General features: G+C 33.7%; 5 protein-coding genes and 1 pseudogene across 11 annotated transcripts; 2 read left to right on the top strand and 4 right to left on the bottom strand.

Moving 5' to 3' along the window:
• The first annotated feature begins 8,818 nt into the window (after window positions 1-8,818).
• LOC115964650 lies at window positions 8,819-15,434 on the top strand (annotated as a pseudogene).
• A 15,350-nt stretch (window positions 15,435-30,784) lies between these two features.
• LOC115975642 (2-oxoglutarate-Fe(II) type oxidoreductase hxnY-like) lies at window positions 30,785-37,220 on the top strand. 4 transcript variants are annotated; one of them, XM_031096510.1, is made up of 11 exons: window positions 30,788-31,033; window positions 31,140-31,338; window positions 31,435-31,533; window positions 31,706-31,757; window positions 32,018-32,139; window positions 32,226-32,326; window positions 32,428-32,486; window positions 33,611-33,667; window positions 34,511-34,556; window positions 36,555-36,634; window positions 36,817-37,182. In XM_031096510.1, the coding sequence occupies exons 1-11, from the start codon at window positions 30,929-30,931 to the stop codon at window positions 36,905-36,907; spliced, it is 1,011 nt and encodes a 336-aa protein (XP_030952370.1). In that variant the 5' UTR covers window positions 30,788-30,928; the 3' UTR covers window positions 36,908-37,182. The 4 variants fall into 4 exon arrangements, with proteins under 4 accessions (XP_030952368.1, XP_030952370.1, XP_030952371.1 ...); XM_031096511.1 differs by having other exon boundaries at window positions 30,791-31,033; window positions 31,143-31,338; window positions 36,817-37,220; XM_031096508.1 differs by having other exon boundaries at window positions 30,785-31,033; window positions 31,143-31,533.
• A 2,316-nt stretch (window positions 37,221-39,536) lies between these two features.
• LOC115975643 (NADP-dependent malic enzyme) lies at window positions 39,537-45,098 on the bottom strand. Its single transcript, XM_031096513.1, has 19 exons — window positions 44,625-45,098; window positions 43,766-43,886; window positions 43,591-43,665; window positions 42,988-43,139; window positions 42,799-42,904; window positions 42,615-42,680; window positions 42,318-42,413; window positions 42,141-42,212; window positions 41,955-42,038; window positions 41,774-41,872; window positions 41,560-41,607; window positions 41,377-41,430; window positions 41,160-41,258; window positions 40,985-41,074; window positions 40,817-40,894; window positions 40,608-40,682; window positions 40,432-40,522; window positions 39,977-40,105; window positions 39,537-39,874 (listed from the first exon to the last, which is right to left on the bottom strand). The coding sequence occupies exons 1-19, from the start codon at window positions 44,774-44,776 to the stop codon at window positions 39,786-39,788; spliced, it is 1,776 nt and encodes a 591-aa protein (XP_030952373.1). The 5' UTR covers window positions 44,777-45,098; the 3' UTR covers window positions 39,537-39,785.
• Window positions 45,099-50,551: 5,453 nt separating this feature from the next.
• On the bottom strand, window positions 50,552-70,997 carry LOC115975644 (probable RNA-dependent RNA polymerase 5). Of its 3 annotated transcripts, none has more exons than XM_031096515.1 (20): window positions 70,385-70,997; window positions 69,645-69,710; window positions 69,356-69,473; window positions 69,126-69,261; window positions 68,264-68,338; window positions 67,932-68,121; window positions 67,572-67,731; window positions 67,397-67,484; window positions 67,122-67,265; window positions 66,783-66,857; window positions 66,601-66,624; window positions 64,761-64,867; window positions 59,777-59,925; window positions 59,307-59,529; window positions 57,741-57,966; window positions 54,961-55,121; window positions 52,862-53,027; window positions 51,652-51,790; window positions 51,144-51,307; window positions 50,552-51,024 (listed from the first exon to the last, which is right to left on the bottom strand). In XM_031096515.1, exons 1-20 carry the CDS (start codon window positions 70,725-70,727, stop codon window positions 50,788-50,790), a joined length of 2,991 nt encoding a protein of 996 aa, XP_030952375.1. In that variant the 5' UTR covers window positions 70,728-70,997; the 3' UTR covers window positions 50,552-50,787. The 3 variants fall into 3 exon arrangements, 2 of the variants coding, with proteins under 2 accessions (XP_030952375.1, XP_030952374.1); XM_031096514.1 differs by having other exon boundaries at window positions 66,601-66,672; XR_004088156.1 differs by lacking the exons at window positions 50,552-51,024; window positions 51,144-51,307 and adding an exon at window positions 51,918-52,116 and having other exon boundaries at window positions 51,699-51,790; window positions 66,601-66,672.
• Window positions 70,998-84,944: 13,947 nt separating this feature from the next.
• LOC115975645 (golgin candidate 1) lies at window positions 84,945-103,236 on the bottom strand. 2 transcript variants are annotated; one of them, XM_031096517.1, is made up of 21 exons: window positions 103,084-103,236; window positions 101,230-101,310; window positions 100,736-100,782; window positions 100,030-100,647; window positions 99,852-99,914; window positions 98,833-98,910; window positions 98,516-98,719; window positions 93,379-93,435; window positions 93,156-93,230; window positions 93,008-93,079; window positions 92,667-92,729; window positions 92,473-92,571; window positions 90,888-90,959; window positions 90,611-90,679; window positions 87,890-87,937; window positions 87,688-87,783; window positions 87,422-87,498; window positions 86,119-86,164; window positions 85,903-86,001; window positions 85,776-85,820; window positions 84,945-85,464 (listed from the first exon to the last, which is right to left on the bottom strand). In XM_031096517.1, the coding sequence occupies exons 1-21, from the start codon at window positions 103,109-103,111 to the stop codon at window positions 85,393-85,395; spliced, it is 2,109 nt and encodes a 702-aa protein (XP_030952377.1). In that variant the 5' UTR covers window positions 103,112-103,236; the 3' UTR covers window positions 84,945-85,392. The 2 variants fall into 2 exon arrangements, with proteins under 2 accessions (XP_030952377.1, XP_030952376.1); XM_031096516.1 differs by having other exon boundaries at window positions 90,888-90,965.
• A 20,440-nt stretch (window positions 103,237-123,676) lies between these two features.
• LOC115977914 lies at window positions 123,677-124,689 on the bottom strand. Its single transcript, XM_031099945.1, has one exon. The coding sequence runs from the start codon at window positions 124,609-124,611 to the stop codon at window positions 123,988-123,990; it is 624 nt and encodes a 207-aa protein (XP_030955805.1). The 5' UTR covers window positions 124,612-124,689; the 3' UTR covers window positions 123,677-123,987.
• Window positions 124,690-144,179: the final 19,490 nt, after the last annotated feature.

Here is a 144,179-nt window from a genome sequence, read left to right on the forward strand (position 1 = left end):
CGCTATCCAAATGGAATCTAATGTACCACAAGATCCAATGGGGTTAGCTTTGCAGGTTCAAACGCTTACAGCCAACATAGAAGAACTCACTAGATAGAATCAAGAGATGAGACAGCAACTGCAGCAAGAGGGAAACCGTTTACCGGCCTAAAACGACGTCAATAGGAACGAAGACGAGGAGAACAGCCACAGGAGAGATGGATCAAGAAGGACAGACCCATCCAACGGGTTGAGTAACGACCTCGTTAAAAGTGTGAGAAAGGAGATGGATGAACTGAAGAATGCAATGAAGGAAAAAAAAAAAAAAAAAAAAAAAGAATAGAAATTTGGATGGAATGGTGAAAAGAACTGACTCCCCTTTCGCAGCAAAGGTCTTGGAGTGTCCGTTGCCACCTAAGTTCCACCTCCCCCAGCTCAAGTTGTATGACGGTCTGAAGGATCTATTAGATCACATAACCACCTTCAAAATGACCTTGAGCCTACAACAAACCTCAGACGAGAACTTGTGCCGATCTTTCTAGACGATCCTTAAGGGAGTAGCACAGGTATGATTTAACAAACTAGCCCAATCATCCATAGATGACTTCGAACAACTAAGCAATTCATTTTTGTGGCACTTTATTGGAGGACAACGCCAAAAGAGATTCGTAGATCATCTGCTAATGATCAAGCAAGAAGAAGTGGAGTCACTAAGATCGTACGTGAAACGATTCAATAAAGAAGTAAAGGACAAAGTGCAACTAACCACTTTCAAGGCCTAGTTAAAGTCCAAAGAGTTCGTGGTAGCACTGGCAAAGAGTCCTCCAAAATCAATGACAGAAATGTTGTTAAATGCTCAAAAGTACATGAACACAGAAGATGCTTTAGCCGCAATTGGAATGGGGGCCACACGGAAAGAAAAGAAAAACATTCAAGAAGACACGAAAGGAAAGAAGAGGGAAAGAGGAAACCGTTTGTCTAGCCATGACAACGTTAGATCAAGGAACAAGAAGACAAGAAGGAAGGTAATTTTCACACCCCTAGTGATGCCTGTTGATAAAATCTTGATGCAAACTAAGGACAATCACCCACTCAAGTAGTCAAAGCTGTTGAACTCCTCACCTAATGCACGCGATAAAAAGAAGTATTGTCATTTCCACCGAGAATATGAACATTACATGGACAGCAGAGACCTAAAAGAACAGATAGAAGAACTGATCCAAAAGGAAAGCTATAGAAGTTTGTGAAGAGCGCAGTAGTCCCTCAAAAAATTATAGCAAGGGCAGGTCAACAGCATCCACATTGCACCACTGTCAAAACACAAACAAAGAGAAACCATGGACATGGTCTTTTCAAAAGAAGACGCCGGGGGTGAAACAACCACATGATGACCCACTGGTTATCATACTCATGATAGAAGGGTTCAATACTAGGCGAGTCCTAATAGATAATGAAAGCTCCACTAACATCATTTACCTTTCAGCTTTTCAGCAGCTGAAAGTAGATCCAAAGAAGTTTTGTCCTTTCGAATCCCCCTCATTAGTTTCAACAGAAACAGAGTATACCCGAAGGGAATAGTAACACTGACGGTCATGGCTAGCTCATATCCCTTCCAAGTAACCAAACACCTTAATTTTTTGGTTGTTGACTACCCTTCGTCCTATAATGTGATCGTAGGAAGACCAACGCTCAATCGCTGGAAAGCTGCAACCTCAACATACTACCTAAAGGTGAAATTCCTAACAGAACACGATGTGGGAGTAATAAAAGGAGACCAAGTCTTAGCTCGCGAATACAATTAGGTATTGTTGGCTTTAAAGGAGAACTACACATGGATGATCGAGGAGAAAAATTCAGAACCAGTAGAGGCCTTGGAAACCATTGGGTTGGTAGAAGGGGAGGCAAAGAAGGTAACGAAAGTGGGGACGAGCCTTGGCCCCAAGACAAAGGAAGAGATAATCAAGTTCCTGAAGGAAAATCTAGAAGTCCTTGCTTGGAGTCACGAAGACATGCCTAGCATACCTGAAGACATTATCTAGCATCGCTTGAATAAATCTCGAAAGGAAGCCCGTCCAACAAAGAAGGAAGGTTTTCGCTCCTGAACAAAACAGAGGCATAATGGATAAGGTAGACAAATTGCTAGCGGCCAATTTTATCAAAGAAGTCTACTACTCAAACTGGTTAGCCAATGTCATCATGGTAAAAAAGGCAAATGAAAAATGAAGGATGTGTGTGGATTTCACGGATCCGAACAGCACCTGCTCGAAAGACAACTTCCTTTTGCCAAGAATTGACCAGCTCGTTGACTCAACGGCAGGACACAAGCTCCTGACGTTCATAGAAGCATTAGGGTACAATCAAGGACGATCGTTAGGGCTGGTTACTTTTGGCCCACGATGCAAAAAAAAGCGAAGGAGTTCGTCAGGAAATGCGACAAATGCCAGAGGCATGGAAACGTCGAACAACTACGTAGGGAGAAGATGACAACCATGATAAGCCAAAAACGTATTGACCCCTTGTGATGAATTAATTGATTAATTAGCCAAGTTTATTAATTAATCAAATTAACATGCAAACGCATGGTAGCACAAAAAATTCACTAATTAAACTAAGTGTAGCAGAAATTAAATTGACACAATGATTTGTTTACGAATTGGGAAAACCAACACGGCAAAAAACCCCCACTGGGTGATTTTAAGGTCACCACTTCCGAAATTCCACTATTATCACAACAAGTGGTTACAAGTAAAGGAATCTCAATATCTTATACCAACCTACAGTTGAACCCTTACCGCAATACCTAATTGGACTTGTTCTGTAGTGACAATTTCTCCTTTTGATACATAGCTCCCAATACGTGACTAACCAATTGCGTGGATCCCAATACGCGACTTCAATCACCAACTAGATAAGGTTTTTGGCTGCAAAGTTCTTCAGTTCATCCACGATGAAGATCCAAAAGATGTTTGGTTACAAAACCCTACGGTGCACAAACACAGCAACTTCTTCATGAAAATGATGAATTAGGGAAAATTATGTCTCCAGTCACAATTTGCTTAAACAAACTTTGCTCAACACTTGTGCAACTTGTGTCCCCTTTGACAGCCCTTAAAATAATCCTTTTATACGTTTAAGGTTGTGAGAAAATAAAGCCCAAACACATAATCACGGATTAGAGTCAAAACAGAATTGAAATTTTGTTTTTCATAAACCTCAATAGATGCCTATCTGTTGAGCTGCTATCGAGCCACGAGGTTGGAACAGCTCTTCAAGCTTGATAGATGGCTAGCTATCGAGCTTTAATGACAAGTACTTTTCAGACTTGAATCTTGGACAGATTTGCATGGCTTCAACACTTGATCTTAAAACACAATTTCTTGAAGTATTAAACACATCCTAGATCTACCCAAATATAAGTAAAGTGCATTTTGTCAAAGGATTAGCCAATTATATAAAATAGTGACATATGTTCCTAACAAGTGAATCACTATGTCCTAACAAGCGAATCACTATGTCCTAACAAGCCATAACGTCACCATGGTCATTTGCGCAATGGGGAATCGATATAGTGGGCCCCTTGCCCCAAGGTAAGAAGCAAGTAAAATTTTTACTTGTAACAATCGATTATTTCATGAAATGGGTAGAAGTAAAAGCACTAGCAACCATCATAGAAGCAAGAATACAGAACTTTGTGTGGAAGAACATGGTTTATAGGATTGGCATACAAAGGACGATCATCTCAGAAAATGGCCACCAATTTGGTAGCCAAGGATTCAGATTGTTCTGCTCAAAAATCAGCATCAAGAACCAATTTTCTTCACTAGGAGACCCTCAGGCCAATGGACAGACGAAGGTAATTAATTGAACCCAGCTGAAGATCATCAAAGTTCGACTAGAAGGAGTGAAGGGTTCATGGCCTAATGAACTATCCAATGTCCTATGGGCCTATCGAACCACAGCCAGAACGCCAACAGGAGAAACATCGTTCAAACTCACCTATGGCATTGAAGCAGTAATCCCTATTGAAGTAAGGGTCACTAGTATGAGAAAGGAGTTCTTTGACAAAAAAGGCAATGACGATCAACTGAAGGTAAACTTGGATTGCCTAGATGAAATAAGAACTGAGGCGTCCCAAAGAATAGTAAGGTACCAGCAAAAGATGATCGGTTACTACAACCAAAGAGTGAAGCTTTGAAGATTTAGCATAAGAGACCTCATCCTACGAAAAGTCACACCAACGACCAAAGACCCAATGCAAGGCAAAGTAGGACCAACTTGGGAAGGTCCGTACAAGATCATTCGTTACTCAAGACAAGGAAGCTACCATTTGGAACATTAAGCACCTCAAAAGGTATTATCAGTAGACATCAAGTTTTGTAATCATTAACAGTCTTTGCTTATGTTTTGAAAAAAGTTCAATAAAAGAATTATTCAGTAACTGTCTTCGCAAATATGTTCCAAGGAAAAACCAACAAGCCAATGATAAAATCCTTAACCAAAAAATGATGTAAATCACTTGACGAGACCAGTGATAAAACGCTAAAAAAAAAAGGATATAAATCACACCTACAAGGCCAGTGATAAAAATCCTTAACCAAAAAAGAATGTAAATCACTTAATGAGGCCAGTGATAAAATCCTTTAAAAAAAAAGATATAAATCACACTAACGATGCCAGTGATAAAAATCCTTAACCAAAAAAGGATTTAAATCACTTGACTAGGCTAGTGATAAAATCTTTAAGCAAAAAAAGATATAAATCACACTGACAAGGCTGGTGATAAAAATCTTTAAACAAAAAAATGATACAAATTACTTGACGATGTCAGTGATAAAATCCTTAAACAAAAAGGATATAAATCACACTGACGAGCCAATGATAAAAATCCTTACCAAAAAGGATGTGAATCAAATGACGAAGACCAATGACAAAATCCTTAACCAAAGAGGATCATGTAAACGAGCTAAAAACAATACAAATTCTCTTAAGGAGAGCACAAGTCATACAACTAAAAGGAACTGATACAAATTCTTTTAAGGTTTAGGATGACCCAGAATGACATGAATCCCACCTAAGGAGAACGCAAGTCATCTAATGATCCGAAAACAAAGCAAGCTCTAGTAGGCAGAAGCTCATAAGTTTTCACACATCCCAGAGAAACATAAATTAAAGAAGCATAAAGCAGGGGTGATGGAAGCAAACCAAATGACCAACATACAAGTAGAACATAAAATTAACTTTGACATAAAAAGGAATATTGTTTGAGTTAAAAGCTCTAAGGGGGCAAAGCAAGTAAATTGTCTGATTGTAAAAGCCCAAAACAAGCAGGGCACCATAAAAAAAAATTAAAAAATTAAAAATTAAAAAAGAAGAAACAAAGGAAAATATCAAGCAACAGGTTGAAGGGCTTCGTCTTCAGCCTTAGGCGTGTTGCCTTCGGCAGCACCAGCACCAACTTTGTCAACTTCTATCTCCTTGTCACCACTCCTGCCTTTCTTTGGACGAGGAGTAAGCTTTTCAAGAGAAACCGTAGGAGACGCAATCTTGGGCTCTTGAATGATGAGATCAAACAAAGCCTTCTCAACGGGCTCCTTCTCAACTGCTCTTGGCCTTTTTTGGATAATGCTGGACAAAGGCTCTTTCTTCTTAGCCTTCATCTTAGCATACATCTCCTGGCTAAACTTGGTCACCATTTCTACAACACCAACAAGAATTACAAATAAAGCAAAGGTGAGCCACATATAGGCATGACAAATTTTCAAGGCAAATACTTACTTCACTCCTCTCTCAACAAAGATCTCAAGACATAGGGAGAAGGTTCATGCCCCAAGAAATGACGATACAAAGTACGAGTGTCAACAAGCTTGTTGAAATCATCAATAGTCTCCGCATCAACACGCCCCTTATATCTGCTCTTCAACTTCGGATGAATAGTAACTGAAGAACAAACATACAAGATAAAGGTTATTGTCATATTCAACAACAAATCTAAAAGAAATCTTGATTATCAAAAGTTTTTTGCAGAAACAAACGCACCAAGTTTAGGGACCTCCCATTTACACAGTAATCTAGGAATATCACACTAGAAATCATCAGACAGAGTCTCCTAACCACTACCATAAAACCTAGATTTCCAATGTCGAAGGGACGAAGGGAAATCAACTACAAGCCTAGATTTCCTATCCCAAGGTACAAGTTCATAATAACCAAATTGCTTGGACTCCTTGGGATGATGATACAAGTATAAAAGCTCGTCCATCCTAATCACATCCTTGTCATTTGCAATCAACCAAATGGTCATGCAACTAATGACGGTCTGCCACAAGTTCAGCATAAGTTGTCCCGAAGCAATGTTAAGACAGTGAAAGAGCTCCATAATGAAAGGATGGACAAGGAACCTAAGGCCACATAAAAAAGCAACCTCGTAAAAGCAAACCTTGCCATAAGCAAAGGTATAGGCTCTCTCATTCTCACGAGGAAGACTAATCCTAGTTTCATTGGGAAATTGAAACCTATCCCTAAATCTAAAGAACGTATCCTCGTCTATACCACACGGTTCGTTGAGAGCATAGAAGGACCTAGGGTTTTTAGAGGATGGGGGTTTTGAAGAAGAATGTTTAGAGGACAAGGGTTTCAAAGTGGCGATATCTATCTTCATTTCTACTGGTTATCACTGGAAGATAAACCCGTCTTCAACTCGCTAGACCTAACCACAAACCTCAGCCCCTCTTCCATTGACATTGCACACAATAAATGATACCAATTTAAAGATTGATGCAAAAAGGGGTACAAGCTAGTCAAAACTGGTTTAAAGGCACTATCGCTAAAGACAAAAAGACCAACTTAGGGGTGATAGCCACTCAAAGCTTCAAGAAAAGATCCTAGGCAAGCAAAAAAGAAAGAGACGGAGGGGAAAAGATTCCTAACCTCATAAAATTCTACCATTAACGCATTGAAAAGAAAGTGGAAAGGGTTAGAGAGGATTGTACCTGAAAAAGAAAAAGGCCTAGGAAGCTCTAGCTCAGAGAAGGAGAGATTTGCAGGAAGGAAGTGCAAGAAAACAACATGAAGAAGAAGAAAGAGGAAAAGAAAAGCTTTTAAAACATTCCCAAAAGCAAAACTGAAGCACAGGAAAACTAAGGGTCTCATCGAGGGACATGCCCATGTCCAACCAATCGACACCTAACACGTGGCCACAACGTCTGCGGCGCCGTCACATTGCATTAAATGCGAAGGAAATGGGATCTCAAAAAACATAACCAGAATAGAATGACCTCTCATATTCCTAAGACCGCCAGTACACATAATGATGATCACGGAATAGGGGGCAAATAATGAACCAGAAAATTCCCATCATCCAAAGGAACTATTGGACAACCAAAGCTTCATAAAAGAACATTTATGGCATGATCCGTTACACATAGACGGTTGTAAAAATATGACCAATGGAAGGATCTTCACCCAATTAAATTGCCAGAAGCATTACAATAAAGCATTTAAGCTACCCGTGAAAGCCTCCAATGGCTAGAAAGGCAAATTCCTATATAAACTACATTAGACCTCAAGCAAAGGTACAAGATATCATCTTTCATAACCTTATGAATCAATTATCATTCTTTTCCCAGCGTTTGACCTTATCATCAAAGGCTCATTAGCTGGCACCACGCCGGTGACCTTTTCGAAGAGAAACATCCTTCTTTATTTTTGTGCAAGACTACAGATCCTTGTGGTCAAACTCCATCTAGACAAACCTATCAATTCTGACAAATTTGGCTTCATCAGTAGCTAGCAATAATCAAGGATTTTGTAATTCATTGGTATTATCTCATTTTTTTTCTATAAGGAGAGTTAGCAAGAGGGGATCAGGAGGAGAATCGGTGTTCGAATCCCTTCTCTAATATTGTTGCAACTAACGAATTAAAAACAGAAAACAAAAAATGCAACCTCCTAGAAATGAAAGAAACTTTACATTTTACTATTTAAGAGTTACCTTTCGACAAGTTGAAAGATAAAATTTTGGATGATGCTTCTAGTTTGTATCTTATGAAAATGCTTACTTCAAATATTTTAATCTTAATCGTTAATTGATATTCATGTAAACAGGATGATTCTACCGTTACAATCAAAAAAATGTAAACATGATGATTATTAATACACTTTCGAATATTTATTTTATTGAAAATAAAACACTTAAAAATATATCAGATATGAATATGCCTAAACATATGATTCTGAATATTACGTCATTTCATTTATTCCTTTAACATCTCACTCTGCATACTTATGTCACTATAAAAAAATGACCTAACAACATGTATGACTTTTTATTTTTCTTTTTCTTTTTTTCAATTTAGGGAAAATGGAAAAAATTTCATAGTCAAGAGTTAAGACTCTATTTTCTATATTTTTAACAGTATATGTGATATCATATTTTTAGTTTAGAAAATAATAAGAATAATTACAGTACACTATTATCAAAAATAAATTAAAATGATTAATAAATATGATGGATGTCATAATAATAAAATAAAAAATAAAATTTGTAATTACTCATAATTTAGAAAGTAATACATGATTGGTGAATGAACGTGTAAAAATGAATACGGGAAAATTTGTAGTAACTGTGTTAGATTCGTAAACTTTTTTTTTTAGTTCAAAAGTTACAAATTGATGGGACAGCTACAACCTCTTGTCTAGATTCGTAAACTTTCAAAGGGATCGGAGAGATTCATGTCCATCATATATGGCTTACAATATAAATAGCCGACTTATGTTGCAGCAAAGAATCGAGAGAAACGGAATAGCTCTTCTTGCTCAGCTTTCTTTAAGCTAAAGAAAAATGGTAGTTCCAAGCAAAATCAGCGTCCAAGGAGCCATGAAAACTTCAGTCCTCAATTGTATTGATCTCTCCAATCCCGACGTTCATCATTCTGTTTCATTACTCAAACAGGTCGGGTTCAATTTCATACTAGAAAGAAAGAAACTATTCTATTACTAATAGTAATACTATTACTAGCTTCTTCTTCTTTTTTATTAATAATAATATTATCTATATTTTAAAGCATTTTTGTTTGTGATAATTTCTTGGCGAAGCCCTGTTTGGATTCGGGATTTTTCTACATTGTAAAGCACGGGATAAGCCGGGAGTTCATCTGTTCATGGACGAGGTTTTTTCTCAGAGCAGAAGGATGTTCGAACAACCATTAAGAGAGAAAATGAAGCATTTAAGAAATAAGTTCTTGACGAGCTTTTGGACCCTGAAAACCAACTTAAAGGTTTGTTTTTTGCTTCCAAGTTTCACCTTTTTTTTTTCAACTGGGTGTATCCTTATTTCATTTATTTTTTTTCTTTTTTTCTTTTTTTTAATGTTTGGTGCTCTCTCTTTCTTATGATTCTATACGCAGTTAAAGTAGATCACTTTTTTATTTCTTTTGTCTTTTGGTTGCTGTCTTTTTAGAACTACTGCCTGGATGGAGGGAGACAATGGAGAAGTTTCATCGAGAGGCTTTGTAAGTTTTAGCAAACGTAATAGTTTGTATAATGGAACTATTAGCAAGGTCTTATATGCACATACATGCACATGCAGGTAGGATAGTAATTGGGAGTTTCTTAAGGAGTCTCTTCATGTAATTTTGGTTAACTGTATAAATTTGTGTGTTTAAACTTTGTTATTTCATCAGTTGTCATAATTGTTCCCATGAATCAATTTTCTGTATAATGAATTCAAATAGGGTAAATTACCAACTATCTATTCCTTTCTGTGCGGTGGCAAGGGCAGTTGCCAGGATAATAGCTCTTGCACTTGATCTGAAGGTTGATTTCTTTGACCAGCCAGAAATGCTTGGCGAGCCAATTGCAATCTTGCACTTACTACACTATGAAGGTTGAACTTACAATTAATTTTTGTTTTCGGAACAATATTTTGAATTTTTTGGCCTGCTTAATTCTTGTATCGTTAGTAATACAGGGAGGGATTTTTTTATTAGGTGGAATTTCTGATCCATTAAAGGGAATATTTGGAGCTGGAGCTCATTCTGACTATGGCTTGATTACCCTCTTGGCAACAAATGGCGTCTCAAGTCTCCAAGTAAGAAGACTGCTCTAAAAATGAACTTTTTTTTTTTTTTTTTTTTAAATTTGGGTGAAATAAAACTCAAATGACTGTGTAAAGTACTGATTAATTGTTGCAATTTTGTTAATTACTCGCAGATATGCAAAGATAGGGATGCTAAAAGGGCGAGTAAATGTAACATTTACGGAAATAGATTGAGACATCTTGTGTAGTAGCAACAGCATGCATGCTGATGCAGGTTACTTTACTGTTATTGATAACATGCCTGCAGTTAATTTGCCACCATTTAGCTGTTTAATTATTGTTTGGCTCAAATTTCAATTGGCATGAAGTAAAGATCTTTCAATATGTATTGTGTGAAGAATCACATGTTTGCATGATAAAATATTAAAATTTAATAGAGAAAAGATTCTTTTCTGTTTGGGACTGTGATATTATTTTTTTACGGTTTATCTCTGACAGAGCGTTTATTGTGAATCTTGGTGACATGCTGGAGCGTTGGAGCAACTGTATTTTCAAGTAATGTACATCTCTTTTGTCCTGTATAAGAAATAATTCTGTTATTAAAATTTTTCTTTACATGATTTCTACTCTGGTCCACATTGCACAGAGTTTTGGTGAATGGTCAAGAAAGATATTCAGTAAGCTCTTGTTTCTGTTTTTTTTTTTTTTTAAGTAAAAATGTTGTAAGGCTCACAACAATCTCCCCCTCATTGGCTTTCCCTTGTGTGCAATATACCATTTCCACTCTAATTATAAAAGATTCTTTGAGTAATTAATATAACATATATTAACGACTCAATTAGTATATGTACTCAATCATATTATATTAACAACTTATTATTCTTATCATAATTTAATGTGAGACTTTACTCAGGTGTACATCCAAAAATTAGTGTTAAACTTAGTTGTGGGACTGGGTTGTTTGGAAATCTAAGATAAATTATTCTCCCAAGCCCTTGGTATTCATAATTTACATAAAATTGTGTCTATTACTTTCATGTACACATTTTGAAAGTTATAATGGTTCATGCATTGCTTATTAATTTTTTTTTTCCCCTGCGGCAGATTGCATATTTCGTGGAACCAAGTCATGATTGTCTTGTTGAGTGCTTGCCAACCTGCAATTCAGAAAATAATCCTCCCAAGTAAGTTAATGCCTCTTGTACATGTTCACTACTTGTCAAAGGATATTAAGAGGGTGTTTGGTACATGTATTTAAAAACTGAAAATATGTGTAGAAATACGTGTGAATGAAAAAATTCTGTGAAAATACGTGTAATGTTATTTAAAAACTGAAAACATGTGTTTGAGTGGATATACCAAACAAGGCCTAAAGATTTAAATCAACCCAAATGTACGTGGATAATTAGGTACGTGGCTAGCTATTATAGAAGTATAATCATATAGAAGGACTTGGAAATATTAAACAGTGCGCATTACTCTATTTTTCCAGGTTTCCACCAATTTTATGTAGGACTTACTTGAGCCAACGTTATAATAACACTCATATTGATCGGAATATATACAACAAACCTCAAAATTAAATCTTGTCACAAAATCAGGGGCGGCACCACCTTAAGGCCAAGGGTGGTCCTGTCCTGAAAATATATTTATATATATACATATATATATATATATATAATAATTTAAAAAATTTTATTTGTCTACTCTTAAAAAAAATTTGGGAACACTCTCAGTTTTTTTTTGGCGAAAAACACATTTTGGTCCCTATATTTTCAGTCGATTCCCGTTTTAGTCCCTAAGTTTTTTTTTTACCGCTTTTAGTCCCTCTCCTGAAAAACGGTTCCATTTTAGTCCCTACCGTTACATCATAAACGGATATTACTGATGTGGCAAACGGCATGCACTGTTGGCCTGACGTGGTCATTAAAATAATAATAAAAAATGTCACGTCAGCATTTAAATTAAAAAAATTAATTTATTAATTTTAACTAAATAAAAAAAATTAAAAACAGAATTAAAAACTAAAAATCATATGAACTAAGATCTAAGTGTGTCTTGAACAAGAACACCAAGAACACAAACTCAAATTCAAGAACACAAACCCAGAAATTAAAAAAAAAAAAAAAATTATCATTGTTTGAATGGAGACCCTATAATTCCTTAGATTTCTAAACAAACAAATGGTTTTTTTTTTTTTTTTTTTTAAAAACTTCAAATATGTTATAAACAGTTTAAATGGAATTGCTCCTGGAATTTTCAAAAACACATACCAGACATTTCCTTTTCAAATTGAATGGAAAGCTCTGAAATTTCTGAACTATTAGCCATCTCTTCAGACAAGTCATCAATCTTTACAGGTTCTGACTTTCCATTCTCCACTAAACTCATGTTACCCAGGTTCTTCCCCAACAATCTCACCGAATGCCTTGTACTATACACTCGCTGCACTGAATTCTCCGTCTCCAACTTCCTGAGAGCCGAAGTGGCTGCAGCTTTTCTGCGAGTGCTTGGCACCACAGGAGTCTCAACCACATCACTCCTCTCTTGAGCCTCACTCTTCTCATCCTCTTCAGCTTCTCTCAACTGGGTCTCAATTTTTCTGCGAGATGAAGCTGCTGGCACTCTTCTGCGGCTGCCTGGCACTGCCGGTGCCGGGGTTATAAGTACATTCACATCTTGGGTTTGGGTCTGGGTTTGCTGTGTTTTTCTTAGTTTAGTGCTAGTGTATCAGAGATGGAGAAATGAATTGTTCTGGGTTTGGGTCTTGCTTGCTCTGTTTCAGAGATGAGAGAACGAAGAGGAAGAGAGGGACAACAGTTTTCTGACATTCCATACCATTCTCCACTGCTCTGATTTGGTCAGGTTTGAAAATATTTAAGAGATTTGAAAAAAACTTTGTTTTTATCAACTGGATGCGTTTTTTCTTATTATCTCGATAGTTGAACAAAATCTTTTGTACTAACATTTCAGATCAAATGCTTTTAATTCTACTTAAATGTACAAAACTTAATTTGTGAGGAAATTCAAGGCTATGTTTGTTCTTTTAGCACAGATCACATTATCATGCTTTGATGGTTTTTTTTTTTTTTTTTTTAATTTCTGGGTTTGTGTTCTTGAATTTGAGTTTGTGTTCTTGGTGTTCTTGTTCAAGACACACTTAGATCTTAGTTCATATGATTTTTAGTTTTTAATTCTGTTTTTAATTTTTTTATTTAGTTAAAATTAATAAATTAATTTTTTTAATTTAAATGCTGACGTGGCATTTTTTATTATTATTTTAATGACCACGTCAGGCCAACAGTGCATGCCGTTTGCCACATCAGCAATATCCGTTTATGATGTAACGGTAGGGACTAAAATGGAACCGTTTTTCAGGAGAGGGACTAAAAGCGGTAAAAAAAAAACTTAGGGACTAAAACGGGAATCGACTGAAAATGTAGGGACCAAAATGTGTTTTTCGCCTTTTTTTTTTATGTCAATAAAATTAAATTTTGCTCCATAACACAAAATACTCACTAATAAATAATTCTATTAAAGTTAAAAGTATGATAACTAGTAGAGCATAAACCGGAGATAAAAATGAGTCAGCACTTAGGGTTGCTTTGAGTCAACAATAAAAGAGAAAAAATAGAGAGATATTGCTTTGTACTGTACGAAAAACTCACTTTATATAGAAACAGAGTATCTGTTGTACAAGTAATATGTTTGCAGTAAAAGTAAAGTTCATTGGGCCTAAGCCTGTTGGGCCTTTACATGTATCTAACACATCATTTTACGCCTTGGTATTTACGTATTTATCTTTACTCCTATTTAAATGGTTTTTCTTCTTTGCAATTCTCTTTATTTTAAGTTCAAAAATACTTCTACACTCTTATATTTAATTAAAGATAAAACTAAAGGACAATCCGATAAAAATATAACTCTAACTTCCACTAAAAAATTGCCTAAAAAATAGAGTCATTCTCTTGTTGATTTTCAAATTGCTATATCCACTTATAAATTAGATTTTCAAAATAAAAATTATATATATAAAATAGAAACACTTTTTTTTTTTGCTACAAAATAGGACCTCTAAAAAAAAAAAAAAAAGCCTCATCGCACGCGCAAAACGCATGTAATGAGGCTAGTATATAATTACACTTTTAATTTTGACTTATTTTCATTTCAATATTTTTATGTTTTATTTTAGTCCTCTTTAACTTAAATATTTTTTAAAATTTAGTGTCTGTTTGGGAACAGCTTATTTAGTTAAAATTGAAAACTTTTTATTGAAAATATTGTAGATAAAGCTAAAAGGTAGCTAAAATAGTACAGTGGGACTCTTAAATAGTACCAAAAATTGCAATGAGACCCATGAATAGTAGCAAAAATAAGCTGAATAGTAAAAAAAACTGGTTTTTTAAGCAATGCCAAACGCACACTTGTGCGTTCGGCTCCAACTTAAAAAGCAAGCTTATTTTACTATTCAGCTTATTTCTGCTAGTATTCATGGACCCCACTGCACTTTTTAGTACTATTCATGGGTTTCACTATGCTATTTTAGCTAACTTTTACCTTTATCTTTACAGTACTTTCAGCAAAAAGTTTTCAGTTTCAGCAAAATAAGCGGATCCCAAACAAACCCTAGTGTCTGTTAATTGGCAAAGATTATTTTTGCCAACTTATTTTTGCTACTATTCATGAGTTCCACTACACTTTTTGGTACTATTTATGAGTCTCACTATACTATTTTAACTAACTTTTACATTTATTTACAGTACTTTTTGCAAAAAAATTTCAGTTTCAACAAAATAAGCGGGTCTTAAACGGAACCTTAATCATTTTTTCTTGCGTGCTTCCCAAACGCACATTTTGAGTTTCAGCTGTTTTTTTTTTTTTTTTTTTTTTGAGCTGAAATGTTTGACTTTTCCCGTGAACAGTGCATGGTGTGCACTATTCACAAACCCACAAATTTCACTTTTCAACAACTTTTTCATTAAAAATGGGTCTCACGATATCATTTACACATTTAAAAATTATTTTGACACAGTATTTTTTAGTTTTCAGTTTTCAGCTGTATCCAAACGGACCCTTTGTCAAATCTTGTTGTTAGTTTTAGTATTATTAATTTTCGTAACAATGTTGATTTGGTGAACTTAATGATGCATATTGGATGTAAGGATCATATTAAAAACAAAATGAGTTAAAGGAAAAATGAAGTTTCAAAAATGAAATTGAATATATGTCAAGGTTAGAGGGTATAATATATAATTTAACATTAAATAAATGATGCTAACCTCATTAACAAGTTTTGTATCCTTGAAGACTTCTTTTATTTTTGAATTTGATTGAATAAATTGTTAGATGTGTGTAGCAAGATTTGAAGGAGCATCAGACCAAGATACAAGCGACATTATCAATAACTCTAATTGAAAAGTAAAGTATACATTCTAATACATAATTGAATATATTCCTCAATTTTTTATGACACTTTTATTTATTATTTTAAGGAACAATAATATAACTACAATAGAATTAGATGTTTTCTTTCTTCTTTTTTTGTGCATCACGATGTTCCTTCATAAGATATAATATAATAGATTAATATAATCATTAATCAACATCTAATAATGTTGCCTTTTGAGATTGGGAAGGGTTACTTTGTCATCTAAGATAAATAATTTTATAAAAATTGGTAAACGTATAGGATGGCACGATTACATAATGGTTTTCTACTCTTTTCTCAAAAGAATATTATACTAATGCCAATTTAGCATATAAAAATGAATTTAATTATGCTAAAAGTAGAATTGTGCTTATCAACCTTTCAAATTTTCCATAAATTAAATGAATAACTTTTCAAAACACGAATGGAAAAAGCAAAATTAAATATGTTTTTAATAATTTAATGTACAAATAGGAGTTATATCAATGCTGACATGGTAGACATTGTAACAATATTGAAGCAAGGCTTTGTCAAGGTTCCATTACATCATCATATCATTTGTGAAAAAGCCAAATCAAAACTAAATATTTTTTACATTAAAAAAAACATACAATGAGGATACATTTTTTAATAATTTATTAAAAAAATTTATTTTTATACGGACTTTTTATTCATACTATTATTATTGTATGTCAATCACAATATATCAACCTAATAATTATTTTAAAATATATATTACATCATAAGACGTTTCTTTTTTTTTTCTTTTTTTTTGAGAAAACATCATAAGACGTTAAATGTGTTTGAATTAGATTTATTATTGAGTATATTTATATATTTGAAAAATAAATCTTAAAAAAAATTAATATAAATGTGATTTAGTAGGTGTAGTTGATTAGTTGGGTGGCAGCATGAGACAAGGTTATGGTTTTTCTGAACTCTAACGTAAGAGATGATTATTGACTTCGGTGTTCGACGCATGCTCAGAGGTTGTTCTATATTTTAGGTAAAATTTAGTAATTTACATCAACTATAATTTGAGATTACAACATTTTTTAATCACAAAAAACGTAGAAGTGTGATGAAAAAAATTATTTCACCCACAAAAGCATAAGTCATAACACTCATAGACATCTCTAAAAGGGAGTATATAAATATATTCATACCTTTTTACTTCAAAAATTAATTATAACATTAAATGTATTTTTTCTTGCTTTATTATTTTACTTTTATGAACTTTCTTTAAAATATGCTTGAAAATCATTTAATTTTCCATATATATATATATAAGTCAATTATGCTAATTTTATAAATTTAATATTTATATTTGTATGTAATTAATTAATAAAGTAATTATGACAATATCGCAGTTCGACCTTAAAAACCTTAAACCTCTCCCCTTACTGGTTCTGTGAACGGTCCGGGTCTAAAAACCATGGTTAAAATTGATTTCCATCATCTTGAGGGATTTATCCTCACCTTGGCATCCATAAAATAAGGAAGAGAAACTGTTAGGAGTTAAACTTCCAAATATAGCCCCATAGAAAATGCATTTCTTAACATAAAAAGGAAAAGGCTTACACATAGTAAAAAAAAAAAAGGATAATCATAAGAAAATAAGAAAATGAAGAAGACCCAATCATATAGTTTGATTCTTTTTTTCAAATTCAAAACAAAGATATTTGAATATAAAAATATATATATATAAAATAAATAAATAAAATAAATAAAATAAAATAAAAAACAATGTGAGATGAGATTAAGGAGAAGGATAATGATAACAAAGTAAGGAAACCAAATACAAGAAATCAAATACTGAATGGAAACTCATAAAAGATACTTAATTTGCTGTAATACAGAGATCCAACACTCATGAGGCATCTAAATAGAGGTCATCAAAGATACTTACATTTTTGCTACGAAAATCTTGAAGATCCATAAGCGAGTGCACGTTCTTTGAAGTTTAGATACAAAAATCTTGAAGATAAAAATATTTTTCATTCTCACTCTTTAAAAAAATACCAATTGATTAGAAAAAATATTAAACACCCATCAAATTGACCAAATAAAATAAAATAAAAGATTAAAAAAGATAAGATAAGATAAGATAATGATGTAGAAAGAATAATGATAACAAAGTGTGGTCATATTTTGTAGGTAGTATTTTATGAGGGAGTTAAAAGATTTTTTTTTTTTTTTTTTCTTTCTTTCAAACTTTAAATCACGATAAAAGAATAAGGGTTTTATATTTAAATCACCCACAGTCAAGCACACAAACGCGAAACACACACTCTCTCACAGAGTTCCAGTACTGCATTTGCCTTTGTTAGTGCATCAATGTATGGCAGCCAATTTGAATAGCCGAAGGGTCACTCTAAGCTTGGGCAAGCGTGTCGTCAATCAGATCCGGACTTCCAAATCTAACTCTCGCGATCCACCTCTTACTACTCTTAGGTCAGTTTTTCACTCTTTTATCTACTTGATTTAATTTGCTCCTGCCCAACGATATGTGTATTTCAATGTGCATTGGTCTTTTCTATTTTGGTTTTCTAATTCATGAACTTCTTATATTTCTAGAAACAAATCAAATATTTTTGTAAAATAGTCCTTATATTTCAACTTCACCTTTAATTTCTTTCACATATTTCTTCAAGGAATGTGCACCGGGGTGTCTATGAACAAGATTTTCGTATCTAAACTTCAAGGAATGTGCACTGGGGTGTTAATCTTCAAGATTTCCGTGTGCTATGTCCTCCAACTCCAACGGATTGTTTGGACTTTGGACTTGAAGTGTAGTCAACGGCAAAAATGTAAGTATCTTTCATGACTTCCATTTAAAATGCCTCATGTGTGTTGGGTTTTCTGTATTACGCTTGCTTTTATGAATTGTCATTCAATATTTGTTTTCCTATATTTATTTTATATTTGGTTTCCTTGCTTTGTTATCATTATCCCTTTTTTTTTTTGAATAACCACGTTTCTTATATTCCCGTGTTTTGTTCAAATATGATTTTTTTTTTTTTGATAACCACGTTTCATATATTCCTGTGTTTTGTTCAAATATAAGTTCTTATATAATATATGAGTTCTATTTGAACTTAAATTTTCTTATATTCACATTTTTAAATATGAGTTCTTATATTCCTAAATTTCTTTACATGCAATTCAATGGATCAATGCCATTAGTCTTAACATAACGGTATTTCCCTCAAAAAATAAAATAAAATAAAACAAAAACAAAAACAAAATCATAACGGTAAGGGAATGTTTGCTTTTCAGCCTTTATACAGTTACCTTTCATAAACTAATAGTCATGTTTATTTGAGTTCTCATCATATGCACGTGGTTTTCTTATATTCACATTTTCAAATATGAGTTTTATTTGAACTCAAATGAGTTTTTTAAAACTCAAATTGATATATATATATATATATATATTTAAATTTAGTTCATCGCTGAATTAGAGTTTAGAAAAAAAAAAAAAAAAAAAAAAAAAAAAACTTATTCTTTTTTCATGATTTAAAGTCTAAAAGGAAAAAAAAAAAATATATATATCTTTTAACTTCCACGTAAAATACTGCCTACAAAATATGACCTCACTTTGTTATCATTATCCTTTCTATATCATTATCTTATCTTATCATATCTTTTCTTTTCTTTTATTTGGTCAGTTTGATGGGTGTTTAATATTTTCTCTAATCAATTAGTATTTTTTTTTTTTTTTTTAAAGAGAGAATGAAATATATTTTTGTCTATCTTCAAGGTTTGCATATCTAAACTTCAAGGAATGTGCACTTAGGTATGGACCTTCAAGATTTTCGTAGCAAAAATATAAGTATCTTTGATGACCTCTATTTATAAATAGAGGTCATCAAAGATACTTATATTTTTTATGACCTCTATTTATAAATAGATGACCTCTAATTAGATGCCCCATGAGTGTTGGTTCTCTGTATTACAACAAATTAAGTTTGCTTTTATGAGTTGCCGTTCAATATTTGATTTCCTGTATTTGGTTTATATTTGGTTTCCTTACTTTGTTATCATTATCCTTCTCCTTAATCTCATCTCATATTGGTTTTTTTTTTTTTTTAATTCAAATATCTTTGTTTTGAGTTTAAAAAAAGAATCAAACTATACGATTGGGTCTTCTTCATTTTCTTATTTCCTTATGATTATCCTCTTCTTCTTTTTCTTTCTTCTTTTTTTTACTATGTGTAAGTCTTTTCTTTTTTGTGTTAAGAAATGCATTTTCTATGGGGCTATATTTGGAAGTATAACTCCTAATAGTTTCTCTTCCTTATTTTATGGACGCCAAGGTAAGGATAAATCCCTCAAGATGTTGGAAATCAATTTTAACCATGGTTTTCAAATCCGGACCATTCACAGAACCAGAAAGGGGAGAGGTTCAAGGTTTTTAAGGTCGGACCAAAGTCGAATCGCGATGATGTCATAATTACTTTATTAATTAATTAAGTACAAATATAGATATTAAATTTATAAAATTAGCATAATTGACTTATATATATATATATATATATATATGTATGTATGTATGTATGGGGGAAATTAAATGATTTTCAAGCATATTTTAAAGGAAGTTAATAAAAGTAAAATAATAAAGCATGAAAAAATACATAAAAAGTTATAATTAATTTTTGAAGTAAATAAATATGAATATATTTATATACTCCCTTTTAGAGATGGCTAATTAAAATATACTAGCCTTTGAGCACGTGCGTGGCTCTTCTATTTTTTCAGTAAAAGTTAATAATTTACATGCATTATAATTTGGAATTACTACATTTCCAATCATAAAAATATATTGGGGTGTGATGAGTGTTATGACTTATGCTTTTGTGGGTGAAATATTTTTTTTCATCACACCCCTATGTATTTTGTGATTGGAAAATGTAGTAATCCCAAATTATATTTGATGTAAATTATTAAATTTTACCCAAAAAATAGAAGAACCACTGATCAAAGGCTAGTATTTCTCTAAGCGGTTCACATGGGTTAAGGAGAAGAGAAGTGGTACGTCCATAACATTTTCACAATAAATCTTAAGTGTTACTGGTTCTTTATATTTACTATGGATATGAATGTATTACAAAGAGATGTATATAGTTGGATGGTTGGGGAAAAGGTTTAGGGGCTTCCATTGCCATTTTCAGATTTCTTTCACATCATGCATGGCTCCTCTTCGTACAACATTGTCTATTACATGTCAACCATGGCCAGCCCTTCCACTAGGCCAATTAGGCAATTGCCTAAGGCCCCCGAGTAGAAGGGGGGCCCCAAAATTTTAGAAAAGAAGGGGTAGAAGGCAAAAAAAAAAAAAGGTTTCAGATGAATAAAAAAAAAAAAATCCAGCACATCCTTTTGACCAAAAAAAAAAATTTCTATTATATCTGGTTAAACATTGGTAGCTTAAAAAAAAAATTGGTCTAAACAAAATCAATTGTCCCAAAAATAACATCATTATCCTCTAGACAAACCAAAATTCAACAAGATAAACTACAAATTCGTTCTAAGAAATTAACCACAAATCAAAACAAATAAAAAACCTCAAATCCCTAAAATTTTTACCTTTTCTCTTTCTCATTCTTGCTCAGCTTCTTTCTCTCAGCTCTTGCTCTCTGCCTCTCTCATTCTTTCTCTCCACTGTTGCTGGCTGCCAACTGTCTTTTTTTTCTTTTTCTTTTTTCACTACTGTGTTTTGATTCTATAGATGGATGAGTTTTGACTTTTGAGGCATAAGGCTTGGCTTTCTCTACTTTTTATTTGTTAAGACTGAGCCTGTTTATATTGAGTTATGGCTGGATGTTTGGGCCTTCAAGGTTTTTTTTTTTTTAGGTCTAATAGGATTTGTTTTGTGCTTTTTGTGGGTGGGTCTTATTAATAAGACTTGTGTGGCCATCTTGGCATCTTCTTGGCTGGGCTGGGCTTGTTCTTTTGTTATGGTTGTACTTAAATTTTTTTTTCTTTAATTTTAATCTTGTGTTTCTATATATATATTTTAGTTATTGGTAATATAATGAATAAATCTTTATTTATGCAGGTTGAGATTGCTAAAAACCTATTATTGTTCAGTAAAACTACAACAATACTTTTTATATAAATCAGATTCTATTTCTCATTTGCTCTACACTTGAAAGTTATTTTTTATTTTAGTCTTTATAAATATATTGTTTGATTAGAAATTTCTACTAGAAAATATGCATCTAGATATGAAAAACTTAAAAAAGAAAAAAAGAAGAAAAACTAATTGAGTCTCAAAAAGGATCAATGGATAAATTTGTTATAGTAATAAACAAAATATAACACAAAATTTAGATGAAAATATCACAAATGAGGAAGAAATTCACCAAAAATAGATTTTAAATGAAATATATTATAATATAAAAATATTAAATAAATATTAATTTAATTAATACATAAGTATAAAAAAGACCCATTTTAGTTCTTGCCTTAGGCCCCAAAATGTCTAGAACCGACCCTGATGCCAACTCTAGTTTTATTTAAACAAACTCCACCAATAGATCAGTTCTACATCTCCCAGTCACTTTTATATAAATTCAAATTTATGTTTCCAATTGTAACCTTAAGAAATTTATTTGGACAATCTTAGATGACTTCTTTTTTATGAGGAATCTTAGAGGAATTTTATTAATTTATTTGAGAATCAGAATCTTAGAGGACTTTCAGACATTCATCATTTATGAATGGTTGCCTTTTAGAGGAGTTTGGCTATTGATTGAAGATATTGCCCCTAACAACTTAAAATCTCAGCCATTTATGGTAATTGCATTAGGGGCAATATCTTCAATCAAAAGCCAAACTCCTATAAAAGGCAACCATTCATGAATGATGAATGTCTAAAAGTCCTCTAAGATTAAGATTCTCACCAAAAAAAAAAAAAATTTAAATCTCAACTGTAAGGACGCGATTTGCGGCGGACCGTAACAGTGTCGGGTTCGCACGTAAAAAGGCCCCTAACAATATCATTTGTAGAGCGTGGGTTTGGAAGGCTAGGCCTTGATCGACAGGCGGTGGGTTTTTCGTGGTGTTCGTACAAGTTTCGGTTTTCCTTCACCCCTGGAGTCTTTCTCCTGGAGGTGGGCTGGGAGGCTCTGGTTTTTGGCCATTTTTCCCAACCCCCCTTTTTAGGTTACTTCTTTTTCCTTTTATATTCGCCTGCGTTCATTGTCCTTCGTCCACGTATAGGGTCAACCTTTCCAAAATTGATACTTGTCCCATCAGCCCATATTCAAAGTCGTTGGGGGTGGTTGTAAAAGCCAAAAACTGCGGCTTTGTCAGGTTCAGAGCATTGAATGGCAGTAAGAGCAGCTTTCCCTGGATATTTTAGATCTTTCGTCCTGGTTTCGGTCCTATACCGTTTTTACCCTTCCTTCAGGGGGGACTTTGGGTCTGCCGAGGACTGAGCCGTCCTCGGCGATATCCACAGGCTATTTTGTCGAGTTTGGGCCATAGCCCTCCTCGGCTTGGGCCTTCGGATTTTCCCAGGTAGATGGGCCTGGCCCGTAAATCATTTGGGCCCCACATCAACCATTAAAATAAATAAAAGAAATGAGAGAAAAAATGAAAGTAAAAGATAAGAATAGTTAAAACTTAAAATATGTTGTGAGAGGGAGATGAGTTAATTGCAATTGCACCAGATGTCAATCCTGCCACTAGAGAGTTAGGTTTTGACAAAAGAAATTACCACAGGGACTTTGGCTTTTTTGACCGATCGAAGAGAAAACCACGAGGGACTTGGGTTTTTCCATTTTTTACTGAAGAAAAATTACTTTTGGAGATATTACTACTGGGGAGTGGGGACTTGTGTTTTGACCAGATTACCACTGACTCTAAGGATTTGAAGAAATTATAAGGTCCTCATGGTGGACAAGTGACGTGGTCCACCATTCCACTAAAATACTCTCACCTGTTTAAAATTGCTGAGTTAGGAATTTTTTTTAAACAGAAATTGATTACTGACTCAGCAATTTTAAACAAGTGAGAGTCTTTTAGTGAAATGGTGAATAAATGACGTGGTCCACCATGAGGACTGTATAATTTCTCGAGGACTTAGGTTTTGACTGAAGAAAATAATACAGGGAAAATGTTCATTTCTAGGAAGTTTCCATTGAAATTTGATCTATATTCCAAAGGGGATGTGATTTTTGTCCCGAAAGTGACCATCCTACCCTCAGGAGTTCAAATCGCCTCCTAGCCTTGAGTAAAATTATTGATTCACTAATTTCATGAAATGACCATTATATCCTTGGTCTTTGATTTTTATAAATTTCAAAATGAGGTGACTACACAGATCACTTTAAATTTTCTTCCTTTTTTGATGAACAAAAAAATGGGTAAAGAAGAGCGATCTAAGTTAGTGTTTTCCATCTGGGCGTGACCATAGTGACATTCTACCCATTAGGCCTGAGCCAGCAAGAGTAAGGGATTCGGATAAGCTATAGCTGTGTACCCAGCCTTATCAAGGATGCTAATGAGCATGAGCCGAGAGTATAGAGTAATTTTCCAGGCGCTTCCCATTGTTTATAAAAACGACAAGATAATAAAATTACAAAGTTTAACTATAAAATTAATTGTAGCTTAACGTTATAACCTTACTCAATATTTTTTTATTGGAAGTAAATTTTAACAAATTCATCATCAGATTACATTTTCTTCTTTTATCCTCCATACTTATAAAACTTCTAGAAAATTAAAGATCAATAACTATTTATCAATAAATTATTTAAATTGCAACTTTTTGTAGTTTAAAATTATGCATAAAATATAATCTTATAGATTATGAAACAAATAATATTCAATTGACACAAAATTTAACATATGTATTAAGAGCATAAAAAACATGCAATCCAACAATTAAATTTTCGAAATATGTAGTAATATTAATGATATTGAGTAAGGTTATAGCCTTAGGCTGCAACCAACTTTGTAGCTAAATTTTTTCCATAATAAAATAAGGTGGCTGATGCCTTGTCACACTACACTAAGATAATAGATGAACTACATTTGTTGGAGAATTCTTAATGGAAGGAACAACGGTCAACTAAATTACCACATAAGTTGAATCAGGGGAAGTTGCAACCTATCATATCTCACTCCAAATTGGAATTATAAATTATTGGATAGATAAAATTAAATCAAAGGGTTCGAGTTACAGGGTTAGCAGCATGTTGTAATTATCTCTCAAGGAAAAAAAAAAAAAAAAAAGGTAAGGCAATAGCCAACAAGTATAAGATTTAATTCAAAGACTAATAGAAAGGTAAAAAAGTGGGTCCATGAATGGTGTTAGATGGCATCATGAAGCACAAATGTTGGATATACTTATTTGTAAAAAAAAACCCTTATCCCTTTTTTTTGGGATAAGTAAATGAGTATTTATTAATAAAAGATGGGAAAATTACACTTTACCACCCTAAACTATGCCCCAAATTACACTTTGTACCCTAAGCTATTTGAATGTACAGTTTGCCCCCTCACATTAATTTTATTGTTAAGTTAGACAAAAATATAAAGCACGTGATGTCGTGACCTGCACAAGTGTATTGCTTAAGTAAGGATAGACTTATAGTAGGGTAGGGGGGGCCATTGCCCCCCCCCCCCCCCAAAAAAAAAAAAAAAAAAAAAAAGCTAGTATATATGTGTTGAAATTTTAAATTTTGGTCCTAATAGCCCCCCAATTAAAATCAAAAAAAAAAAAAACAAAACAAAACAAAACTAGCATACGTACATATGTAATCTGAAAAATTAAGATTTGCCCTTAAATATATATATATATATATATATATATATATATATATATTTTTGGATCTCCTCTGAAATATTTAGATATTGGCCCACAAGAAAAATAAATAAATATGGACTGAAAGTATAACATTAATAACTGACAAACTCTCATAAAAAAAAAAATAATAATAATAACCGACAAACTAAAATTAACTATAAAAGAAAAAATAAATATGGACTGAAAACCTAAATTACAATTCCCAAATTTTTACCCTGACCTCACTCTTCCTCCACTCAACCTCATCAACTCCTCCATCGCTGCTAGCCTACTGCTGCTGCTGCTCCTCCTCAGATCATTGATCACAATCACACACGAGTTTGGTAAATCTGAGAAATTTCTCCTTTCTCAAGTTCATATTTGTGTTTTTTTGTGTTTGCTATATTGTTCTACCTTTGGCCCTCTGCCCTTTGTGTTTTTTATGAACTGTGGTGTGTTGTGTTTGTGAGTTGTGACTTTTTATGGACTGGTGTGTTGTGTGGACCGTAGACTAGTTTGTGGCTTTGTATTGATTACTGTGTAATTATGGCTTTTTGTGTGGACTGGTCACCTATGTTTGTAACATTTTTTTTTCTTTGTTTTGGTTTTATCTATAAAGACATAAAGTGGGACCACTAGGATAGTAGGACGTGAGTACTGAACTGTGATTGTAAATTTGTGAGACTAGTCTTTGGTAGTGACAGTTTTGTGAGTACTGTGATTGTGAATTTGTGAGGCTAGTCTTTGGTAAGTGACTTTTTTGTTATACTTTGTCGACATTTTTATAATTTCAAATGTTTAAGAAACACTTATTTTATATGTAGTATTTTGTTGAATATGAAATAAATGTTAATTTTTATTTTTATTAAAAAAAAAGTTTTAATATTTGGCCCCCCTCAAGTTCAAATCCTAGTTCTGTCCCTGTGCTTAAGTGTCACAAACTTAAAAGGCCAAAACCCCCTTCTTCCCAATCAAGTAAAATTTTTTTTTTTTTTTCAGTTCTCTCTCATGTGTATCAGCCCCTCTCCCAAAATCAAAATCCTTTGCAACTCTAAATCCCCAAATCAAAATCATATTCGGTAGTTTTGAGTGTGTATACGTTGCTATGAGTTTGTCATAGTTTGGTCATAGTCCTCATGGTGGTGTTGTGAACGATACTAGTGAAGAGAATTGATGAGGCCAACAAAAGGACGTGAGAAGTAGACCTGCTCTAAAATACAGAAAGGAAAAAAAAAAATAGCACAATGAGCCACGCTAGTGGCAATCAAATAAAGAAATTAACACTGTTTTTGTGATGAGAAGGGGCTTTGGGTTAAGGAATTTGGATGAGCCATACTAGTAGTAGTGGTAATCAAATAAAAAAGGAAAAAAAAAAATCAATTAACACAGTGGTGGAGCAATGGTGTGCCAGGGAGCTGATACGCAGCACGAGAGAGAGAGAGAGAGCTGGGAAAAAAAAGTTTTTTCTTTTTAATTAATTGGAGGGGTTTTTGTTTTTTAAGTTTGTGCTACTTAAGCAATACACATATACAAGTCACATGTTTTATATTTTCGTCTAATTTAACAGTAAAACTAACATCATGGTGCAAAGTGTAACAATGGTCATAGTTTAAGCCTTAAGGTGCAAACTGTGCATCCGAATAATTTAGGGTGCGAAGCATAATCTATAGCATAGTTTAAGGTAGTAAAATGTAATTTGCCCCTAAAAGATCACTTCATGTTCATGATTGAATTCAAAGAAGTCAATCACAATTAAAAAAAAGAATTCAAAGAAGTCAAAAGAATTACAACAAATTATGTACAAATGAATAAATATTCTAAATTAGTTTAATATGTTTAATGCATTTAGAAAATGATTGAGTTATGATTTATCCAATCCAGAAATAAATAAATAATAGATTTATTATGCAACTTCAACACAAAAAATGGATTTTTTTTTGGGTGGGGGGGGGAGGGGGGCGGAAGAGGTGGGCTTTTTGAAAATATCTCTCCCCCTCCAATATTTTCTATAAAAAATAAATAAATAAATAAAAAACCTAAATTTATATACAAAATTTAGCTAATGGGCCAATGGGCCATTAGATTTTAAGGAAATAACTTATATTTTTGTAAATGATTAATGCATAATTTTTTTTTCTCTCTTATTGCTCTTATATCATTTATAGTTCAAATTTTTTTTTTTTTTTTTTAATTATTATATATATGAGTCCCATGTCCATGTTCATGCTTTTAATGGGGATATTGAAAACTCGAATCCAAAATGGAGAATATTGGAATGTAACATTATCAGGGCTGAGGTCTTCACTAAAACGATTCATCAAAATAAGTTTTTTTGTCAAAGTTCAAGGACTTTTATCCAAGATTTCTCTCAAGTTCTCCTCTTTACCAAAGATAGCCAAAAATAAATGATACCAACTTCTCTGATGACTACACTATGAGAGCAACACAAAAGATGATGAATGGTGGATTTGAAAGCTTCTTTGTTAAAATTCTTGTTGGTCTACATTTTGAACAAAATACTAAATTGTGCATGTTGTTTAATTTAGAGAGAGCCACTTCATGTGATGTGAATATCATCACACCTTTTTCTTCGTCAGAAATGCAAAATCGTTTCCAAAGTTCTTCAATAGATGCATCGATCTTGACGGGTATAAAGTGTTATTAAAACTAAAAGACAGAAGATTTTTTTTTTTTTTGAGAAGGTAAAAGACAGAAGATGAATGTAAAGGAATGGATAGACGGGAGGAAAAGACAAATATGGGAAGAAGTTAAAACAGGGAAAAATGAAAGGAAATGAACAAAATCCCTATCACAATCTGAAAAATTCAAATCAAAGAGGTTAGAATCTTATGAATGAATGCGAGTTGATAGTTTCTACTTTCCAAGACCTCTAGGAACTAGGGGGGATAGAAGTTAGAAGAATCCTTCTTTTATAAATTGAGTTATTCTTTGAATCTTAAATTTTGATATATTTAACTTGGCTCGTTGAAAAAAACTTTAGGCTCCACCACTACATCAATGTGTCTTCACTTTTACATTTTAAAATGTATCTAAACCATTGTTTCTAAGATACTAGAAAGTATGCGTAATTATTCAATATTCCAGTATTAATCCTTCCTCCACTCACATAATAATAAGTCTTACTAATTTTATTCATGCATAGAGCTCGTTATTCATGCATGATAAGGGAGTATTGTGCATAAAATAAAATAAAATAAAAACAAAGAAGTAGGACATTCCTAAGCTTATATCATTTTTCTCTAGGTAGAAAATTGAGACTTTTAAATAAAACACAAGTTACAAAAAATCTTACTCTTTAAAGTGACATCATTTAGTATATTTTCTGTGGGAAGTGGACCAAAATCTACTCCAGAGACCTTAGGCCAAAGAAGAAGTCCCGAGAAACTCCATCCGTTGAATGGGCTCGGCCCAAGGGCCGACAAGGGATGAACAAGCCTCCCATTGAGAAAGGATATGTGGGCCCATTATTGAGGTAATCCATGAAACCCATCTTCCTGAGGAAACATAGCCCAACAAAGAAGCGGTCATTTTCTTGGCCAAGGACACCCTATTTCACCTACTTTCCCGAGGAACACGTCGAAGAGAACGCAGAGCCCAATGTAATAGTCACCTTTGCATTTAAGGCTTTTCTCACCCAATGTCAACCATGTTGAATGCTGGATGACTGACTTGAACAGTGAAAACAGCTCCAAAAGTCTATGTTCATGATCAAGAAATGGCAGGAGAAGGTGCTGATGAGACAAGTATCCCCCTAAATCCAGCTAAGAACAGGACAGCTGGAAGAGGAGGAGGATGGCTATAAAAGGAGGAGGAGGGCAACAAGAAAGGGGATCTAGAAAAAACCTAAGGAAGAACAAAAGAGAGAAAGTGAGAAAAGTCTTTACCTATATTTACCCTTTGAAACCCCTATTTGTACCTTGGGAATACGATTTCTCTGCATATAAAGCCTTGATTCAGTTATATTTGCCTCCAATCATCTTTTTTAACTTCCATTATGGCCCTTATTTGTACCTTGGGAATACGATTTCTATGCATATAAAGCCTTCATTCAATTATATTTGCCTCCAATCATCTTTTTGATCTTCCCATTATGGATTTCCATCTCCCATTTTTAAGAAATTAGTTGTGTAGATCTTGAATACCAGGCTAGTTCTTTAGCTTTGTGTTTTTGAACCCTACATTTTCTTTTTTTCTTTTTTAAATGGTATGGATTTTTAGAATTATCTTTGTAATTTAAACTAAGATAAAAACAAACAAAAATAAGGTATTTGAATTTTCAAATATCATATTTTAAAAATCTAAAAATAAAATGGACGAATGACATGAAAGGGAAAAAAAAAAAAAAGTTGTCATGACTCACTAGTGGTAGGTTCCAAACTAGAACTTTTAATTAGCTCAATTGATAAAATTTTTTGTTATTAAATAATAGATTTGGAATTCAAATTGTATTGATACCGAAAATTAATTGGTATCTTGGCCTGATAATAAAAAATAATTATCATGAAACGGATTCATAAGTATTAAAAAATAAAAATAAAAAGGTCACTACTCCTCACTAGTGTCCACTACTGCCGACCACCTAATGCATTAATAATGATAATATATCGCCTAATTGAAATGGAAAACGTCTCCCGTTAAGAAAAGGAGGCACGACCACGTCCCAAAAGCGACTCGCAAATTGTAATTGCATTATTCGACTTTGAGAAAATAGAGTTCTAATTTTGCCACATATCACTGAATTGTATAAAACTTTAACTTTGGTGAAATTAGATTCTACTTTGAACTCAAATTTGACAAAATTGAGTTTCAAACAAATGCTACATAACTAAATAAGTTGTGATATAAGTTTTTTAACAAAATAATTTTCAAAAACTGAATATTTAGCACCAAAAAAAAAAAAAAACTCAATTTCACGTTAATAAACTAATAAATAAGTTTTTTAAAGGATGAATTTGTAAAATGTATACTGGAAAATTTTGTAAAAGGTATTAAAGAAAAATCCCTATGGATTCATTATTGGGGGACACAATAATCTTAAGCTTTTACTGACCTTTTGTTAGATTATTCCACCAAACACGTGGAAACCCCACGAGTCAATAGGATGACGCCACAATAATTTACAGTAACTTTGTTAGATTCGTATACTTTGAAATGAATAGGAGGGATTCATGTCCGGCCATATATGCCTTGCGATATAATTAAATACACTATCTTTGTTACACTTTTCTCTTCCTTTTTTTTATATATGTTAAAAATATTTAATAGTTTCAAACAAAAAATTAAATACACAATTATAAGTTTTTATTTATTTATTACTTTTTCCAAAAATTTTATAGCAATTTTATTTAGATTCGCAGACTTTGAAATGAATCGCAGGGCTTAATGTCCCACCACGCTTGGCTTAGAGCACTCTCAAAACGCGTGCCAAATGTCAAATATATATATATATTTTTTTTTTGAGAAAAAATGCCAAATATTTGACACACCGAACCCACAAAAATAAAGAGAGATTTTAAATATTAGTATAATATTTGGCGCACATAAACAATATAAATACACAATTCCAAAGTAGTTATGTTGCAGCAGGCAAGAAAGAAGAGAAAGAGAGAGAGAAAATTAAGGAATTTTCTTAATAGTTGAATTTGAAAGAACTACCGAAATCGGTATGCAGGGGCAGGGGCAGGGGCAGGGAGGCTCAAAAACTTCAGTCCTCAATTGTATTGATCTCTCCACTCCCGACCTTCACCAATCTGTTTCATTACTTAAACAGGTACTGTTCAATTTCATACCCATACACATACCCATACCATAAACAGTTACTATTACTATTACTTTTATTTTAAAGCATTTTTGTTTGTGTTAATTTATTGGCCAAGAAGGCCTGTCTGGATTCGGGATTTTTCTACGTCGTAAACCACGGGATAAGCCAGGAGTTCATGGACGAGGTTTTTGCACAGAGCAAAAGGATGTTCCAACAACCATTAAGTGAGAAAATGAAGCTTTTAAGGAATGAGAAACATAGGGGTTACACCCCTATTCTTGACGAGCTTTTGGACCCTGAAAACCAACTTAAAGGTTTGTTTTTTCCTGCCAAGTTTCAATATTTTATTTTATTTTATTTTTTTCTCCAACTGGGTTTATCTATAATTTTTGTTTGTATTGTAAAATCAGGAGATTATAAGGAAGGATATTATATTGGAGTGGAAGTAGCTGAAGGTGACCCAGAAGCAGAAAAACCATTTTATGGTCCAAATGTTTGGCCTGAGCCAGGTAACTATTGGACCCTGAAAACCAAGTTCAAGCTTTTTTGTGATTGGTGCTGTCTCTCTCTCTCTCTACCATATGGTTCTATAGGCAGTTAAACCAGGTCAATATATATATATATATTTTGTTTTGTTCCGGAAAGTATGTTATTGAATGTTGAACTTGTTGCTGTCTTTAGAACTACTTCCTGGATGGAGAGAGACAATGGAGAATTATCATCGAGAGGCTTTGTAAGTTTTATCAAACGTATAGTTTGTACAATGGAACTATTAGCAAGGTCTTGTATGCACACACATGCACATGCAGGGAGGATATGTAATTGGCAGTTTCTTAAGGAGTCTCTTCATGTAATTTTGGTTAACTGTATAAATTTGTGTGTTTAAACTTTGTTATTCCATCAGTTGTCATAATTGTTCCCATGAATCAATTTTCTGTATAATGAATTCAAATAGGGTAAATTACCAACTATCTATTCCCTTTGTGCATTCAGAGAGGTGGCAAGGGCAGTTGCTAGGATAATAGCTCTTGCACTTGATCTGAAGGTTGATTTCTTTGACCAGCCAGAAATGCTTGGCGAGCCTATTGCAATCTTGCGCTTACTACGCTACGAAGGTTGAAATTACATTTTTTGTTCTTGGAACATTTTGAATTTTTTGGCCTTGTTGTATCGTTAGTAATACAGGGACGGGTTTTTTTAGGTGGAATTTCAGATCCATCAAAGGGGATATTTGGAGCTGGAGCTCATTCTGACTATGGTTTGATTACCCTCTTGGCAACAGATGGCATCCCAGGTCTCCAAGTAAGAAGACTGCTGTAATAATGAACATTTTGTTTTGGGTGAAGTAAAACCCAAATGACTGTAATCTGATTAGTTGTTGCAATTTTGTTAATTACTCGCAGATATGCAAGGATAGGGATGCTAAGCCTCAGATATGGGAAGATGTACCACCACTAAAAGGGTGAGTCAATTTAACATTTATGGAAATAGATCATGTCTCAACATATGTTGTAACATTTTTTTGGTATACATTATCTCACATTGTGTAGTAGCCTATTTTCTTTTGCATTTGTGATTATTTCTGTTGAGTTTTTATTCTGGATTCTATGAATTCATACTTCCGGATCAAACTTGGTTTTGAGCTCTTTGCAACTTAATTAGATACTATGAAGCACGGGTGCGTTTCGGGACTCGGGTGCGGGTGCGGGTGCGGGTGCGGGACTCGGCAATTTTTGAAAAAATAGGGTGCGGGTGCGGCGGGACTCGGCGATTAAAAAATTATTAAAAATATTTTTATTTATATTTTCTATATATTTTTACTATTAAAATATTCTTAAAAAACACATTAATATACTTGATTCACAAAACAAAGAAAGAATAAGGCAAGAAACGCATCTGAGGCCAGAATTTCGGCCTCTCCGACGATTTTCACGGCCTATTTCGGCCTGTTTCGGCCGTATCGGTCGCCGGCCGATATGGCCGATACGGCCGATACGGACCGAGTCGGCCCGATTTCGGCCGCGTCGGCGCCGATTTTGGCCGCGTCGGCCCGCGTCGGCCCGAGTCGGGATCCGCCACGTGGCGCGACGCGGCACGACGCGGGACGGACACGCGGTCTGCGGCGTCCCTCCCGCGTCGCCGCGTCCCGCCGCGTCGGACGCGGGTGCGCCGGCCTGGGAGCCGCATCCGTGCATCCTTGATTAGATACTATAGCATTTAATAGGAGTCCCATCAATTTTTTTTTTCTTTTTTTGATAAGCGGAAGTCCCTTTATAAATAGATCTTAATGTAAAGCATGCAATTCAATCAATGAACTTACTATGTCTAGTATGTTATTGACTCCAGCATCATAATATTTTTGTTCCAGCCTTCCAGGTTACATTACTGTTATTGATAACATGCCAGTATGCCACCATTTAGCTCTTTATTGTTTTGCTGCAATGTCTATTAGCATGCAGTAAAGATCTTTCAATATGCTTTGTGTGAAGAATTACATGCTTGCATGATAAAATGTTAAAATGTAATAGAAAGCATTCTGTTTAGTTTGGGATGGTGATATTATTTTTTACGGTTTATCTTTGACAGAGCGTTTATTGTGAATCTTGGTGACATGCTGGAGCGCTGGAGCAACTGTGTTTTCAAGTAATGTACATCTCTTAGTTGTAGCAATGCTCCAAATTTCACTTTGTCCTGTATAAGAGATAATTTTGTTATTAAACAAGCTTTGTAATACGTTTCGCTCCCCAGAGCTTTTCATCCTTAATTGCATTTGGTATTTAGTTGTTATAGTTGACTGTTCTAAATTGTGTTGGCCTGGTCACTTGGTGGCTATCATGTAAATGATCTTGTAGAGAATCATTTTTTATCTTCTAATTGTAACATTTCTTTCCTCTAATAAACTTGTCAGTTGTGATTGAGAATATGTGAACTTAATTGAAAGGGTTAAACCAGGGTAATATTTGGATTTGATTTTTTATTTGAGGTCTAGGCTGTTTATATTGCACACTTTGTCAATATTGCTATTTGCCATCCAGATTGTCTTGAAGAATTCAAGTTGTAGATTTAGCCGTTTTGGAGTCATTATACATTCTGAATCCCCAATGAAAATGTATGAAAAATTATTCAATCATGTATGAGCTAGTATTGCACTAATGAACTTTAAACTACTGAACTTTTCCGTAGTGCTAGTAGTGGTAATTATACTAATTTTAATGAGCTGTTAACTGTTAGTGTTGTCCCAGTTTTACTGGTAATCTAGCTCCAGGTTGAAGTCCACAGGGCCTAGATTTCCCCAATACATCATTTCCAAGACAATATTCATGAACATATTCTTGCAACTGCTGATCTGTTTGTTTTACTTTTTTTTATAAAAGTTTGTTGTTGAGCATTCTCTGGGATGAAAACTCTCTTTTCATTGCCAACTTTTCTGAAAATCTTCTTCTTTACTCTTGTTTGATTGACATTTTGCTTTACATGTGTACTCAGGTCCACATTGCACAGAGTTTTGGTGAATGGTCAAGAGAGATATTCAGTAAGGCCCCTGTTTTATTTATCCCCTTTCTTTTTGAGTGAAAATTGTTGCAAGACCCTTATAAGCTTTTGATGATCCGTGTTTATAGTGTCAGTTTCTGCAATATCATCATATAAAGGGCCAACATTATTTTCTATCTGTTTTCTCTTTTATTTATTACTTGCAGCTGGAATGTTTTTTTGCAGGGTGCTGAATTGTGTTACAAATGGCCATTTACAGTTTCGCCATTTGAAAATTTAGCTACTTGGACCTACTTTTTAATATTTTCCCCTATTAGTGGCAGAATCAGTTGTGGTAGTTTTAACTGTGTTACAAATTGCCACGTAGAGTATTACTGTTTGAATCTTTAGCTACTTGGATCTACCTCTTACAATTGTCCCTATTAGTGGTAGAATCAGTTGTGGTAGTTTTATTGTGGCCATCAGGTTGATCTAAGATAAATTATTCTCCTGAAACCTTGGTATTTTATTGAGCCAATTTGACTTCATTTTCATTATCAATATTTGTAGTGCACTGATTCTCTTGCCCCACTAACTTGCTCATTGTGTGTGAAATCTGATCTATTGTGTTAGTTATATTAAGTGACTTGCTCATTTTGTGTGAAGCTTTATCTATTATGGTAGTTATTTTAGTGTTAGCCTTGTTGAAGTCCTTACAATTATTGGGGGTATTTTCAGTATTTGAGAATACATTAAAAGCCTTATGTGTCCTATGATAATTTTACACACGAGTTATAGAATTAATGTTTTGAAAATTTCTCTGTTGGATTACATGTTCTCTATGTTTTTAGGGTCTGTTTAGATACCGCTTATTGCTGAAAACACTGTAACAAAATAATTTTTAAATATGTGAATAGTGTCATGGAACCTAGTTTTAAAGCAAAATTAGCGTTTTTCTGTACTTGCGGGTCCCGTGAACAGTGCACAGGATCCAGGGAAAAAATGCCAAACACAGACGTGGATTGTCTTCAATGCAATCCAAACTCAGCTTTAATATGCATGTCAAATTTATGCTAATTGGATGTTATTTACTATTCAATTTATAAACTCTTCTTTTGGACCATAATTATAAAACACAATAACTTGAAATTTAAAATATTTATATATAGCCTGGTGATAACCGAATGGATGGTTTATATACTTATGATCCTTGTAACTTCTTTTGTAAGACATCATAATAAAAAAATAAAAACTAAAACTGCAACAACCATGTGGACGTCAGATATTCTAACATGTGAGAAACTTTGGATAAGCTTACAGTTGCTATTTTGGTTAAATATCCTGCTAGAATAGCAACTTATCAAGAACTTGGATATTCTAAGTAAGACCTAAGATATAACTCATCAGACCACTTTTTTATTCCTAACACAACCCGAAAACCTTCTCTTTGACAATTCTAAACCCAAAATCCACATCTTCCTATCCCTAAACGCAACCACACGTAGACATATTCATGTAGACCTAATTTTGGGTAAGTGACATAAATCTTGTGTTCTTATATGTTCGTGCTTTAATCTTTCTTGTTTCTATTATGTTATTTGTAGCTCACAAATCATGGATTAGATTTCTCCTCCCCTAGCAATTGCAAGTGCAAATAAAAAGACAAACAAATCTTTTAGCTTCTTTCTATTTTGAAGACCATTTGAAATGTCTTTGGTGGCTTAGAATGGAGTTGTACAGTAAATGAAATTTGTTAGCTGAGTGAGGAACTTTAATTTGGATCCTATTCTTGTTTAATTTGCATGATGTTTAAAGGATTGTACTAATGCATAGGGCTTTCATTGATGCTCCCGTTTTTGCGGAGTCTAGGACGGGGTTGGCAAGTAGCCTTCCCCCTAATTTTTCATGACAACTACATTTTGTATATTTGGTGTAATTCATTTAGTGTTTTTATTTTAATTTTGCTTAATTTACAAAACATTTTGTCTATTACTTTCATGTACAAATTTTGAAATTTATAATGGTTCATGAATATCTTATTTCCTTTTCCCTGTGGCAGATGGCATATTTCGTTGAACCTAGTCATGATTGTCTTGTTGAGTGCTTGCCAACCTGCAAGTCAGAAAATAATCCTCCCAAGTAAGTTAATGCCTTACACATTCACTATTTTTCAAGGATATTGAAGATCTAAATCACCCTAAATGTATTTGGATAATTAGGTGGCAGTCATAAAAGTAGTCATGTGCATGAACTTGGAAATATTAAACAGTGCGTTTCAAACTCTAACTTTTCTATTTCTATGCATTTCTCTGTTTTTCCAGGTTTCAGCCAATCTTATGTCAGACTTACTTGAGCCAACGGTATAATGATACTCATACTGATCGGAGCGTATACAAAAAACCTCAAACTTAAATTTTGCCACAAAATATGTTTTGAAGGCGTAAGAGTATAGGCCTGTGATTTCTTCTTAAAGCATTTGTCTCCTTTGTGTTGTATATATGGTTATTCTCATCATTTGCATGAGTCTCCAATAAGTATAAGAAAGCGAGTGAAATAAGAAGCAAGAGTGGTGTGTGGTGTGTCTAGCAAAATGTAATGTTATAAGTATCAATAAAACTTCTCTTTTATTGAGAATTCACGTGTATTCTACTTGAGTGTGGTGAGACTTGTTACCAAGTGTTTGATAAGATTCTTTCTAAATGTTAGAATTATTATTATGGAAAAATTTCCAAAGCAAGAAAACACAACAGGAGATCTAGCCTCCCTAAGTACCCAGTAAAAAGTTCTATCAAACCAAGTATAACCAGTTAGCAACATATTATAGATATTGTTGGACTTGGTTTCTACATATTTATATTTCTCTAAGCAATTCACATGGGTTGGGAAGATTTTATCAGTCATTGTTACTTTATGATGGAATAGTAATGTATACCTAACAGCAGTGAACACCCAAACTCAAAAATCAGAAAATACTCATTTCTCCAAACCCAAATCAAAACACAATCCCACAATACCAATCAAAACACAACCCCACGGTACTGGAGTGCGGACCATTTTTGAGGATTTTGATCTCAGCACTAGAGCAACGGCGAGCAGCAATGATTGTTGTGGTGTTGGGGCTCTGAGATTGGGTTTGTTTTTGGCCAACTCTTTTCTTTCTCTAGTGATGGAACTCGAGCCTTAGAAGCTCAAGTTTGATAAGCAGTCTAAAAGAATCAAGATGCTAGTTTACAAACATGTTTCATAAACATGTTGGGAAAAAAAGGTTTGAGGGGCTTTAATTGCCATTTTTCAGATTTTCTTTCACATCATGCCTAGGTCATCTTTGTAGACTTACCGTCCTATATAAGGTGTTCCCTAAGAAGTACGTCTTAACCGGGTGGGTCAAAAGCAGAGGATCAAGGGTCGTTAGTTTTGGTTTAGGAACTGACTTTTTGACCCCTTTCACACAAAATACTAGATTCGAAATTAGGGGACGTCTTGAGAAGGTATTAACCACCAAATTCCACCCGTGGCCAACCTCTACTCTTATGTTCTATAACTTAGTTCTAATAAGGAATCCGTTAATGAGCATTCCTAAAGCATGCAAGACAGTAAACAAATAAACACATCCATACAACCCTACATTATCCATAGGTTCTACATCTCTTGATCATTATTATAGATCTATAATATGATTCTCTCATTTTCAATTTTTTACTACATTATGAAAAAAAAAATGTTTTTTTTTTTAAAAAAAATTTCAATATAAGAATAGAGAGAATATATATATATATATATATATATATATATATATATATATATATATATATTCCATAGGTTGACGCCTTCTCAATTAAGTAATGAACCAATTAAACACATTGTAGTAATTTCATATTCACTAATTCTAAGTCATATTGTCCTGCTTCTTGTAATGAGTGACCTAACCTATCTCCTTCCATGCAGTTTTTTTTTTTTTTTTTTTTTTTTTTCTATTGATAGATGGGTAGTTGTTAAATTACTTACTATCCAAAAAGTTTAAGCTATTGAGATATGGTAAATTTAATCATTTAATTATATACTTCTAACACTCTCCCCTTACGTGTGGACCGAAACTCGTGAGAATTTCAATTGGAGGTAGAGTGGAGGAGATAGGGATCGAATTTAGGACCTCCTACTCTGAAATCGTATTAAATTTCTAATTGTCCCAAAAATTTAAGCTATTGGAATATGGTAGATTTATTCATTTATCAACATTGGTGGAGCAAAAAATTTAACAATTTGGCATCACAAAAAGCTATTTTATCTCTTTTACCACCTCACTTTACAAAATACCCAATATCAATGATTTTATTTTAGCGTTTAACACAATAAAATAATATAAAAAAAATAATAAAATAATATATCCACTACAATAAACAACAACCACCACCACCACCAACACAATAAAATAATTTTTTTTTTTTAATAAATTTGTTTTTTTTAGCATCTGAGCTTCAGTGCACATGTAAATATAGTTGTGCACTATAGCTCAACAGCCAAAAAATTTGGCTTTGCCTCCACTGATGTAGGAGCATTTTATCATATTTGGTTGATAAATTTAGCATTTTAGCAATTTGGCTCTACCAATACTAATGCTCACCACATACTTCTAACACTAGTTGCTTTGCTCTCTTCTGTGGTTCAATAGAGATTATTTGCTAAGCCCTAACAAAAATAAAAAAAGATACCATTCAATCTTCTATATTGTAATTAAGAGTCAAATGCCTAAACCTATTTTTTTGCTGCGTTTTCAATAATGCAGCCAAACACTAGAAAATAATTTGTTTTTCTGAAAATGTTTGTGTAAAAAAACATTTTTGACATAAAAATGTTTTTCAAAATATTTTTAGAATTGCAACCAAAACCAAAAAATAAATTGTATTTCCCTCAAAATAATTTTCCTTTAAAAACATTTTATGTCAAAATGAACGCAACCTTGATTTCATTAGTAGAGAATGATTTTTTGTTGAAAAGGCGACCATGGATGATGCAAAAAATTGCTCTAGCCACATTGCTGGAATGAAGAGATTTCAAATCAAATCAAATCAACAAGGTTGTAGGGTACAAGCATCTTCATTTTATGATTATCTATACGTTATATGGGTCATATAACATGCCAGAGTTATTATAGTCATATTCATAAGTTATTTTTGCTTAAAGCTACTTCAAAACACACCATATGCGTCATACAGCTTGACAGCAAGACTCCGACAACATAGTGAATAGTGATAGTACAACACTAAACGATTGGAGTATGTCCATCAACCGCTCAACGATAATTTCGGTAGACTGGTGTGTACATGCAACTCTCTGCATATTTCACAAGATCCTTAGGACGAGGAAGACGTGTAGCGACACCTACAAAAGCATGATAAGAAGAAATCAAAAACAAAAATTAATGGTTTCAGAGTTTAGTAGTGAGAATTTGTGCAAGGATACCTACAACAAAAATTTACTTACCCAGTTCGTATGCCTTGGCAGCTACATTAGCAGCTATATGAGCTGAAATTTTTCTGATAGTAGAGAATCGTGGGTATATCAACCCGTTATCAAAGTTCTCCTTTGTTACTTGTGAAGCCAAGGCTTCCGCTGTTGTTGGAGAACAACAAAAAGTCAATTAACCCTTCGCCAGTTAAACAAGATTTTTAAAAAAAAATCATATGTTTTGTGTTTAAGTCTAAAATTATTGTTAAACAAGAGCTAACAGCATAATTTTTGAAGTGGGACTTGTTCCTCATAACAAGAGGATAGTGACAACAAGAAAAGGAAGATTAAAGTTTTTTTTTTTTTTTTTTTAATCTTATTTAAATGGGCCATTTTACATCAGGAACCTGTTTATATTCCAGATAATGCCAACTTTTAAAGATAGTAGAAAAGACATTTTATGGATTGTCATCCTTATGTTGCCTACTTACAAGCTGCTAGAAGCATTTCATCGTGCACACGGATAGCTCCAGAGATTATCAAACCCAAACCAAATCCAGGGAAAATGTAAGCATTGTTGGACTGAAATGACAAGGAAATCACACACCTCAGTCGTTGATATCCAACCAATTTTGAAGAGAAATACTAATGAAGAAAATTGCATTACCTGGCCAGCCACATAAGTCTTCCCATCATATTCAACAGGATCAAATGGACTTCCACTAGCAAAAATTGCACGACCCTTCAATTTGAAAACAAAAGCGACAAACATAAAATAGAGTCAACTGTACTTTGCAATTGTTGAGTAATCAATCATCCTTTGTATGGTGAAGTCCTCAACCAAGTTATGGCACATTTAGCTGTGTAAAATTTTACCTTACTCCATGTATAAGCTTCTTCTGCAGTACACTCAGACTGTGAAGTAGGGTTGGAGAGAGCCATAATGATAGGTTTCTGCATGTCATTTATTGAATTGGGCTTAGCTTTTTCTTTATGGAAATATAGTTTGAAAATATAAACAGGATTCTGAGAGAGAGTATGTACATCATTGCAAGAGGCAAGGGCCTCAACCACCTCCTTTGTAAATGTTTTTCCTACCCCGGATGATCCAATCAAAACTGTTGGTTTAATTGCCTGAGGAAGTAAGAGAACATAGTAAGGGACCAAGATACACATGAAGATTACTTACTCGAACTCAAACAATGACATCTTTTCACACCTTGACAGCATCTAAGAGATCCTTAACAGGTTCATGTTCATGAGCCCAAGGCTTCTTGAAGTTTTGAAGTGAATCCTTACGAGAACTAACAATCAATCCCTGAAAGAATACTGGTTCTCCTTAATAGTAGAGAGGGGAAATCTTTGAAAGAAAAATAAAAAGGATATCTAATGGCTAATATATATGTTACGAAAGAAATTTTGATCAAGCTTACTACCTTAGAGTCAACAAGCCAGATCTTCTTGCGTGTCTCTTCTAAAGGAGCCTTTGTCTACAACAGGCAAATGAAAACTATCAAAAAATATAATACCACCATTCATCATGTTTAAGAATTACGAGAGAGTGCAACTCTGTTAATAAACCAAAGATGGGCATTCAAATACCAATAACAAGTTACTACCTGCTTCGAAATCTCAAGAGCTATAAGCTCAGCTATACCAGTTCCAGCCTGCAATCATTAAACAACAGAAGCTAAATAAGTAACTTGACTAATAGTGCAGGATTATGGGGATTGGAGCGTGCATGCGCGCACACGCACACACACACATACACACATATAAGGAGGAAAAACCAATATGAAGTCGGGATGGAAATAGCCCAAAGAAGAGTCTTACTTCCCCAGCACCAAGGAACAAGAATTTTTGCTCAGCCAGTGCACCACCAACCAACTTCAGCGCTGCAACTACCCCAGCAAGAACAACAGCTGCGGTCCCCTGAAACAAAAGGAGACAACGAAATCAAGAACAACATAAAATCCTTTTAAGTGCAAGCTTCACCATTAATGCTACTTCAAACCTGTATATCGTCATTGAAAACAAGATGAGTTGTGCGGTATTCTGCAAGCAGCTCAAAAGCGTTGTGATTTGCAAAATCTTCAAACTGCAAACCAATTTAGATGAACTAGACAACATCAGAATTGGATGAATATTTTGAACTACAGAAATTTTATCAATCAAGGATGTAATCTAACTCATGCACAACCTGTATCAAAACTTTTTCACCATAATTCTGCTTGACAGCGGACATGAACTCATGCAGAAGTTCATAATATTCCTGAAAAGAATTGTCAAAATCACCTTAGGGAATGTATATTATACTATCACTTGTGAAAATTTATGAACCAAAATTGGAGCAAGGTGCAAATGTAAACTATGAAACCTTCCCAGTTGCCCTCCTCTGTCTAAGCCCAATGTAGAACTCATCTTTCAACAACTGTTCATTGTTTGTCCCCACATCAATTGTTATAGGCAAACACTACAAGAAGACAGTCCATACAATTCTTGATCAGAATAAGGGATATTATGTGATTACAACCAAGGCTTTTATTTTGAACTTGGTTTTGCTTGGCATTTAGAAATGCTCCCCAAGGTTTAAAACAAAGTACATCATATGACCAACAATTTACAATGTAGTAAAACGAAGCAAGAACCACAAGTTGTATTTGAATAAACTTACTGCAGAAGGACGAACACCTCCGAGTGCTGTATACAAAGACAATTTTCCCACAGGAATCCCCATCCCCTAAAACATATCCAACACCATCATGTGAAGGCTAGTTCACTTTTACAGCACAATAATTTACATAGAACCCTGTTTAATAAGTTTAGAATTTAAAAACGATGATTGACAACATAACTACCTGACAGCCAAGATCCCCAAGTCCCAAAATTCGCTCACCATCCGTCACAACAATTGCTTGAATAGTCCTCTCAGGCCAGTTCTTCAACACCTCAAGAATCTTGCCCCTGCAAAATTCAAGCACTCCTTCATATTATGACTAAAGTAGCTCTAAGTTGCACATAGTTACAGCAGAAACAGAAATTCATACTTTTCTTTCAAACTTATGTAAAGACCCTGAGGGCGCTTGAAGATGCTCCCATACTTCTGGCAAGCCTCACCCACAGTTGGAGTATAGACAACTGGGAGCAATTCCTCAACATTATCAATGAGAAGCTTGTAGAACAACCTTTCATTCCTCTCCTGTAAAAAAATAAAAAATTAAAAAAAATATATGTATTAACCCTCTTTCAAAATTTCAATAGGACTTCATTCATCACACAAGGATAAATTAAGTCCATTTGTCTTTCCACAGAATTCTAAGCACACAAACATGCATTCCAACAAAGCCTCATTAAAGAAAGGGGTTTAATTATACCAACAATAGAAAGATGAAGGAAATAAAGAAACAACAAACATGTTAAGGCATCATAATTAAACAAACCATAGTCCTACAATGTCTCAACATCTCAAGATGATCCCAAACTTGAAAATACCCAATCAGTCCAAATGTCATTATGCACAAGACAATCATTTTCAATACTATTCAAAATATTATCAAACAATTTGTCTGCACGTGGTGACCATATGCAAACAATGTACAACAATCATCATCAAAACTAAATTCAATGACAGTGAAACTCCTAAGTCCTACCTGAAGATCCATCAATGACATGTATTTTTGCAGCGGGACTTGATATTGTCGGATGTTCTGCATCAATTTCTTCTCCTGGGATTAGTAAAATACAAAAAAGGGTCAGCGAAAATTCAAACTAAGAGAACAATGAATCAGATAAAACGATGCTATAAGCCAATATCACTAATACAACCTGAAGTTGTTGAGACAAAATTATTGGAGGCAGAAGACCACGCAAGTAATGAGCATCCCTCTCTTTCTCAGTGAAAGCAAGTCCTTTGTTGTACTGGGGATCCCTAAGCAAAGAATACCCACTGCACCACAACCACACACACCCCACAAAATTTAGTTCAGAATTCAAAAAGTTACATGTCAGAGATTATAGTATAGTTCTGAAAAGCGATCAAACAGAGTCCCCTGTTATCTCAGAGTAGCATTTTTGTCTTCTGAACTTCATTTATATTTACATTCATTAATTTATATGTTTGATCCACGTAAATTATTTTTTGACATCAACCAAGTGGGGCCGCAGTTTCTGAACTGAACCCAGATCAGAATGCACCATAATCTTTAAGAAAATGACAGGAAACTCACAAATTTTTTTTTTTTTTTTTTGAAGGTTAATAACACGATTCTGGTAGCATAAGATCAATAGGATGCAAAAGAAAAAAAATAGAAGTGTAATAAACATGTGATCACAAAAACGAAACCTTCATTTTAAGTATTCAGGAACTTTCAGATTCTAAAAGACCAAAAAACTACACTACAAATCATATCAAAAACAAAACAAAAAATACAAAAACAAAACAAAAAAGAAGAAGACGAAGACAAAAGAATAAGCGTCAGTATGTACTAAAGCAGATTCAACAACAAAACCAGTACAAGAAAATGAAGTTCACTATACTTTGACAAACTACATGATCTTAATCAATAACCAACAATCAAATAGAAATGAATATGATCTTTTTCATTTTTGTTGTAAATAAGAAAAGTAAACACTAAACTAAACTAAAACCAAGAAAAAGAGGAATGAATCATGATGTAAGAGAGACCTGGCAACAGAGAAAGTCCAGGGAGTAACAAGCTTGTCCTCTGTAGCGCGATCCTCACCGTACACATCCTCGACGCCGCCACCAACGGTAGATTTGGGGTCCAGGTCCAGCACCGACTGGCCGTCCCTTATCTCCTTAAACGTGCTCTCCATTTTTATTTTTTTTTCAGTTATCTCAGTTCAAACTTGAAAAAGCCAATACTACAGTCTACACCACCAAAGCTAACTCTAACACTCTGTGTCTCCTCTGTGATACACAACAGGCAATAGGCAGAGCTTAATATATATAAATGTTACTAGTTATAAAACTCTGTACCTCTGCTTTAGAAATCAAAGACACACAGCAAGACTTTGCTTCTTCCCTTCTTTTCTTTTCTTTTCTTTTAAGATGCCATATTATCCAATCCAAAATAAATAAATAAAAAATAAAAAAGATGTCATATTGTTATTGTAATGATCGATCATCAAACAAGTCAAAGAGGTGTCACAGGTGTGTCGTTTTCAATTTGAAAAAGGAGAGACAATCATGTTCAGAAAGTGATAATTTTATTAACAGAGTTTACTTATGTAAAGTTTGATTACTTACTGTAAAGTTTATCAAAAAAAGTTTGATTACTTACTGTTTGTTTGGAAACACCGACGAGACAAGGGATTAGTTGAGCTACCAAATTAGTTGTAGTCTTGTACTATGATCTTACTCAATATTTTTTTTATTAGAGGTAAATTTTGATAAATACACTATTGAATTACATCTTCTTTTTATATTTTATTATACTTGCAAAATTTCAAGAAAATTAAATATCATAGTTATATTATCAATAAATTTTTTAAATTGTAAGTTTTTGTAATTTAAAACTATGCAGAATATATCCGATTGACACAAAATTTGACATGTGTATTAAGATAGTAAAGAATATGTAATTCAACGGTTAGATTTTCAAAATATATAATAATATTTATTTTATTGAATGAGTTTGTAGCATTAAACTACAACCAATTTTGTTGCTAAACTTTGTCCTTGCATTTTTAGATTTTTTTTTTTTTGTGACAAAAACAAGTGATTACTTGAATTTATCATTACACACCTATCACAACAGATTATATTAGTATAAATTTTCTCAACAATAATGAAAATATAATAAGAAATATTATGTTCTTAGACTTATTATTCTATTTTTCCCCAAGTTTTAATTTTAATATATATTGATAGACTAGTATGATCTCAGACAAAAGAAAAGATGAAATTAGGCCAGGTTCTGATAAACTATGATTTTGGTGTAAAAAAGACATGTTAAGAACTTAGGCAACTTACTCTAATACACGATAAGTCACTAATATTTTTGAAGAGTAGTGTATGGGTTGGATATTTAAGATATCAAAAGCCCCTCTAAAAGAAAAACTCTATCATGTTTCTGGTGCATGTTACTTCTCTCTCACAATGGGGTGTTGTGAGAGAGAAGTAACATGCATCGGAAACATGATATAACTTCTCTCTCTAAACAATTAGAGAAAACTGAATCCAATCATTAAATAGATATAAACAAATGGTAGTGGTGGTGGTCACGATCAAGAAAGAGAACACTATGGTATGGATATGGATAATAAAAGATCAAGACCAATATTAAAGTGGCTTTGGCAACATTATTGCAACAAACATCTATCAATACAAATACTCAACCTAAATACATAAAAACCCATATATGACCCACAACAGAAAAGAGGTAGTAACAAAATTATTTTTTTTTAAAAAAAAAAAAAGGAAAAGAAAAGAACAATACTATTAATCTACTCCTTACATTGAACTATTTATACAGGGCAGTCACAAGAATAGAGGTCAAGAGCAATAGAGATTTAGAGAAACCTAAACTGAATCATCCAGCTTTTCAGTATTAATATAGTGTGAGGAGAGAAAGAGATGAAGGAGTTAGAAAGCCAAAATTTGGCGTTAGGAAGCTAAAGGGTTGTCGTTTGAGATTGTAACCATTAAACACAAAGGGTTGCCGGTTGAAACTGTAACTGTGGAACACAAAGAGTTGCTGTCTAAAATTGTAACCATGAAAGAGATACGGTTGAGAATTATTTTCTTTTTATTAGTATTTTTAATTTTAGGAAAATAGTTTTTGAATTGTAGGAAAAATTCAAGAAAAAGAATGATAATGACATCGCTGCTAATGTGGCTCAACTTGAGTGTAGTAACATTAAATGCTACGCTTCAGTTTTTAGATTTATATAGATATAGATTTGGTAGAGAAATTGAGAAAGTATATTTATTTTGTATTGAGTTTGTGAACATGCATGTACTACTACTACTAGTTTAGTTTCTACTTGCTTCTCAAAAAAAAAAAAAAAAAAAAAAAGTTTAGTTTCTACTTTAATTTCTACCTTTGTCTGACCAATTAAAATAGAGAAATTGGCAACCCGTTTACTTGTTTGAATGATAGACATCCGGCGAAGTATGAAAAGTAGATCTGTAAATTTTAGAAGAAGAAGGGGTTATGAGTGCGTGGGTTTGGTTACAAATACAAGTGTACGTACTGTTGTGTTGAAGAGGATCTGTTAGGAATATTAAAAGAATAACATGGAGGATATTCTCTAATCACTATGGAGATCGAGACACTTTCCTCTTTTTATATCTAATGTCAATACTCCTTTTATATTTCAGTTTGAGGGTCCACTTTGCACAATCACTCACGCCAGTAAGCTTAAATTTACTGGATTAAGAAAACAACAAACAAAACGAGAATTATTAAAGTAACCCCCACCCCGCTATGAATCTATGATGATTATATTTTAATTTTTATTTCAAGATCCAGAGAAATGAATGGACGAAAATTTTATTCAAAAGTTAATTTTACCTTATCACGAAAGAAGATACCCCACCGCTTAGATAAATTAATTAATTGCATGTGATTCTTGGACTTGTCTTTAATATATAGTTTGGACGCACACAGACCCACCGACTGAATACGCGGTTTCAGCTCAGCTCAACACGCTATCTCTACCAGTTTTTTTTCTTTTTTTTGGTCCAATCATCCCCAATGTAATTATGTAACCGAAAACTTTCTTTATACAACACACTAAACACCTCAGAGCTAAAAGACACGCAAAAAGACACAATCCATCCTAGGATCATTGCACAACACACTAAAAAACTTTATCAAATGCCGACACCATGACTAAATAAATAAAATAAAAAAAGAACGAACTTTTTTATTTATTTATTTTTTATACTTTGGTTAGATACCATGGACATATCAAGAAACACCAACTAGTTGAGTTATAAGATTTTTTACTAAGAAACTAAAACTTGATATATTTAGGTGCCCACCCACAACTTGTTTCTCCTTGGATCTTTTTTTTTTTTTTTCTTTTTAATTAATTACTCCTTCCATTCCAAATTGCTAGTCTTATTTCGAAAACTCAACTTTTTAAGAAAACGTTGTTTATTACCTTGTCTCTTGTAAAAATAAAAAGTATAAATTTTCAAAACTACAATTAAATAAATTGTTGGTCCTATTTACAAAACCAAATTTTTAAATGCTCCTTAAAATAAAGTAAGGGTATTGATGTCATAGAAGTTTAAAGAAACAACACATGCTGCTCTCTTAAAAATTAATTTGGAGATTTCGTCCTACATCAAACCCTTTCACTTGAAACAAACTCGTCCTCGAGTTCATCTTTGAGATCTAAAATCTTCCATTCCTAGCAAATAAATATTTGGAATACTTGAACCCATTGATCTTCTTTCTATACTTGCAAGTCATCAATGAAATAAACAAATCAACTTGAATTTCTTTTTACCAAATAAAAATAGGCAATGATTTGATTTTATTGAGTTCCTTGAAAACTTCCTCTTCAATTTCTTCCTTAATGGTCTCTGCCATCTTGACTTCAAAGTCTTTCTCTATAATAGGGTCTTCATTAATCTCCTCCACAATCTTGATTAGAGGTTCTTCTTCAATATAAGGCCTTCATTATTTCCTCATAAATCTCTATATTTTCTTCTTTGACTTCTACATAATCTTCAAAAAAAGTTTTTTTTTTTCAACATGTAATTCTTCCCCTTAATGGTGGAATATATGACTTTTCAAAATAATTCAAGTATGAAATTCTTGGCCAATAATAATCATGTTTTGTATATGACAAAAGTTCATCACAATCCAAAGGATAAAATTTAATAACAAGCATCCTTTTCATCCTTGGCCATGAATGAATTTTTTCTTTACCTTGTCGGACTCTATCAGACTATATTTGTTCCCACCAACATAAGGCATACTCACTAAGTTTACACAAAGAAGTTTAACTTTTCTATCATAAAAAATATTCTCATAGTCAAATAAATCATCTAGATCAAGCAGTCTAATCAAGAAAGCAATTCTTTTATAAGGTCTTGTAAAATTTTCTTACCAATAGGTTGTCCGTAAGTTACATCTCCGTAGCAATTATCCCTATTGTCTCCAAGCTTAAATGGCACCATCCTAACAAAGATATTTGTAAATGCTTGTTGTACACCACGTAATACTTGCTAAGGCTGCGTTTGTTTCAATGTAAAATATTTTTCGGGTGAAAATATTTTCGGGAAATGAAAGTATTTTCAAATGTTTGGTTGCATTTCAAAAAATGCTTTAAAAAATATTTTCTGGTGTTTGATTGTATTCTTGAAAATACTATAGAAAACACATTTTTTACTTGTTACTCACATTTTCTCAGCTTCCAAACAAATATATAATACCAAATTTTCTCAATAGATCGACGGTCGAGATTGAGAAACAAAAACCAAAAAAAAAAAATTCATCAAATCCGATAGTCGAGGGAAAGTGAGATAGATCGACGGTCGAGAATGATGGAGAGAACGGTGGCGCAGGTTAGCTTTGGGTCAAGAACGAGATCGGTTTTGGGTGGATCGATCTTGGTGCTTGGAAGTGGTGATCGAAGCTCTCGTTGGTTTTGCTATTTCTCTCTCTCTTCTATTTTCCTGGAATGGAAATCAATTGTAGGGAAAATAAAAGTGTAAAATATTTTACAGGGTTTTAACGCATGATTTACAGTCAACGGAAATCATTTTCCATTTGATTGAATTTTCCGAGAAAATCCAAACACACCCAGTGGTGTAAAATATTTTCCGGAAACTATTTACTGCCGAAACAAAAGCAGCCTAAGTTTTCTGTAATTAGAATTGCTACCATCTCATAAGTTAGCCATCAAACCAAAATAAGTCAAGCTCTAATACCAATTGATGTCACGGAAGCCTGAAGAAAGCACACATGATACTTTCTTAAATGAAATAAAAACTAAAAGATTAGTTTCTAATAATGAATCTCGAATCCACAAGTGGTTCTTTGAATCCACAAGATAATAATTTTTTAGAATCCACCATAAAAAGAAATAGATAGTCTGAATGTTATTAATTTGAAAACTAAATTACCTTTGAAATCTACAATGCCCTAATTTAACTAAACAACATTAAAAGTACCTAAAATTAAGGAAATAATAACTAATATGAATGTTTGTAAACATGTGGCTTCTGATTTTAGAAAGAAGACATTTTGGGACATCTCATAGTCATAGTTCAAACACCTCGGGCCCAGTTAACGTGCGTTTGGAAACCTCCCAACCGATGAAATTCGAAAAAGTCAGAATTGTTCAAATTTGGTTAGAGGGTTGAGAACAAGTTGAAGTTCAATCTAGCATTAAATGTCTTGGTGCTTTTGCACCCAGAAATTTTGACTTCATTAAGAGATTTACAGATGGTTATGTTATCAGGAACAAACATTTTTCTTTTTTAAGAAACAACTGTTAAACACACACACTTAATTACACTCTCACCAAGCAAGAACAAACATTAACTACGGTATGAATACGATTTTTACCGATATAGTGTCTTCAGACTACACAAAGAAAATGGCAACACTCACACGGGAGAAGACATACTTTGATAGTTTGAGGAGCTAGATATAACATATTATGTACTTATAATACATTTGTCATTTCCACTACGTGGAACCTAAACAATTTTAACCAATTCTAGTTTTCTTTAGGCGAGGTACCAAAAAATATACTATACATATGTTCTCTAGTCTCTACCTCTTTTAAATAATATGTTACACTCAAAGACGTTATTTTCTTTATGATGAACTACGATGAACTGTACAATATTCCGTCAACTAATTAAATATCTCCCGTAAAACAGATCTGAGACAGACAAAGGACCTTTCATCTTGTTTCTTGGCATATAAGTTTAGGAGGGCTGAACTTGCAATCCTCCAAACAAAGAAACAATATTTGGCATCTCTTCGGTGATTAGCATAATCATAAGTGACGTGATATATTGCAAGAGCCTCGTTGTAGACCTCATCTATCCCCCTTTTACGCTCTTCAAAATCTGTAGCACCATACAATATCTACAATGAAATGAGTAGTCAGCAAAGCAATAAAAAGGAAAGGGGTTTCTTCAACCTGGAGATTACTTTTCATTGGAGTGAATACTCTAGAATTTAAGAAGCATAAGCTAAAGCATCACCATCTTATACTTCTTTATGACTTCATCAGCAGCCTCGTTTTTCCCCTCACAACCATTCTGCAAGGCTGCGGTCATGTCCTGCCTATACTGCTCATAGTGTTCCTTCCATTTTTCCATGCAGGCTTCAGGGACTTCAACATCAAAACATGGAAGTTTCCGAACTTCTGAATGGTGCAAAGAAAACATATAACAATTCTTGTTACATGATGCTCTCTGAATAGCACAAGATAAGAAAGAAACTAACTTCTTTCAAAAGCCAATTCAATAATTTCATGAGTTTAAGCACCATATGATGTTCAAAACTTCTAACTATACAATTTTATCATTTTAATTAGAATATTGCAGAACATAATTTGAAGAAGAAAATTTGCCACTGAAGTCCATCTTCTGTCCTTTAAAACATTAGATTTACCATATCTTTTCTTTCTTATTCATTAAACAGTCTAGGGGCTGCCATGGGGAAAAATTAATTGGAAAAAAGACTGCAATTGTAAAAAAGAATCCTCACCTTTCATGGACTGATCTTCTGTTTGATATTTATTAACCGTATCATAAATTAAACCCAAAATTGATGTTGAATTGAAAGAATTATCCCTCTCCATGTAATGTGGAAACAATTCAGCCTTCAATTCTCTTGGAACTTCAATCTGCAAATAATAACAACAATAATTACAAATTTCTAGATAGAATCAGTCACTACAAGGCAACTTGGGAGATCAAGAATCAAGAATACAAAATAGCTAGACATAAATGTGGGCGTGGGTATCTACTTACACAGAATTCTAAAAACCACTAAGGGCTCCCAACAATATCCTATCATAAAACAACAACAAAGCCCTTCCAGATTTTGTCAATGTTCAAGTGTCCTTCATCACATTAAACCACCAAACACCTATTGATGAGATTGTTGCCTTCAATTTTGCCCATATTCATCGATATTCACACAAAGTTTTCTTTCCAGGCATCATTGGACCTCAAAATTCAAGACACATTAGACAAGCAGGGGATTTACTCTGGCAGAGTGTGCACAAGCCAGCATTCTATAACTCTAAGTCAAAAATGCTATTACTTAAGTAGAAGATATGGCCATAATCACCACATTGGTTTTTTGTAAATTGGCACAAATCAAGCAAATCAAAGAAGCCAACTATCCTTACAAAACAATACCAGAAGTTTAGAGACTTCTCTGTTGATTTTGGAATCCCAGATCAATTAGAAGAATAAATGAGGTGCAATAGAATTCCCAAGTGGTTGCAAAAATTAATCCTTTTGACACTTAATTCTGATGTAAAAAATCTAAAGACTGAAGTCCAATCCAACATATGCATCACTTCAAAGGAAAAACCTTCAATTACTAGTTTGTTAATCAAAACTACTTGGATCAATTGACATATTCTGAACATCCTGGTTCACAAGTTTAAAGTCCTTGTTGGTCCACTTTTATTTAAATGGATGAATCTAAGGAAAATAATTCTCATCTGTGCTATTTGCCACATGGCCTCAATGCAATCTACTGTAAAAAACAATCTTTGAAGTTTACAAAAAGGAGACGTAACCAGGTGGTTAGTTCTGAAAACTTCAGCCTGAGAAGGTCATGATATGAATAGTGGCAATCACTAGATATTCAGCCTAAATTCATACAGACCTACATTGCAACAGGTGCATAGTCACGACTCCTTGAATATCTATCAAATGTTTAAAAAATATATAAAACTAACCTTTTGTCCACCCTTTTTGGGTGCATCTAAAGCATCATAATATATATCAATTAATTTTAGTATGTTTGCTTTCACACGAACTTTCTCTTCAGTACAATCATCTCCCAGAATAAGAAGCCGATCCATCAGTGCCAACCAGCTATCTGCTGCCACACCTACAGCATAACTGTAAACAGAAGAAAGTAATTTGAATATAAGCATCATGACCTCATATTAAGGAAAGTTTATATCAGCATACCATATTTTTTACATAAGAAACAACTCCAAGAAAACACCATGCTAGGAACCATGGTCTCAGTTCTCTAATAAGACAGATTATCCACTACCACCACTTTTTTTTTTTTTTTTTTTTTTGAGGTAATGAGGAAACCATCTAGGAAGCACGGGTACAAGTACGGATACAACACGGCAACTCAGTGATCTTTGAAAAATTAACCCTTATTACCCTTACCTAGGAACCATGGGTATGGCACCCCAAATGAAGTGCCCATGCTCCATGGGAAACCATTCAACTTGATCATAGAAAGAAAAGAACATATTTATGGGGCCAATACTATATATTTATGCTCTTTTTGAAGGCCTTGCACGCTTGTTAAGAATTAATAAATTAGTAAATCTTTCTAAGGGGCCAATATCATATATTTAATATTTTAAGGGGGCTTTTAGAGAATAAGGTTGTAACCCTAGTATATATAGACAAAGACAATCTAAGAGAGGAAACTATTCAAGATACTCAAGGAGAGAAAGCTTGATGACTCTATTGAGGTTAGAACCCTAGGAAACCTTTTTCTTCTCTAAATCTTAAACCCATATAGAAATATCTGAAATTTTAGAATTTTGCGTAGGGTAACTAGCCAATTGTGAAACGGTATGAGTTTTCAATGGGTATTACTATGAAGCATTAAAAGGGTTAGGATTGAATCTCCTAGATGGTTGATTATTATATTTATTTAGAGTCCGGTGTTAATTTCATTGGATCCAAATGTCATATCTGTAGTGTGGTTCATCTGCTGGAGTTCTTAACAAGGTTATACAAAGGTTGATTTCCAGAAAGGTTGATCCAGCTTGTTAGGACTTGGTTATTTATTGAGTTGTCAAACTCACTCCCCCCCTTTTCCCCCTTTCAGATTCGGATCTTAAGGAATAGCAAGCGATGGGGCTTCCACTGGGGTGTGCTCCTGAGAGGAGTATAGGAATATTTTGAAATAAGAATGGATTTTGGTTCTTAGAATTTTCTTGTCATTAGTATTTTATGCACTTGAGATTGGACTTTATTTTCTTCTTTTTTATAGGTAAACAGAAAATTAATATTAATGATAAAAAAAAAAAAGAGAACAGTACAAGATGTTCATGATGATGAACAACAAGAAAAAAAAAGAAACACACAGCACAACAAAACGAGAGAAATCAGGAAACTAAGCTGAGGGAAGACATAAACTCAGAGAGAGAAGAACAATCAGTAAAACCCCAACAACGAGACTACTCCAAAAGACTGCATTGGCTTAAAACCTTTAACTCATCCAACGTCTTCTCCTTGTCCTCGAAAGATCAACGATTACGTTCCAACCACACAATCCACATTAAGCACCCTAGAACCAAATTCCAAATGATTGGACTTTATTTTCATTGATGTTTTGGAGACTGGCATTTAAATTATCGATGGAAGTTGGATTTGATTTTACTTACTGATTATTTGAGGTTAGTTATGCTCTTTTTGAAGGCCTTGCACACTTGTTAAGTGAAACCTTTAAAAGTGCACGGCAGTTGCCACATGTATAGCCTCTTGGTTGGGTTGGGGGCATTACAATATGACTTCTATCTGATTTATGTTTAGCATTAAAAATTGACCCCAGCAGTTTTTAGAGATCCAACAGTAAGTTGAAACTTCAAAAGAGTAATCAATTTAAAAATTAAAAAAAGTTTCAAACAGTATTTTTCCGCAACCTATACTTGTTCATTACAAAATAAAAAAGTAGAATTTAGGATGATAATCAATAAATATGGGGTACATAGTAGCCACAAGATAGTAAAGCTTAATGACATCTGCATAAACCTTCACATTTGAAACAAAAATAAAAGGTACAAGGCAGAATACATACCTTGGCTGAAACCTGGTTGACAGGAATAGTTTAAAAAGCTCTTGTTCAAGTTCCATGGATGAAAAATCGGTTGGCTTTTTAAGGGGGATAGCATTATTGGGCACTTTATGCACTGAATAAGATGGTGTCCAAGGTTCACTCACTTTAAAATGTTCCAATAGCTGAAGTAATTTCAATAATAAATGGTCAATGTAGAAAGAATCTAAATAATGTCAATTATAAATTGAAATAGGTACTAAACAGAAGCTTGAACGTTTGGTGTTGATTTGGCAAAATCTTAGCATTCTTTTCAAGATATTAACCTTTACCTAACCAACAATCATTTACCATTTTTTTATTTACTCAACGCATAAATGATTCAGTGTATATCAGTATCATTTTTTTTCCTTAAAGATTTCGACACTTGAATAATTGTTGAAAGTAACAATTTTTCAGTTTCACCAGACAGCCTGAAATTAGACCTATCAACCAATATAAATATGTATCTTAAATTCTAAAATTGATACCAAAACTGAGATGTCAATTTGGTGCAAAATGATATGCTCACAAGATCCATGATCTTCAGTTAAGGAGACTTAAATATTATATAAGATCAAAGATCATGTTCTTACCGTGTTAATTAATGAAGATTTGATAAGTAAACTTTTATTTCGTCAGATAGCCCAGGACATGCTATTGATGTCAAAAGTAAAAATATTCAACATAGTTGACATCAAAAGTCAGAATTTACTTGTTTTATACTGTTCATGCTTAAAGTCAAAAACTTTGAAGACAACAATGTTGGCAAGCCAATGTTTTACAGTTGAGCTGTCAATAAACAACATATTCACAAGTTACAAAGTAATTGCATGGTAAATATTGGCTAAGAGACAGAGTAATGAACACACAACGTAAGCAAATAATGCTTCCATGAAAAGTTTGAGATGTAATTGCTAGGTTTTAGATGTAAGTTAATTTCTTGATATAAAACTAAAATTAAAAGTGTTTGCAATTGATGTGATTAAGTTAGCTTGAAATCGTTTCAAGAAGCTACAAAGACTGCTGAAGAAATTTGAAGCTGAGAATTTTGCTTAAGAAAAAAATCAAATATACACGACCAAAACCTTAAAGAAGACAAAAAATTTGCAAGATACTTGCTCGAATTTCGCTTGATGGAGATTGTGCAGACAGTAGAAACATAATCCAGGTTCTGCTAGAAGAGGGATTCTTGCAAAAGTTTACCCTTATCTTGTGCATCTATATAAATCACATGTTGCATGACTATGGATGTTCACAGGTCAGAAGGGCTCAGGTTTTCCCTGAAACCATCACTCAACCCAATGGCAGCGGGTTGGAGAGAAGGTCAACTGATGCCAACCAAGCACCAGCGGGTTATCAGTTGATTAAGCTATTGGGTTTCACAGACGGAGTTGTCGGGTTATTAATTGGATATCTAGACAAGGGAAACAACAACAGATGACGAGGATCTTGACCATCATGGTCAGATCCAGACTTTGGTGGCCAGATCTTGACCTCGACAGGTTGAGAGATGCCAGATCTCGAGCTCAACTACTATAACTCCAATGGCATTTAAGATGAACAGTTTGTCTGTCAGTAAGGAACTCCCACAGTCTGACTCAGAGAGAGAGACAAGGGATTGGTTAGGTCAGTTTTGCCGGGTCCAGGAATCCAGGAACCCAAGACTCAAACTGAAAACTGAGTTCCCAAGAACCAAGACCCACCACTTGACTGCCTATGCACTCGGAGACAACCACAGGTCACCATGTCAGTCCAGGCAGGCCAGGTGGGCTGGGTTTTCCAGCCCTATGCACGACTTATCGACCAATGGAAGGCTGCCATACCAGAGCTAATAGATTCAAATCTTGAAGCCTCCTCTCTTAAGCCAACCGAAATATCATGTGTACCCACTCACCTTGCAATTCCAAAGTGCGTAAATAAGAGACTTCTTTGTAACCTCAGAGTTTGATTCTAGTGAGTTCACTGCTGCAAATCTTCTACGGATTTTTTAAGAGTGTCGTAGTTCTGTTTGGTGTGGACGAGATGTTATTGGAGAAGATCCATATGGAAGAATGGGCTACTGTAGTTAGAAGGCAAACAAGGCATTTTGTAAGGTTACAATAGAGTCTAGATTCAAGGGTTTTGAGAGTAGACTATTTTTAACTATTTCTTTTATAATGGACTTTCTAACAGGATTAGATCCCAGTAGTGGTTTTTACATTAAAGAGGTTTTTCAGAGGTTTTCCACTTTATCACCAAAATCTATGTGCTATTTACTACTTTGATTATTCTTGTTTTCATTTGGTGATTGGTTACTGTGGTTTAATAACTAAGTTGAATTATTTGATTGGAAATTATGTAACTTGTTGATATAATCTGCTTAATCCGCTGCATATGTGATTCGCAGTCTAATGAGATTTTTTTCAAGAACCAATTGAAAATCATTGAGTGAGATGCAAACAGGTACCTAAGAGAAACAAAGGAAGAATTAAGGAGTGCTATATCAAGCTGAAACCACTACTTAAGAGTAGCATTTAACAAGTTCAGACCCAAACGTTGGCATTGAATGAGGTTCACTGAAAAAGACAAATCCCTATGCATATGTTCAATGCAAATTACTGAAAGATAAGTAAAGCAACCATAGATACCATTATACTAATATACTGAAAAGAGTGTAGGACAAGCGTTTAGAACTGAGATTATGCCAACTATCAAGGGAGTGAAATTTTCAGATAAAAAGAAAAAAAAAATGCTCTTAAACTAAAGTAAATGTAAATACCAACCTGAGGGTTTCTTGAGACCCAATACATGTCACCATCAAAATCACCCCCTGCTATTTCGTCCCCCAAGGACCGTGGACCTTTACAAGGGAAGAATATGGCAAATTTTGCATTTCCAATGAAAGATTCTAAGGCCTTCACATAGGTGGCCTTTAAAACATGAATGTCGCCAAAGTGCAAACCAGGATTCCGGTACACTAATACCTTCCCCGAAATTTGTCCATAATCACTACATATATCGTTCAAAGAAAAAAAAATTAAATAAGTACAAAAAGAGCCTAATTAATTGCCACTAAAGTTGTCAAGCATTGATTATAAAAGAAAAGATTAACATATGATAATTAAGAAAATAGAAAATGTATCCACTCGTGTAAATCTTCACAAATCAAAGTCTGATTAATAAGTCATTAACCCAACATATAACAAAAAAGCTTATTGATATTCGATACTACAATACTTTTGAGTAAGAAAAAGAGTAAGGTATCAGTAGCATACCACATAACAGTATGATCAAGATATAGACAATCTCTAAAACCTTTTATCAATAGAATACAAAATTATTGTAATTTATCTTGTGATGCTTTGAAAAAATCTTACAGTTCTTATACAATTGCAACTGTACTGATATTTTCAAATTCATTTTAGACCTTTTTATAATGCATTTAAATTTTCAACTTAAAGAAATCATGCCTAATCAAAACATCATTTAAAAGATATGTATAAAGTTAAACTTAAGGTAGCAACCTATAAAAAAGAACAGATGCAAGACTATCCTAACTCAAATGCAAAAAAATGTTTCATTTGCACATAATAATAATAATAGTAATAAGAGTCCTTTTAACGGGTGCCCTTAGGGCAATTGTTAATAAACCATTTTAGGAAATTTTTGACACCACTTTCATGGGAAATATAAAAAGCCGTCAAAAAAAAATTAATTGTTTTTTTCTTTTCCAATAAAAAGTTTCTAAACATATTTCTTAAACCAATGTTCTTAGGACATCCGTTAACTTTTCTCTAATAATAATAATAATAAAGTTGAGTCCAGCACATGTAGGAGAAGGTTAGAGAATTCCTCATTAGTTTTAGAATCCCACATCGGCAAGAAGAATCATAGGGAGGTCACTAATTATATTAAAAGTGATAGCCCCACATTGAAAAGAAAAAAAGTAAGGAGGTCTGTCACTCCTTGTAAAAGGAGTGGTGGTGTAGATTTGATGTGTGTGTAAGATTTAAGAAGCAAAACTGTCTTGTGAGAGAGGTATAGACTATGCTTTGCCTACTGAGATAGTGTAAGGGCACCTTTGATGTATTGGAACTTTGGGTTAGTTTTTTGTGAAAGTTTACGTGTAGTTGTAATTTCTATTATTAATGGTAAATTTTGGTTGTTGTTGCCTTAGTGGTGAAGTTTAAAAATCAGATGTAAGTATAACAAAGTAGACATTTAAAAATATCAAGAAATATAGCTAATTGATTTTTTTTAACTAGTAAATATAGCTTTTTTTTTCATAAACGCTCAGAATGGTTTTTGAATATATACGAAACTGGAAAACGTCTAGCAAGTATACGTACAGAATAACACAAACTTCATCACTTTCAAGTAGCCCAGTGGGATCAACAGTCCCCATTAAATAGTAACATTCAGGTACATGCAGCTTTCCTCCTTTAAGGCTCTTCTTTTCCTCCTTCATCAGTATAGAGAGTCGATGTTGCAAATATGATTCATCAAGAGGAATCCCGGATAAAATCATTCTTGCCACACTAAAATCATCCATCTCCCCATGGTTAAAAGAAACTGCATAAACAAAAAAGAATTGAAGGGGAGATCACTCAAGGACTACAAGTAAATGGAAGAGAAAAGTATTGGCATGAGATTTATTTTTAGCAAGATTTAATAAAAAGCGAATAAAAATGTTAAAATTAATTCCAGAATTCTAATCAAAATGTAAGATTTTGCTTCCAATAAGGCCAGAAATTCTATTTTTTAAAAAGAAGATAAATTATGGCTACTCATAAGCTATAACCTTTAACAGGAAGACTACCTCTTAGTGCAGCACCCTTATTGGAGAAAACTCCATGAGCATCACTTAAAGCATTTGAAAGTATATCCATGAAATATTCTTTTGGGACACCTCCATAGCTTAAAAGTGCAATCAAATTTCTCGATAGATACGCTTTCTTTGGCTGATTGCTGGCAGAGTAGAACTGAAAATTAGACCACTTAAACGATAGAAACTAAAAACAGAAAAGCAGCACTTTCATTGTATCTAAGTTTCTCTTTCAGGAGAAATTTATATCATCAAACAGCAATACAAGCAAACCAGTGGTCACAATATCATATGATGAGATATTATGTCAATTATAAGCTCACTACTTACCAATATAGTGGATGATGAGTCTGTCACATTCTCAACCACACCAAAGAAGAACTTTTTTTTTTAACAATAAAAGAAATGGTAAGTCAAATTTAAGTAGGGAACTTTTTGCATGAATTAGCCTAGAAATCACAATCTTGGCCATCACTACTAGCATTTCTGCACACCAACATAGGCTGCAGTTTCTCAATGAATATTTTACATTCGCATGACCACTTCGCCACAATGAGGACTAGCCCATGACCATGAGTTGCATATATGAACGGGAGTATCAATTTTTTGACAGAGACATGTAGTACCAGGCAATGCAATTACCAAATCATGACTTAAGTGTTTGTTACCTAGAAAATAGCCAAAGATTGTAAGTTATAGAAAAATAATAACTTTGTACAAGTTTCTTGACAAGAATGCCTAATACCTGTAGAATTACAGGCATTTTGTAGGTGAATTCATAACTAGTCTCAAAATAAGTTCAAATATAGGGGGACTTGGGTGCCATGTCCTCAAGTGTCCAACACATGAATCATCAAATATATGTGTTCTACAAATCATAGCAATTGATTGTGTCCCTTAAGAATTATCGGTTTTGGAATTCTACTATCGAAAAGAGAAACATGTGATATGACAATGCAGGAGGAGAGCAGGTTTTGTTATCATCAGTTAAAAGGTTGTCACTAGGTATTTGCTATTTTCAGCAGAATTTAAGGTCATAAGGATCTTACTTTTCAGGAAAACAGGAAATGTAATAGATCTGTAGGGCTGTGTATCTTCTTTCACTGCCTCATGGTATAGAGCCAACAGAGTTTATACCTCTGTAGCACAGACAAGCGATAAAATGTGCCGTTTACCGCGCCAATACGTGTATGTCCGTGTCTAGCACATTTCCGGAAAGAGAAAACAATTCTTTGATTGGAACACAGCACGGAGAAGGTCATGACACATTCACAACACGTTACTTTTTAAACCTTAGAATTTTGGGTGTGTTTAATTTAAACCTCAAATTTTCAAAATGTTTTATTTAAACCTTAAAGTTACTAAAAATGTTTTAATAAAATCTTATAGTTTCATATAGTTTTATTGAAACCTTAGTTTTTGGTAAGTTTCCTCTAGACCTCAAAGTTTGAAATAAAACTTCATTTAAGACAACTGATCACATGATAATGAATAGGGTTAACAGAAAAAATGTAATAGAAGGATTTCAAATTGGATATTCCATTGGTTATTGATTTCATCATTCCAAATGAATTTAATGATACGATGGGAAAGAAAGATTCTTTGTTCTTGATGCTTCCATAGGTGATTGAAGAGTTGGTGCAAATTTCAAGTTTGAAGGACCTTATACTTCAACACTTAAAAACTCAAGGTCGAGTTTCTTCCAACCAGAGGAAAATGATGAAGCCATGGAAGATTAATATGCTATTACTTTGCAAATTCACCTATTCAAGAATTATTTTATGGGGTCCACATGTGAAGTCCAATTGAACTGAACGTCATGGAATTTTGATGGTCTAAGTATAAGTCTTTTAAGGTTAAAAGTTAAAACAGAAACCTAATAAATACTTAACTTGGACCCAAAGAAAATAAACCTAAGATATTTAGAATACCCTAGAAGATTCTAAACTCAACTAAATTACCAAAACACCCTTAATTCGCAGTAATTGCAAAAATTACGAATTTGCCCCTGAATATAAAATTGACCATAACTAATAAAATAAAAACCCAAATTAAAAACTGTTTTATCCCTAAAAGAATCGTACTTAGACCATAAAAACCTCATGATCTTCACTTCAATTGGACTTCACACGCTAGACCCCATAAAATAATTCTTGAATAGGTGAGGCTACTAGCAAATTAATGTTCCATGGCTTCACCATTCTCCTCTGGTTGGAAGAAACTGGACCTCGAGTTTTAAAGTCTTGAAGTATAAGAAACTTCAAACTTGAAACTTGCACCTACTCTTCAATCACCTTTGGACACATCAGGAACAAAAAGATCGTATCATTAAATTCATTTGAAATGATGAAATCAATAACTAAAGGAACATCCAACTTGAAATCCTTATTGAATTTATCTATGATGGTAACATCAAAATCTTCCTTCACCTTGATTTTTCCATGATCAATTTTATGTTTGTCTTGCTCCTTTGTGATTAACATTGCAAGAGCACTGATATCTTCCTTAGGCTTGGCCTCTTGTTTTTGCTTTAGTTGTTCTAGTTGTTCTGCATTCATGGGCTTTAACACAATTTGTGCATTATTGAACACAAATTTATGTGTATTGTTCTTTTCACCATGATAAAATCTCAATCATGCTACCCTGTATGGTCTCGGATGCAATTCCATTGGTAGCTTCAACCTCTCAACAGTAGCTGCGAAAACAATATTTGTATCACTGCCACCATCAATAATAATCATTTGAGCTTCAGTCCCACAACACACTATGGTCCTAAATATTAAAGTAGGCTTCCAATCCTCCTCTGGCTTGGGTGCAGCACGAATATGCCTAATAACTGAAAGAAGAGAGGTATCTACTTCTTCGAGATCATCATTCAAGGAACTTTGGTCTAAACCATAAAGTTCTTCCTGTGTTGCTATTCCATTAGGAATTTAACAAAAATAAAATCTCCCAGCCTTTTCAAAGTTTCTGTCATAGAGTATATTTCTTCAAGCATCGACATGATCCTAGATGATAAATTTTTTTTAGTGGCAGAAGGTTTGCAGAATAAGACTTTAGCAAAGAACTCGTGTTAGGATTTAAGTAGGATTTAGCTGTGATATCCAAATTGATGTAGGAAAAATTAGGGATTTGTCTGTATAGTTATGGTGGGTTTAGGATTAGGAAAGAAGAAGAATTAGAGAGAAATACAAGCTGTTCAGTAGCTGTATAAACAATACATGTGAACAGTAACTTTAGAAAGAGGAGATAAGGAGAAAGAATCAACGAGGGACAATTTGCCTATTGCTTAAAACACTCAATTTTTATCAATCAACATTCTCCCTTTTGAATACACAGAACAATAACTCTTACTTGTACTAGTAGTATTAGGATTCCTATAGTATTAGGATTACTAGTTTTTTTTTTTTTTTTCTTTTTTTTTTTTTTGAGAATGATTAGGATTACTAGTTTGACTAGTAAAGCAAACCTAATAAATATTTAACTTGGATCCAAAAGAAAATAAACCTAAGATACTTAAAATACCCTAGAAGATTCTAGACTCAACTAAATTACCAAAATATCCTTAATTTGCAGGAATTGTAGAAATTACAGATTTGACCCTGCATACAAAATTTATCATAACTAATAAAATTAAATTAAAAAACCCAAATTAAAAACTCTTTTAACCGTAAAAGACTGGTACTTAGACCATCAAAACCCCAGTACCTTTGTTTCTAAAAAAAAAAAAAAAAGACCTTCACTTCAATTGGACTTCACACGTGAACCCCATAAAATAATTCTTGAATAGGCGAATTTGTAAAGTAATAGCAAATTAAGCTTCCATGGCTTCATCACTCTTGCTCTCCTATGGCTATGCCTGCCACTGCCAAGCTTAGATCGGAGAGCCATCCTGATTGCATCAACCACAGTTAGTCTCTCCATCCCTCTTTGCACTCTGTCTCTATTCGCATCTTCTGTCTTTTCATTTCTTTTTTTCTTTTCTTTTTTCTGTTTTATTTTTTGTTTCTCTTTCAATCTTTCGAATAAATATACTGAGTAGTGATTTTGATTAGGTTTTTTTTTTTTTTATTGAGCTATGGTTTATGAGGTTTTTTTTTTTTTTTTTGTTATTATTAATTAATTGATAATGATATAATGTACAAAATATGAAATTATGAAGAATATTTACTAGCATTTTTTATTTAATAGCATTATTTTATTAATCAATCTACTATTGCCTTTAAATTAATTTAGATATGTTTTCAAACATTTTATTGTTGTTATTTATTTTTAAAACCTAAAATAAAATTACTTATGCCCAAAAATTTATAATATATACCCAAAAAAATATTAATTAATTAATTTTCATATCCCTATTGTGTTGACTCCTAATTTTTCAAGAAATGTTGTAGTGTTCCGTGTCATGTCAACTTCCAAGGTTTATCCTTAAAACTTTTTTTGACCTGTAAAGATTTTTTGGAACTCAAGGGAAGTTCCATCTCACTACCACAGATAAAGATGGACACAAATTCCACACGTTTTTGCATTTGGCCAGAATTAGTGTAGGGTTTAATAGCTTTCTCTTTTTTTCTTTTTCTTTTTTACGAGGGGGTTTAATACCTTTCTATGAATAAGATTCTCTTGAACTTTTAAGATCTTCTAAATTGATTTGTTCACTTTATTTTCTTTTTATAAGAAAACTTAAAAATGGATTCATATTGTTGCCAGGCAAAGCTTGACTTTTCATCAAGCCTGCTAGGTAAACTTACAACACCATAGACAATTCACCAATAAATATCGGGATAGACTATCAGAAATTAAATCTCCCTTATACATGATTTTCCTATTCCCCATTTGAACCCGGAGCACATTTGATGGTTTCAAACAAAGGCCATTTTGAAAAATCAGATATAAGTGATGACTTATTAACAAGTACACATTAACTACAGAGAGCATAAAACTTCAAAATAGTATAGAAGTGTCAAATGATGAAAACCTTGTTCCCACTATCTCCAATGAATTCACCGTTCTGATATTTGAAAGTTTTGGATCTGTCTCAACTTTAATCATTGAAGGTCGAACTTGAATTGTTCTAGGAGGAAGCTACAAAATTTGAATATAGAAAATGAACAAAGTATGCAATATTAGAAGCAGAAAAAGGAAACTAGATCAAAAACCAGTCAGAAAAAAATAAATAAATAACAAAGAGCATCACCAGCCAATCATTGCAGTCATTTAGGACATTTAATAACCAGAACATATTAGATATGAAAGCCAAAACCAGAATTCTTTACACTGAAGTGAGGAGCATAATGTATTACACTAACATCAGAGTATAATTTGCTAAATTTTACATAATTATTAGACACAAAGCTGCAAGTCGGAGGTTGAATGATACTGAATTATAAGAACTTTTCATCATGCGAGTATTAAACAGAAGTCAGAGGTGATTTCCACTAGCACTATAGCAGCCAAAAATAATATTTAATCAAAGTAATCTAAAATTAGATATCATCATAAGTGAGGCACATAGTTGATACATGGTTATAACTGTTAGAGTTACTGTTGTTATTTTTCCATTAGGTGGTTGTTATTACACATTAGCGAGGGGTATTCTAGTAATCTTGCCATATCGCAGTAAAATAAATATGTGCTAACCTTTCTCTCTTTTCTCTGTCTCTCTAACTTCTCTTCCTCTTTCTTCTCTTTTAACCATAATTTTCATATTTTACAATTCAACTAAAACCAACAACATTAGAGTCATGTCAAAGTATTTTCTAATATGTTCCACTAATGTCCCAAGTCAAATGTTCCACTCCATTAAAATATTTTGTTCCAATAAAAATCCAATGATAAGGTCATCAATCAAATGGGTTGTGAACAAACCAAGCTATGTTCGTGCACAAGCTCATGAGTATCAAGTTTGAGATATATATATATATATTGGATTGTATAAGTTCATAAGATATCAAATTATTTTTGCCGATAATATAAATAGTCCATTTTGTAGTAAATGAACCTAATTTTTATACTTTCATAAACAAAAAAACATTCTACCTTATTAACTCAAATAATATAATTTTAATATAACTTAGTTATTAGTTATTCGCATAGATTCGATATTGGATTGTGTACATTCATAAGATATCAAATTATTTATGTCATTTATTAATGATATAAATAGCCCATTTCGTAGTAAAAAGTATATATAATTTTTAATAGTACACACTACACAGTAAATGAACCTAATTTTTATACTTTCATAACAAAAATAATTCTATCTTATTAACTCAAATTATATAATTTCAATATAATTTAGTTGTTAATCATTCACATAGATTTGCTAATGAACAAAATATTTTAGTCATGGTTGTTCAACAAAAAAATGAACCAAGCTTGAACATGTAATTTAGCTTGGTAAAGAGCTCAAACTCGACTCATGTTCAAAATAAAATTAAATGAATAATCTTAAACTTTTAAGACTTGACTTTGCTAGGCTCGTTTGCAGCCCTATCCATCAGCGCTAGCTTGGGGAAAAAATTACATTCTTGTTAGTCTCAGGAAGTGTGTTTAGGGTTAATTAATTTACCCTAACAATGCTGACTCAATATTTCTGCATTTGTGGTGTTAGGAGCATAATTGTTTTCAGTTAAAGTTGGATCCTTTGGAATTAAATCTTTCTTCAAGTAAGAAAGAAGTCAACGCTCATTCAATGCACATTACCTAACTTGGTGCTTGAGAATAAAATAAGAAAAAATATGGGGAATACCAATTTTGAATAAACAAAGCGATACAAAGATAAGGAAATAGACAATTGAGTATGAAAAAGAAAGTACCTTTTTATTGACCAAAAGGGTTCCCTTAACAGCACAACCATTGTTAAAGAGACGAAACTGGATTAGCAAAGGCTGGAAAACAAATAATAATTGAAATGGGAATGAATTCTAATTCCAAAATAAACACACACACTAGTAAAGGCTCAAAAAGAGAAGGAAACACCAGTTTTTGATCAACATACTGGTTCTTGAGCTTTAGACTCTTGCCGTTGCATTGCCAAAAGATTACTTTCAAGTTCAACAATACTGGGATTTGTCTGACATTATTAAAGAGACCATTAATCAAATGATAAGTTATGTACAAAGAAGATTAAACGAAATATTTGTTTTATAAAAAAATACATAAGATAAAAAGACAATGAAATACAAAACATCCAGTCCGGCCATGACATGAGTTCAGATCATTTAACTCACAGAAACAGAAACATAACAAACTGAGATCAGTTCGAAGAAACTAACTTTTCAATTCATTATTTTAATCTGTAGTCTACTTAAAAGGAAACACATCCAAAATCACAAACCGCAATATTTTCATCCCTTGAGCGCTCTCCTCTGTGTACATTATTACCGCAAATCAAAGCTAAATCCTCAGATATGAAACCAGTTCCATCTGTATGTATACGAGGTTTCTCAGGTTTTTCATAGACAACTTTACCCTCTTGATCCTGCAGTTTACCCATAAAGGAAAAAGGGAAAAAATGCATATTGAAGAGAAATGGATAAGAAAAAAATTTGAATTTAACCAGATTCATGGAGGACAAGAAATTTCATTGAAAAGATAATTCTAAGATCATACCGTGCAAAGTACATCTTCAATTCTTTGGATATTAACAGATGCTAAATCAACTTCTAGCTTTGTGGTCTTGGACAAGATAAGAGAAAACCTGACTTCACAGTAAAAGTAACTTTCAAATCATTACGAAAAATTCTTAGATATGGCTCTCAAAAGACTCTTTGGATTGTCAACATACCTAGCCATATAATTGGCCACACTAGGCAATCGATGTGCATGCATGAATAAAGACCTTGCTTCATAAATCATTTCAATTGACTCCTTACGAATGAAAAAACACTTGACAGATGAAGAAGTTGGGTCTTTTTTCTTTTCTTCTTTGCCTCCATCCTTAAACACTAATCAATATAAAGAAAACATCAATTACACTAGATCTTTTAAAAAGTCAAAATTGAAAAGGTATCAAGGACACATCCTGACTTGACTGCTTCAGATCTATAGTACAGTTGGAATAACAATGAGAAGTAACTGCAATAAAACAAAAACAAACCAAAATTTTAAAAGTACATCTCTCCAACAGCATTAAAGAAAGGCTCACCAAAAAACCGATAGCGATAGAAACCAACAACAATCCCTTCGCTTGCAATCTTATTGTACATGGAATAAGAATCCCAGGAAATATCCAGTTGTCTCCTGTCTGCCACCTCTTCAGCAAACTTGACAACCAAAACATTCTCATCTCCTAAAACTCTTTGTAGGTGAGTTTTTGTTTTGTGCAAATATGGGCCCTGAAAATAGTTACACTTCCATGAGTTTAATTAGATTTGAAAGAACTCTTATCCTCAGAATAGACGTCACTCATGTCATCATGAACATGCATCTGCAGGTGTTTGGGAATGTCCCTCTATATAGAGGATGGGGTCAACAAACCTTGAACTTGTACTTCCCATCCAAAGAAACATGACAGTGATAAATGTGCGTCTTTTTCATGTCCCAATCAAGAGTCTGCAAGACACCAAAAATAGGAAAAGGTGAATTAGACAAATGCTGGAGTCGATACAAGGGAGGCTGCACCAAAACATAGTTGTACAGCATTTTATCTCTCATAACTCTCAACGGTTAAATTGAAAATTAGTTTTAAATTTATCCACATTGCAGAAGATAATATTCCTTTCTTTTTCCTAATTCAATTGAATATATTCAATAGCTGAATTACCTCATTATAGTTTAGAAACATTTGACAAGATTGCATACAAAATGCTAATGGTAATAGGCAAGATGGCCCTAACCACAGTAACTGGATAATTGCTTAGGTTTATTCTCACTGAGAAAGGAATTTTAAATCAGGGCAACTTGCTACCACCACTCCTTACAATTATTCTGCAAACTCTACAATATCACACAATTAGAAATTATCTTAGGTTAAAACTCTCTCTCTCTCTCTCTCTCTCTCTCTCTCTCTCTCCTGCTTTGTTGGAAATTTCCTGATTAGTTGATCTAGAACATAAAAAAGCACACAACCAAAGAGTCCTAGATTCATATAAATTATGTGCGGACATACTAAGAGGGCATGCATTCAAGAATCACCCAGAAAATAGAAATGGAAGAGAATAAAGAATGCACAAGCAGACATTACTGATTTAGATAAGCAAAAACTCTTTTTTCCACCAAAAAGAAAACACAGCAAAGAACTTAAAGATTCTCTATCTTTAGCGGACTTCTCAAGGATTAAGAAATTAGCCAAGACACAGTAACCATGACAGGTCAACAACAATAAGAACATAATATTCACCCTTCGTCGGTCTTCATAGTTGATGGTGTACTTTTGTCCCAAGGCCTTCCAAACTCTTTCCTCAAAATCTACCATTCCTAAATGCTTTAAGGATCTAATTTCATCTGCAGATATGTCAACATGCTCGAGCTGGTTTCTGTATATAAAAAGAAAAAACAAATATGCAGCTTAATATTCAGAGCTTATTATGCAGGAGGCCAAATAAATAAATAAAAGGAAGGAAAACTTACTCCCCGATGTAACTTAGGATTAGGAATGCCTTTCGGAACTCAAGCTCTCCCCAGGCCGCTAACTTGGGACTAACAGCATTTTCCAAACTCGAAGAGAATGAGTCTCCTCTTAGGTACCCTTAAAATCATATAGTATGGTTTACAGTGTCAAGGAGAATTCCAGCAATGGACACTAATATGACAGTGTGTGTGTGTCAGTGTTATACATGTTAAACTAGTTCACCCCCAACAAATAAAAACAGAAATTAGAACGTCCAAGAAATAGACATGTGGAGGCTCAATGAAATACCATTTGGTGAAGTCAAAGAGGCCTGGGACCATCTCTCCGGAATTGTCGATTGAGTAACTGGACGATCTGCGCTCACAAAAATATACAGTTAATTAAGTTTTCTTTTGTCACGTCAAAATTTTTACAACTTTTTTTTTTTTTTTTACCATTGCTGATACATGTCAAAAAATAGGGAAAGAGTGATAAATAAATTTCTAGTATTATTGATTGTATGCGAATTAGATCACTATCCACTGACCAATACAAGAGATAGCCAAAAAAAAAAAAAAAAATTTTTTTTTTTTTTTTGAGAAATAGATAGCCTAAGAAAATATACCTAACAAACTAACTAATTCTAACTTATTACAAAATCACATGTGGAAATGGAAAAATACAATCTAGAAAATACAACCAAAAAAGAAAAGCTAATCTAAAAATACAAATTCTGAAAATATACAATATAAAAATTATTTGCTACAATCACTACTTGGCTACTTGCAAGGTGGAAGAAAACAAACTTTAAAAATATTATTTGAAAAGAAAAAAAAAAAAAACTGTTGACAAGCTTTGATCAAGAAACATTTTGATTTCCTGGAAAAGAAAAAATCTCAGTATTTCCTTTACCTCATAAAATTAAATTCCCCAATAAGCTGAAAACTTGGCTGGCTCTTTTAGTTATTAGAGAAAACAGAAACCAAATAATGAAGAGCGCAGAGAGAGAGAGAGAGAGAGAGAGAGAGTGTGTAATGTGAAGTCGATACCTTGTGATTGTGAAGCAGGGGCAGAGGGAGAGGGAGAGGAGGGAGTGTGAAGCGGAGAGACGCGTGGTACTTTGTGAGGCGAGGGAGTATGATTATTATTAGAGTGAGGTTGTTTGGGTTTTCGGATCATGTACATAATAAAGGCACTCAAGGTTTTCTTTATGGTCGAGGCCGCTATTATACGGAGCAAATTTACAGCCTCTTCCTCACCGAGCAACGCCAGCTCCTGTCTCACCTCCGTCCCCGGTGGCGTCTGGTTCTGCTCCCTGCATATTTGCTCTATCAGTTGCTCCACCGCCTGCGGCAGCACCCAACCCTCCGCCTCCGCCTCCGCCTCCGCCATCACTTTCAAACTTCAAACTTCAAACTTCAAATAGAGAGTTCGCGCGACTACGATTTCAATTTTTATAGTACGGTGAGGGCGAGTGTAGATGGTTACTGTGTTCTGTTTTTTAATCAACGGAATTGAAGAGACATATACTTGAGAGAGAGCGACCGTCGTCTGTCGATAATTTATTACCGGAGTGACATATTTGTCGTGGTTGGGGGTGATGTACTGGATTTTTTCACTTTGTTTTGGTCTTGCTCTGATCAAGCGGGAATATCTCAGTCCACACCCACTCATATTTATATATATATATATATATATATACACACCGTATATAAATCCTACTAGAAAAGCATCCACACTATATGCATGCGGTTCTATTTTACCATTTTAAAATACTACTTTATCAATATATTATACCATTTTATAATACTTTCACAACCCAAAACTCTATTTTTATTAAAATATTATTTTTTAACCCATTATTTATTATTTCTTTCCAACCGTTTAGTCTCATTTTTATGAGCTTTTCAACCGCCATTTTTATTCCTCTCTCCTCTAGCACCGGTTCAACACACAACACACACCCATGATACACCGATCAACCAATCCAAACCCATCACCACACCTACACACACAAACACAAACACAAACATCAAACTAGCAACAAAGCCACACACACAAACACAAACCAGCAACAAAGCCAAGCCACACACACAAACACAAACCCATTCAAAAACCGGGCCACCGATCAAAAACCCAGGCCAAGCCACCGATCCACGCCGCTGATTTGAAACCCAGGCCACCGATCAAAAACCGAAGCAAACTCATTCAAAAAAAATCATCACCGGAGCAAACCCATTCAAAAAATATCATCACCAAAGCCACCGAAGCAAACCCATTCAAAAAAAATCATCACCGGAGCAAATCCATTCAAAAAAATTATCACCGGAGCAAACCCATTCAAAAAACATCATCACCGGAGCCACCGAAGCAAACCCGTTAAAAAAAAATCATCACCGGAGCCATTGGAGCAAATCCATTCAAAAAAATGAGAGAGATGAGAGAGCAGAGACGAGAGAGAAGATGGAGAGTAGAGACGAGAGAGCAAACCCATTCAAAAAACATCATCATCGAAGCAAACCCGTTCAAAAAAAATCATCACGGAGCCATTGGAGCAAATCCATTCAAAAAAATGAGAGAGATGAGAGAGCAGATGGAGAGCAGAGACGAGAGAGAAGATGGAGAGTAGAGACGAGAGAGCAAACCCATTCAAAAAACATCATCACCAGAGCCACCAGAGCAAACCCATTCAAAAAAAATCATCACCAGAGTTATCGGAGCAAATCCATTCAAAAAAATAACAAAGATGAGATAGCAGATGGAGAGCAGAGACGAGAGAGCAAACCCATTCAAAAAACATCATCACCGGAGCAAACTCATTCAAAAAAATGAGAGAGACGAGAGAGAAGATGGAGAGCAGAGACGAGAGAGAGAGAAGAGCACATAAAAAATGAGAGAGATGAGAGATAGAGGAGAGAGAGTAGAGATAAAATATTTTATTTTTGATACTATTGCAAAAAAATTTGCAAAAGTGTTGTTTACCATTCTCTAATGCATATGGTTTTGGAGTTAAAAATGCTAAATTTCCTTTAATAAATGTCAAATATTTAGCACATTTGTCATACCAAACACCAAAAACCCTCTTTATCAGATGTTCCAAATGTCATAATATTTTCAACATATGAACAGTGCTGTTGCATATTTGCCATTGTACGAACGAAAATGGTATAACTGATTAATATATTTTATTCTCTTTTCTCTCTCCTCTCTCTTCAATTTATTGTTTTCTGCTCTCTCTCACTGATTCCCTCTCTCTTATAAATTGTTGATCTTGATCCGTTATTGCCGATCGTCATCGTCGATCTCTCACCGGTTGCATTTTGCATCGTCATCGCCAATCACTCCTGGCATCATCATCATCATCGCCGATTGGAATCGACGTGGGCATCGACGTTGAGGTGAGATCAGAGTGTTCATCATAATCGTAGGCATCAACGTTGAGATCTTGATTGTGGGCATTGACGTTGAGGTGAGGTGAGATCTTGATCGTGGGTTGCCAGTGCTAATGGGTTTGAGTTGATCAGAGTGTTTTCTGGGTTTGAGTTGATCGGAGTACTAGTGGGCATCGACGTTGAGTTGATCAAGATCTTGATTGTGGGTTGAGGTGAGGTGAGATCTTTAACTCTTCACACCTCACAAATTCTTATAAAGCAAGAGCACTCTTATCAAGTCTCTCAAATGTGTCAAATGCCAAATATTTGGCACATTTGACACACCAAACACAAAAACAGACCCTCATTAGATATGCTAAATGTGCTAAAATTATAGAAAATGCTACAGTACGCTATCATTTTTGAGAGCGTACGGATGAAAATGTCATTTCCGTTTATTGTTTTTTTATTCATCTTTCTCTCTCCTCTCTCATCACTTTTTCTCTTATCTCTCCGTCACTCTTTATCTCTTCCCTCTCAATCCTCCTTGCTCAAGATCTCTCTTATCTTTGCTCAAGATCTCTCGCCACCTCACCTCACCGTCAACCTCCATAGCCCTCACCGCCGACCTCCATAGCCCTTGCCGCCGACCTTTAGATCTCTTAATTGGGTCGTGGGTGTGATATTTGGGATGGGTTTCGATGTGTGGGTTTTGGGTCATTGATTGATCGGTTGGGTTGGGATTTTGGGCCGGTGATGGTGTCGTGGTTGTGGCTGTTGTTGGTTGAGTTTTGGGCCGGCAATGTTTATGGCTGTAGTGGGCGGTTGTGTTTATGGCTGTAGTAGGTTTCGATGTGTGGGTTTTGGGTCATTGATTGATTGGTTTGGTTGGGATTTTGGGTCGGTGGTTGGTTGAGTTTTGGGCCGGCGATGTTTGTGGCTGTAGTGGGCAGCGGTGTTTGTGGCTGTAGTGGGTTTTGATGTGTGGGTTTTGGGTCACTGATTGATTAGTTGGCTTGGGGTTTTGGGCCAGTGGTGGTGTCGTGGTTGTGGCGGTGGTTGGTTGAGTTTTGGGCCGGCGATGTTTGTGGCTGTAGTGGTTCGGCAGTGTTTGTTGAAGATTTTGAGTTTTTTTCTTTTTCTTTTTCTTTTTTGTTGAGGTTTTTTGATTTGGAATTTGTTGGAAATCCAGTGATTGTGATTTGAGCCGGAATTTGTTGTAGTTTGTGGAGGTTGATTTGCCGTTGGTGGTGATTTGTCATTGTCGTTGGTGGTTTGTGGAGGTTGATTGTGATTGTAGTTTAATGTGTTGGAATTTGTTTAATATTATTTAATATATTAGATATATTATTTTAATGTATAAAATTGAAAAATAAAAAATATAATAAATAATGAATTATAAAATAATATGCTAAAATGATAAAGTAAATTTTTAATACGTAAAAATGATATTTTTTATAAGAAAATCAGTGTAAATGCTCTAATACTCCTACTTAGAAAATTGAATTTTAACCTTCCACACTTCATAAATGTCTATAAAGTAATCATCACATATATAAAATAATCGGTAATTATTATTCAAATAAAATTTTGAAGTCACGTCACTCAAAATCAAAATCAGAGATGTCAAAGCGTTTTTTAAATAAATTCTAACATCACAAAAGTACTACAAATAGAAAAGCAAAGGTCATGAACAAAAGATAAAGAGCAAAACGTTAAAAAAATTGTACATTTTTTTATATTAGGCTACTGTGCTTTAGATCGTGGGTCTGTACATTTTAGATTCTAGCATAAAGATTGCCCAAACAAAGTCACTAAAATTGAGATTCCATCGGTAAAGAACGTTTTTCAGTACCATGCCTTTTCTGATGATTGATTGCTGTCACTTTGCTTCCTTCTTAAGTTTTGTACAGCTTTAACCCTTTGTTTAATTGCAAACGAGAGAAGAGAAGAGAAAAGAAAAGAAATAAGTAAAGGAAATGAAATGAGAGAGAATAGGACAATTCTCTCCTGTATGTTTCGAAATAAAGAGGGAAAGCGAAAAGAAATATGTAATTTTACTTTTATACCCACATGAATATAAAAGATGGATGAAAATTATGGGCAAAAATGTAAAATTGGTTCAAAAGAAATGAAGTATGTGGGGTCTACTTTTTTTTTTTTTTTTTTTTTAAGATAGTTTTAACCTATGACTGTCGTCCGCTCCTGATAATAATTCTTTATCATCAAATTAATACACTAATCAGTTATTGACGTAGACGGGAATTGAATCATGTATCTCGTATATAACTATCAGAAATTTTATTATTTGTTTCTCTCCAAATCCACCCCAAATCCACCCGAATTGGGCGAATTGCAAAATGTGGGCTCCTCCTTTCTCTTCTCTCTTTTTCAAGTGTAAATTCTTAAGTAAATTGACCATGAACCCTTTGAGAACACAAATTTAGAGCAAAATGAGTAACTACCTTGATTTTAAAACTACGAACCAAAATACCCCTCTTTCCAAACTATTTAGCAAAATGTCTCTATTTTGGAACTCAATTTTGAGAATATTGAGTTTTACAGAACTTGATATCCTCAAAATCGAGTTCTATGTATATTTTTAAGTATAACTCGACATTAACAATGTCAAGTTCCACTTAAATTTCCAAAAAAATTTAAGTGACAAAATATGCATAGCTAATGTTGAGTTCCACCTGTAACTCGATTTTGTTAAAATCGAGTTTAAAAAACAAGGACATTTTGCTAAATAGTTTGGAAAAATTGGTATTTTGCTACATAGTTTTAAAATTAAGGGTATTTACCCATTTTGCCCCACAAATTTGATCATAATAAGCTATGAAGATGTAAAGCTGTAAAAATTTTTTTTCTCTTTTTTGCAAAGGATTTGAATCCTAGTTTTCATAATAAAAGAAACAGGTTATGTCACATAATTATATGACTCATGATATTAAGTTACAACCGGTGGTTGAACCATGCTTTACACTGATTTTTTATTAATATTTGTAAATGTGTAAATATTAGTCTTTAGACAATTATAGTGTTTTCTCTTTACATGTATTTCATAAGAAATATGGTATTATCAAAAGTTGAATTTCTTTGCTTAATAGAAGTTTACATTTGAACCAAATTATATCATGACTAAGTTGACATTCTCCTTCTTTAGCAAGTCCACCTTCAATTAAATGTTTTTTTTTTTTTTTTCCATTGTTATTGAAAGCTCACTAGTATAATTACTAAAGCTAATTAAAACCCCCAAATTTTAATTACGGCTAGATTAATTTTAAGCTAAACACAATTAAAGCGGAATTACATAATTAACCAATTAATTAACCGAAGCATTCAACAATTGCATGGATGAACATAGATGTTCAATTCTATAATGTAAAGGGTAGTAGGGAAAAGAATATCAAACCAAAGATAACACACAATGTATTATCGAAGAGAAAAACTGAAGAACTTAGTGTAAAAACATCTCCACGACCCTCCAAGACGAAATGATCCACTAGTAAATAAGTTGAAGTACAAGGACAATCCAAGAGACTTCCAAACCTAATTTACCCAAAGTACCCTTTAAGCTCCAGCTATCTTGGAGTCTTGTCTTTAATAGCTTTTCTGATCCCACAATACCGCCCGATTACACCACCAAGCATTACCGACCAAATTTGGCTAAGCTCCAAAACTCCCTAAACACTCAGAAGTGTGTGGGTTGTCTTTGAGTAAAATCTCCTCTCAATGTATGATAATAGGAGAGGGAATGAGAAAAGACTACAAAGGATTTATCTCTTAAGCATTAGTAAATTAATGGTTTTTAATTTTAGAAACAAGACAATATTTTATAACATCCCAAAATGGAATAAAAAGACAAACAAATTAGCACGGAAGGAGTATATATTTGTAACGCTAAGGTAAATCATGCACTTAGAATGATGGACATTTGTGGTTAATTTGTAATCCCTCCTTAACCATAGATGCTCTTGACCTTGGAATGTGCATATGTGTTCAAGACTTATGTGGTAGGCACATATCCATGTTGGTGCATGGTGGACCAATGTGTGTGATTGCCCCCATTTGTATCAGCTAGTGACATGTGGTATAGCTATATGTACGATATGCACTCACGTGTATGGTATTTTGGTGCATTTCAATGTGCCATAGACCATACATAATGGTGCATGCGAGTACACACTGACGTGAAACTCTGCTGGCACCATGATGCACCTAATGCAAAACTCTACCAAATTTTCACTATGAAAATGAGGCAATAATTTGCTATATTTTTGCTACAAAAGCTTGGTGAGGATCATTTTGTGTGCCACGACGCACCTAGTCTGAAATGCTATCGAATTTCTGTCATGCAAATCGGGCAAAATGTTGTTGAATTTTCATCATGGAAATCTAGTATGAATTCTAAACGTGCTAGCAAAAAATTAATGAAGGTCACATGCCTTTTCAAATCAATCTTCAAAGCCAAAAATATTTAAGCCTCAAAAGCTACAGCTAGTAGCTTGATTTTATATGCCGATAACCAAAAACTTAAGAATTTATCAAAACAAATGACTATTTAGTGACAGATGTCATGGGGTGTCTAACCAAGGTTGTCAAAATAGGAATCCTACGTAGGATCGTTGAAGGTAGGTGGGATCATAGAACGTAGGATCGGGTTGTAAATCGTAAGGTTCTACACATTTTCAAATTTAAAACAAAAAACACATTGATAATGATTTTGTATGTTGAATAATCACATAAATTATAAATTCATTCATAAAAAAACTTACATTTGCATCATATGATGTAATTTGCATGTCATATATCGCTATGTTTATACTAACGAAACAAATATATTTAAATTTTGACCCAATGCATCCAAAAAGTTCAATAAATGTTTAATTAACAACCAATACCAAAATATTTATCAAAACATACGGAAAATATTTTCGAAGTTCTAAGTTCCAAGTTTGAAATCCAAAATAAGTTAGTGAATGGAAACTAACTAATTACAATATGAAATCCAAAAGCAAGATGAATATTAAGGTGAAGTGAACATTTAATTATTCTCATTCTAAGGTTCTTATAACCATCGTCCTAAATTCCTAATCATTATCATCCATTTCATCATTTATGTAGAAATTATATATTTGTATATTAGAGTTGCAAAAGACATCAACAATTTCACACTCAACTATTCAAGTTATACCACTCAGCAACAATTAAAGAGCATGCTCAAAAAAATCAATCAATTAATATACAAATACAAGCATAACTAATAAAATTATATATAAAAAAATATTTTAGTAATACTAGAACACAAATTAGTATATTGATCAAACAAATTTAATAACATTATAGCTTAAAAGGCACTAAAACCAACATCAAATTCTTCATTTAGAAATGATGAAGCATTCCTTCATTTTGATTACAAGTGAACTAGAAATTAGAAAATATTTACTTAGGTTAACATAATTTTATAAAATAAAAAGCCATACCATTACAACATGAAAAAATGAAAACCCTTAAAGCTTCATCAAAACAAAAAAATTATCCCATAAAAAAAAAAAAAAAAAAACAAAAAACAAAAATTTATGTTTTTGGTAGGATCGGTAAGATCCCATACAATCCTACATGATTCTACAGATGATTCTACAATTTTTAAGATTCTAGTACGATTTTAAACGTTTTGGTGAGGTGAGATTGTAAAATCGTGCGATCCTATGATCTAGATCGCAATTTTGACAACCATGTGTCTAACACATTCCTCAAGCATAACCAAACTTTCAAATCCATGAATCAAAATTTTTTTTTATCTTTCTTTTAGATTAGGAAAAACGATTTTTTCTTAATCTAGGTTTAGTAATAAAATCAAACTAGTCGCCAACCCGTGCTATGCACGGGAACCTACCTATTTATGTGATAAACTAAAATGATTTTATAAAATTTTAAATTGATTAAGAAACTACATTATTGCATGAATTGCTCTTGTATAACTTCAATTTGTGTTACAATTTGATAAAGAAGTCATTGTTTGAACGTGCAATGACTTACGAAAAATATTAAAGAATAGTTCATGACTATAAACCTATAACTATTGAAAAGAATCAAAAGATTAAGAGCTTAAAAATTATAAAAATATATATGTGTGGGTGACTACACAACAGAGAAATGTAAGAGAAAAATTTGTTACACTCAAAATAATAATTCATGGTTATAATCATTGAAATTTTCCAGATAGTTTTAGATATTACAAAAATATAACTCAAAAAGTCAGATGTTAAAACTTCCAAAAGGCCAAAAAATATTAAGGAATCATAAGATTTACATCCTATAAATTATTGAAACAAAACTATATATATATATATGTGTGTGATTTTATAATAGAGAAATATAAAAGAAAAATTGATTACCTTCAAAAGAATAATACATGGTATAGTTGTTGAAACCTGCTAAACATGTTCAAATATTGCAAAAACTAACACAAAATATATGACTATTCAAAAGAGAAAAATAAGAAGAAGAAAAAAGTACATGAACCTATAAAGTAATAAGTTTTAAATTTTAATGGGTCTAAACTTTAAACAATGAAAAAAAATCACATGTTAGGTTGTGTTCCTAGCAACCTTGAAAGTAAAAGTAAAGGGGAAAAAAAACCATGAAATACCATCAACCAATAAGTTTTAATGGGTTTAAACTACAAACAATGAACAAAAATAATCATAAACAATCATAGGTGCAGGGTTTGGTTACCAAGATCAGATGGTTGTAAAACACAACCTTTCAACATTGATTTAGGGTTATGCAGAAGGCAACATAAATGACAGAAAATTGTTTTTACGTTGTCTGCTATGCCAACCATCTAAATATATTAATTCCAAAAAAAAATAAATAAAATAATTCCTAGAATTATATGAGATAATTAAGAAGAACATCAAGCCCTTGCGTGGATGTTATTTGTGGACGGCTGTCCATCACTGCAATTTATAGACTTTGTTGTTAATAAGACAATCGAGTTCAAAACTAAAAGCGATTAGGTGGCCTTTGTACTGCAGGATTTGTTCTCGTTGAAGAATCAACTTGCTTCCTACAATGGCTTCAATTTGATATGTGTGTTTTCTTTGTGAAAATTTGAGTGAGTATGAAGGGTTTCGACCTTGGCATAAGTTTATATTTGTGAAAATTTTTGTTATAGAATTTTAGTTGAAATAGAATTTTCAAGCTTTTAAAACATATATGTAATAGAGTTTTATTTAAACTAAACTATTGTAATACTTGATAAGATATAAAACCAAAAATAAAAAGAATCTAAAATAAAAAGAAAAAGAAAATAGTGATGACGTGAAAATAGAATTTTCAAGCTTTTGAAACATATATCTAATAGAGTTTTATTTAAACTAAACTATTGTAATACTTGATAAGATATAAAACCAAAAATAAAAAGAATCTAAAATAATAAAAAAAAGAAAAAGAAAAAGAAAATAGTGATGACGTGGAAAATTGTGGGAGTTTTAAAAGTTTCGGTTTTATATATATATATATATATATATAGATTAGACATAAGAGACCAATTAAATTATATATATTAAGGTTCAAATCCTCGTTCAGTTGTACCAATTAAATTATATATATATATATATATATTAGCACCAGAAAAGCAAAAGGCTAAGTGGTTTGAGTTTGAAAATTTAAAAAATAAAAAATAGCAGTCAAAGAGGACTTATGATTAGAAGAAAATCATAAAAGATTCAACATCGTGCAATTATTATTCTCTAATCTTTTATTTAATCACATATAGATGCAGAGTACAGTTAAGGATCACAAAAGAAACACTTAAGCCACAAGGTTTAAGCAAAACAAAACTATATCACCAAGTAGAAGTGTTTAGTTCCTATCAGATAATGGTGATTTGCGGGATTTGATCCATCAGTGAATTGCCTTTCACAAGAGTCTGCATTAGACTTAACTTCATTAATTAGAATCCCAGCAATCTCCAAAGACTTTTTGAGTCTAATGCATGGATTGCATCAGGTAGCGTTTCAGCAACAGATTTTTTGTACAGTTCAAAGCATTTAAGAAAGACGCCGCTTAACATTTGGATCGGTGGTCTTTTCAAGTAGACTCTTTATCTGAGAAAATGTATCTATTACATTGGACTGTGCTAATTCAAACGTTATAAGGACAAGCCCATTTACGCTTGCTTTAGAACTGCGAGTGTCTGATCTCCAAAGACACCACACGTAGATGCTTGAAGAGGGTTTTGCTTTCACCAATGCCAACCATTGGCTTACGCTCAAAAGAAAAAGAGTCTCCCCCCAAAAAAAATCTTAAAAAGAAATATTATATATATATATATATATATATATATATAGGTGCTGATCTTAGCAATTTGGTCCAATAAAATTACACTTGCCCCCCTAACAATAATATTATTGTCCCTCTTAAAAGTCATAAAAAAAAAATTATGGATCTAAATCCAAAAATAAAATTACACAACAAAAAATTCACAAATAGCAAAGCTAAAGAAAATATAGTCCAACCAACCAATTTTACAAAAAAAATAAAAAAGCCCTACCCTTAAAAAAATTTAAATCAAAATTAATCTATGAATTAAACTATTCGGTCATTCCATCAAATTTCAACTATGAATGTCATCAAAATTAGTGTTAATTGTTAATACTAAATAGATGCTTATTTGGAGTTTTATAATGATTTTTTTTTTTTTTGTTTATACTTCGGCCTCCTTAACTCCAAGTCATGGTTTCATTCTTAATGAAGAAACATGTAAAATGAAGTAATCATTTGTTATTGGAAATATGAAGTCAGTGGAAATGTGAGACTATGAGAGTAAATATGTTCAAGAGATCAAAAACAGGAGGGAAAAAAACTATACGTATATGTTTGTTGGTAATTTTTTTCCTAATGTGTCTTTAATTTTTTTAAGAGTAGTTTGAAATATATATTTTAATAGAGGTAATTTGAGATTGCATAGAGGTGTTAACTAACTTTCCTTGTCCTCTTAATATTTAATATTTAGAGATAAAAAATTAAAAATTAAAAAAGGGACAAATCTATATATTTTAATAGAGGTAATTTGATATTGCATAGAGGAGTTAACTAACTTTCCCTGTCCTCCTAATATTTAGAGATAAAAAAAATTAAAAATTAAAAAAAGGACATATCTATGTTTTCACTTCCGCTTATATCATTTTTAATAACAAAAAGCTTATCTAGCCTAACACCATTTTCGCATTGAGAATAAAAATTGATTGGATTAGTATCTTTAAAGTTTTTATACACTAATTCCTCCATGAAATTCTTAAAATCCTCCTCATTTATTGTTAAAATAGATTTTATAAAATCATCAACATTTAAATAAAAATTACACAATATTAATTTAATATCTATTTAAATATTAATACCGTTAGAAAATTCAAATAACACATTTTACCAAGAACAAAAATTTAAAAATTCAATTATGAAATTGACTTAGAAACCATTAAGTATTTTATTCTAATTTCTAAAACCGTCTTGGACCCTTTTTTATATGGGCCATTCAATGTGGGGTGGGATCAAGATTATCAAAATTGAAATCCTACACAGGATAGGTGAGAGGGTTTGGGAATCGGATCGTAGGATCAGTACTAAGATCATAAGATCCTACTTTCCAATTGTTAGGGACGTTTTTGCGACAAAGGCCGAAAATGTGAAAACATCCCAAATCTTCCCTTAGGTTCTTTAGAAGTGTTTATTTGTGAGAGTCAAGCCCAAAATTCCAAATGTTTAATAAATAAAAGGCTAATGGTACTTTAACAAGAGAGAAATCAAAATGTCTACAAGAAAATGTAGAAAAAGCACACAGGTTCGAAATTTCGACCCACAGTAAGCAAGAAGAGAAAATTGAGAGAGGTTGTGAGGAAGAGAGAGAAGGTTCCCTTGTACCCATATTTCCACCCCCAAACTTTAGAATTATGAGGATGTTAGCTAACTAAATAGGCTTTTGGTCTCAAGTTTCAGCTCTGTGAGGAAAATGTAGTTGGTTCATTTTGAATCTGATTGGGGCTTTTTGTATTGAGTTTGGGGTGCTCTAAATGACTGGTTTTTTGTCAATAGAAGAGGCTTTGAACCCCAAGGTATCAATCAAAGAGGTTATGGTCAGATTTGTTTTAGTTAGGTAAAAGGGTTTGCTTGCTTTTTGCATAATTTGGGAAATGGAGTGGCCTAAATTCATAGGCTAATGTTTCCCAGACATGGCAGGCCCTCGGAGTCCGCGTTTGGTTGTTGTAGCAGACAAGGTTAGCCACTTAGGGTTAGCTATGTATTTTAGGCAAAAAGAGAGTAGAGCAGAAAAGTTAGGTCATAGTTAGCTAGAGCATGAAAGCTCTTTTGGGGTGGAAATTTCAAGTATAAGACCTCCTCCATGAGCTTGAGGTGCAACCAGCATCCCTTGCCCACTTTGTAGCATGCATGTGTTGGGCTTATGCAAAAGGTCTGAAAGGAACTGACCCATACCCTCCAAATTACACTTCCTCAATTTTCCCAATAAATTGTATAGGTTTGGGTCATGTTTAAAATAATAAAATAAAATATAATACATTAATTAAGCCCAAAAGGAAGTCAGGCTTGGTTGAATTAGGCTTGTATAAAATGTGTTGCGAAAATGGGTATCAACATCAATTAAAAAAATATATTAAAAATGCTTATAATTATAATTCCTAATATATATTAAAGAAAAATTGAATTTTTTTATATAAATTAGTGAAATTACTAATAAAATGCAAAATACCAAATTATAAATACATAAACAAAGTTTAAAATTCGAAAGTTACAATTCACAAATACCAAGTTTTAAGTAACTCAAAGATTATTTTTACCAACTTATTTTACTATTCAGCTTATTTTTGCTACTATTCATGGAACCCACTGCTCTTTTTGGTACTATTCATAAGTCACACTTTACTATTTGAGTTAATTTTTATCTTTGTCTACAGTACTTCCAGCAAATGTTTTCAGTTTCAGCAAAATAAGCGAGTCCTAAACGGACCCATAATGTCTCACATAAACAACTCAAAGCAATTACCAATGTCAATACCTAATGTCACATAAACAACATATAAAAATAACAATGCTTCAAACAACACCTCAAACACATTCAATCATCAAAACCAAAGTTTTGGTTATCTCGAATAGTTCCTCAAAGTACGGTTGATACTTATAAACAACATTCTTGTCATTGTTAGCGGATTTAAAAAAATTAAAAAAAGAAGAAGAAGAAGAAGAAGAAGAAGAAAAAGAAGAAAGAATAAAAGAAAACACCTTTTGTCATTGATGGTCTCTATCACAGTGGCATCACCATTGGATTTTTTAAATAGTCTAGTTTCTCTTTTGTCTTCTATAATTTTGTTTATATTTTTATAAATGTTTTTTGTTTTTTTTGTTTTATCAAATTAGGCTAAGGCCACTAGGCTAATCTGTTTATTACAATTTTTTTTTATCCGTTTGAGGCCTTTGGACTTCATTCGGAGACCCGAAATATGCAAATTTTTTTGACTTTTCCTTTATAGCACTCTATGGGATTAGGATCCTATAAGTTCTGAATCAGGGTCCCACACGAATTTCACTATAGTAGAGATATAGTGAGATCTAGGACGTTTTGCAGATATAGGATCCTAAAATCCAAGTTGAGGTACTGATAACCAAGGGTGGGATGGCACAAGTCTACTTAATGAGCTTGGTTAATTTGTTTATTTTCAAAAATACTAGTTTATTCATTGGCTAAAGTGCAAACTGTACCCTTAAAATTTAGAGATCTTTGGATTTTATCCCTTCTACTAAGTTTGTATCAGCAGCCCATCAGTCTATATTTTCCGTTCTTTTAAGCTACAAGAATGACGTTACATTATTTTATTGAATAAACTAAGCATGTATGGTGATTATGTGGTCCTTAACGAAAGATAAGAATAGAAGGATTGCCGATGCAAACGAAATATAATTTCATGGAATAAAATTCAAAATTTAAAATTTCAAGGTGCAAAATTCAAAATTCTCCTTAAAATTTAAGGGTGTAGTTTAGACTTTAAACCTTATTTGTTTATTTGGTTAATGTGAGACAAAAAAATAGGTTTAAGCAAAAGGCCTGAAGCCCAAAGCTTGCCGACGTTGACAAGTGAAATCATTTGGTCGGGTAAATTCGAAACAAACCCAATATAAAAACTATAAATAGCATCACGACTGAGAAAGGAAAAAAAAAAGACCCGGAAAAAAAGAATAGGAGGGAAAAATTCATATTCACAGAGCAGAAATCTGAATCTACATGGTGACTTCACTTTGACTATTATTTCAGCGTCAAAGGATTACAAATCAATCACAAAAACATGTAATAAGTGACATATCAACAATTGCATGCTGATCCAAGACCGTGAAGAGATGCAGCCAACTGTCAACCTTCACCCGAATCCAGTGTTCTAATTCCAACTAGCTGCAGTTTCTCCTGGATCAACTATTTCCTCAAATGATTGTATAACATGAAAAATAGACTGAAAAAATTTCACCTTCATTTTATATATGTCTGTATTCCGTTGCTTCATTCTCAAGCAATTCCATGCTTGTCCAGAATTAGAAGAGATGCACCCTTGCAAAAATAAATGAGGCCTTTGGAAACCCTTTGCACCAACTTTCCAATTGGTGCAGCTGACCAATCATGGTAAGGTAGGGTTTGAAAGTCCCATAGATTCTGCAACTTCTCTAGCAGTAAAATTGTCTGCCTGTGCCTAAACATTGCAAAAGACACATCAATGCTTAGACAAATATAGCTTTCTTTCAAGTCATGAGGATTCAGTGAGCGAGGCATGGGGTGGGGTAAACCCTAGTTTTGATTTTGAAAGCCACACATACATATGAAGCAAAATTATATAGGGCACAAGAGGGTGCATCACTTCTGGAAGACACCGATTCCATTTTTTTTTTCCTCTCATCATGAGATTGAGTTTATAACAGTGTGTGTGTACATATTAAGATTCCAATAAGTATCATGGCTGAATGCATACTTACAACACCTGCACAAATTACCAAAAATACATACCTGAAGCCGATGCAACAGATACATCAAGAAGAGATGTACAAATACCTGAAGATGATTTCTCATAGTTATCAAACAATTCAAATCCTTCCGTAATCTTCAAAATTAATCCAATTTGAACTGTTCTTACCAAATAAAAAAGCAGGATAACTCGAGCTGTCGGGTACCGCCAGAGAAATCTTGTGGCCCTGACAGCTCCTGTATCTAATAGTTTTGCTGCCTTCTGCAACTGTACAATGTAAGTTTAACAGTTAATTATCCCAAAAAAAGAAAAATAAAAGTTAATAACGGAGTCAAAACTAAAGAAAGGGAGGGCAAGAATGGTGTGAGATATGAGAGCAGAGACCTGTATGCTTGCCCCAACCATGTGGCGGTGATAAAGGGGGAGAGGCCTGTAATTATTACTTTATAAGAAAATTTGCAAGTATGATAGAAAGATTGTAAATCAAGACAAAATTGCTGCTCACACATTCATATAGAGACACTAGCATATGTACAAAGCCAATCAATAAAATACCAGAAAAGTTCAAGAAAAAACTTTTTCACCAAAAGTTGGAGCTAGCAAAAGTAGAGAAGTCTGAACAAAATGAGAAAGTATACTTGAAATTACAAAGTCAACAAGGAGTGAATTTTTTTTTTGGGATAAATATGCAGTGATTTAAATAAGAGAGTATTTTTTTTCCTTTTTTTTTTTTTTTGGGGGGGGGGGGGGGTGGTGGTAATTTCTAGGACTACAGGACTCCAAAAAGAAGAGAGAGAGAGAAGTAGAAAAAAAAGAAAGAAAAGAGAATGGTCAGGCAGTCATGGTATGTGTAAAGTGGAAGTAATTTAAGGCTTTGTAAAGTTGAATGGCATTGCTGCCAAGAAATTTAGTTGTCATAGTGCTTCCTAGAAAGACCTCCATTTCCTTAATTTAGTCATGGAATAATAATAAATTCAGTAAATAAGAAGCATTAAACCACTATGACTTTCAACCAATCAAGTGATGACCGACTATGTTTTTATCAGATTATCTGCCTACCCAATAACTCATCAGTTTGGAACAAATCAGTCCACCAACTCACAAATTGCTTCCAGACCAACTCTAATAAAGAGGAATCCACAAGTTCTCCCAATTCTTTGCTCATTATTCAATGATCAGTAACGCCAATTCACACGATTAAAATGCTTCCAAGATTTTTTTTTTTTTTTTTTGACAAGTAATACTTTTGATTGATAAAGAGGGAAAACCTCATGAACACAGGGTAAATACACAAACTGTAAAGAATACTTTTTTTTTTCATAGGACAAACTGTAAAGAATGCATTATTATGCCTATGAAAAGAATTCAAGGTTTTACTCTTCAAACTTGAAATCCTTGAGGTTTGTGCAAATATTCATCTCCTCAATATATGATATGTCCACAGCAATCAATATCTATGACATGTAAAAGCTCTAGAACAACTTAGAGATGACCATATGTTAATCACATTCAGAGATAACAATTAAACTTCACACAAAAAAGTCAGGTCTGGTTAGGAAAAGCTAATATGACAACTTTAAAACTGATGAAGACAACATATCTCAATATGCTCTGCTATTGACAAGGCAAAAGCAGCAGAGAAAGCATGTATAAATGCCTAATAATGATCACAAAACAATCAACATACTCAAGTGCTTTCATCTCAGTGTCTTCTTCCCAAGATGTTGATGCCCGGCGGGACACTTTATTTCTATCAGCCTCTACCTGTTCAATATAACATCAAAATCATAAGCAAAACCAATGACAACTGAAATAATCAGATATACAGTGATTGATACTTCAAATCTCCCATTCCCCCTCCCCTTGAAACCAAAACATATTAAAAAAAACCAGTGATTGAACTCCGTAATATAAATGAATATGAATCAAGAAGCAAAGCAGCAAGCATCATACCTGTGCTTCGTGAAGACGCTTTAATTCCTTCTCCAATTGAAACTCTGCTGCAGCTTTTTCACTAGCCATGGCTTCTAACTGTGTTTGTTTGTAGTACTGAATAATAGATAAAATTTAGACATAAAAAAACTCAAAATAATATTGGATATGTAATATCATCTAATAACCAAATTAGGGGACTACAATTCTGAGCTCAAGTTACCAGCAGATCAGTTAGTTCACGGTAGCGCTTCTCTAGTTCCATGTGCTCCTGTTCAAGGACAGTTTTTATCAACCAATTAAAAAAAAAAAAGTAATAAAATTCAATTAAAGAAAAAGCACAAAAGGGACACAACCCTAGTACACAGGAAGTAAACAAAGGAAAAGTCCAAGCAAAAAATAAAAGAAAAAGACAATAAAGGCTAACAAAAACTCGATGCGTACAAAAACTCTAGAGAGTCCGTAGTACAAAAAGTATGAGAGGTCAAGGTTTATTTTTAGAAGGTATTCAAAAATAAGACCTCCAACTTCATCAAGAGTAGCTCTTTCCCCTCGAAGAGATAGGCATTTCTTCTCAGACCACTTCTCTTAGCAAAATGTCCCTTTAAGACATAACAAGTCCACACAAAATAAGGCATTACCCATGAAACACCAAACAAGCAGAAAATCAAAGACCACAATTCCCAAGTCACTACTCAATGTAAACAAGGCTGAGCCACATTGTCTCCATGGCTTTTACACATAAAACACCAATTCACGATGATAATCATCACTTCCTTAGATTATCCGTAGTCACATATACCTAATGTTATGCACCACATTCATGGCGGTACATACTTTCAAAATGCTCTCTGCCAAGCAAAATAATTTTCTCCTTCTGCCATGCCTTGTAGTAGCTATTCACTTGGAAGCCCTGTTTTTTGAACAGATCTTATCCCAATTTATCTACCCCCCCATGATGAATCTTTGTGGCATATATGTCATGCAATAATTGAGCCACAGATTCTATTTCGCAGTCACACACCACTTGAATGAATAGAGGATTCCAATTAAAAAAATAAAAAAAAACAAAAAAAACTATTTCCATGCTCTAGAAATCTGCCACCTTAGCATCTCTATCCCTAGCAATTAGGAAAAGATTATAATACCTCTCCTTAAGAGTAGTCTCACCATTCCATAGATCATGCCAAAGACTAATTTTAGAACTATTGCCAACAATCTGATAAAACACAAGAAACAGTCTCATCTACTTATAATATTCCTCCACAAATCCACACACCATATGGCCCCTAACCTCGTTAGAACACCAACTCTCCCAACAAGTGCCATACTTTAAATCTAACACCCTCCGCTACACATTTTCTTCCATCCCAAAGCACCACAACCACTTTCCCAGCAAAACCTGATTAACAACATTAGGTTCTCGATCCCCAATCCGCCATCACAAATTGAAGTTCAACAAACATTCCAATTAACTAAATGGAATTTGAATTCCTCACCCATTCCAACCCATGGTAAAATCACTTTAAATTTTTTTCAAAAAGGAAAAAGATAATAGAAAACATAAATCACTCCCTTAAGAAATGTCCCAAAAGTCAAAATGGTGAAAGGGTAGTGCAATGACATAAACAAAAGTTCTCATTTCTCAAAGCTCCAGTATAGCATCAGTAATTTTAGAAGCCAAATTGGTACATATACAACTCAAAATCATACCTGAATGAAAAAATTTTCTTTCTATAAAAATGTAATACCCATTTAATGCAAAAATTTCAATCACAATGTCTAAGCTTTGAGAATAGATGTTTTATTAAAAATTCTCTTCCTGGTTGTGCTTTACCATTCAATTATACCATTTCATGCTTTATAATGTAGACAGATTTTTTTTCAGGCATTCTTTTACACTGTCAATCATGAAACCTCCCATGTGATATACAGAAATGGATAAAGACAATTTAGGTCTCTTTCAGCTCATGAGTGTCATAGAACCATAGATTCGATTGTGGTTTACAATTATAGCTCCCATGCTTGTTTTTTTATTTGTATCATCTCCCAGATAACTAAAGAGAATTGAGTCCAAGAAAAGACAGCGATTCAAATCAAGATTTATTGGGTACCCTGACTAAGTAAAATCACAAAAGTAAGATTGCTTGGATTTAAAAATAGAGTTGCTTGAACTTCTCCATGATTTTTTTATTACTTATCCCGAAAATCCTATTTCATTGGGGATTTAATTTGGTTTGTTTATCATATATATATATATATATATATATTCTGACATGACTTCCCACACACAACAGAACCAATATTTGTTGCTCCAAGGACCTAGTCAAAGCTGCAAGAAAAGACCATCTGGCTCATGACATAAAAGTCAACATCGCAAGAACTAAAGCAAGATGATAAAGGGTACATTTAGCCACCACTAGTACTTAACAAGCTTTTTTTGGATAAGTAATGAAAAATTTATTAAAATATCAAAAGTGTCACCCAAGTATACAGGAAATGTACACTAGGGACAAGTACAATCAAACACACAAATTACAAACATCCATCAAAGCATGAACCAAAAATATTGAATGACTGCCTACAAGTAACAACAATAGAGTTTTGAAGAAGAAAAGTTTTATGTCTGCAATTGTCCTTTCAAAATCCTCAAAGCTCCAGTTATTTCTCTCCCGCCAAATGCACCAAATCAAACAATGAGGGACAACCATCCAAATAGCACCATTATGATGTCACCCAAACTTTCCTTGCCAACAAGCTTTTATAAAGTCTATATGTCCTTACAAAATTTTGAGGCATCTAATTCCAAATTAAAGTGCATAGAAACAAGAACTATAACACCCATGGTTTTTCAAGCTTCAATTAATTCAAGTTGACACATAAAAAACCATGGTCCGCTCACATCATCTACAAGGAAAAAAGTGGGATCAATCAGAGAGGTTACCTGACGTGAATAATGCTCAGCATCTCTCTTCATTGCAGCCATTTCTACTCTCGTTTTTTGCACTTCAGCCTGAGAACAAACATATAAAAAGTAATAGCAAACAAAGCCTTAACCTGGCCAGAAAAAATTACACTGCAAAGTTACAAGATATAAACAAGAACATCATCAGGCAAAAAGGAATTCTAAGTTGAAAAAGGAACTGACCACAGTCCAGATGAGGTTAAGAGTCAGTTAAACGGAGTTAAGAATTGTGAGGAAAAAAGCAAATGAAACTTGCCTCCAAAGAAGAGAGTTTGCTCTCAGCATCTCTCTGGCCTTGGCGTGCACGTTCGACTTCTTCCTGCCATGCCTGCATCTTGATATTTAAAAATCAAATGTCACTAGATGGATACCTATAACAAATTACCATAAATAACTATTCCTGTTACTGCCACCAAAGGAAAAACTTATTGAATTAAATAGCAGAATAGTTTCATAAGTAAACTATTGGACAGGAGAGGTGTTCCTTTTGGATATTTTCATAATGCTTCATTGAAAATAACAGGAGAGGTGTTCCTATGGGGAATGAACCATATTCACATTTAAAATTTATCAGCCATTGAAAATATTACCCAACAACAACAAATAACCAAGCCGTACTCCCAAAATTTTGAGGTCAATTGTGGATCCTTAACAAACTAATCAAGGTCCACATGTAATTGTTTCTGTCATTCTATTCTATCCGAAATAAGAATCAATGTTACCTTCTCAATTGACAAATCATTTTTTTACAATTTTTACTAATTTTATGTTAGATCTTCCTAACTTTTTGCATTCCCTAAACTTCAATCAACTCACTATTCCTCATTCATGCATTAATTTTTCTCCTCTACACATGATCAAACCTATCTTTAAAAAAAATTTCTCATGTCGAATCTTATTTTTCCTTGTATTTCTACTTATCCATCTTAACATTCTCATATAAACAACACTCATTTATGAACATGTTGCTTCTTACTGGCCCCATATTTACTAGAGCACTAGTCTTATAGAAACAACAAAATTCTGGTCGGCTACGGATCCTCAGCAAACTAATCAAAGTTTGTCACATTTATTCTTTATATCATTCTATTCTATTTGAAGTCATACTCTCTGGTACCTCCTTAATTGACACATACTTTTTTTACAACAATTAATCTTATTTTAGGTATTCCCTTGGTAATGTTATATAGCTAGCCCTATAGTAGTCTTATAAAATTTTCATTTAACTTAATAGGTATTTTTTACGATCACACAATATTCCTAATGCACTTCATCCACAGTACTCTTACCCTATAATTCAGATCCTCTTCAATCTCTTTGTCCTTATGAATCATTGAAAATATTACCCAAAAGACAAAAATGAAAAGATAGCATCCCAAAGAGAGAGTAACTTCTACATTTTTGAAAGGCCCACTGTTTTTCTTTTATATATATAAATATAACTTCACCCAATGGGTCTTGAACCCATGACCCCATCCTCCACCCAAGAAAAGAAGGCACCAGTTGAGTTAGAGAAAATTGGTGCCCACTGTGAAACAATATTTGTGCGAGCATACACACACATATTAGTACCTCAAGACCACACAAAAACATGCAAGGAGTAAACATATTAGTACTTCAAGACCACAAAAACACACAAGGAGTAAACATATTAGTAATTCAAGCATTTTTATTTGAAAATTAGGAATTATTGGTCAGTTATCAGACTATAAAAGTCATAAGAGAGAAACTGTTGGATCTCTGTAAATGATTACATATCAGGAATTATTTGTCAACTAAAACTTAATTACAAGAAGCCCTCTGGAGTCTATACTGTATGGCTGAAAAGTTAGCTGTAGTACCTGAATCGCTTGATTTGCTTCTTCAGGCGACTTCTTTTGTCCACGGCGAACACGAGCTTCCATATCTTGCAGTTCTTGATTTAATGATGCACATTCAACCTAATTGCATATAATGGTTATATATTTAAAACAGTTTACCAGGCATAGAGAGAAAACCTTCATTATGAAGAAAAGAGATGAAATTTTTAATCTACCTCAAGCAGTGCCACCTTCTGCTCAAGCTCAGCCACCTTTGCCGTCCTCTCATCCGCTATTCTCTAAATATGAAGCAATTATGGTAAATGAATAAATATGATGGAGATAATGGTCAAATAACAGGACTATACTTCTAAGTTTCTTTTTTTTTTTTTGATAGGTGACTATACTTCTAAGTTTCTATCACAAAAGGAAGTAAAATGAACCACTTATGACAAATGCATACTATTGTGGAACTCCAAAATTAATAATGATGATGATGATGATGACTACTCAAAATTTATTTCAAAATGTAACATGTTAAGCAATCAGTCACAAGCATCATGAGTGCTTACATTACCTGGATCCTTGCAAGGGCTGAAGATGCATCAACAGCTCTATGTTCTAATTCTACTTCTCTTTCCATAGCAGCCTGTTTCATCAGATATAGGTTATCACATTGCAAGAAAACAATCCATAATAATTAGTAAATTAATTCATCTACAAACCATTTTTGTAGCATTATGCGCAGCACGCTCTTCTTCTGCTCTCCGCTCTGCAGAAGCAAGCTCCTCCCGCATGGCCTGGAAAAGAATTTTATTCTTACAAATCTCAGAAAAGAATTCCACCACTCAATAATCTCATAATCTCATGATAAGATACATATGTGATAACATCAAAGGATCCAAAACATAGGAAATGTTATATGCAAGAAAAAACCAACCAACTTACCTGCATCATCCTTGTCTCCGTCAGTTCCCTATTTCTCATTATGGATTCCATGTTTGCCTGATGAAAATAATCTAAGAGTTAGAGACAAAAAAAAAAAAAAAAATCCTAAGATTCAGCAGAACCTCATATAATTGTAAATTCTAGTGAGAGCCAGCATATATTGCCTATGGAATAAGAAAATTATACAGGGCATGTCAAAGGAGTAAAATAATGAAATATAGATGGAAATGGAAGTAGGTAAATCACATGGTTACTCTTGTCCTAACTAGAAAAACTATTAGTAGTGGGATTATTCCAATCCTCAGAAACGTCTTGTGGTAAGAAATTTGTTATGACAGTGGAAGTGTGATGTAGTTTGTTTATAGGAAACTAAGCTTGCTGGTATGGATAGATAGCTGGTTTGCAGCTTGTGGAGTTGTCCTTATGTGGATTGGGTTGTGTTAAATGCGGATCAGACTATCGCGGTGGGGAGGGGAGGGGGTCTTTTCAATAATGTGGGATAAAAGGGTTTTGGAAAAGTTGGAAGATATGGTGGGAACTTTCTCAGTTTTGGTTCGATGGCAAGGGGTGGCAGCTGGTTTTATTTGGGTATACTCAAGGGTCTATGGCCCCAATGAAAATAGTGATAGGGGTCACATGTGGGATGAATTGGTTGGTATTGAAAAACATTGGTTTCTCATGATTGGGAATGGGGGTATGGTGAGGGGGAAAAGTCCTTCCAGGTTTGAGAACATGTGGTTAAAGACGGATGGGTTTGCAGATAAAGTTCACTCATGGTGGAATCGACATTCTTTCTCTGGTACACCTAGTTTTAGGCTTACCAAAAAGTTGAAGGCCTTGAAAGAAGATATTATTCAATGGAACCATTGAGAGTTTGGTAATGTTAGTTGTCAGAAGAAAGAATTGCAAAAGGCCTTGAAAGTTTTGGATGCTAAGGAAGGAGAGATTGGAACCTCTGATGGGGATAAATGTGAAAGGTTTGATGTGAGGTCCAAAGTGGAGCATCTTCTTTCTTTGGAAGAAATATCATGGAGACAAAATCGAGGATGTTATGTATCAAAGAAGAAGATAATAATACTAAGTTTTTCCACAAGTTGGCTAATTCCCATAGAACGCATAATCATCTGAGTATCTTGGAGGCGGATGGGGTGATGTATGAGGAGGAGTCCAAGGTAGCTGCTCAGGTAGTACAATTTTATAAAATTTTGTATCATGAGCCAGAGGGGTGGAGACCTTTCGAGGAGGGTTTGGAGTTTCCCCAAATTGGGGGAATGGAGAGGGGTTGGCTTGAAAGGAAGTTTGTGAAAGAGGAGATTCCTTAGGTCGTTAGAGATGTGGAAGGGGATAAAGCTCCGGTCCGAATGGTTTCTCTATGGCTTTTTATCACCATTGTTGGAGAATAGTGGACAAAGATGTTTTAGCTATCTTTGAAGAGTTTTATCAACATTATAAATTTGAAAAATTTCTTAATGCTACTTTCATTGCCTTAATTCCAAAAAAAATGATGACTCCAATATCAGAGATTTCCGGCCTATCAATTTGGTGGGAAATGTATAAAATCTTGGCTAAGATTTTGAAAAATCGTTTGAGAGTGGTTTTATATCAGTTGATATTAGAATCTCAGAATAGCTTTGTGGGTGAAAGACAAATCCTTGACTCAGTTCTTATTGCGAATGAATGTGTTGATAGTCGAGTGAAGTGGGATTTCGGGGGTCATATGTAAACTCGATATTGAGAAAGTTTATGATCATGTGAATTGGGAGGTTCTCTTGGATTTGTTGAATGGGCTTTGGGGGGAGAAGTGGTGTAAATGGATCCAAACTTGTATATCCACGATTCAATTTTCTGTATTGATCAATGGCTCTCCAACTAATTTTTTTTTGGTAGTTCTAGGGGATTGAGACAAGGGGACCCACTATTTCCTGTGCCGTTTTCTACCATGATGGAGGTTTTTAGTAGGATGTTGAAGAGAGTGGAGGGTGCTAGCTTACTTTGTGGTTTCAAGGCTGATGTTAGGCAGGGTGTTGGAGAATGTGTTTCACATCTCCTATTTGTAGATGATACTATTCTGTTTTGTGATGCAAATGTGAAGCAAATCCTTCATGTTCGGATGTTGTTTTCAGGCTATGACAGGCTTCAAGGTCAAAGTGCAGAAGAGTGAAATGGTTCCAATAGGAAAGGTAAATAATGTGCATGCTTTGGATGAGATTTTGGGTTGCAGAATTGGAACTTTGCCTATGATTTATCTTGGCATGCCATTGGGGGCTTCTCATAAATCTACTTCAATTTGGAATCCTATTTTGGGAAAAATTGAGCAAAAGTTGGCTGGGTGGAAGTTGTATTTGTCAAAAGGTGGTAGATTGACACTGCTCAAGGGTACGTTATCTAGTCTTCCTACTTATTTTCTATTGCTTTTCACTATTCCTACTCATGTGGCTAACAGAATCAAAAAGTTGCAAAGGGACTTTTTGTAGGGTGATAACAAGACTCATTTGGTAGGATGGGATAAAGTGTGCACGCCTATGGCCAATGGTGGTTTAGGTATAAGGAAATTAACTAAAATTTTTTTTGATAGGTAATAAAACTTTTATTCAAAAATGTTGAGCGTCATGTTCACGATGGTGAACATTCTGATCAAGGCAAAATACAGCAAGTTCAAAAACTTAATCTAATAGTGTAAGAATTCAGAAATGGAAATACAATTCGTAAAACCCCAAACACGCGCCCACTGAAACGAAGTACCAAAGAGGAGCTTTTAAATGATGTAAGGTTATTGTCTTCAAAGATGCATGTATTAAGTTTCGTCCAAACCAACCACATTAAACATGCTAGGACCATATTCCATATGGTTGACAGATGCTTTCCAAACCAGTTTCTTCAAGCAAAGAGGAAAGAGCTAACTGTCTTTGGCAATACCCAATGGATCCTGAATACCTCGAAAATTGCACTCCACAATGCATGAGAAAACTTACAGTGGAGTAGAAAAATTAACTACATTTAACAAAGCTTTACTAGGGAAATGGCTTTGGAGGTTTGGGAATGAGGAGACTCAACTTTAGAGGAGGGTGGTAGCTTCGAAGTTTGGGGAAGAGTAGGGGGGATGGACTTCTAAGTTGGGAGGGGGTGTTCATGAGTGTGGTTTATGGAGAAGTATCCGTATGGGTTGGGAGGATTTTAGCAAAAATACTCAATTTGTTGTTGGGATGGGGAATAGAGTGAGATTTTGGCAAGACGGGTGGTGTGGGGATTAACCTCTCCAACCGGCTTTCCCAAGACTGTATGGTATTGCCACTGATAGGAAGGCCTCTGTTGAGTCTTCTTTGACAAGGTTAGGGGCAGGGGAAAGGAGAAGTTGGGATGTTCAATTATTTCGAGATCTTAATGATTGGAAGTTGGGTACAGGGGATGACTTTCTTCCTCTCTTCGACTCCAATATTCCTTCAATAGATATTGGGGTCTGAATGAGATGGAAGTTGAAGCCTAATGGAGATTTTAACATCCATTCATTTTACAATAAGTTGCGAGGTTCTTCATCCATTGTCTGTCCTTGGAAAGTTAAGGCCCCTCGGTGTGTTTCCTTCTTCGTTTGGACTGTAGCTTGGAATAAGATTCTTAACGGTGACAATTTGAGACTTAGGGGTTTTGATTTTGTTGACTAATGCATTATGTGTCGTTGTTGTGGGGAGACTGTGGATCATTTACTGCTTCATTGTGAGAAGGCTCATTTGTTATGGAGTTTGGTTTTTAAATCTTTTGGGATTTCGTGGGTCTAACCAAGAACAGTTCTAGATTTGCTTTTTGGTTGGTGGAATTAGTTGGGGAAGCATTCGTCTAACATTTGGAATTTAATTCCGTTGTGCTTATTGTGGAATTTGTGGAAGGAGCGCAATAGGCAGACTTTTAAAGGCTTGGATAGCTCCGGAGATCAGTTGCTTACTGCTTTTAGTGGATCTCTATTTGAATGGTCTCGGGCTTAGGGACTCACATCTATTGATTCTCTCCCTTCATTCCTTTGTTCTCTCCTCTTTTGCAATTAATTTTTTTTTTTTTCCTTTTCTTCTTTGTTTCTTTCTTTTCTTTGTAAATTTTGGTTTGCTTTATGTTTTTCATGCATAAAGTAGCCTTTTGAATATACATCTTTCTTACTTATAAAAGAACAAAGATTATGATGGAGGTTTTCAGTAGGATATTGAAGAGTGGAGGGAGCTGGATTACTTCGGGGTTTCAAGGTTGATGGGAGGCTCGTGGTGGGTAAAGTGTTTCACATCTCTTGTTTGCAGATGACACAATCCTCTTTTGTGATGCAAATGTTGAGCAGATCCTTCACCCAGCAACAGGATATACAACCTGTTACCCATGTACAGATGGCATCACGACACATGCAACTAAAATCTTCATCAATAGCTTCAACATCCATGCACATTCTTGTGCTTCCTTCCAAAATTTAAAAAAGCCTTCTGCTTATCCTTGGTCCTAGACTTAATAAATGCTCTGACACACACACCATTTGTGCAAGCAAACTACTCTGCGATTTTAAAGGGTCTTATTTTGGCTAAAACTTTAAGAGAATGTGTTCTTTAAATACTAATGACAGAGTAAATTGAGAAGGATGAGTTTTAGGCCGTGTTTGTTTGGGAGAATGAAAAAGTGGAAGGATAGAGAAATAATTACTAGTATGTCCTTATTAATAAAAGTAGAAGGATGGAAAAAAAAGTGAGGGTAGTTTTGTACTTTTTTCTCGATGCCAATTCTTTCCTCTTTTATTCCCAATTTGGAAGTAAAAGAAAATGGTGGGCCTAGGTGGAAACCTCCATCCACCCCCATTTCTTTCCTCCCTCTTTTCCCTCATATTTCCTCTCCCTTTTCCTTCCCTCATTTCCCATCCTCTCACTTTTCACCCCAACCAAACATAGCATTAGAAGGTAGGATAAACCACATATGTATAGCCAGAGCACCATATTTTCATGTTTAATCATGCCTACTCTTTGACCCAGTCTATTTCAACTTAAGATGAACTAACGCTTACATTCGACATCAATGTAGAAAATGAAGAGTGATGAAAGGACAGGTGAAGACAGATACTTTAGGCATAGCACACTAGAAAAGACTGATCATACATATAGTGAGTTTGTTGAACCTGCAATGAAGCTAGATTTCCTTCAGACAAAGCAGCTTGTTTCTTAAGTGCATCCATAGAGCTGATAAGTGCCTCAATTTCGGAGTTCTTTGCTGCCAAGGCCTCAACCATATTTGACTCTACTCTTGACACGTCACCTTTGGCTGCAGACAAATCTTGCTGTAGCTGCTTTATGTGAGCCTCATAGGATTTACTCAGCTCTCTCTGTAAAGAAAGCAATTTAGCTAGTGAGATCACTCCTTCAGTAGCATAATTTCAAGATCATAACAGAAAAACCAGGAAGTTCAACCCTCAAATGGGCAGGAATGCTGTTTTACCTCTGCAACGAGAAGTTCCTCTAGCTGTGCATTCTCACTTTTGTATTCTTGAAGACGGGAAGAAAGTCCGGCACAGACCTGAACATTTCTGACAAAGATTAGAAAAGCATGTAAACAGGATATTCTGACCATCAATTTACTCTTCTGTGGGGGTGGACTGCTCTCTAGATCACATATAGAGCATGCTTATCCCATCTTAATAGAATGGTTCGCTCAGACAACCAACTAGTTGCTAAAAGGTATGCACATCAAAATGGTAGAGCAGTTTGCATTTGGCTAGATAGTTTAAACAAACTGATTGTTTTATAATATAGAAGAAAAGGGAAAAACAATCATGTATAAGATGAAAATTGTATCCTATTAATTTTTCTTTGGTCATGGCCAATTAGGGGCTGGATGCAGGTGGAACCCAAATTGATTTGCACTAGACATGATAAAAGCAAACAAATGACTATAGTTTGATTTGTATGTAACCTGCTAAAGAGGTCTATTCTAATAAACATGACTTGCATAAATTTTTGATCCTCTAGTACACAACTTATTCTCGATATTCTTTTATTCTCATTCCTTAGAAATAAGCACCCATATAAACATATATTCATATGCCGGATGTCCTTGAAAGGATAGCATTGGATGAAGCCATGTTATGGATGAACTAGTAACCAACAGAAATGGTTGCCACCAGTATTTTAAATTTATTGATGAATATTGTATCCTAACAACAGGACAAAATGCATTCCATTGGTAATTGCTGGTTATTGAAAATGTGGGCTCCATTAGTTCCATTAACAGTTAGAATAACATACTTTTTATTTTTTTGAAAAATATGGCAAAGACCATACTTTTAGCCACCAGATGCCAGCATTAAATTTTAGAAATAGGCAATTCATTTTTCATCAGCATAATATAATTCATAGAAAAAAGGTAGACCAAAGAGATCCCAAGATAAACCAATCTGATTATAGTATACATCTGCAAAATGCAAATATTAAAAAATAAAGGGAATTTAAAGAGCTTACCCGAGCTAGTCTTGCCTCCTTAGACTGACCAGTGGAAACTGTAGTTTTAAGCAGTCCCTGAGCCTGCACATGGACTAAAGGAACTAGTCAACACAATCTCTAAATGCAGGCAGGTAAGATGATACAAAGCTTGAACAAATATGGTGCAGTACAGTCTTCCCTGCACTAATTACTTTACCTCATCAAGTGGGTCCTGTACTTTCATGGGAGAACCATCAGCTTTAGTCTCCTGTTGCCTATTTTGATTGATAAGAGGTTCAACCTTGACATCAGCATCCTTCAATTGGGTATCACTGTTACTGGGAGAATCAGTAGATACAGATTGAGATCTCTCTTGGTCAATGTTCCCAGCACCATCTGTGTCTCCAGATTTACTTTGGCCAGCATCAATTGGTTCATCTTCGTTAACAATGTTAACTCCATTGGCAGGTAAGGATAAAGGAGGTTGTTCTTTGTGAACATCTGAAGTATTCTCATTGACAAGCTCAGCATTTGAATGTAAGGAGACAGCTTCCACATCAGCAACAGTTGAGAGGACTTCCATATCATCAGCATCATTTTTAACCACATCATTTGCCAATGTTTCTGTTAAAGGAATGCCTACCATGGGGGAATCTTTGTCGATACTATGCTGCAGGCCATCGTTTGTTTGGGCAACAGACTTAGTAGGAGTCCTTTCATTTTCAATTAATTGAGAAGCCCTATCATTTTCAGGTGTCACATCTACTAGGGATGTTACTGTACTAGTTTGCTCCTGCAAAGTATCAGATTCATTCACAGGGACTCTCTTTTGAGCCTGCAAAATCAACATGTGTAAAGAAGAGTTATTTGACGAGAATATATCAATAAGAACTACTTATGGCTACAGGTATGCTCGCAAGTACCTTTGTCTTTGACTTTCTCTTGGCTTGAGATCCTTGCCCATTAGCAACTTAACAGTTCAGAAAAGGAAAACAAAAAGGGGATAAGCACCAGAATTTTCATGAAAGAAAGTCAATACCAGTTATAGCCATCACAATACCACTTTAATTTTTTATGAAGGTCATTTTGGGTTTATTTGTCACTATGGATACAAGCTAGTAAGCCTAACTTTCCTGGAATATGGAATCCTAGTAGTTTGCTTCTTCATCTAAAAAATTCCAGAAACATGGATCCCACAGGCATTCCAATTCTTGTGGAAACAGGAGAGTTTCTTCAGGAAGCAAACATCAATCCTAGCCTCTACTCAAAAACCATAGTTAAATAGAATTAAAGATACCATGAATTGATAAAGCCATGAATGAAGGTTCAAAGTCTAGTTTAACACCTCTGGTCCTATTCATCAGTGGCTTAGTGCATAATTAAATGTAAAGGATGCCAAGAGACTTAAGATCTACACCTGTGGATTGCAAATCAGCTTGCTCATCAGAAAATTCGCTGACAACCCGCTTTGCTCCTCGATCTACAACTTCCAAAAAGCCTAACCAAAAGCAAAAGTTTCAAATTTTTAAACAACTGATTAATTTATTACATAGGTTTATTTATCACTCTGTATGTTTGGCAACTCAATCATACAATACGTACTTTTAAAAATCAAAAGTGCAAGAACTAGAAAAAAAAAATTATGTAAAGCTTTTATATGTGGATATAATAAATGCAAAGAAAAATTATTTACTGACTATATTTGAAATAAAAAATTTTAGAATGATGATAATAAACACAAGTAGGGGTGGGCAGAAAACAGATGACCCGACTCAACTCATCTGATTTAGACCGAACTAATATAGTGGAATTGGTTTTTGCATCCCCAAACCATACTGGTCTCAGTCTGCCCGAACCCACTTCCTTCACTGTCATCCCTTAACCCTAGTTGCCCTCATCATCCCTCAATGAACTTACCCCCTCCCCCCCCCCTCCCCTTGCTGGCCTTGCCTGCCTCACCCACCATATCCCTCAGCAGCATTGCCTCAGCTCACTATTGTCTTCCCCACATCAGATATGGCCTTGTTGTTGCTATTGCTTGCTCATTCTCCCTCATTCAGCAAGCACTCACCCACAACCCAATGAAGCCAAGCAATCTGACTGCCAACTCGAAGAGGAATCTTAGTCGACAATCCAACCCCTTTCGGTTGGCGACTGTTTGAAACTTCTGCACCCAAGAGTGATCAGGTCAGATGACAGTTTGCCCCCTAACTAGCCCGAACCCGTGGTCACCCTTAAACACAAGTAAAAACCAACCTCTTTTGTTTTTGTGATACAAAGCCATAATGCGGAAGGCCATGAGATATTAACTTCCATAAGTTATACTACTAATATATTAACATAGGTAAGCTTCTTATAAAGAATCAGCTTGTGATAAAATTAGATTAATGAAATCAGTTACTTCAATGTGTACATCTTCTTTTTACTAATTAAAGAAAGCTGAAGTGATATCCCCAAGCCACATTTTCCTTCAGAGAGCTGCAACATCACTTCTCATTATTTGGCACTATTTCCATCACAAGAACAACAAAGCTAATCTGTAATCATACCATTTAAAGTATGCTATCCATTATTTTCATCTACCAAACACTTCAAATCAATATAAGAACTGACCAATGTCATCTCTCCTTTTCTCATCGATATTGGACAAAGAAATAAGAAAAAACCTCCCAAGATAAACAAAATTTGAATTTTCTTGAATTGCAACCCCAGGGGATTGGTTTAGTGTGATCCATGAGGTCCTGAGTTCAAGTCTCTTAGCCAACGCCCAAGAGATTAATGATCCCAACATAGGTCTTAAAAAATCCTTGACACCAATTGAAAACAAAACAAAGCAAAGCATACCCAACAACAATTCACGCTTAAGATCACACCCATTCCAAAGCCGCGCACTTCTTTCCATTTAAATTAAACCATATCTGAACAATAAGTTTCTTTATAACATTCCAATAGGAAATTGAGCAATGAAGCAAACCCTAAAACAGCCACACCTTGAAGAAAAAATTGAGCTAAACAGATTCCATTAGAATACTCCTCACACATTCCATGCCCCAAGTAAAAGTAAAAGTAAAAGTAAAAGAAAAAATGCCGCCAAGCGAAAACTATTTTCATTCTCATTCAATTCCAATGCATCAACTTCACTACAAATTCAAAATTAAGGTTTTGTTGATAAACAAAAAATGAATAACGCTGGGATCAGACCTAAAACACAAATAGAAGAAGAAGAAGAAGCAGCAGAGCAAAATGAGAAAGAAAGAACAAAGATCCACACCTTCTGCTTTTTTAAGCCACGAATCCATTTTGAATTTCGGATCCGAAACAATTGCGCCCTATTCCATCATCAACCAGTCGGAGACGGAGAGACCAACCATACTCCCCCACACTTTCAATTTTTAAATGAAAATGAAATGCTTTTTTTTTTTTTTTTTTTTAAATCAAATCAAAAACTCATTTAAAAATAAATAAATCTGAATCTGCGTTTTACTTTTGCTTTTGCGCACCGGATCGTTTTGTGAAGAAGGGCAGTCGTTAGTTAAGAAGTCTGCGTGTGTTGTGTTGTGTGTGTACGAGTAATATTGAAGAATGTCAGGTATTGTTCAAGTGCTACCACGACTATTCTACCTTTCGCTGTTCCTCTCCTCTAATCTCATCATATCGTTCACTTATCGTTTTGTACGCACTTTTGCAGGGATTTGTCGGTGTACCAGCCCAGCCAAGAAGCCGGCCCTCTGTTTTTGTTTTTTAAGGCCCAACTAGTTTTTTTAACTTTTTCTTTTTACTCTTTTGAAAAACTCACACTCTAAATTTCACCATAATTAGAACCGTATAATCTAAGTATATATGTATGTGAAACTCTATTCTAGAAACTTGAACCTTGATCATTGCCCTCCATATTCGTACTAATATTTGTGGAGTAATAATCGTACCAAGAGTATGCACTAGCCATCTAGTATTGCCATTAAGTCCCTAAAATGATGCTATTTTGGTCTTTTTTTTAATATTTAATATTTATTTTAGGGTAAATTCCACAAACCTCCCATGAGGTTTGGACAAATGCCAATAAAATCCACAACATTTAAAAATTGATTATCTTAGAGCATCCACAACAGTTGAGCTAAATATTTAGCTATTTAGCTCCACCAAAAATTACTTTATCTATTTTACTTACACATATGCTGCAGCAGTAGATCTATTTTAGCTTTCAACATAATAAAATAATATAAACATTACAATAAAATATTATAACCACTACAATAAAATAATAAATCCTACCATCCAAAAAAATCAATCACAACCACCTCTACCATTAGCCTCAGCCACAGCCACAACCACCACCACCACCACCACCACCACCACCACTACTAGCCCATAGCAGGGAAAAAAAAAAAACCAAATCTCCAATCTTTTTCCACAGCCACAACCACCACCAGTCTATAGCAAGAAAAGAAAAGAAAAGAAAAAAAAAAACCCAAATCTTCAATTTTTTTTTCTTCAGCCACGGCCACAACCACAGCCACAACCACCACCACCACCACCACCACCAGTCCACAGTAGGAAAAAAAAAAAAAAAAACCCAAATCTCCAATCTTTTTTTCTCAGCCACGGCCACAACCACAGCCACAACTACCACCACCACTAGCAGTCCACAGCAAAAAAAAAAAAAAAAACCACCACGAGCAAGCACTCCGATCACGTCGGCAAGTTGGGTCGGCAAAAGGGGTGGATCGGCGGCAGACCGGAGTTGAGAGAGTGAGAGACCGGAGTGAGAGAGTAAGAGGCTGGAGTGAGAGAGTGAGCTTGAGAGTGATGTTCAGAGATGAGAGAGAGAGAGAGAGAGAGAGGCATTATTTTAATCAACCAGTTGATTAAAATAATATATTTTTTTTGCTCTCATGAATAGTGCATATCTATTTTTAGATGTGCACTGTAGCAGTGGAGCGCTCCACTACTGGAGCATCATTTTAGCGGCAGTGTAGCTAAAATATAGCAATATAGCTACACTGCTGCAAATGCTCTTAGTACTTATTCCCAAACGGTTTGTAACACCATTACTTTTTTTTTTCTTCATTCTTCTTTGTTCTTTCCTCTCTCCAGAATCGCCTCTCTCTCTCTCTCTTCCTCTGAGTCCATAACCTCTGACCAAACCGAGCAACCCCAACCACCTGACTCGACCTACCATGCACTACTTCAAATTAACCATCCTCTGCTCAAATCCGGTGACGATCATCCCTCTTTCGCTCAGCTCCGGCGATGATTTTTCTCATATCTACTTAGATCCGATGATTTTGGCTCAGACCGGTAACGTTTTGCTCTCCTCCGCTCAAATTCGGCGACATTTCAATCTCCTCTGCTCAAATTCGGCGCTGTGGTGGTGGGTTTGCAATTTCTCTTCTCTCTTCCTCTTTGTGGTGGCGCTGCGGTGGTGGGTTTTGTAGTGGGTCGATTTTGGTTTGGATTGGTGATAGAGAATTTGGTTTTTTGTGGGTGTGTTGGATTTTTGTGGGTTTTGGTTTGTGTTTCTGATTCAGGGTTTGTTTTGGGGTGGTCAGTATTGCTGATGGGTTTATGAGTTTTGTTAGTGGTTGGTGGTTTTGGGTTTATGGGTTTTGTTGATGTCGATGCTTTGCTGGTGGTTGATGGTTTTGTGGGTTTTGTTGGTGGTCGGTGGTTGGTGGTCGCTAGCTTTTTGTGGGTTTTGCTGAGTTGGGTCGTTGGCTTTGTGGGTTCTATTCTTCAATTTTTTCTTCTCCTCTGAATTAGAGAAAGGGAAGAGAGAAGACTCAGGAGAGGGGTGAGAGAGAGGACAAAGGATATGTAACAGTGTTACAAACAGTTTGGGAATAAGGACCAAAATGGTCACTTTTTAAATGTTGTGAACTTTATTGGTATTAGTCCAAACCTTAAGGGAGGTTTGTGGAATTTACCCTTTATTTTATTATTTATTTATAATTTTAAAAAATAATTAACAAAAAAAAACCCAGAAATTTAAAAACTGGGCAAACACGTTGTACAATCCACTGAGCTTAATCTGAACATTAAAAAACAACACCCATCTTTACCACCTCTCCGATGTAGCTTGAACCCTCACTTTGTACCTTATATTTTTATTTTTATGAGATCTCGCTCTGTGCCTTACTAAAACCCATGTTTCATATGATTGGAAAGATACACAACCAAAGCCCCTTTATTCCTAGGTTTCCTAATGGACAAAATTGTATTTGTAGCTTCAAAATATGGCACCGAAGGAGAGATGGAGGAAATAAATATGTCAGCGATATCTTAAGTCTTAACTACTAGCTCTAAACCAAGCATCCTCTTTCAAAAGTCCACATCGTTTGCCCAGTTTTTAAATTTCTGTTTTTTTATTTATTTATTATTTTTAAATAACATTTATTTATTTATTTATAAATAAATAATAAAATAAAAATTAAATATTTAAAACATATGAAAGTTTAGGGGCTTAACAGCAGTACTAGACAGTATTTTTAACGGATGACTAAATTGAGGAGTTTTGAAACTTAGAAGACTAAATTGAGGGGTTTTCATACTTAGAAGACTAAATTGAGGGGTTTTCATACTTAGAGGTAGAGGATTGATGAAAAAATTATTTCACCCACAAATGTATAACACTCATCACACGCCTATGTATTTTTGTGATTGGAAAATATAGTAATCTCAAATTATAATGGATACAAATTATTAATTTTTTTCCAAAAAAGTAGAAGAGCCTCTGAGCACGCGCGTGTATTTTAACTTTTAACTAGCAATATTCTCACGTGATACACGGATCTTTTTTATTTTTTATTTTTTATTTTGAGGAACACACGGCTCTAATATATATATATATATATATATATATATATAAATATAAGCAAAGCTCAAAGAAAGTTCAATTAGAATTTCAAAATTAGAGTCCAATTTTACATCATGTGTCTAGGTTTATGTGAGGACCATACCATAATTATTTTTTTAAGGGTTCACTCTCATTAAATCACTGTATTTCTTTAATATCATATAATAGCCACCTATTTCAAGATTCAGTTCTCCTTCTACAGTTCTACGTTTCTTTTGGAATATGAGAATATCAATAACAGCCTACCTATTCACTTCCCCAAATCCAACCGTTCACTTTTTCCTTAAATTAGAAAACCAAAATTCCATAATCAAACACATATTAGAAACCGAAATTCCACTCCTATACAACTAATGGTACATCTTACCACACCGATTTAGGATTACTTCATATACACCTCCCCTTACTTTTTCAATGAATACTATGGAATTTAAAAGGGATCTCTCGAGATCAATGATGCATGCTTTTGGGTATTTTTGTATCTTATATAGGGCTTCTCCTTCTCTTCACAATTTTATTTTTCTTCACAATTTTAATGGTCTTGGTTTATGCTCTGCAAAACACATTCTAAGCATTCCTAAGGTTTGCTTGCTCCTTTCTTTCCCTCTTGCTTTGCTTAATACCTGTTTAGTTGCAAGAAAATGACCATGTGTGTTGCGTTTGGTGTAAAAAAAAAAAAAAAAAATTTGTTAACAGGAGATTGTCATAAAATTGGGAAAATTTGCTACTAACGAAGTGAGACATTTTTAACTGCTTAATTCTCTTAACAAAGGTAAGCTATTTTTTATTGTTTATGTTCTTATTATTAATGGTCAATTATATGATTGGTTGTTAATACTTTTTTTTTTTTATTAGAGCTTTTAATGTTTTCATTTTTACGATAATAATAAAATAAAATAATTCGAAAGATTCAAACATTTCGTTGTTATGGAGTATAATAACCTTTTCATCAATAAAGATTATCATGTCAAGACTGATGAGGTTATTTCCACTTCTCTTATTCACTACTTTCCACATTCTGGGTATTCTCACTCTAATTCTCCATGTCTCCTTATCATCAGATATTTGATCAAGAAAGTTGTATCCTTTGGACATTGTTATACTGGACAACTACAACAAAATGTAATTGTATTAGATATACTATTACAAATGATAATGGAAGTTTTACTTAAATCTTTTTTTTTTTAAAAAAAATCATTGTAAAATAAAACCAGTATGCCTTGGTAGATCAATAAAAGCTTACAAATAGGATATCATATGCCTCTTGGCAAATTGGAAAATATTTCTTTGTACACAATATTTTTAGCAAGGAACTGTGTTTGGTTCTTGTCATTTACTATCAAGATTTTAAGACCATTTCTATTAATGACTCTAGATATTGCAACATATAACTGGCCATGATTGAAAACAAGCTATGGTAAAAACAAGCCTACTTTATTCAAAAATTGGCTCTGGCTTTTGTTTATTGTCATTGCAAATGATACATGACTCTTTCTTTCCCCTGTTCTTTATAACCATTCTACTGCCAGTGTCCCTAGAAATTCTGTACGTCAAAAGTCCTCTCTCTTAACTGGAAGCGACCAAGGAAGGTACTCTCTGTTGGCTTAATTTTCTTGATTGAACTATTGGGTCATGAGAAGCCTTTTTTATTTAGATTGTACAAACCACTTAAAAAAAAAAATCCAAATTTACTTTTGCAAATCAAAAACTTCTAGCAGGATGAAAAATTATAGTCCTACATATTAGCACACCGTCTCAGCAATTTTATTCATTTTCTTCTTTTCAAATACCCCACATTAATGAGGATCAAATTTCTAAGGTAATTCACCCAAATTTTCCAATTTTATCCATTGATTTCTCTGTCTCAAATTTTGCTTTATTATTTTGGTGTGGATGCAATTATCAAAACCTTTTGTTACATGAACACAAATTGTTTGTTCAAATAGTTAAGAGTGTTTTGTTCTTTTTGTATAACTTAATTTTGCTAAAATTGTTGATTACATACCTCCTATTTCATCTTCATAGACTATTTGATTTTTAGTCGTGCAAGAAGACCTACCTAACTTGATAGCTTGTTTAGTTTCACTATTGGTTTTGTTCTTACATGTACGAGTGAGTAATTGGTTTATTTGATTTATGTTGATACCCGTTTTTGCAAATTCGTAACCAAAAACCTATAAGGAGGAAAACCCAATAAAAAGCAAGGCTCAAAGACCCACCAAAAAGACCAAAGAAACAAAAAATAAATAAAAGTCTAGACTTACGTCTGGGCTGAGAGAGAAATGCAAGGAAAAGTGATTAGCAGCAAAATACAAACTTTTTACAGAATACAAATCTTCTGCAGAATACAGATTTTTTGCAGAATGACTTTGGTAGACTAAGGCAAATTGGGTCTAAGACCCATTTGATCTAGTAAACATTATTTGGCCCACAAAGGCCCAAATCCTTTTATATAAAAGGATAAGAAGCCAAACTTATCTCTAGTAAGAGACATGATGAAGAAAAACAAAAGCAACAGCGGCCAAAAACACATGAAGGAGAAAGAATTCAAAATCAGAGAAAAAACAAAAGTAGCAAGGTAGATGAGTAATGTAAGGTCTGGGTTTTGCTCTTTTGCATCCCAGCCATGCAAGGGAGTAAGGCCCATGGCTGATGAGGTGTAGAAGGTGTGGTTTGGTGGAGGGGGAAAGGACCTAGATTTGGTATCATGCAGAGATTGCTTTTGGGAATATGCTTTGCTGGGAAAGTATCTTTGCCAAAAATGGAAAGAAGGTAGGTGAGAACCATCTTATGCATGTTAGAGAATTAATGAGAAAGAGAAAGAGAGAGGAAAGGTTATTGTGGCCTATTGGCCTTTACCCAAAAAGAGGAAAGAAGTTTGTCGCTAAGCAAGTAGAGGGACTAAACCCACTACTAGCGGCCAGAAGGTAGTGGAATTGAACCCACCTACACACAGTCAAAACGATACGTTGTGGGTGTTAGCTGAAATCCTACAGCAAACAAAATGGTTGGTGAAAATAAGGGTAAAGAAGGAAAACCACCTAGGCTTGATCTTGGGTATAAAATGAACAGCACCCATGAATACGGGAACAAGAGGAAGAGGAAGAAGAACAACACCAAGGAAATTTGAATAGTGAGTTGAAAGTGAAAGAAGAGAGAAAAGAGAAAAAAGAAAGAAAGTAGAGAATACATAGTAGAATTAGCATGCATCATTAGGAATCCTTTCCCTCTCTCAAAAAACACTAAAGCACACTCTTTGCAACCTCAAAAGGATGACTACTCTGACTCACATTCCAAACCACTCAACTTTGTAGCCTAATTGGGTAACAAGACTGTGTGAGTTAGAGTTGAGCTTTCTTAGTCAACATCTTGCTGAGAGCGTTTTTATTTTGATTCATGATTATGCCTGTAGAAAACTCTATTTATTATTTGTTGATACATGTATTAATTTGTTTTGCTTTAATCAATCCTTCCATACATGTGTGTGTGTGTGTGTATTTACAGTCCATATTCTGCAAAGTATTCTTATATATTTATATTTGAATATGTATAAGTATATATACAAATATATGTATGTATATATTTGAGAATATGCTAATCCATGTAAACTAACATTTGCTTGATTATATATATATATATATATATATATACTGCAGTCCATATTCTGCAAAGTATACTTATTTATTTATATGTGAATACGTATAAGTATATATACGAATATATGTATGTATATATTTGAGAATATGCTAATCCATGTAAACTAACATATGTTTGATGAGTATTTTCTTTGGGTTTTATAGTTTATGTGCAAAAAGTAGAGAAATATTTCCATAGTAGAAATGGAGAATGGTCATTCACGCTATTGAAAAGTGCAAAAAACTTTACAGCACAGCAAAAAGTTAAGAAAAGTTAGTTTTGCGACAGAAGCTAAAGAAAGGTTCCTTTTGCAATTGGAACAAAAAATAAGCCCAGTTTGCAGTGTCATCCCCTGGACTTTGGATTCAATGTTTGTGCACAAATTGGCAGTGGCAAAATGAGACCTTGGAGCCCATTTCACGGGAGCGTCAGACTGAACTTCCTCCCTAGAAAAAGTCTAGAGTAGAAGTTGTCTAATAACTTCAAGACATGTATCTAGGGTACAAGAAGTAAGAAAACCACTCCCAATAGTTTATAAGACAAAGTAGATACAATGGTGTTTGTGATGAAGGTTGAGAAGGCTTCACTAGAATTGTATGCAGACATAGGCAGTTTAAATGAGGCAGTTGAACTCCTGAACTATATAATGGTTAGTGTAAATAAGGGTAAAGAAGGAAAACCACCTAGGCTTGATTTTGGGTATAAAAGGAACAGCACCCATGAATATGGGAACAAGAGGAGGAGGAAGTAGAACAACACCAAGGAAATCTTAATAGTTAGTTGAAAGTGAAAGAAGAGAGAAAAGAGAAAAGAGAAAGAAAGTAGAGAATACACAGTAGAATTAGCATGCATCATTAGGAATCCTTTCCCTCTCTCAAAAAACACTAAAGCACACTCTTTGCAACCTCCAAAGGATGACTACTCAGACTCACATTCCAAACCACTCAACTTTGTAGCCTAATTGGGTAACAAGTTTGTGTGAGTTAGAGTTGAGCTTTCTTAGTCAACATTTTGCTGAGAGTATTTTTATTTTGAGTCATGATTATGCTTGTAGAAAATTCTATTTATTATTTACTGATACGTGTATTAATTTGTTTTGGTTTAATCAATCCTTCCATACATGTGTGCGTGTGTGTATTTTTTGCAGTCCATATTCTGCAAAGTATTCTTATATATTTATATGTGAATACATATAAGTATATATACAAATATATATATGTATATATTTGAGAATATACTAATTCATGTAAACTAACATTTGCTTGATTTATATATATACATATATATATATATATATATATATTGCAGTCCATATTCTGCAAAGTATACTTATTTATTTATATGTGAATATGTATAAGTATATATATGAATATATGTATGTATATATTTGAGAATATGCTATTTTATGTAAACTAACGTATGCTTGATGAGTATTTTCTTTGGGTTTTAGAGTTTATGTGGAAAAAGTGAAGAAATATTTCCACAGTAGAAATGGAGAATGGTCATTCACGTTGTTGAAAAGTGCAGAAAGTTTTATTGCACAGCAAAAAGTTAAGAAAAATTAGTTCTGCGACAGAAGCTAGAGAAATGTTTCTTTTGCAATAGGAATAGAGAATAAGCCCAGTTTGCAGTGTCGTCCCCTAGACTTTGGACTCAATGTTTGTACACAAACTGACAGCGGCAAAATGGGACCTTGGAGCCCATTTTGTGGGAGCGTCGGGCCTAACTTCCTCCATAGAAAAAGTCTAGAGTAGAAGTTGTCTAATAACATTAAGACATGTGTCTAGGGTACAAGAAGTAAGAAAACCACCCCCAATAGTTTATAAGACAAAGCTGATCCAATGGTGTTTGTGATGAAGGTTGAGAAGGCTCCACTAGAATTGTATGCAGACATAGGTAGTTTAGATGAGGCAGTAAAACTCCTGAACTATATGAAGGTATCAAGCCTCCTAAGTGGGGTTCGTCATATTGCATATTTTTTAGGTTTTAAATTTTATTGCAGCTAATATTCTCTCTATTCTACAATATTTGATGTTACGACTCAAATATTTCAGTGGAATAAATTTTTTAGATATAACCTATATTGGACTTAAAACTCAATGACAGAATCCTTTCTTGAATTTTATATTACAACAAGTGAGGCTGAGGGATTAATCCATTCCTATATACATGACATGAAGTTTAGAAAAGTAATTCTTACAGTTAAGGGATATAATAATCCACAGCTTTCATATGCCTTTTGAAAATGTAGTTACATGGAGTGGCTTAAGTATATCCTTTGTTGATTTTAGGTGGTTAATGAATTGGATGATGTTTCACATCATTTCTTATCATTCTAATGAAATTTTTATTCATAATTATATTAATTTCTTTCTTCAATTCATTGGAATGGTCACTGAAGTTAGGATGAGATGTTTTATTAGGTTGGATGCATCTTCAAAGCAACCAGGATAGGCGCCTAGGTTCTTGCTTCTGTCAGAGTTTGCGGTTACTTTTTCCTAAGAAAATGCATATCTTAGTGGCTGAATTATACTGAAGTCCCTTACTAGCTGATGTAGTAGTGAGTTTTATTTTTTGTGAGAACTAGGACACAATTTATTGATAGTAAGGGAAAATGTAATATGCCACATGAGTTTGTAAGATTGTGGATGTATATCTGGCTTTTAATTTTCTTTTTTCTTCCTGTGGATTTCTCATTGACATTATTGTTAATTAGTTTCCCATAAGTTATCTGAATGGAAATTAGCAAAAACTCAGTCACAAATACAAAACTAGAATCTATTCAAGAACTCCTTAAGGTAGGCCTTATTGCTTTTTGTTCTCATTTTCTTTGACATCTTGTAACAAAATATCATACACAAATTTGATTGAAATATATAGAACATCAAGGATTCCTAAATTTGCATTCCAAATTTTGTTGGTTTTGGACAATTTCCCATCATCCTATCATATTCAAGCTGACAATGATTGTTATGTTCTTAACTGCATGCTATTTAATTTGAAGATAGAAAATAATTTGTTTGATGAGCCACATGCTAATAATAAACTTTTTATGTATCCAAGATCAAAATGTGAGGTTTGTAAAAAAACTTAATGAAGCAGTATCGCATTTAGTCATTGTGGATTTGATATTGTTAGATATTTAGCTTAATGGTTTGTTAATTTCCCATAAACACAAAAATTCAAAAAACAAAAAGTATTCTATGCTTTCTTTTTAAATATTATTATGATTAACTTTATTACCATCATTGTAAGGGATTTCATTTTTCTTTTTCTTTTTTTGAATTTATTCATCTATGAGCTAAGTTTTTTATTCATGCTATAGACGCTTATTCAATTTTGGAGAGGGTGAATTTTTTTAGAGTTTTGAATTTGGTGAGTGTTGTAGGTTCAACAACTGATGGTAAATAGAGATCCAAGTTGACAGATTTCATCAAGCTATAAAAGTTTCCGTACTTTGACTTGGTTACTTACACATGCATTCTTTTTCTTTTTTTAAGTGACATTTTGGGTACAAACCACGATAGTGCTTTGAACAAAGCTCTATTTGAATTTTGAAGAAACAGGACTTTCACTAAATGAAAACAAGACTAATCTAGAACACAAGAATGGTATACCTCCCTTAACTCAAACAAGAGAAATACAACTTGTGCAAAAATATCTTGACCTTGATACTTATGACTTAATACACACTGTTTTAATTGGAATTAGAAAAATATGCCATGCAGCTTTTTGACCTTTGTTTAAATAGAGGCAATAAGATATTAAGATGTCAATTGCCAAACATATTAAAATTCATTGCAAAATTTGGAATAGTTAAGAGCTGTATATTAACCTAGAGTGGGGATTTCCATGTTAAAGAGTAAAATGCAGGGTAATTGGCGACCATCTCAAAACAAGGGAAGGCACCTTCTTCTAATGGAGTAGCACTCCTCTATGGTTAACTGTTGTCAAATGTCCTTCAGAATTAATTTTGAATTTCATATTAATTCTATCACTTTTGATTTTTTTAGATGCCTGCTTCATTTTTTATTATTCTTGATTTAGTTTTGGCTAGATTGGATGAGATTTTCTCTTTCAGTAATTTAAGATTTTGTTTGTTCATTCATCCATTCCATTCCATGCAAATGATTATGTTTTTATTACTTTCCGTACCATTTGAAAGAATGCATGAACCAAAGTTTCCATCACCAAAACTCATCAAAACAAAGCCTTAATCTTAGTAGTTTATAGCATTAAAATCTTCATCTCTCTACAAATTAAAGCCCCATACACATTTATAGATTGTTGACTCTTATGTTGCCTATGTTGAAATATTTCATGAACACGGACACACATATTTGCAAATTTGCTCCAAGAGTTTTGTCTAACTGAATGGTTTTTGAACAAATACTTATTTTTGACAGTTTTCATTTATATGCAGCCCATGAAATGACCTGGTGTGGCGAGGGGCTTTAAATTATTATGAAAACTGAGAGACGGAGTGATAGTCCATGAGAACCTGCGATCATTGAGGAAGAAGGATCTCATTCTTGATCTAAAGGGATTGCTTGCTGATATAGTTCAATATCATTTAAAGAATTACAAATCAAAATTTAAAATTGCAGGATGGGCAGTGAGAAATAATGTTATATATTTTTTCCACTCATCGTATTCAATATAATTTTATCCTTTGAATATGATATATGTTTGTTTCTTATTTTCAATATTCAATAAGTCATTTGTAAGGAAGTATTCAAGAGCCAATTTGTAAAGATTTCTCGAAGTTTTGCTTTGAGAGATTGGAAGTGGGCGTATGGTCCTCAATAGCCAATTATCCTTTCTGCCAAAGTAATATTGTTGATCATAGATTGCAAAGTTCGATCATTCTTCTTTTTTTTTTTTTTTTTCCTTCAAATCTGGTTAATGTAGTTGATATGGTATAACTGACCCCATATCAGACTCTAAACAAATACAAACTTTCGGAGTCTTATGTTATTTTGGTTTATTGAATTAGAAACAAGTTGTTGAAATGAAGCTTGAAGATAGCACTTTTCAGAAATTCGATAAAGAGGTCAAAGAAAATAAGATTGAGTTGATTGTGGATATTGATGGAAAGCAAGAGATTGTAATTATTAAGCATATTGTGGAAAATCCAATTGAGGTCAAATACGATGATGTGCCCATAACCCATAATCCCCAGGTTCCGGTTGATTTGTAGAAGATGACTAGACAATTTGTTGATTTTCTTGGAGTAAAAATTTTGATTTTATTATTAACCCTTTGCTGATTGATATTACAAATAAATTGAAGGCAAATGAGAAGAAATTGTATGCTATACTATATGAATGATACAAGTTTCAAAACCGGATCAAGTTACTAAAACATCCAAAGTAGTTGCGGAGCAGAAGATTTTAGATTTTGACCATCAACTTAAGGACACTTTTTTTTTTCAAGTGGATAGGTCTGATGTAGGACGAAATCTACCATTAGACTTTTATTTATTTATTAAATTTGTAATGTAATTTTTGGAATTTTAGAATTAGGGTAATTATTTCCTTATTTTTAGGTGCTCTTAATGTTTTTTTAGGTTAAAATTAGGTTCCCGTAGAGTCCCAATTTGTGGCCCGAACCCAAAGTGTATGGGATCTCGGCCCAATGAACCCAATACAATAAATTTGTAGAGAGTGGATCAAAGAACTAGGCCCTAATGAGTTGAACAATGACTAGTATTGGATTAAATAACAATCAAGCACAAATAATGGGTATTGATATCAATGGATTTTCAGTCTGAGGAGGTCACAATTATATATATTGATCACAGTTAGATACAGAGATAATTTAGATTGTTATAGTGTTCCCTCTCTATTTTTTCCGATCCTCTCTCCTTTGGACCATCTTCACCCTACACCTATTGATCATCCGAGCCGTTACTTGAGTACCTGTCCCATCAGACACCCTCTTTGGTTTTCTGTGTGTTGTAGTAGCCAATGTAGTACTGTTCAGAGGTCTTCTTCACATAAATGCGGTCAGAAAAGTAGCTGCAGTGCATTTAATGCGGTGGTGGCAGCTTTCTCTTAGATATTTTCAGGTTTCCTTCCTTCTCGTATGTTCATGAAGCATGTCTCTATCATTGGAGTTTCCTGGAGGATTATGCTAACAGATGGAGTACATATTCTGAACTACATTCATCATATCAGAGGAGGAATTCCTCCTTGGACAACCTCTCATTTGCTCCCCATCTTTGAGACTTTAATTGGGAACGTTTAACAACTATTTGCTTCTTCTCGGACCTATCAGTGTCCTCGGACAAGGCCCAAGTCCCAATATACTATTTTGGGCCCTTACTCCTACAGTTCCTATGATGTTTCTAGAAAAAAAAAAAAAGGTCCTTGTTATGGTTAGGCATTAATTAGAATTTATTTTAAAATACATCTTCTTGTTTGTCAAGTTTTATGAAGCATTTTTTAACAAGTTTGTAACCATTTTTTTAACAATTCAAATTCAATTTAATAAAATTATAGAATTTTCTATCAATTTTTGGATAGATTCATGGCCTTTTTTCTCTCAAAAGACTCTCGTGAAAAAGTAAAAGTGTTTTGCTTATTGTCGCTTTTGCACTCCATGATCAATGACTCAATAAGGAGTGTGGTGGGCCTTTTGTGTTGTTGGATTTTGATCTCTTCTGCTGTACCATGGCCCATGATTCTGGGATAGTAGAGCTGGGGTTGGCTTAAGTGAAACATACCTTAGGCCAGTTTGTGCACAAGTTGGGCCATCCCAATACAGACGTGCCTCGGTGGGAGTATTAAGTGTATGACATGCCCACGATAGGAACAACTGTTATAGATATTACAATAGGAAATACAACATGGTAGAATAACTGTAACATTTGACAAATAATATTAATGCCCAAATAAAGGGAAAAAGAAGCCTAATGAGGTTATGACAGAATAATACAACCGTGGGGAACAATTAGTAAATAGTTTAATAATAAGGCAACAAATTAATCATTCATCGACCATAAAAATAAAACTCATCTACCAAAGGAATGAGCTTATCTTCTTAGTAAACATAAGTCCAAAAAGAGAACCAATCTCCAATGCGAGTAATCTCAAAGGAGGTCTTTGCCATAGAGATTACGCACTTTGGAAAAAGGATCTAGATGGTTTAAACTTTAACTCTTAATTCCTCAGAGAGTGGGTTTGTCAAGAAGGGGAGAAATGTGTAGCCTATTGATCCATGCATCTATTCCTATCACTTATGCTTTTCTCTGGTTTGTTGTGTTTTTCTTTTCTTTTCTCTCTTTTTTCCTTATTCTACCTTTATTTCTTTCCGTGATGATGATACCCCTCCCTCTGGTGGTCCTTTACTATTCACAGCTACCACCCTTTATATTATCTGCTGTGATGAGATTTATCATTTTTACCCCTCAACCACTTTTGGCTCCTTATGGGTGTCCTTCCAAGACTGCCTACTGGCCTGTCGGTTGCCTAGCTACTACCATTGCACTGAATGTGTTGGTTATACTAGGAATGGCAAAGGGTCGGGTTCGGACCGGGTTTTTACATATTCGGACCCGGCCCGCGCCTGAACCCGGTCCATTTATTAAATGGATTTTTTTTTAGGACCCAAACCTACCTCGTCGGGCTCCGTGGCCCGTTTAGGCCAACCAGATTTGGGCTCATCCGCGGCCTAAATCGTGGCCCAACCTAAAAAAAAAAAAAAGAATTGGAGCCCAAATTGGGGCCTCAAGAACACCTTAGTTTAAGGCAAACCCAACAATACCCAGAAACCAAACTTAACAAAATTTAAACAAAAAAATCCCAAATTTACAGTAGCAATTGGAAGTTAAATGCACATAATTGAAGTCACAAAAACACAAACTTTGGCACAAACCCAACAGTACCCAGAAGCCCAAACTCACCAAAATCCACAACTAAAGAAGCTCTTTTCAAATCAAACTTCCCTATGCTGACTTGCTCCCATCATTATTTTTTTTGAGAATCCGTGTAGATCATCATTTGACTAAAAGCTTAGACAAAGAAAACTTTGAATACAAATGCAAGAATGCTTTAAAGCTAACCCAAAAACTAACCGTCGCTGGACAATACCAAATACATCAATATCAACAACAAAAAAAGAAAAAAAAAAGAAGAGAAATAGAGAACAGAACAAATCGAGACCGGCGGCGGTGACACTGACAGAGCAAGGGCGGCGGTTTGGCGGAGAATGATTGAGAGTGAGAGTGTGAGAGAAGAGTTTGGAGAGATTGAGTTCGTGTGAGATGAGAGGCGGTTGAGTGAGTCTAAGGTGTGAGCTAAAGAGTGAAGAGTGAGTGTTAGGGTTTATAGGTATATATATATAGGGGTATTTTAGTAATTTAGAAAATAATCGGGTTGGGTCCGGGTCCGGGCTAGATTTTTATAAAAACTCGGACCCGACCCGGACTCGGTTCGGGTTTTTTTTTTTTAAAAACCCAAACCCGGCCCTATTCTTTATCGGGCCGGGTAAAATCTGATCCATTAGGGTCGGGCCAGACTGGGTACCCGCGGGTCGGGTAAAAATTGTCATCTCTAGGTTGCACCACTCCTCATTCCCAGACAAAATGGCCTGTCTTGTTTCTTACCTCCCTTTGTTCTCACTACTCTCATTTAGATAATGAGTAAGCCTTTCCTTCACCTACCTCTATGGCATGCATCAAGTGGTCTCAGCTTATTCTTACTTCTTTTGGGTGAGATGTCATCCTAGTAGGACATTTCTCCCAAAGAAATTTGAGCGGGAACCTCACCCCCTCTTTCTCCTTACTGCTAGACCATACCCTCTGATACCCTTGACCCGTGACCCACCTCCCATGTATTGGCTAGGTACAAGTAGGTGGTGCTTAGGCCCTTGTGTATGCTCCACTTCCGTCTAAATTCGTTCCTTTTTGGCCTTCACGCCATTCTTGCTGCCTCCGTGTTTATTTGATTTTTCTGTACAATTTGGTGGGTATTTAACTCTTGTGGCGTAAAGGACATATGGGCCTCTTCTTCCTATGTCTATGGGCCTCTTGGCTGGGGATCCTGCCATGCCACTTCATTGTTCCTGCTATATCATTACCTCTCTTTTATTTTCTGTTACCTGTGGGCTTATGGGCTGATGCTCCTACCATGTTAGTCCACTTTCCACATCTTTACCTCTTTTGGGCTTTATTGGCCAACATTCCTGTTGTGCCAGCCCATTTCATTCCTCGGACCATTTACTTCACTTTACCACTTTTACTCTCATGGGCTTTTTGCTAAATCCTTTGGGCTTCCACGGCCCAATTACCACATCCTTACCTCTTATTACTTTTTCGGGCTTATTGGCCTTGAAGCCAACCTAATAGATTTACTAATTCATTTCCTAGACTTCCCCGGCCCATTTACTTCCTCTTTACCTCTTATTGTTTCTATAGGCTTACTACTTCATTTATTGGGTTTCCTCAACCCATTTACTTCCTCTTTACCTCTTATTATTCTTGTGGGTTTGCTGGCCATTATTCCTACCATTCCAATCTACTGGGCTTACTTTACCATTTTGTCTTCTCACTTTCTTCATATTGTTGGGTTTCTTCTGCTATTGGACCCTTTTGTCAAAAGTGGGCATCAATAAGGAGGAACCACCATATTCCCCAATTGAAGATTATGCATTTTCTAATTGTTGCAGGCTAAGTAAAAGGATCCCCCTAATCCTTTCTTCTTCTTCTTCTTCTTCTTCTTCTTCTTCTTTCCTTTTTTTTTTTAAGAAAAAAAAGGATAAATTTCAGAATTTATTTTTTTCTTTCAACTATGGTGCGGTACAAGTGTCTGAGATGGGAGGACCCTGGGCGTACCTTTATAATTATTGGGCCCAAATTTAGGTATCAACTACATGCTTCTTTTTCTCTTATTACCTAATTAATTAACAAATTAAAGTTACAATTCTATGGACTAGTAGTTGTTTTGGTGAGCTCAACTTTTGTCTTGGCTCCACTCTCACAGCTTTTAATGCATGATAGGTGGACTTTGTGATCCATGCACCAACTATAAGGTCATTGAACTTAACCCCACAAGGCCCCCAGAGTGATACCCTCTAGCCAATCACAGAGAGGCATGCCATAAACTTGTCATTCATTTACCCTTGTCGAGTCCCCCTCAAGTCAAAGAAGATTGATGTGGACTTTAAGGAGCAATTAAACGTCTGAGCAAAAGTAGAATTGCATGATTTTATTCTCCGAATGAAAAAAAAAAATGGTATTATTCTTAATATATATACTCATATTTTTTTATTCGTTAAGTGAATTTTTTTTTTTTTAATATAAGATAGAAATTCTACTCTAGTCTAATCTAAGTATATATGTGTGTGAACCTTCTTCCTAGAGACTTGAATCTCGACCCTTGTCCCTCCACACTTTACAATCACTTATACTTGTGGAGTGACCATCGCACCAAAAATGTGCAATGATGATATTTCATTGTTAATACATCATATGAAGAGATAAACTGTATATAAGATTAATGCCATTTAACTGAATTCCTTCCTATTTACACACATGTATTGATGCACATATATAATTGATCCTACTAGAAGTCATATGCATGCATGTAATTCTGGAAAACTTTACCAATTTGAAATCACTTTGGTTGAAATTGAACGTGCCACAAGTTTCAAAATTGAAAGAATCGATTACTAGATGATCATGTGCAAGGCCAGTTCTTAGGCTAGACCATTTAGGCCAATGCCTACTCCTATTATATATAAAATGTCCCAAATAATTAATTTTATTGAATTTTTAATTTTTTCTTATAAAAATATAATGGAGATGTTGTTTGTTCTAAATCTCTAAAAAATTGAGGGCCAGTAGGCAATAGAAATACAACCTAAATGAAACAAAAATTTATAAAAAAAAATTGTTGCAAGTGTAGCAAATCATCATTAATTATCAAGAATTTATAACAATTTAGGGTTTCTTTGGTTGGGGAGAAAAGTGTGTTTTGTTGGGTTAATTACGGCGTGACAATATTTGTGGTATTACAAGTTGCAACTCTACTATTAAGTTGTGTGTAATATAATTAGCTAAATCCTAAATTAAATCAAGGTTACAATCAAGGTTGTTAAAATCGGGATCCTACGTAAGATCGTTGAAGGTAGTTGGGATCGAAAACCGTAGGATCGGATTGTGAATCGTAAGATCTTATATATTTTCAGATTTGAAGCAAAAAATACGTTGATAATGGTTTTGTATGTTGAATAATCACATAAGTTATAAATTCATCCATAAAAAAACTTAGATTTGCATCATATGATGTAATTTGCATGTCATACATTACTAAGTCTACACTAACGAAACAAATATATTTAAGTTTTGACCCAATGAATCTAAAAGATTCAATAAATGTTTAATTAGCAACCAAATACCAAAATATTTATCAAAACATCTGGAAATATTTTCAAAGTTCTAAGTTCTAAGTTTGAAATCCAAAATAAGTTAGCAAATGGAAACTAACTAACTACAATATGAAATCCAAAAGTAAGATGAATATTAAGATGAAGTAAACATTTATTCTTATTCTAAGGTTCTTATAACCACCATCCTAATTCTTAATCATCATCATCCATTTCATTATCTATGTAGACATTATATATTTGTATACTAGAGCTGCAAAAGACATCAAGATACAATTTCACACTCAACTATTTAAATTATACTACTCAGCAACAATTAAAGAGCATGCTCAAAAAATCAATTAATCAATATACAAATAAAAGCATAAATGATAAAATTATATAAAAAAAAATATTTTGGTAATATTAGAATACAAATTAGTATATTAACCAAACAAATTTAACAACATTATAGCTTAAAAGGCAGCAAAACCAACATCAAATTCTTCATTTAGAAATTATGAAACATTCCTTCATTTTGATTACAAGTGAACTATAAACTAGAAAACATTTGCTTAGGTTAACATAATTTTATAAAATTAAAAAAAAAAAAAATCATACCATCACAACATGAAAAAAATAAAAACCCTTAAAACTTCATCAAAATAAAAAATTTATCTCATAAAAAAAAAAAAAAACCAAAAATTTCTATTTTTGGTAGGATCAGTAGGATCCCATACGATCCTACCATTTTTGTAACCCTTCTGCAATCCTACGATCCAGATTGCGATTTTTGTAACCCTTGTACAACCATAGTTACAATACTCGACAAGTAGAAGTATAATTAGCTTGGGTTCAGAAAAAAGAAGAAGTATAATTAGCTTACTTGTCCTCTAAGTAAAATTATGATAACTTTGCTCATCCTCAAAGTAGGATTAAAAAATACACAAAAATTAGAGTTATATATCATACTTGGGTCTTAACTGGGATGAGTGCTTGGTATCTCTTATTTCACTTTTCAATTGTTGGTGATAGGAGTATTTCTTTCATAATTGAAGGGATCGCTTCTTTGTCTTTATCACATTCCAAACTTGACCCACTTGAGTTGAGATGATCCGTCAAATTGGTGTGCGCCCTTTGAGATTTAAACACAACAATAATTGCTAGCAATTTCAAATTAAATCTTGCAATTTGTTTAATTAGTAGAAATTTTAGGCTAGAAGTCTAGAACTATGTGTTAAAAAAAAAGTGACAACTAAAAAATAAAAAAGAAAGAAAGATCGCTAATAATCGAAAGGAAGAAATTCTCTTTATTCTATAAAGAATAGAAAGGAATATTTATTTATAATTATAAAAACAAAAAACCCAATCATATCAAGGAGTAATTCCTGAGTATCATCGGAACACGAAGAATGGTCATTCAAGACCAAAATTATTGTACATATTCCCATACATAAATAAATAAAATGATTCTTGTACATATTATGTAATGTACGTAATATGTACAAGAATCATAATATCACTATAAAAAAGATGAAACAAATTAAAAATAAAAATTGATGGGTGTCGGCTTAACTTGTCCCGTATATGGCAGGGTAACCTTACAACCACCTGAATGAATCAGAACCACTAATATTTCAGGAAAATCACTACAGTCTACAGAGACAAAGCGTTAGAAACCTAATAAATCTGAAGCTTCACCTTACCAAACCTGAAATGCAATCCATTAAAATTCAACACTGGTCGTGGACAAACATAACGCTCTTTATTTAATCTTCTTTATCATTCAAGCTCGCGGTAGGTAACAGCTTTATAAAAAGAAGAGAAACGTATAAACGAGAAAGTGATCTGAGAAAAGGAAAATTCATGAATTATTATTATTTTTTAAATTTTTGGTGGGGTTTCTCTTTTTATATATTATCAACATGGACATTGAGACAGTAGATCCGAGAGGAAGAGGGTAAAAAAAAAAAAAAAAAAGGTTGAACCAAAATCAAAAAATTATCCGAATACAAAAGTAGTTAACACACTTCCTTGACAAGTAAACCATAAAGTGCTATATCATACGATAATGAACACATCATGTGACTTTAATTTGATATAGCAAAAAAAAAAAAAAAAAAAAAAAAAAAAAAAAAAAAAAAAAGGAAAAGAAAAAGAAAAAAAAAAAAAAGAATGATAGGTTTACTTCAAGCGGAGGGTGTAGGGAACAACTTTCTTCATACATATCCATATGGAACTCTAGCTAGCTATCCAGAATTGATATCACAGTCACAGATCGAAACTGTTGCGCGCAAATTAAAGATTAGAAAATTAATTTCATCGACCCCACACAGCATGGTACGGTGATTCAAGTGCAGCCGTTCTTTTTTGCAGCTTAAGGTCCTTGTAAAACTTGTTAATAAACTCTTCAGCTGCTTTGTCCACTTGGCTATCACCATCGTCCTTCAATGGAAACGGCGAGTCTGTCACTCGTAGCTGCCTCACCATAGGGCTTTTTCCAAACCCAGGTAATGTAACCATAGGAGAGGCCTCAACAACTGCTTCATTGTTCAACATCTCCAGCACTTTCTGGACCGCATTAACAGTGGTCACATCGTCATAGCCGTAAGGCTTGGTGAAAAGATGGTGGTGGTGTTTGCGCTTGTTGAAATGAAAAGGGTAGTGATTAGCGGGGCTATTGCTACAGCTGAATTCATATTCACGTGGGGATATGAAGGAAAGGGAAGCATTGGATTTGCAACTCAAGGAAGAGAAGTTGTTGTGGAACATGAGGTTGTTTGCTATGGTTTTTCCTGCTAGCTTGCCACGCTTCAGCATCAAATGGAGATCAACCATTATTTTGCTCTTGCATATGCCTTTTCTTATCATGAAGAACACTACACGTATTATGTTCCATAGCTTCTTCGCTACCACCGGCGGTGGGCTTGGTTCCATTTCCATTTCTGCTCTTTTGTTTTTGATGTTGTTTTTGTTTTTGTTTTTTTTTTGGTTTTGCTTTGAGAGAGAGAGAGAGAGAGAGAGAGAGAGAGAGATCTAAAAGGTTTTTTGGTTTTGCTATGACCATGAGGGCTAAGGGGGAGAGCAATATAAAGGGCAATGAAATAATTATACTAATTATTTTAATTAGTAAATGTTACGACAAGTATTCCACTCTCTCCTATAGCGCGTAGTACGAGTTTAGACCCAAAAAAAGTTATGAATTTAAGAATTTTGCCTGTTTTTTATTAATGCTGGTAGAGAGTGATTATAACGCGCTGAATATTAGCGAGGGTTATTACTTTCTTCTATGTATAGAGATTACTAGAAGGTCCCTATGATAGTAACCAAATTACCTAAGTAAGTCCTCGGCCTCAATGATTACAGATATTTGGCCTTTTGTCGTGGACACCAGGCAGTATTTGTGAGATACAGCCAATGGTCCAATAGTCCAATAGCTTCACTCACACATTTCACCATTCCTCCTGTACTGTGTTTCTTCCTTCTTCTTTAAAGGTGATCTTGACCCCTATCATTCTTTGTACATTAGCCATGTATCCTCGTGTACGTTTCCATTTCCATTAGCTTATTTCCATTAATTTATTTTAGCAGTAGGAAACTCTTATGAATTGTGATTTATTCACACGTGCGAGTATAATAATTGTGGATTTTTTTAGAGAGTTTTAACCTGCATTACATTTGTCCGCTCTTAATAATGGTTTTTTATCATTAGATCAAAACACTAATAAGTTTTTTGTGTAAGCGAGGATTGAATTTCAAATCTCTTATACAACCATGATAATTGTGGATTTAAATAATAATAAACTACACTATTGCATGGATGGTTTTATGTTATATGGATGATAGGGTTTAAGTGGGTTTGGGGTAATGACCACACTTACGCGATCATGAATTTCTCTCTTTTTTTATTTTATTTTTATATAGGGAAAAAAATAAAAGTAATATTAAATATATAATATTTTCTTAATTTGTAAATACAAAAACTTTTGAAATTACAAGCTATTAATTTTTACATAAATGCATAATTGATATCACTTTTTTTTTTTTTGGTCTATAATTCACAACTTATGAATTCAACATAATTGTCAAAATTTTGTATATTGATTTATTGAGTAAAAATGTGGCATGCATTTCAAACTTTTGATGAGTTGATTTTCATCTACTTGTTTCATTTATCGTTTAAAAATGCTATTATACTTTAAAGAAAATGTAATTTTAGAAAAGTATACATTCTTAAAGCTTTTTTAGGGCAACAAAAAGAACCTTAATTAATAGTAGCTAATTTTGAATAGGATTAGCATCGGGGTCCATTAATTGACATTTGCTTGCTTCAACTTTTTTTTTTTTTTGAGGGACCTGCTTCAAATTTTTTCTGGTTAGCGTAATTGTGTTCAATTTGACTTGTTTTAAATTTAAATGATATTAGAGTTGGAAAAATACAATTTTGATCAAGGACCTCCAAACAAAAATTCATAGTGGGCCACATTAAATAAATGAAAGGAAGACAAAGTGAGTGGCTTGACTTAACAAAAGGGGAAGCCTAGGAATACATGTCAGTAACGTATTCTCATGTAACATTGTTAAGAAAGGAATATCCCAAGTAATAAATTTAACGTTTTTCAAAGTGAGTTTTGTTTCTCATTCCTGCCTTGCGCACAATTACTCAAAGAATATGTAACATATAATCCCAGTAGATAGATATGTGACATAATAAACCAATTAATCATAGAACAGTAGATATAGCCATTTAATATAACCTCAAATGCATCTTAAAATCGCTTTTAATGTTTAGGTTAATTATTGATATCTCTTAAAAAAGTTTGATTCAAATTGCCCTCGTTTGCTTGAAATGTATATATATATATATATATATATATGTTAATTAAGAAAAAAAAAACCATGTTAAAATCTCCTCATTTATTAATTGAAAAACAAGTTATTTATTAATTTTTTAGTTAAGGCTTGGTTTAGGATTTACTTATTTTGCTGAAACTGAAATTTTTTTGTTAAAATTACTATAAATAAATGTAAAAATTAGCTGAAATAGTATAATGTGACTCATAAATAGTGCTAAAAAGTATAATGAGACTTATAAATAATAACAAAAATAAACTAAATAGCAAAATAAATCAGTAAAATTAATCATATCAAACAGAAAATAAGGTTGAAAAACGTGTCTTGCTCACAACAATGACTTTGAGTGTGAGTGGCTTCCACGGCGTACAAGGCGCGTGCACTCTCTGTCTCTATATTAATATTCCTTTCCTACATCGATCGATCTTTCACACGTACATAGAGAGGAAAGTGAGTGAGAGAAATTGATTGGTTTAGCCAGCTTGACAAGGTTGGCATGAATGAATAGCAGCACCTACTCTGGACACATGGCACTCAAGTTGAGGTGCAAACCAATCTAAGACCGTACACGCAAATACAATCCCCCCTTTTTTTTGGCGTGCGTATGGATTGTATTTTTTATACGCATAAACAAACCATTTTGTACCCAAAGCTTTGGCCTTTCAATTTTTGTAACAAAACTCTAGGGCTAGTCTAGGATCTTGAATCTTCTTCTTTAGGCTTTTTTTTTTCTTCTTCTGAATAATTAAGGAGAGGGATCCATTTAGCTATATTTTATAAACTATGAAATCTGCAATGTGTGTCTTTTTATTTAATTAAAACCTTGAGATTCTTTTTGTAGGGCATGAATGAAGCAAACTAATAGTGAGCGTTTGGTTTCAGCTGAAACCAACGTTCACGTTTTCAATTCCGCGTTTCTGTCTTTTTTTTTTTTTTTTTTTCAGCGCATGAACAGTAAATTTACTGTGCAGAGACAAAAATTACTGTTTATGCACTGTAGCAGTACTGTTCATGTATTTGTAGCAGCACTGTTTACGCATTAAAAATATTAAAAATGGGTCCCACGGTACTTTTTCCACATTTAAAAATTATTTTGCTACAGTGTTTTCAGTTTCAGCAACAATAAGCTTAATTCAAACGGACCCATAATTGAAAAGCCCTCGAATTGTCTACCGAAATACTAGTATATATTAGCAACAAACTGCAATACCTTTAATTGGCATCTCGAATATTCTTCAAAGAAATCAAGATTTTTTTTTTTTTAAATTATTTTATTTTAATACCTGTGTCTGTGTGTTAGTTTAACGGTCTAAGGCATAAAACCACCAGAGTTAGATTGAACATGTCTCACTCACCTAATAAGAATATGCTTTTAATCTTCAAGAAACAACAGTGGAAGAGCTAGTTCTATCAAGGAAACACAAAATATAGTGTCATTGCAACGATTAACCTTTTTGGATTAGGGATTGGTAACATATTCCTAGTGTAGACTATAGAGTCTAGTAATTTTTTTGTGCATGCCACATGAATAAAAGTAAATTTTTTTTTTTGAGAAACAAGTAAAATTTCTTTTACGGGTCTTATGAGTCGAGTCTGTTTTAGATATTCCCATAAATTTTTTTTTTTTTTTAATTTAAAAAAAGGATTGATTTTAAACTAAGCCAAGCACATAGTTCTTTTAAAAGATAAACTTTGGTGTAACACTAATTTGGTTCATTTTTGTTGTGGTTCTTTTGGTTTAGGGTATACTAGTGCAGTATGTTAATTACCATTTAATTGTGTGTCACTATTAAAAGGAACTTAAATTAGGCATGTGTTTGCCGCAGGCTAGGGACTTGAAAACGAATAAGAAAAAAACTTTAAACTTCATTGTAATTATTTGTGAAAACGATTGGAGCAAGCGACCCCTTTTGCGAAATGGTAGATATTCACAACTAGCTAGCATGTAAAATAAATAAAAGAACAATAAAGAGTGTTCAATTTAATTCTAGACGCCGCATTCTTATCAAGGAGCCAAATAATGTGGAGGTGAACGATCCAGTATTTCCTCACCCACTTTTTTCCACCCCCCCTCTCTTTCCTCTTCCTAGTTAATGGTCTTGAAAGCACCTTTCTAGCTGGGCCATGATCACCTTAAAGCTAAACAAACATTTATTTCTGTGGGGGGATCCAAAGACCAGTCACACCTGTCACTCACACTCACACTCACAGCTTCGATCTCCATATTTCAATGGTTTCTCATGGGCAAATTTGACAAAGCCTAATTGTTTTGAGTTGTATGATATGATGATTTGATCATGAAATTAATATATATTGCCAAATTTCAATGATTGAGAGAGTTATGCATAAATTATATTATATATTTTGTAATGGATGTTCTATCATTGGCATTTTCTTTTGTTGATCATGCTAGTATAAGTAGGGACAATCTTGATGATAATTGAATGACTCTTTTCGTGATCTATCCTATTATTAGTTTTCATTTGGCATTTTTCACAAAAGTAAAGTACGTACATCATATATTGTAGAATGCACTTCTTAATTTAATTATCTTGGTTATTTTTGGTAAAAATATAGAGTTGTGATGGGGGATGTTCGGATGGGGTTTTTTTCCTTCATAAATCTACTATTACAATTACATATTTAGTGTGGTCCAGTAGCTTTACTTGAATTTTTTTTTTTTTTTTTTTTTTTTTTTTTTTTTTTTTCTGTAAAAAAATAACTGGATTCAAATCAACGAAAAAAAGAGAGAGGTTTGATTAGAGTAGAAATAAAATAACAACGTGCAGACAATTTAAAAACAATAAAAATCTAAACTAAAGTTGATCTCCATTTGCTGCTTTTATTAACTAAAGTTTACTTCTACTAGTTAATTTACTAAACAACTGAACAAGAAAGCAAGCCGGTCAACATCGATCAATGTATATGTACCTTTTAAAATTAAATAAAAAAGCAAATAATTTGTAGGTCTCACATTTTGTTTGATCCAAAACTGTAGGTTACCATTACTTATTTGTTTATATTAAAGTGTGTAAAAGTATAGATATCTTAAAAAAAAAAAAGATTTTATTTTTTTAATTAAAAAAAAAGACAATCTAATTAGTGAGAGTTTCGGGATATTTGTTAAGGTTGAATTTTATAATGCAGTCGATTGCCTTTTTATAAGGGATCAAGCCACCTTCAATTAAAAAAATATCTATTTATTAGTTTTTATTACTTTTTAAAAGTGTAAAATTCATATTTTAAACCTCCTTAACGAGTGCACAAGAACATCCATTAAATTAGTGAGAAAAAGTAATTAAAAAGAAAAAGGAGGCGCATGGATAGACTAGAAACAGAACTCATACGGGGTATTTCCTCTTTGATGTACCATTTCTCTTGAATTCTAGAGTTCATTTCTTAATTATTAAGAAGAAGAAGAAGGAATAGATGGAACGTAGTAGAAACTTATAATGTGAGATGAGTAAAGCATGATAAAACTTAAATTGATATCCTTTGCCTCGTATGCCCTTTTTTGTAATTAAAGTGTGTATATACATATATATATATATATATATATATATTAGAAATACATAATTAAGAAAAGCAAGGACGTCAAGATCAGAAGGGCACTATATGCATGTTTATTACATCTTTTAATAAAGTGTGAGAGTTATATTCAGATGGAACACTTTTATGTTGGGACTGGTAGTGGTATCCACTACTTCTGAGGGTTGGTTTGGGAAGATTCCAGTTTATATGCCAAAACCTTAATGATGAGTTATGATAAATGTTCTTTAAAAAGCGAACACAGATTCTTGCCAGACCTTACTTGCCTTACAACCTATCCAAGACTTCCAAATTAACAAGTGCAACTTCCATACTTGATGATTGTCTGGTCTTGTTAACAGAAATGATTTTTTTTTAGTAATAACTATGATGTGCATGTGTGTTAGCGTAAAGTTACAACAACTCATTCGGTGTACAAACATTCATATTCAACCGTACTTTTCTAAATTTCATGGCTAGACTTATTGGACTCACGAAGAAACAAATTCAGAACCATAAATGTTGAATATCTAAATTTCCCCAGCCGTTTACCAAAAAAAAAAAAAATTTCCACGCCCAAACGCAATGTATGAGTTAGGTACGTGTCAATAGTTGCACACATTTTTTTTATTTTTTTTCATTTTTATGAACGAAAAGGGGGGCGGGGGCAACCATTGTGATTCACTCCTCTAGGCGTGACCATAACGACACGCCCGCTAGGAAATGTTGGATTGAACCATAACTACTGTGGTCCGGGATAACCACAGACTTCACCCTAGCACCTCAAGAGAGCTGATAATCATGGGCTCCTCAGCAAAGATACCCACACTCCACCCCAGGTGCTTGCCCGGGCTCGAACGAGGGACCTCAAAGCTAATTCACAGATCCCAACCACCAGGGCACCCCTCTTGGGGCTTAGTTGCACACTTACGTAGTTTTCGTTTTATAAGTATTATAAATCAATAAGTATCCTCTAAAAGTGATTTACTAACAAATAAAAATATATTATCTTACTTACTTCTCATAATGAACTCATTAACTAAAATTTCAACAATGGAAATTCTCAAAAATTAGAATGGATAAAAAAAAATTACAAGAAGAATGAATATATAAATCGAACATTTCATAGTTTAAACTTCCCTATGCTTAGGAATAACGGTCTCAGTTCAGTCATAAACTAACATATGCTTGGTAATGCATAATGAAAATTTCAAAATTTTTATTGGACTTGAAAAATTCAAATGTCCTAAATATTAGGCATACTTAGGAATGCGCAACCAACTTGATCCAACCCAAACCATTGAGTTGGGTTAGTTTTTAGGGGTTGGTGGGTTGGGTTGTAAATTGTTTTATAGTGGGTCGGGTTGGGTTCGGGTGATAAGATTCCAAATCTGCCTAACCCAACCCGACCTACCTATATTTAATATATATTTAAAACATAAAAATATATTTAAAAATATATTATTCGATTTTGTTATTTACTTGTTTGCCATCTTCCTAAATAAAATCCAAACTCTAAGTTCTTCTTATATAGTTTGTGTTGTTTTGGTATTATGCTCAGGATTATTTGGTTATAAATTTGCTCTTATTTGTGATGTTGTTGTTCTAATGCTCAATTTAATAATAATAAAAATGTCCAACCCAATCTACATGGGTTGGGTTGGATTGGATTTTTTTTAACCCACCATGGTGAGTTGGGTTGAAAAAACTCTACAACCTGACCCATGCACACCCCTAGGTATACTAAATAATCTTTACGATTAGAGTCATACTTAGATTATAGTCATGCTTATCCACATGATTGGGTGTATTGTGATATTCTTATATATGGGGTAATTTATTCATATTCTAGGAGTGTGTACGTGCAAGTTAGATTTTTAGGTTGTGTAAGAGAGTGTGTGACGGATCTAACAGTACATTTAAGTGAAAAAGCCTAAGAGCACTAAAAATGAAAGCTTTAACACTTTAATGTAGAAAGAGAGAGCATAACATGGAAAGTAAAGAAGACATGTGAAATATGTGGAAAACCCTTTGAAAATGGATGAAAAACCACGAGTGAGCAAGGGGAATGTCTTTTACTCTCTCCCGATCTCTATTATGTAAAGAAGAATCAAGGTTTTTTTACAATGGTAATGTTCTTCCCCAAAGAATGCCCTTTTTTTTTCTCTGCCTCACTTTCCTACCCAAACTTTCTAGCTTTTTCTCTTCGTTTCTCCTTAGATCCTTGCCCTAATGGCTTAATAACATGTTCCTATTATAGTTCGAGGAATGTTACCAGGTACACAAGGATAGGTGTCAAACTGCGATTCCTCCATTTGAATCTTAAAACAACTACTATACTATGTAACGACTGGAGGAGAGAGAAAGCATGCCAATGTCAGGGTAGTGGAACTGAGGGTGGCTTTGCCACTACATGGGGGGCACAAGCTTAGCCAATAAGGGGTGTTCTATAGCATTTGACCATGGAAGGTCACTATCTCCCTTTTGTGCAAGTGTTGGTTGTCCATGTTAAGTGCAAATCTTACTCTTCCCCAAGATGGTCACGCCATTGGCACGAGTTGAAGATCCCTATTTCAACCAACATTCCTTTTCCTTTGCTCACAGTTGCTCCACGTGTATGATCTGGATCTAGCCATGCCAGCACTCTCACATGCCTTGGCTGGTGTAATGTACAGAGTGCAATTAATGTCATATCCCTTTCTCTTACATACTAGTGGGTCTCACTAATTAAATTTTAACGTTGTTTCAATATTGGACACTAGTAAAGTTGGAAACTTTTGGGACATGAATCCAAAATCCTCAAGGGGAAACTTTTTTAGTATGGATATCGTGGTAAATTTGAACATATAATATGAAATCTTTCTTCTTTTTCTTCTTAATAATTTGATAGTCAGGAGATGTGGAATATGAACTCGGGACGTTTTTGTTAGAAACACAAGGATGCATGCATTTATAACTAAACATGATGATATATTTCTATATTTTTATCCCTATAACGCTGTAACTCCATTCGTAATTTTCATTATTTAACAAAAAAAAAAAAGAAAAGAAGCATTGATCGATGCGGTAAATGTAGCCTAATTTTAGGGTGATCCATATAAATCTAATATTCTTGTCTACATTCTTTAATACTAGCATTATGCCCGTGCAATGCACGGCTTAATCAAAATTCATATGTAGATAATTTTATAATTAATTTACTTAAAATTAAATAATAAAATAGAAAACAAAAATAAATGAATATTTTTCTTTTAAGTTATATAATGATTGTGTATTGTGTGAGACTAAAATAACAACAACAACAACAACAACAACAATAATAATACCCAAAATGAGATGAATACAATTCATAAATTTTTTTTTGTGAAGTTAATTATAAATTAATGATGGGGTTGGCTTCAAAAAAAAATCAACCAAACAAAATGATGGTGCTGCAATCCATTTATTTTGGAGATAGGATTTTATTTACTCTTAATAATAAAAGGATTATATGAAGAATTTGGATTGTAATCCAATATATCAACTTAAAAATTATAGGAGAAGAAGATAAGAACAAAAAAAAAATTATATCTTTTTTTTTAATAAAAGAATGTACAAAAATTTCCGTACAATGCATAGGGCTTAATCAAGAATTGCACGTAAACTGAAAATAAGAAAATATTTCTTAGTTTCATTGAAATTAATAATAAAATAGATAATAAAAATAAATTATTCTTTTACTTTTTTTTTGGGAAGTGAAGTACTCTTTTAGTTTAAGTTAAAACATAAAAAACCACAATATACACACAGATATAAATGAAAATGCCTAAGATTGAAGATATAAATGCAATCCATAAAATAATTTAAAATATGTTTTAGTAAAAGATTCAATTAAAAAATTATAATAAAATGTTTATCTATAAATCTAAAATCGAAAAAACTTATTTCATTTAAATATTTTATATGGTTCCAAAGAGATTTTATCTTTAACCTAATTAATTTCATTAAATTAGAGAATTAAAATTTTTCCGCTTACATTATTTAGTATTTTTTTAGTAATATTTAAACTTAAGAAATAGTAAATAAATAGATTTATTTACTTAATTAAATAATTATATATAATTAGATATAGTCTAAGAGAATTATATAATTTATTTATTTTAAGATCATTATTACATTTATATTTGCAAAAAATTGGTAATGATTAATACCTTGATGCTACCATTTAATGGTCCTCTTCCTCCTCTTGTTCTTCCTCCTAATCATTGGATCAAGCTTGTGGCGATTGTGTTGCATTGTTTATATTGGGAACTACTTGAGTTCATTAAAAAAAAAAAAAAAATCAAACTCGGCTTATTTGTACTCTTTTTCAAATTCAAATATTCTTTTTTTCTTTACCTCATCCTCATCACACCCAAAAATAAATAAATAAATAAATAAAACAAAATAAAAGAAGGGTGGGTATACCTGACTCATATGGTGAAATCTTATATCCGAAAATTGGTTCATAGAATCAAAGATTCAAAAGTTTTAGTGCTCATAATTCCACCACCACTATTCTCTGTCAACGTATTCTTGTTCTTCGAGTTGATTACTGTTTTGAGCCATTGCATTGCATTTTATAGATTTTTGTGATGGGCGAAGTTAATCAGCTTTTTTGTAGGGGTGAGCTCACATAATGACAAGAGTACTAAAATAGCTTAGTGTATAGGAATATTAGTAGATCTGGGATTTGAGAAGAAAATAACTTGATATGAACAAAAAAGAAGTAGATAACTTGATGTGAACAAAAAGAAAAAGGAGCTTATCTAATCAAGAAGTTTAGGTATACTTTATCCCAAAAAAATAGTTAATGTTATTAGCTATAAAAAAGAAATAAATTTATAAATTTTTACGTGAAACAGGTGAATTAGAGTGAAGTAGCTTCTTTTTTATTTTATTTTATTTTATTTTTAAAAAAAAGATAAACTACTAAAAAATTCTTACTTGAGGTGAAGTAGTTTTTCTTTTACATGAAGTAGTTTTTTTTTTTTTAGATAAACTAATTAATGATAAGAATGAATTAGAATCCTCATGAGATAAACTACTTAGTGATAATAATGAATTTTTAGTTCTTTAAAAATCTAAAAATTTAATAAAATTTTTGCAATTTGGTTAAGACACTTGGCGCAACCACGGCGTCTAAATCTAACTTTAATATAAACAAAAAGAAGTAGATAACTTGATATGAACAAAAAGAAAAAGGAGCTTATCTAATCAAGAAGTTTAGGTATTCTTTATCCCAAAAAAATAGTTAATGTTATTAACTACAAAAAAGAAATAAATTTATAAATTTTTTCGTGAAACAGGTGAAGTAGAGTGAAGTAGCTTTTTTTTTTTTTTTTAGATAAACTACTAAAAAATTCTTACGTGAGGTGAAGTAGTTTTTCTTTTACGTGAAGTAGGTTTTTTTTTTAGATAAACTAATTAATGATAAGATTGAATTAGAATCCTCATTAGATAAATTGCTTAATGATAAGAATGAATTTTTAGTTCTTTAAAAATCTAAAAATTTAATAAAATTTCTGCAATTTGGTGAAGACACTCGATGCAACCACGGCGTCTAAACCTAACTTTTATTAGATATAATATGATATGATATGATATAATATGATTTTCTTCTGTTAATTTCTATTTTCATTGTTCACATCTCACAGATTTTGTGTAAGGTCTCAAGTTTCCTATCAAGATCTAACATTTAAAATAAAGTAACCTACACGGCAAAAATATCCTATATTATTTGTAACAAATAACAATTAGGTTGCATGCAAAATTGGAAATGGAAGATAAGGACCAAGAAGAGACCATGAGAATTAAAGAAGAAGCCAAGTTGATTTAAAAAGTGTGAATGGCTTTGCATGAGAGGAAGATTCAATCAAAAGGAACAACTAATTTCTATTCTCCCACCTACCACGTCACTTCTGCTTGATTTATGATTAAAGAGGTTCATTATTTTAGATATTTGAGTCCTAAATTATTGGTGGTCCGGCGAAAGACATGTCCTTAGAGCTTTACTTTCGTGTCATTGTCTTTGTTCTTCCAAGTCTCACGGTAAGCTCGACGTATTTATTAAGTGATCAACTACTTATCATTATTAAACACATCGTTTCTAGGACTTTGTTATGTTCTTCCAATCCTCTTACTCTCTGCTTGGTTGGGGCTTTTTATAACTTTTTCTTTTTCTTTTATTGGTTTCATGATTGCCATCTGGCTTCGCTGTGACGCTGTTTGCGGGTTCCATAGAGGTCCATCTCTGCCATCGACCACGACCATAGCCTTATCTCGAAGATGACTTGGAATTTTTATCTATAATGCTATAATCATAATTTCATCTGTATTTAAGGTTTAATGTACTTACATTAATGTTATATGAATAATTATTAAAAATGATTTAGTTTTAGGAAAAAAAGAAAGAAAGTAAATTGCTTGCGAGGAACATGGACATTTCTTAACAGATAGTAATGAATATGATGTTGGATATATTTCAACAATATACTTTTGTAATAGTGTAAACATAAACAAAAAAATACAGATCTAACTATAAGCAAAAACACAAAAAAGATGTGAAATAATTAGAAACTCATGTACCAATGCGTGAGGGATGAATGATACAGATCAAATCTTGTGTTTGACATAATCTCCTTAAAGCAACTTTCTCCTATCACATAATCTATAGTGCTTAAAGACTCACGAATGTCTTCCTCCCAGGATAAAATGATCTAAAGCACGGAGTAGAAACACTACAAGGTCCGTGCATCATGAACTGAACTATGTCTCTTTCTCTCTCTTTGACTCTATGTTTATGCACAAAATATTTTCTTTGGGAAAGTTTTCTCAATCAAAAGTTGTTTTTTAGAATGAGGAACTATGAATATATATGTCATTGAACATACATTGTTTCCAGAATAAATGATGTATACAAACTTACTGACGCAAAAAATAAAATAATAAAATAGTATTTTTGATGATGAAAAAATCAGCAGTTGAGCTCCTTGTCATAGCGGATGGACGAAGGTGTGATTGGGGTTGTCTCTGTTGGAGGAAAACCTACAAAATGAACTGGGTGGAAGAGTAACACGTCAGTGTGGCGTTAGTCAAATTGCATCCGATGCTTAAGTCAGTAAGGGGGAAAGATTTTAGGGAGAAACAGACTGGAGAGTGATTTTCGTAGAGTATTTGTGTGTACCTTTCACTTATGTTGCTCTTTCTTTTATAGTTGTATGCCTCATTAATGGGCAATGAATCGCTGTATTTATGCCCAACGGCTAGTGCGTTACAAAATCTTGGTTTGAAGTTCACAGCTCATTCTGTGATAGTTGCTCTGTCCGTTACATTTTATCATCAATGAGCGTAATAAATGCATGACATCGTCTCTTGGTTAATGATGGCTTCAGCTTAATGATGATCGTAAATTTCTCACTCATCAGCTGCCCCCTTGTTCGATTCTTCGTTTGTCAGACGAGATGAGAACATATTCGTTTGACGCTTCATATTTTGTGTACTGCTTATTTATGACGAGTTGATGTTTGAACAGTTGAGTGCCATGTGTAAGGTCAAGATGCATTCAACGTGCAAACACTTCTCGGTTTTCCCGCATGTGTTTTGGTCACTTATTTCGCATTTTTCCCTCATGTTTTCCTTTCTCTATAATCTTTCCTTGTTCAGTTTTCATTTTAGGGTTTGCTTCTCCTTCAAGCTTCCTTTCTTTGTCCTGCGTTCCTTGGTAAGTTCTTCGTGCTCTTGTTTCTTTTTCTGTTCTTCCATGGTAGATTACTCTTCTGTTAGGGTTGATTGTCCTTCAGTAACTTTTCTTTTCGCTCGCCTAGGTTGTTTACTTGAGATTGTAAAGTGGGAGTGTCTCAAGTGGGTCAATCTCTTCATGGGGGAGGATTGTCCACACAAATTTATCCTTTCTTCTTTATTCCCTTTGGTTTCCCATTTTGCTAGGGTTGCTAGATCACTAAAGATGTTTGGGGAGATTATGTCTAGTGAGTTGGAGACGAGGTTATCCTCATTTGATGATCGTGTAATTCCTGAGGTTACTTCCCCTTCCACTCCTTATAAAGCTTGGAACATCCCGTGTGCCCTCTTAGAAAAGGATGAGAAGTGGATTAGGGATAGGTTTCAATTCCCTGATTCGGTTGAGATCAGGATTCCAAGTGACGAGGATAGGGCTTGTCACTCTTATGCTGAAGAAGTCTGTTTCTACGAGGCAGACTTTACCAGTGGTCTTCGTTTCCCTGCTTACCCTTTTGTTAGGGAACTTTTTTCTTATTTGCACCTTGCTCCGACACAGTTAGTGCCCAATTCTTGGTGGATCGTCATTTCTTGCATGGTGGTATGGATGTCCACCAATGATGGGGACGTCATTAAGAAAGACAAGTTCCTTCATTTTTATTGTCTTAGAAAGTCCAAAGACCCTGGCTATTATGAATTTAAGCCGTGGGATAGGGCTTCTAGGTTAATACTTGATTACCCATTGTCTCTTCAAAATTGGAAGCCAAACTTCTTTTTTTGTTTCTGGAAGTGGTTAGGAGTTCGTCCCTAGTAAGGACTTGGATGAAGCCCCCAAGTTTTTTCGGTGTTAGGGAACCCTCGTGTCTGGTGCGTCTTTCTCATCATTCTGTTGTTTTTCATTCTTTGTGAGTGACAATGGTATGTGACATACTTGTGTTTTTGTTTGTAGTTTCCCAACATCCTCGTTTGAAGAAGATATATTAGTGTTGTGCTGAAAAAGTAAAGGAATATTTGGAGACTGTCAAGGACTTTGATGAGCTTGTCTCACCCTAATCATTATTTCTTCATTTCCTGGGTATAGAACCATCAAGTAAAGTTTGGAGAAATCTCAAAGTTGTGAAAAAGAGTGAGTGTTCCATCTTCTCTTCTTTTTCTTTTCTTTTTCTCTTATATATATATATATATATATATATAAAGGTGTGGTAAAAGCAGTTTTATACTTATCTCTTTCACTAATCTGGATTTGCCAAAACCCCAATTTCATGTCAAACTTGGAAAACACTACAGCCTCACTCAGTCTTTGAACCAAATCATTTTTGTTAGGTACGGGATACCTAATCCATTCTAAGACCTTATTCAAGGGCTTATAATTAATAACCAGGCGAGGAGTTCCTCTCTCTATCTCAGTATTTTTTTTAACATAAAAAGCAGCACAAGACCACGGGGACTTGCTATTCCGAATAAGTTTTTCCTTAAGCAAATCATGAATTTCATTTTTACAAAATTCAACAATTTTAGCATTCATTTGAATAGGACGAGCTTTAGTAGGAATGTTTTTCTCATTAAATCCTTTAATATAAGGCAAATCTGTAAGGTTGAATTTATTCAATCATTTTGTTGGCTTTATTTCGTGCCAAATTTGCTTGTAATTCAGCATCTAGAAACCCTATATTTAGGTGGAAATCATGTAAGGGTAGTGTGTGAGAGAGTATGAAGAAAAACTCAAGTGTGTGCAATCAAGAGCGACTAGCAAGTCGCCAAAATGGCACATGTGTGAAGCATGCAGAGGGAGCTGAAGGGTCACACCAACTGTTACACTACAGGACAAAACCTTCAATCTGGCAAGGCAGTTAGCTCGCGACTCAAACTTGCGACTCGTTCTAGTCGCGAGCTCGAGTCGTCAGAACACCTTGCTTGGTTGTAACTAACTCTTCGCATTTCATACACACCCTACTATAAATACCCTTATACCCATGAAATGTAGACAGTTTCCAGAGAGAATTTTGAGTGAGAAACCCTAGAGAAAAACAAGATTGACTTATCCACAATCTTCATCCTTTGATTCTCCAAATTCCTCTGCTCTCACCCTCTCATTGATACATCCTTGAGAGGTACATATTAGCCAAATCCTTATCTCACCATACTCATATCTGTGAGAAAGTATTTTGGTGCTTGGGAAGCAGTTCAGAAGGGACCAATTCATTTTGGTTGATGCAATAGGCTATTGCGAGATCCGGTAAGTTAGAGAAGACAAGGTTCAACGTAACCCTGTTGGAGCAAGAAGTTTGGAAGGCTTAGATGCACTGGGTAGATTAGGCTTGGAGGGTCTTCTGCTATTCATGTATCCCAACTTTATTCTCTAGTTGATTATTGACCGCTTGGAGGGCGGCATAGAGCTTTTACGCCGAGGACTTTGGTTTCCTCTTCGATAACACATTGCTGTGTTGTTTTTGTGTTTGCATCTCTCTTTCCTTAATATTTGCCTTTTAATTACTACTGTGGTTGTGATTAATTAAGGTTTAGATTGTTTTACCAATTCTGTTTTAGCTTATTATCATATTCCGTACATACATTGTTTGATTATAAGCTTGTGTTGGTAATTTGTAAATTGGGGGTCTAAACGTTCATAGGTGTTTTATACACTATTTAAACATTCAAAATCAACAATATGTTTTTTTTAATGCCAAAAAGCATTTGGAATATCAGAGCAAACATCATCGATCAGAATTTTCTGAAAATTATCGATTTTTGATTGTAACAATTTATCAGAAAGTTATTCAGCAATTTTCTTGTATCGAACTTCTTGCCTAAGGAAGTTAAGGTGTTTATTTTTAGCATAAATTAGGTTTAAAGCATCATTAGTATCAATTTCAAACTTTGAAGCAAATTTGAATTTTACTTTCTGTCCAAAAGGATCAATAGTAATTCCATCATATTCAACAAGAAAAGGATATAAAGCATTTATAAATGACAGATCAAGAATCACTTTATCAGTCATGTTTTTAACAAGAATAGAAGGAATCTTGAAGCAGACATTATCATGGCAAACATGAGCATTATTCAATTCGTATTTAATCTTCATTTGAGTACCATTAGCAGAAACCAATCTTTCAATTGATTTTTCAAAATATTTTGAAGGGATTAATCTTTGCTGGTCAATCATAGCAATAACATTGAAATGATAATCATGAGAAACAACAATTTTAACTTTTGTAAACCATTTTGGAGGCAGCACTTTGTTAACAAGATTAAGTTGAGAATTATCAACAATACCTTTATTAGAAAGAAGAGTCTGTTAACTGGATTTATCTCCATCTATGTGCTCATCTTGTTCATTATCAAAGATGTTTATCAAGGTTTTTATCAATTTTTAACATTAACAATTCTTGTTTAAGATTATTGTTGTTACTTTTAATGTTTTTAAATTCATTTTTAAATTCACTTATCTCTTGTTTAACAATATTAATTTCATGTTGAAGATCATTAACAGTTAAATCTTTCCAAAGTTTCTCAAAGCTTATCGTTGATTTTAGTTTTTTACCAGTTTCATCTTTTAGTAAATTCTTCTTAAGCTTATCCAAATATTCTTTTTGTAATTTAGGGTTTTCAATTTGGCTTATCAATTTAATCAACAAACTTTCATTTTCTTCACTTTTGATGAGAGCATTAACAGATTTAATAACATTACAACAGGAATCTCTACAACCAATTTTAACATTAGGTGAATCAGAAGAATCATCAGCAGATTGATAGCAAGAATTAGATGAGGAAGAAAAATCCTCTTCCAAGGAATTAGACGAATTGTTTGATTCAAGGATTCGGAATAATTCTTCTTGCTCTTTATCATCAATATTTAACATGTTAAACTTATTTTTTAACTTACAAGGTTTTTGTTTGCAATCTTTACTATAGTGTCCAGGTTTACCACAGTTAAAACATTTACCTTTACTTGATCTCTGTTTATCATATTTTTTAGAAACATTTTTCCTTTTAGCATAAAAATCATTGGGTTTAACAAAGTTGGTTCTGTATTTTTTATATTTTTTATGGCTAATATTTTTGTGACTTTTATCATGTTTTTTTACCCTTTTTCCTAGAAAGAGCAATAAGGGGCAAATCATATTGTTCACAGAAATGACCCATTTCATATTTAGCTTTTCTTTTATTTTTCAATTGGTGTTTTTACAGTTTTTCATCATTGCACATATTAATACCAAGTTTTTTAATAGTACTTAAAATATCATCATAAGTTAAATTATCATAATCAATAGAATCATTTTTACCAATTAATTCTTGTTTTACCTTATGAGCAAAGATAGGAGGTAGACCATCAATAAACTTTTCTTTCCAATAAGGCTTGTAGCAATCTTTTTGAAGCATAACTCTGGAAATGAAAACATCTTGGTACCATCTGTAATCAGACATAGTAGGACTTCTCAAATTATTCAGATAATCAGAAATTCGAGACCAAATATTAGATGGAGTACCAACAAAATATTTAAGAATAGTATAGATTAAGATATTGACACTATTAGGAATACCTCAACCAATACTTTCATCAAAAATAGGGAAACCTTCATCATTCTTTTTAACAGCTGTTTTAATAGATTCTTTGGAATCTTCTGTGAGATATGAATCCCACCATCCACGAAGAATGCCAGAAAAACCAGTAACAAGAAGGTCAACAATTTCAGGGTGGTCAAGATTATGGTTATTCATATAAGCAATTCCAACCATAGACATATGACCCATTTTATTAATGATTTCCTGTTCAAACAAACCATCAATATTCCATTCATAAATTTTGTTAGCAGAAACAGAAAATTGAGTTTGAAAAGATCTTTCTTCAAACTGCATATTAGGAGGAGTAGGTTTTGATTACCAATTTTTTGTAAAAGATAAGGGAATGGATTTTCCAACAAATCTTTTAATTTCTGGTAAATCATCATTAAAAACCTTTTTAACATAAACAGAAGATAATGAGTCGGAATCTGTATTTTCTTTAGAAACAATTTCTTTCTCATTTCTTGAAATAGTTTGAACAGCACTTGTAGTAGTACTCTCAGTTTTAACCTTTAGATCAGAAAGCATTTTTTCAACAATTTCAAGAGTTTTAGCCTGAGAGGTTTTAAATTTCACATTTTCTCTTTGACTAGGTAAATCAATCAAAGGTTTCTCAGGTTTTGAAGCAGTAGTTGTTTCAACAATTTTTTCTTCAATATGGTCAAGTTGTTGACCAATAACATGTAGAGATTCATTAGTAAAATTGTTTTGTTCAATAATATTATAGATAGGTGTTTGATCATTAGCAATTTTGAAAGGAGAGGCCTTCACTTCCGTCCTTTTACATTTTACAAGAAATGTCTCAAGGGGTGAATGGCTAGACCTAACAATGGTTTTATCTTTAACAAAATTTGATTTCTTTATTAGATTCAAATGGTTTTAGGAAACTTCATCCTTTGAAACATAATAGTTTTCAAGAAAATCAAAAAACAAAATGTGTTTTTTCAACTGATTCATCTTTTCTTTCCATTTCCTTTTAACACGATCTTTTTCAGATTGAGCAAAAGTACTCTGGTAATATTTCCTTTTATCTCTGTTTTTTGCAGAAATAAATTCATTATACAAAGCAACCATATCAATTTCAAAATTTTCATCCAAAACATTTAAAACTCTTAATTGACTTTCAAAAACAGGGGTTTCAGCATTTGTTTGAAAATCAGAAAAAGATGGAGAAACAGGAGGTTTAACTTCTTCTTCTTCTTCAATAGCAGTTTTGCTCTATGGAGAGGAAGGTTCTGGTTTGGTAGGGTAAAAAATATATATATATATATATAAATATATATATTTATATATTTCATCCAAAGGAGAACCCTTCTTTTTAGGCTTAGCAGAGGATTTAACAATCGTAGCAGATGTAGAAGCAGGTGCAACAGCTAGTTCAACTCTTTGTACCGAGGTATTAGCAGCAGACAATGTAATTGGGGATGGAAATTCTCTAGTAACATTTTTAACAATTGCTTGAGTGTGAGGGAATTTATCCCACCATTTAATATACCAACGGCATGTGAGGACATCACCGTTCTTATCATATTGCCATTTCAAAATCCAAGGAACCTTATACTTCTTAATGAAATGGAGCAAAGGAGGGAATTTAGCCCCATAAGCATCAGCTCTGAATACCCTTGTAAAATATTGGAAAGAACCCGCCAATGAGTCTGGGAATATTTTAGTAACAAATCCAAACTAAGTCGACCAGCAGACGAACCAGAGGGGTAAATTAGAATTAAAGTCCTTATCAAAATTAACAAACCATGAATGAGACATGTTTTCATTCTGATGAAGCATGAATTTGAAGCAAGTAGTGAGATAAT

This window comes from Quercus lobata, chromosome 2 (genome assembly GCF_001633185.2).
Source record: "Quercus lobata isolate SW786 chromosome 2, ValleyOak3.0 Primary Assembly, whole genome shotgun sequence".
Lineage (NCBI taxonomy): Eukaryota > Viridiplantae > Streptophyta > Magnoliopsida > Fagales > Fagaceae > Quercus > Quercus lobata.

Excerpts from the sequence above, each read along its gene's own strand:
- LOC115975642 (XM_031096508.1), top strand. The coding sequence starts at position 30,929 with ATGCAGGGGCAGGGGCAGGGGCAGGGAGGCTCAAAAACTTCAGTCCTC. Across the intron at positions 31,534-31,705 it reads AAATGTTTGGCCTGAGCCAG|AACTACTTCCTGGATGGAGA; the intron begins GTAACTATTGGA and ends TGCTGTCTTTAG. Across the intron at positions 32,140-32,225 it reads GCGCTTACTACGCTACGAAG|GTGGAATTTCAGATCCATCA; the intron begins GTTGAAATTACA and ends GGGTTTTTTTAG.
- LOC115975643 (XM_031096513.1), bottom strand. The coding sequence starts at position 44,776 with ATGGAGAGCACGTTTAAGGAGATAAGGGACGGCCAGTCGGTGCTGGAC. Across the intron at positions 43,887-44,624 it reads TGGACTTTCTCTGTTGCCAG|TGGGTATTCTTTGCTTAGGG; the intron begins GTCTCTCTTACA and ends GTTGTGGTGCAG. Across the intron at positions 40,895-40,984 it reads CCCTTGCCTCTTGCAATGAT|AAACCTATCATTATGGCTCT; the intron begins GTACATACTCTC and ends AATGACATGCAG.
- LOC115975644 (XM_031096514.1), bottom strand. The coding sequence starts at position 70,727 with ATGGCGGAGGCGGAGGCGGAGGCGGAGGGTTGGGTGCTGCCGCAGGCG. Across the intron at positions 66,673-66,782 it reads AGTCTAAAGCTCAAGAACCA|CCTTTGCTAATCCAGTTTCG; the intron begins GTATGTTGATCA and ends TTTGTTTTCCAG. Across the intron at positions 53,028-54,960 it reads TCAACCAGGTTTCAGCCAAG|TTATGCTGTAGGTGTGGCAG; the intron begins GTATGTATTCTG and ends TTCTGTTTACAG.
- LOC115975645 (XM_031096516.1), bottom strand. The coding sequence starts at position 103,111 with ATGGATTCGTGGCTTAAAAAAGCAGAAG. Across the intron at positions 100,648-100,735 it reads AGAGAAAGTCAAAGACAAAG|GCTCAAAAGAGAGTCCCTGT; the intron begins GTACTTGCGAGC and ends TTGATTTTGCAG. Across the intron at positions 93,231-93,378 it reads CGGAGACAAGGATGATGCAG|GCCATGCGGGAGGAGCTTGC; the intron begins GTAAGTTGGTTG and ends ATTCTTTTCCAG.
- LOC115977914 (XM_031099945.1), bottom strand. The coding sequence starts at position 124,611 with ATGGAAATGGAACCAAGCCCACCGCCGGTGGTAGCGAAGAAGCTATGG.